General features: G+C 49.0%; 2 protein-coding genes and 1 long non-coding RNA gene across 5 annotated transcripts; 1 reads left to right on the forward strand and 2 right to left on the reverse strand.

Moving 5' to 3' along the window:
• Nucleotides 1–3265: 3265 nt before the first annotated feature.
• Nucleotides 3266–7762, reverse strand: LOC129405143 (uncharacterized). Its single transcript, XR_008630361.1, has 3 exons — nucleotides 7570–7762; nucleotides 7143–7240; nucleotides 3266–3706 (listed from the first exon to the last, which is right to left on the reverse strand). It is a non-coding gene; the product is annotated as an uncharacterized LOC129405143 (long non-coding RNA).
• A 20450-nt stretch (nucleotides 7763–28212) lies between these two features.
• On the forward strand, nucleotides 28213–40568 carry CCDC167 (coiled-coil domain containing 167). The gene is made up of 4 exons (XM_055138520.1): nucleotides 28213–28304; nucleotides 39127–39221; nucleotides 39345–39397; nucleotides 40328–40568. Exons 1-4 carry the CDS (start codon nucleotides 28239–28241, stop codon nucleotides 40429–40431), a joined length of 318 nt encoding a protein of 105 aa, XP_054994495.1. The 5' UTR covers nucleotides 28213–28238; the 3' UTR covers nucleotides 40432–40568.
• Nucleotides 40569–41544: 976 nt separating this feature from the next.
• Nucleotides 41545–91943, reverse strand: CMTR1 (cap methyltransferase 1). 3 transcript variants are annotated; one of them, XM_055138518.1, is made up of 24 exons: nucleotides 91812–91943; nucleotides 90705–90839; nucleotides 81709–81860; nucleotides 79485–79643; nucleotides 77952–78044; nucleotides 76277–76348; nucleotides 73427–73521; nucleotides 73247–73319; nucleotides 65849–66047; nucleotides 64797–64915; nucleotides 61064–61160; nucleotides 60597–60729; nucleotides 59829–60008; nucleotides 51286–51342; nucleotides 50436–50493; nucleotides 49710–49778; nucleotides 47739–47870; nucleotides 46821–46943; nucleotides 46022–46113; nucleotides 45418–45486; nucleotides 44450–44497; nucleotides 43682–43794; nucleotides 43209–43317; nucleotides 41545–42686 (listed from the first exon to the last, which is right to left on the reverse strand). In XM_055138518.1, exons 2-24 carry the CDS (start codon nucleotides 90832–90834, stop codon nucleotides 42554–42556), a joined length of 2505 nt encoding a protein of 834 aa, XP_054994493.1. In that variant the 5' UTR covers nucleotides 90835–90839; nucleotides 91812–91943; the 3' UTR covers nucleotides 41545–42553. The 3 variants fall into 3 exon arrangements, with proteins under 3 accessions (XP_054994493.1, XP_054994494.1, XP_054994492.1); XM_055138517.1 differs by having other exon boundaries at nucleotides 41546–42686; nucleotides 91781–91938; XM_055138519.1 differs by lacking the exon at nucleotides 77952–78044 and having other exon boundaries at nucleotides 91781–91938.
• Between the last annotated feature and the right edge of the window lie 51105 nt (nucleotides 91944–143048).

Below are 143048 nucleotides of genomic sequence, written 5' to 3' on the forward strand. Positions count from 1 at the left end.
TTTGTTTAGTGCCTTACATTTGCATTCTTACTCAACCCTCCAGGAGCTCTCGGAGGTGAGAACTCTTGCCATCTGCACTCATTTTACGGATACACTAACTGTTGGTGCTCAGAGTGGTTAAGCAACTATCTCATCATCACACAGCAAGTAAATGACAGAACCAGTTTGAAATTTCTCTGGGTGTCTAGATCCTGGAGCCCCCAGAAGGATTACCAGGAGGCACTGACCCGCTCTAGGGGGGTCCCCAATACTTTTGGCTACCATGGGAGATATCCAGAGCCAGCACCCCTCCAGGTATTAAGTACATAATTGATGAGCCAGGACTGATAGGAGGTCAGAGGTGGAAAAGATTGTGAAAATCCATTTTGGGTCCAGAGCAATAGTATAGCAGGCAGGCAAGGTACATGCCTTACATTTGATGCCCGGCATCCTATACAGTCCCTGAGCACTGCCAGGAGTAATTCCCAAGTGCAGTGCCAGGAGAAACCTTTAAGCATTGTGGAGAAAGAAAGAAAGAAAGAAAGAAAGAAAGAAAGAAAGAAAGAAAGAAAGAAAGAAAGAAAGAAAGAAAGAAAGAAAGAAAGAAAGAAAGAAAGAAAGAAAGAAAGAAAGAAAGAAAGAAAGAAAGAAAGGAAGGAAGGAAGAAAAAGAAAGGAGGGAGGGAGGGAGGGAGGGGAGGGAAAGAGGAGGGAGGGAGGGAAGGAAGGAAGGAAGGAAGGAAGGAAGGAAGGAAGGAAGGAAGGAAGGAAGGAAGGAAGGAAGGAAGGGAGGGAGGGAGGGAGGGAGGAAGGGAGGGAAGAAGGGAGGGAGGACAGAGGGAGGGAGGGAGGAAGGGAGGGAGGGAGGAAGGGAGGGAAGAAGGGAGGGAGGACAGAGGGAGGGAGGGAGGAAGGGAAGGAGGAAGGAAGGAAGAAGAAAGAAAGAAAGAAAGAAAGAAAGAAAGAAAGAAAGAAAGAAAGAAAGAAAGAAAGAAAGAAAGAAAGAAAGAAAGAAAGAAAGAAAGAAAGAAAGAAAGAAAGAAGGAAAGAAAGAAAGAAAGAAAGAAAGAAAGAGAAAGAGAGAGAGAAAGAAAGAGAGAAAGAAAGAGAGAAAGAAAGAGAGAAAGAAAGAGAGAAAGAGGGGACTGGAGCGATAGCACAGCGAGGAGGGCGTTTGCCTTGCATGCGGCAGACCCGGGTTTTTTTCCCAGCATCCCATATGGTCCCCTTTATGGGGACTCAAGAATTACTCAGGGGTAATTCCTGAGTGCAGAGCCAGGAGTAACCCCTGTGCATCACCGGGTGTGACCCAAAAAGCCAAAAAAAAAAAAAACCAGAAAGAGAGAAAGAAAGAGAGAGAGAAGGAAAGTCCCAAGCAGTGGGTCTCTGCCTGGGGGAGGGAGGGGTGGTAAAATAAGAAGGAGGTTCTGGGGACATTAAGGCAAGGATCTCTCTAGGCTGCTAAAGTGCCTGAAAACATCCCCCTGTGGGGGTCCTGGGACCTTTCAAGGTGCATGTGAGGAAACAAAGGGTTCAAGGGCGAGTGTGGGAATGCTGTGGTTAGTTCTGCCTAGAGCAGAACCAGAACTGGGTTTCCTCTCCGGCAGGGCTGAGCTGGCGCACTGAGCAAAGCAGCCCCCAACCCCACCATCCCCCTACACACACACACACACACACACACACACACACACACACACACACACGCATGCACTGTTTAGCAGGAGAGCACAATCGTTGTTAGGTGGTATTTTACCTGTCCATCCCCCTCTTCTCCCCTCTGGCAATGACGGGGGACCTGGGACCCACACACTTGGCAGTGGGGCTCGTACACACCCGTCACAGCGTGCCAGAGACCACACCCTTTGCTATGGGCTCAGGGGCCACACCAGGCAGGGCTGTGCCGCTGGGGGTCCTGGCCCCAGTCCTTTCAGCTGCCTCTCTCTGGAGAACTCCCAGTCTCTAGCTGAGGGCTGGGCCCGGAGGACAAGGTGAGTGGAGCGAGATCCTGAGCAGCCTGGCCCCTGGCGAACTCACGCAGGTGATGCTTAGGGACTGAGCAGAGGGCCGTGAGCATGTCTGATCAAATGCAGGTTGTAGGACACGAACTGCACGCCTGTGCTGTGTCCCCGCCTGGCTCAGGAGAACCACAGCCGGAAGGTCTCTGTGAGCCTCCCCCCTGCCCCGAGTCTAAGCAGATGTTTGCTGTACCCCTTTGTCAGAGGGGACCCTCAAAGGCAGTGCAGGGTCTTACTTTGCATCCCTCAGGCTCTGCTCTGGGGTCAGGGTCTTAGTGGAAGCCCCATAAATGCTTATGAAATAAATGAGTGAATGAATAAATAAGTGAACAAGTGAAGGCCTGGCGGAGACATCGGAAACAGGAAGAAGAATGTGAAGCCGAGTTGAGGGAGATGGACAAGCATCCCGGGGAGCTACGTCACTGCTGCGCTTACACCACACTGAGCATACTAGACCCCTCGAGGGAGGCTGTGTCACCGTCCTCACTTGGCACCTGGAGAAACTGAGGCTCAGATGAGCATGCAGCTTGCAAGTGAAGTCACATAGGAGGTCAGTGGTAATTTGGGTGTTTTTGGGGGCGTTGGGCATGCCTGGCAGTGCCCAGGTATCCTAGGCAGTTCTAGAATTCAAACTCAGGTGGCAGCTACAGTCGCATACATGGCAAGTGCACTTTCTCTTCAGCCTCAAGGAAGTGGCAATTTTGAATCCAGACGTTCCGGCCCAGGCTCTTGACTTCTTACTGTGTGGGATTGTGGAGTCCCTTCTGGCGGTCCTCAGGCCCTGGGTGTTCAGAGCCCTGCAGGGGGCTCTGCGGTGCCAGGGGTGGGATGGAGGACCTGCACAGGGGATGAGCTCAGCTCCTCGCGTTGTCGCAGCCCTGCCCGCCCTCTCCTCCACCTCCGGCCCCTGAGCAAAGTCAAAACACCCCTCGCAGGCCTGGGCGGGTGACGCTCAGAGACCTCGGTCAGGGCTCCAGGCTGCTACGTCTCCTCAGGCTTTCCCTCTCTCCCCTCGTCGCTCAAATTCCCCACAGGACTGGCATCAGCCCCATGCAGTGTGGGGCCTGGGTGGGAGGGACAGGGCCCTGCCCTCCCCAAGGCCCACGGTGCAGGGGTGGGGTGCGGGCGGCACCGGGAGCCTCCGCCTGCAGTCTGGGTCTGGCCCAGCGGCTCCGGGCACACAGCCACCCAGCCCGCAGCGCCTCCTCCCTCACCCAAGTCACACTCCACACGCTCAGGTTCCTTTGTGGTGGGTGTTTTGATTAATTTTATTCTAATTAATTCAGTAATCTCAAGCTGTTTGCAAAATCGGCACCAAGCGCTGCTCAGTGATGGATCTGCAGAAGGGGCTGCAGACACAGGATTCATTTCTCCGTGGGCGCTATATATATCTTAGGCGGGAGGAGAGCAGGGCACAGCCTGCTGCTCACTTCAGTGTCATTCACCAAGTGCCCTCTGCTTGCCAGGCCCAGGCTGGCGGTGACTGGTACCAGGAGGACAGAACCGGCACAGACAGGCTGGCAGGTTTGGTAGCTGGCATGCGAAGCCTCGGTAGGGAGGTGGCCACACTTGGCAGTGCTCAGGGATCACTCCCCGTGGTGCTCGGGGATCAAACCAGGCAGTGCCCTCTTGGCTGTGGTCTCTCTCTGGTCCTGCACACTTCCTCTGCGAGGAGCTTCCGGAGATTTGGGTCATCTCACCACCTTCAGTGCCCTCACGGAGAAAACAGAGATAAGACACCTGACCTGGGTATCTCATGGGCACCAGAGCCGGGTGTGGAAAGCTGTAAGGACCTTCAGAAACTCGAGGAACCACTGCATCCGTTATTGGAACATGCACCTGGATGAGATTCCCTGCCTCGGTGTTTTACTCCATGGGGCCCAGAAGTTACACACTGTGGCATTTCCTCCCATTCCAGACAGCCAAGTAACTCCTGGTCATGTCCCCAGACCAACAAGCAGTAGTTCTCAGATGCTGGCACGATGTAGGATAACAATGGTTTATCCTCTGCCACAAGGAGCTTAGGTTTATTGGGTTACACCCCTCACAGTGCTCCCGAGGCACTCCCATTACTGCGTGTTTATCTTTAACCCCTTCTCTGTGCTCTCTTCCCCAACCAGTTAATCACCATTTTCCATAAGCAGTACTTGTGACCTGTAAAATCTAACTCCTCAGAAATCTCTGATTTTCGTATTTGTAAGTGAAATTTTGCTTTTCTCCTTCTCTTATGCCCTTTTGCATAGTTTCGAAATGAGCCAGGCCAAGTGCCATAATACTTAACTATAAGTTAAGAGCATTGTCATGGACAAATTCTGTCATGATCCAGAGTAAAACTGGATTAAGACCCTGCTAGGTTTAGGAAAGATTAATCTGGCCTGAGCACTGTAGTCTGGGATCTATAGCGAGATATCCCCAGGAGAGCCACCCTACAAGCTTAATGTATCTCTTACTGTGTCCATACAAAATGGCTAATATTAAGAAGTAGAATTAAGATGAATGTTTAAGTGGTTGTTGGACTGAGGAAAGGAGAAACACACCCTAGGTGGTATTTGGCCCTTGCGTGGATCTCCTGACTGCAGGAGATTGTTGATTGTACTACTGGACCCAGGTATGGTTGCTACCCCCAATGCTTGGAGGTTGGGGCTAGATTGAGGCTGCTAGCTGGAGTCCAGGGAGACTAGCACGGGTGACAGGAGGAGACGGGAGTGAGGGGCAGTGTGAGACTGGATGGGGCGCCACGTGAAAGTGGAACAGGCGCGTGGGGAGAATGGGATAAACGGCAACTGATCACTAACAAGCCGGCGTCCCTGTTCCCTCCTTCAGGCGTCTGTTGGCGGCAGCTGCAGGCCAGGGTGGGGGCAGCAGCTCGTGTCCACTGAACGCACGTGGCAGGTGAAAGAGAGATACCGCCACCACCTGCTGGCTCACTCATCTGCTTTGTGATTACATACGGCACAGTATTGGGGTTTCCACTTGGCCGCTCTGACCCAGAGATGCTGTGACATCCCACAGGCTAAGACCATCTTCCAAGACCTCTCCCCCTTTCAGACACCAGTGCAAAGCCCACACACTTACCTGTGCTCCTGACCAGCTGGCTAGGGGTCCCCACTGGACAGCGCACTTAGCTCTACAATGCCACTTAGCACTAGAAACCCCCACACATACCAATGATTACAAAGATACAAGTCAACAGGCAGATGAAGAGAAGCCACAGGATGAGGTCTGGAACTGAGGCACATTGTGGGGCTTGGGGCATGGCAAGCTGGTGCTAGGACTGTTCTCTCCCCCACTTGGCAGCTCACTGAAGGCCTTCAAGAGGGGCGATAGATCATCACTATTAGACCTTGCACTCAACATCCAGCCTTTTCTTCCTGGAGAACCCAGTGGGATTGAAAGCCCATAAGTTCTGGCTTTCTAATCAGGTTTCCCTGCATTTGGGTGCACCATTTTTCTTCTTGCTCAATGGAACATTCCAGATTATAGGACCCACTTTCCCCTCAGTCCAGAACTAAAGGGTTGTTTGGTTGTTCAGAAGTGCCATCCTAAGGAACCCTGGGGAACATGCTAATTAGAAAGGGTCTCACCTTGGAACTTTGTTTGCCAAGTATATACCATCTAGATAAGTATAAGAACTTACAAACATTTGAAATTTTTTGTTTTTGGACCATACCTGGTGTTGCTAAGGGCTTACTCCTGGCTCTACTCTCAGGGACCACTCCTGGAACGAGTCGGGGGACCATATGTGGTACTAGAGATCAAACCTGGGTCGGCTGCAAGTATGTCAGGAGTCTTACCCACTATACTCTGTTCTTCCCCTACAGATATTTTTAAACGAAGACCATGTCAACAGCCTTTGTGGTTAATGGTTTTTGTATGGAGGACCTAGGAGGCTACAACCAGCAAGGCTATGAGAAGATCACCACGTGTGATTTATATAAATGACTGGAGATGCCTTCTCTGCAAGACCTGGAGAAATAAGAGGGAGATTAACATGTGCCTCTCCAAGCAATGCACACAGAGGACATAGCCGTGCAAGTGGAAATGAACTTGGGGTGTCTGGGAGAATGAAAGCGAAGACAGAGGGGGAAGGGCAGGGTAAATAAAAAATGGCCAGGCTGAGAAGCCTAGAGAGGCTTCAGGCCCCTAGCAGAGAAAGCATAGCTACAGCCAGGAGCCAGATTTTGTCCTAAATGTGCTGGAGTGAGTGGAGAGATAGTAGGGTGGGTGTCTGCCTGTACACAGCCATCCTGGGTTCGATCCCCAACATCCCATTTAATTCCCAGAGCCCTTCCAGAAATGATTCCTGAGCGCAGAACAAGGAGTAATCTCTGGGCACAACAGGTTTGGCCCGAAAACACCCAAACAAACAAAAAATTAAATTAAAAAAATTTTAAATAATGTGCTGGGAGACCTTGGAGGACCTAAAGCAATAAAGTGACCCAATAAAATGACCCTTATTAATGTTTCTAATAGCCACTTGATGGCTGGGGATGATGTTTCATATATGCAAGGCATATATGAATACGTATGAATATGTGCCTTGCATATATGAAGCCTTGGTTTCATCTCAGGCACCACACACACACAAAGGCCACTTGAACTGTCTCTTATGAGTCCATCGACCATCCTTACTCCCATTCCTTAGTGGGACTGAGAGCAACACACTGTGTTGGCCAGCAGGATCTCACAGGTTCTCATGGCTCCCTGATGATGATAAAGTGGACATTTAGATGCCCCACGGGCCGTGTGAGTGCTTTGGGAGGGTGGACGAGGGGCTCACCTATGAAGGCAAGTTCTGGGGCCCGGAAAGAAGCAAAGCTATTGGTTAGAACCCAACTTTCTTTTCATGGGAAGGCGAAAGAGAGATACCGCCACCACCGGCTGGCTCACTCATCCACTCGTGATGGATTACGCACAGCACTATATTCAGGATTTCCATTCAGATGCTCTGGACCCAGAGATGCTGTCACATTCCACGGGCTAAGCTCCATCTTCCAACACCTCTCCTCGGCAGTGTGCAAGCTTACTCCTACTTCTGTGCTAGGGACTTCTCTTGGGGGACCACATGGGCTGCTGAGAATCAAACCTGGGTCAGCTGCATGCAGGCCAGGTCCCTTACCAACTTGTCTTGCCAACCCCAAATCAGTACCTTTTCAAATTGAGTGGCATCGAGTTCTCCCTGATGGGCCTGGAGAGATAGTACAGCTCTTGTCTGCGCACAGTAGATCCAGGTTTGGTTCTTGGAGCCTGCCAGGAGTGACCCCTGAGTACAGTTACTGGAGTTAATCTTGAACACAATTCACCACGACCCCCCACCAAAGAAAGAACAAAATCTCCCAGACGGCTTATTTAGGACAGATTGCTCTGCACACTCCCCACCTCCCTCTAACACACACAAACTGATTCCGTAAACTGGGAAGGGCCTGAGAATTATCATTTGTCCAGTTGCCGTGCTAGTGCCACTGGTGGTGGTCCGGAAAGCACACCTTGGGACCCGCTGGAGAGGAGGGGGCGTCAGCTCCTGGCCCCAGAGGCCCTGGGCAGCTCCAGGCATTCTCCCTTCCTGTTTGTCTTACCTTGACCAGGTGCCAGAACCCACCGTGGGTGGCCGTTTCCCGCCCCCTCCATGCGCTGCGCTTGGTCCCAGTCAGAATGCAGGCCTGCCTCTGCCTCCCGGGAGGCGCATCTTCCCGCCGTCTCGCACCTTCCCGGATCCCTCTCAGAGGCAGAGGATCTTGTCACCACTGTGCCTGCCAGGCGCAGCCCTCCTCTCTCCTCCTTCTCAGCATTGGCCCCAGACTTCCTCTGTCACCACACGCTCCGTTCACTTCACACCCTGGTCAGCCTCCAGGCCTCTGACTGCCTCCCTTTCTGCCCTGCCTTGCACTGAGCCCTGAAAGTCCTCTCCCTGCCTCCCTCTCCCAGCTTCCGCCCTCCCCACTCCCCCAGGGCTTGTGAAAACGGAAAGAACCAGAGTTCTGGGTAACCTTGGTGCATGGTTCCCTCAGGGATGGTGCTGGGGATTCCAACATTCGTCAGGCCACGGCGGCTACTGTTGTTAACCCTCAGTTGGCATTTCTCCAGCTGCCCCTCAAGACCAGAAGTCGCCTTGGGTTTTCAGTGGGCAGGTGATCCTGGTGCCTGCATCAGTCTCAACTCCTCACCCTGAGGTACCGCAGTCAGCACAGCACCCGGCCCCTGGCAGATGCTCGCAAACAGCGCCTTAATTAGTGCCATCACCGTGGCTGCTCTCCTACTGTTCTTGTTGCCTCTTTCCCAGGCTCCACCCAGCACCTGCTGTATGGATCTCCACAGAACCCTCCGGTGGAACTTACATAGCAGAGTTATCATTCCCTCTCGCTGGGCTCACTCCTACCGCCTCATCCCTCCAAAAAAAGATTCTCCCTCATTTGCCTTTTTCTACATCTTAACTGCCTCTGTGCTCCAAGTGGAAACATTTGAATGATTTTTATGCAATAACTCTCCACCCCCAGTGCCCGGATCTTGGAGGCCTGAGAGATTAGTGTCAGGAGATTTGGTGGGTAATGGGTTCTGGGCAGTGGAAAACGGCCCCCTTTCCAGAGATACAATTATGCAGGTTACACTTCCCTGGCTCCAGACCCAGCCACATACCTTGGGGAACTTGGCCTCAGCGCGGATGGGGCATGGTGCCTTGTTCTGTAGAATATTCTCCACTTGTTGTAAACCTTTTGACAAATATATAAGAAACAAGATGGTTTCCCTTCCTTTTTTCTTTCTTTCTTTTTTTTAAGCCAAATACTGCAGGCCCTCATGAGTCACAAAAGTTTTGAGATATTACTCAGGAATATAGGAGGAAAACTCCCTATTTCCCCCCGTCAAAGGGTTGGTTTTCTTACTTATTTACTAGTGTGCCACTGGGTAAATTGAACCCTGAACAACATTAAAAGGAAATAAACATATCTCTCAGCCACTCACAGATCTGGCTCGCCGGGAGCTGCTGATCAGCAAGCCTCCTGACATGGATGAAGGTGCACCCTGGGGTGGGGAGGGGTCTGGGGCCCCTGCATCTGGTGGGGGGCTCTTTCATGTCCTCCCCTAGCTTCTGCCACCCAGATATGGTGTCACACACCTGCCCTGTGTCGCAGTGGCTCAAGGGACGCAGGGACTCCCTTCCTCCCACCTTCCTGCTCCTGTGTTGCACGCCAGCCCCACCCCCATGTGCGGCAGCAGCAATGACAAACAGACCAGAACTGCCGGAGGAATGTCACCTCTGAGTTGTATCTGCATGGTTAGAATCAGAGGTGGGACGCCAGAGAGCATTCTTATAGCCTGTTTATAGCCACTGAGAATCAATACTCACTTTGGGGGGAATACTACTTCTATATGCACCCACCCCCACACACACATATCTATGGTGGATGGATGGATCCTTCTCACCCTGAAAACCATGACAGATGAGTTTTGCTCGGACCTCTATGCATTTTAAAGGCGCATTTAAACGCACTAAATTAGAATCTGGGTTGCCAAGGGCACCCACCCAGCCTGGCCGGCAGCGTCTCTCAGCAGGGGGCAGCCAACCAAGGCCTCACTCGGAATTCAATCTCTCCTGAGTGGTGTGACTGCTTCTCTCTCAGCTCAGTCTCCGTGAGGGAACAGCTGCCCCTCTCTGGGGGGATGGGCCGGGGCTCGGTCGCCCCTAGAGAAGGCAAAGGCCCTAACGCAGGGTGTTAGGTGTCTGAGTTCATGAGAAGGGGTCCCAGGTTCCGGCATGACAAGCCCGTCTTGAAAACTCGTTCTCCTACTCCAGAACCCACAGAGATGCTCAGATACCCACAGCAACTCTCCTCTCAGTCACAAGCCCAAGGGGCCCCCAGGTGGCTCCTTGGGGTGCAGTGATTGATTAGTTATGTCTGCTACAGATACAGGAGGGTGATTATGGCCCCGGCTGGAGAGAGAAATGCCTTCTCTGCATTGCGGAACTCAGTATAAATCTCATTTTGGTTTTGGGGTGGGTAGGACAACTTTGGGCCACACCTAAGGGCATCAAGGTTACTCCTGCTTGGTGCTCAGGGTTATGCAGGGGTACTTGAGATGCACGATGCCGTATACACGCCAGAAATGACACCAGGAAATAAATCCAGGGCTCCGCCTATAAAACATTCATGCCAATCAGCAGAATCATCTCCCTGCACCCCCTCCACCTTTAGTTTGGTTTTGGGTCAACACCCAGCAGTGCTCCGGGCTTGGTGGACTCTGGGGGTGCCGGGAATGAAACCTGGGTCAGCCACATGCCAGGCAAGCACCTTGGCTGCTGTTCATCTCTCCAGCCCCCCTTTCCTTGACAGGGGGCTCTCCTGCTGTGCTCTGGAGCCAAACCTCCCCAGTAATGCGCAGGGCACCGTGCAGCTCCACGGGGAGCTGAAGGCCTTGCTCCTGCCGGGCCTGTGCCCTGCTGCTTGACCTCGCCCCTGACCCCAGGCCCCTCCCTGGCTTTTCCTGCCCTGCGTGTCAGGGCAGCACGGCCCTAGGGGGTACTGAAAAGTTCACTACTGGCTGGGTTTCCAGCTTCCCAGCTGTCAGGGCCCCATCATCTCCTTTATCTCCTCCACTGACCTCACGTGAGGCAGCCCGGCGCAGGAGATCACCGCATCTCAGAAACCCAGAGACCCTGTAGGCCCGGGACCAGGAATCCCAAGACCCACCTCCACCCTGGCCTCCTGTGCCCATCTGCAGAGTGGCCAGCCACCTCCTGCCCCTCCTCGCCCCAGGACCCCGGCAGTGCCGTCTGCCTGGGTCGCGCAGGCCAGGCCACCGGCCAGTGTCCTCCCCCCATGGAGCAGCCCTGTCTCCGGCCTGCTTCTGAAGCAGTCTGGGAAATTAGAGGAGGGAAGGGGAAGGGGCAGGGTCCCTGGGAAGCCACAGGGTGGGGGTCCGGCACCCCGAGGTCCCTCTGACCTGGTGGGAGGACATTGCTGGAGACTGGGGGAGGTCGGGGAGGCCCTCGGGGCACTTGCCTGTCTGTGTGAGGCCCGAGTCCATCGGCCCCACAGGCCAGCTGTGGCCCTGGGGCCACCCCTAAAGACACTTTCAAAGGAAGCACAGGTATGGGGAAACGCCCACTTCCCAGTGTGAGGAAAAGATGTGCGAGCCAGCAGGACCCTCGGCCAGACACACAGATACCTGCCTCACCCCACACAGGGACCCCCTGCTCCTCACCCCTACACAGGGACCCACCTCTCCCCACACAGGGACCCCCCTCCTCCTCACCCCCACAGAGGGACCTGCCTCACCCACACAGGGACCCCCTTCTCCTCATCCCTACACAGGACCCCCACCTTCTTTACCCCTACATAGGGACCTGCCTCATCCCACACAGGAACTCCCCTCTTTCTCACCCCTACACAGGGACTCCCACCCTCCTCACCCCTACACAGAGACCTGCCTCACCCCACACAGGAACCCCCTCCTCCTCACCCCTACACAGGGACCTGCCTCACCCCACACAGGGACCTCTCCTCCTCACTCCTACACAGGGACCTGCCTCACCCCTACACAGGGAACCCTTCCCTCCTCACCCCTACATAGGGACCCCCGCCCTCCTCACCCTTACATAGGGACCCCCCTCCTCCTCACCCCTACACAGGGACCTGCCTCACCCCACACAGGGACCCCTCCTCCTCACTCCTACACAGGGACCTGCCTCACCCCTACACAGGGACCCCTTCCCTCCTCACCCCTACATAGGGACCCCCGCCCTCCTCACCCTTACATAGGGACCCCCCTCCTCCTCACCCCTACACAAGGACCTGCCTCATCCCACACAGGGTCCCCTTCTCCTCACCCCTACACAGGGACCTGCCTCACCCCTACACAGGAACCCACCTCAACTGACACAGGGGCCCCCGACCCCCTCACCCCTTCACAGAGACCCGCCTCACCCCACACAGTGACCCTCCCCCCCCCACTCCTACACTGAGGCGACAGCTGATCTATCTAGCTCTCCCTAAGCTGAGGACACAACCTGGGGAAAGGTCTGTGGCATGGCTAAGCAGTGAGCGACACGGCTGGTGTGTGCAGCTGCTGGAGCAGCGTGTGAGCGACACATAGCTAGCTGACAGCCAGCAGGACAGGCCCAGCACCTCAGCCCCAGCTCTGCCTGTCAGACCTGTGTGACCCTGGCCTGTCACGTGGCCTCCCCAGGCCTCTTCCTTGCCCCGAGGAGCTTGAGTGGAGACATGAGGTCCCCCCTCTGCAAGTCCACCTTGAGAAGGTGCTTGGCACAGTGGATGGGCAGAAGGCGCGGGGCAGACTTGCACCCTGCACCCAGAAGAGCACCTAGCTCCGTGGCGTCTACATGGGGGAGGGGCCCAGCCACTCACCTCTCTGCTGGCGGAGGTGACACACACATTCTCTGGGACCATCTTCTAGTCTGTCTTTCCACAAACACTGAGCACTTGCCACGTACCCGGCAATGAGCTAGAGGGTGGCAGGGGTACACGGTGGGAACAAAGGCTGCCAGGGCCCTGTGGTGGACACTTCTGGCTGTCTCTGTTCTACTCTCCTCTTCTCTGTCATGGAACTTTGGGTCAGGAAACATGCCAGTAAAAACTACATGTCCCCTAGCCTCCCTTGCAGCTGGGTATAGCCGTGCAACTAAGTTGTGACCAATAAGGTAAGAACAAGACATCACCAATGCTATCTCCTAAACCCTCCTTCAGAGATAGCTGACACTCACTCTTCCCCCGGTTGACTGAATGTAGATGAAATGGCTGGAATTGGAGCAGCCATGTTAGGCTAGGAGGTGCACGTGGACATGGAGCCATCCACCTTAGAGCCAGAAGATGGTAGGAGCCCAGAACCCAGGACACATATGGACTTCAGACTACAGAGACAAGGAAATACAACTTCTAAATGGTATAAGCAGGTATTTGGCAGGTGTACGGTCACCTGCACCCATCTCAAAGCTGGTTGATCTGGACCCCACCATTGAGAGGTCAGGCAGCTGGGGGAGGTGCAGAGACCAGCACAGCTCTGCTGACCATGGAGAGAAGGAATGCACACTGTGTTGCAGGAGGAAGCAGGGGGGGACCCACAGCCACACAGGAACCCCCACCAGGAGGAGGGGCGGGTCTCTGGGGGGAGCAGAGCGGGGCCGGCTGGGTGTGCTGTAAGCAACACGCGAGAGTGAGGGTCCTGAGAGGAGCCCTGGGAGAGGAACAGGACTGGGGGGGCGGGAGGAATGTTCTGACTGAGAAAGGCAGCGAGTGGGTACAGAGCTCCTCAGGGCGGGGTGAGCACGGGTGCGAGTCAGCACACACGGGGCAGGTGGGGTCTGGAAGGGGAACCTCACCATGACCTGCCGTGGCGCCTGAGAGGCGCGTGGAGGGGCCTCCGCAGCGAGACATATGTTGATCTGGGTTTTTGGGCAGTGCTCAGGGCTCATTCCTGACTCTGCTCAGGAACTCCTCCTGCTGGACCGGGGACCATACGGGCCACCAGGGGTCGAGCCCAACTCAGCCGCGCGCAAGGCCAGCTCTACCCAAAAGGGAGAGGAAGAGAGAGGCCCGGCAGGCCCGGGACACTCAGACGGCCGAGGTAAAGACGCGTCTGGAATGGCCTGGCTGATTCACACAGGGGCTCCCTCTCCTCCTGGGGGCGCCTCCCCTCAGAGAAGGTGCACGTGGGGGCGGGTTGGGAGACCACGGCCTGTCCAACCCCTCACCCCAGCGCTCTGAGACTCATGCCTCATTTCCAGAGGGGCCAGCCCCTCACACCACACCCAGGCGGCCCTCGAGGAGCTGAGGAGACGGGCTGGACCAGGCCCCCGAGCTCAGCTTCCTCGCTTGCCCTAGGCTCTATCTGTCCACGCACAGTTCTAGAATTCTGCTCAGCCTCCGTAGCCCTTCCCTGCGCCCCCTCTCTCCTCTGCCCTGCTCTGAAAGGTGGCAGAGCCCGGCCCAGCCGTCCTCACTTCATCTTTGGAGGTTTCTTCAATGCAACATTATCATGCAAGAGCAGAGGGGGTGGTTGCTAAGACACCCCCTGCCTGCCCCAGCCCTGGCATGGAAACTTCTAAGACATAAATCTGAGTGCCTTCGGGTGCTCGGGCCTTGCTGCTCTCTGGCTGCCCGTCTGCAGATTTCTTCCAAGGAAGAGAGTCAAAGTGCGGGGTGGGGCGGGAGACACTCATGGAACAACTCCAGGGGCGCCATTCCCACGGAACACAGCCTGCCTTTGCCCCTGGGCGCATCCTGAACCCCTCTGTGAGTGTGCCGGCCGCCCCAGCCGCCTGGAGTTCTTCCCAGGAGGAGCCCCAAGGACAGCACAGTAAATCGATAAACAAATTAATAAGCAAATATTGCTGTCTGCTGAGCCAGGCACATGGCTTTTAAAAATCAACAGACGGCCATGGCCATGGCCAACAGACTGGGAGCTGGGCACTGCTCTGGGTGGGCCCCACCTGGCCAGGACGAGAATCTGTGGGGCGGGGGCAGTGGGCAGAGCACGGGGGCCAGCCCGAGGCTGCTGGAAGGAACTCACGCCCTGCGCTCCGTCTTCCGTTCCTCTTCTCTCTGACCCGAGTGCACAGACTAGGGTGAGGGTGCTGGGGAGCCTGGGTCCTGCAGGGCTCTCTGGCCGCCTCTCCACCTCTGCCTCCCCATCTGGGAACAGGTCAGCAGGGCCGCCCCAACCCGGGCCAGGGAGGGGGTTCCCAGCCCAGGAACTGGGTCAGCCGGGAAGGTCTTCAGGATGGCCGGCCAGACCCCGCCCCTGGCTCCTGGTTCGGGCCTGCAGCCCCCTTTGCTGAAAGGGCTCCTGAAGGGCCTTCTCTCTTGTGCTCACAAATGCCACCCGATTGCCAGGCCCCCAGCCACATAATGAGGCCAGAGAGTGCGTGCAGGGGCGCTGGGCTCTGGGCTGTGGCCAGGCCTGTCAGGCACCAGCCCTCAGCAGCACCAGGCGAAGGGCAGGGAAGCAGCCCTGGAAAGGCCCGGGAGCCCGGGAGAGCGGCCTCCGGTGAAGGGACTTCTGCGGGGCCGTGCAGGGCCTGCGGCTGGGCTGCAAGCACGGGGAGCGGCCTGCAGGGCTGCAGGGAGTTCTAGCCCTGAGGTCCAAGGCCGCAGCTGGCTGTCCCCACCTCCAAGGAGGGTGTGCAGGGCGGCAGCTGTGCCAGACAGGTGTGGCCCCTCTCCCCATGAGCGGGCTGAGGTCTGCAGCGCTCTGCCCAGGAAGCAGATTTCTTCTGGCGCTGCAGGGCCCCAGGTCTGAGTGTGCTGTAGCGGCTGGTCAGGGGCTGGTGCCGGGATCACAGGCCTCACACAAGCTCTGCTGCCCGCCTATCCAGGCCCTCACTGTGTTCTTTGGGGGGAGGGGAGAGGGGCCTCCAAGGCTTAAAGGTCCCAGGGGCTGTTCCCAGCTCAGCCCTTGGCTGAAAGGCCAGAGGAGCAGCTCTGCCCGGCCACGCCCAGAGTGCCAGCATCAAACGGAGACTGAAATAGGAGGGTCGAGCATGCCACGCCCACGCCCCCATCCCCCAAATCTTCATTCCCTCCTGAGTTTTGGGAGTTTGGTTTTGTTTGGGGCCACCCGGCAGTGCTGAGGACTGACTCCTGCTCTGTGCTCAGAGCTCACTTCTGGTGGGGCTCAGGGAAGTGCGCGGGTGCAGGGGATCGAGGCTGGGGAGCTCCGCAGGGCAAGTGCCCTGCCTGCTGTACTAGCTATCCTTCTGCCGCTCTGTGTTCCTTAGGGCACACATGGCTGTGAGCCAGCTGTCCGTGCTTACAATGTACAGACGAATCACCGTGTGCTTGCAGGGGCTGCGCCTTCCCGGGGGCCTGCTTAGGCCTGGCCCAGGACGCGGGGAGGAGCTGACTGAGCTGACAGGGGCCGGGGGCCACAAAGTTCCGACAGTTTGACTCTCTCCCTCAAATCCCAACAACTCCTTCCCCAAGGGATGCGGTATGGTCAAGGGTCTGCCCAGGCCCCCTTGGAGTCCAGAGACATCAGGGGAGCCCGGGAGAGGTGGGGCGCGGGAGAGGTGGGGCAAGGTGGCAGGGCGTGCAGGGGTGGGGCCCAGGTCCTGCACACCTTCCTGAGGGCCTCCTCTCTTTGCTCCCAGGCCCTTGGGGAAGGGGCTCACCCAGTTCTAGCCCCTCTTCAGGAGAGGAGCTAGGCAGACCCCGAGGCGAGGAGGGGTAAGAAGTCAGCAGAGACTGAAGGAGGCCCAGGTCCAAGTGGAAGGTTCCAGAACAGCTGTGCTTTCCCCACAGACCATCAGGCTCCCTGGCCAGAACCCACCCCTGGGCACAGGGGACTGAGGCAGGGGCGGGCACGTCAGGGAGGACACCACAGGGAGTGACCCCAGAGCACAGAGCAGGAGTAAACCACGAGCAGCGCAGTGTGGCCCCAAAACAGAAACAAAATATGGAGATTCTGGGGTGAGTGAAGTCAAGGCGGGTGGGCGCTAGAGGGGGATCCCACCGAATCAGCCCTTGACCTGCTGGGAACAGTGATCCAGTCCCACTGCCCGCCCCTGGAGGAAGGCAGGTCCCAGAGACGCTGCTGGGAAGGGGTCAGGTGCTGGTCTACGGGAAGTCATAGCCCGCCCCCCCACCCCGCCCCCATCCTCCTCCTCCCACCCAGCCCTCCCCTTCCTCCTCCCTTCTCCCAGTCTCCCCTCCTCCCTCCTCCCTCTTTACACCTCACTCTCTTCCTTCCACCCTCCCCCCCTCTTTCCTCTTCCTCTACCTTTCACCCTTCTCCCTCCCCTCCCCTCTCCTTTCCTCCCCCCCTTTCTCCCCCCTCCTCCCCCTCCCCCCAGGTTGCCAGCACCGGGCAGTAGAAACCAGAGAGCCAGAGGCTGGAGGGGGGGTATGGGCCCAGCGGGAGCCCCAGGCTGGGGAGGCTGGTGGAAAGGTCTATGTCCGCTCTGCAGCCCCCACCTGGCTCCCATCAGCACCAGAGGCCCCTCCAGAGACCCCTCCACACCTTGCCTCTGTCTCTCTGCACCCTGGGGTGAGCCAAGCCCTGCCCTGACTCCTGTCCCGCTCACTCTCCAGGCTGCTGGAACCTCCCCGGCAGCCCCAGAGACTCACTCACTCACTTGCTCGCTCATCTCACAGATGTTCGTGAGCCAAATATGTGTATTATTTTGGCCTGAGGAGGGGGTGGGAATATCAGAATGACAAAGTTACATCCTAGAGAAATAATAGCCAAAATGAATAAGCAAAATGTCATAACAAGTGCCGTGGTGAGGAAGGAAGGAGAATGAGGGATGCGGGAAGGGAACTTGGCTGAAGGGAGAGCCAGGGAGTCTCAGGAGGCGACTCTCGGGCAGACAGGAAGGAGGGGAGAGCATCGGGCAAGTGGGTAGCCGAGGGCCACCCCACGGCACCACAGGGCGAGTGGACAGTAAGGGCGCCGGCAGAGGCCACATCCTGGGCTGGACTGTGCGTGTAAGCAGCGGGAGGGGGCGTGAGAGGCACAGAGTGAGGGGTTTGGGGGGCTGAGAGCTGTAGGACGGTGTGAATGGTTGGATATGGTTGACATTCTTAGGTTTGTGTCCCTGTTCTCTGGGGCTGCGGACAGAGCACAGGGGGGCATTTGCCTTGCATCCCACCAACCCTGGTTTGAATCTTTTGGTGCCACATATGGTCCCTTGAGCACTGCCAGGGGTCCCTCCTGAGCACAGATCTAGGAATAGCCCTGGAGCACTGCCAGGTATGGCCCAAAACCAGAGAGAGAGAGAGAGAGAGAGAGAGAGAGAGAGTAAATAAAATGAATGCATAAATGAACGCTCTGCTCCCTCATCACCCCCAGCATCCTGTCCACAGTCACATCCTTCTCCTAAATTACTGCAAAAAAATCACTTTGGTGTTTGCGACTCACACAGTGTGTGCTTCAATAGTTAAGCAATATAAAGCATCATTTTGAATATCGTGTTTTGAGATTTTCGGGAACTGGCATCATATGGTTTTCTCACACAACCTTATGTCGGGGAGATTTACCCATGTTGCTGCGTGGAGCGCTAGAACTGAGGTCGCAGGCTCTGCTGAAAGGGAGAGAGTTTTTTAAACTTTGTGGGCCCAACAGTCTGTTGCAAATCCCCAGCTCTGCTTTGGAGCGTGTGAACGCAGACACAGACAATGTCTAAATGAGTGAGCAGAGCCGTGGTCCGTGCCAACTTTATTTACAAAAACAGGCTGCCAGCTGGGCTTGGTCTCGGCTGTAGTTTGATGATCCTGTGTTGGACTCGGCTGCGTGGTCTGTTATTGGTGTCCTTGGTGGAGAGACTTGGTGGGGCTCCTGCTCGCTCCCTTTCTCCCCTCACTGCCCAGGGCTGTGCTCTGGGGAGTGAATGAAGACTACGCCCTTGCCCTTGGGTTTGGCCTAGTGGAATTGCACCAGCGGAAGGCTCGGGAAGGTGACACCACACAGGTTTCCACTGTACTCTTACGGTTGAACTTGGCCCATTGGATTCTTGCCTCCCACTTGAGATCACGCTCCTGATAGATCTTGGTTCTTTGGTCTGAGTCCCCAGTGAGGAGCAATTAGAGCAGAGCTGCCCCAACGTCCCTGAATCCTGTGAGTGAGAGGCAAGTATTTGCTCTTGCAGGTCACACGTTCTTCCCCCCACTGCTGTGGGTGCTGCAGCTGTCTGGGGTTCACGCCCTTGGTTATGGTGCTCGGACACTGGAGGTCGCACTTGTGGTAACCAAGAGTCACAGTGGTAATGCCAGGGGTCACACTGCGCGAGTCGGGGACTGGGCCAGCGAGATACTACTGGGGTTGAGGCATTTTTTTGTACACAATCAACTTTGGTTCAATGCCCAGCACTATATACAATCTCTGAGCACCATTAGGAGTGACCCCAGAGCACAGAGCCAGGAGTAAACTGTGAGCACCGCTGGGTGTGGCCCCAAACCAGAAACAAAATGCAAGTGATTGAACTGAAGGTTTCACTCCTACAAAGCAGGTGTTTCTACCACTAGTCACACCCCCAGGTTCATCTTTTGGTGGGGGTTGTTTGGGGCCACACTGGCAGTGCTCAGGGTTTACAAGGGGCAGAGCTTGGGAGACCATATGGGATCAAATCCAGGCCATCATATGCAAGGTAAGCACCCTGCCACTGTACTAGCTCTCCAACCCCACTGAATGTGTTTTAAAAGTTTTCTTTTTACCCAGAATGGATGCAGAAGTAAATGACTAATGCAACATTTGAGTTATTCCAAATATTTTGCTGTTACCACAATGTATGTACAAATGGACATTTGTCAACGGTGTGCCAGAGCATCTTTAGCTTTCTTAGTTGATGCTGATCTGTTTTCGGAAGGTTCATACCAATTAACCCTTTGTCAGCAGTTTCTGTGGCCCTCATCCTGACGCTTGTGTCAGATGTCCGCTGACGACCAGGTGGGTGTGAAGGAGTGTTGCCTCTTCCTCGCCTTTCTCTTTCCCTGAGCCTCCTTCCCTGACTTCTCAGTCAAGACTAGATCCACATTCCCAATGCACCCACGGCTTCGCCTCTCTCTGTGCTGGTTGCCAGCCACTGCATTTGTCTTTTTGGTGGTGATGGTGTAGTGCCAGGGATCGAACCCAGGGTCTCACACATGTGAGGCCTTGCATTTATCTTCAGTCTCTCAGTCAGCCTCTGTCTCCCAGCCCCAGCAGCTCTCACATGGCAGGCAGGTAAGTAGCTGGTGAATGAAGACTTGAGGAGAAACCTTAATCAGAAGGTCAAAACCTTACCCGGGGGTGTGTTCACGCTGGAGACAATGAACTCATCACAGGTACCGTGCACGCATCAAGGGGATAAAAGGCCAGAGCCTGTTTTTTTTCATGTGGGTATCTGACTTGGGCTTTGAATGACACTTGTTTTCATGCTCAAAAATGTGATTAGACCCAAGTGGATCTCAGAGCATAAGCAGGGGCTGCGGGGGCGGGGGGGGGGGGTGGGGAGTGGAAGACAGACCTGCAGAGTCTGGGAATGTTTTATGGGCAGATGCAAGCTAAGGTTACCTGCATAGTAAATAACTCACATTTGTTGCACAGTTCTAAGTACTTGATATATATGTGAATACTTACAACAGCCCTCTGGAGGTAAGCACTGTAATAGTCTACACTGTAGCACTGTCCTCCTGTTGTTCATCTATTTGCTCGAGTGGGCACCAGTAACGTCTCTACTGTGAGACTTGTTACTATTTTTGGCATATTGAACACGCCACGGGTAACTTGCCAGGCTCTGCCGTGCGGGCGAGATACTCTCGGTAGCTTGCCAGGCTCTCTGAGAGGGACAAAGGAATCAAACCCGGGTCAGCATCGTGCAAGGCAAATGCCCTACCCACTGTGCTATCGCTCCCCATAACTATATTAGTCTACCTCTGACGGTAAATATTAGAGTCGCAACCTGAGCAGAGGTTTCTCAAGGCACACAGTGGGAGAGTAGAGAACTTGAACTCAGATTCGAGGCCTGAACTTTTCATCATTGTCTGGAAATCATCCCACATGTTCTCAAACCAATGGCTTTAGCAATCAGGGGTCTTGGCACCCCCTGAGGCACCTTCCCTGAGCAGCGGGAGCCTTTGGACAGCCTGATCTTGTTAGGTGCAGAAGGTGAGACCCAGAGCCGCGGTTCTGGGGATGCTTGGGCCTGACCTCTGCCACCGGGCAGTGACGGAAACACCACCAGGGACCCAGAAGATTTGCGCTGGAAGCCAAGCTCCGCCATAGTCTTAGGTGGCTTGGGTTACTTTTCTTTAAAAAAAAAAAAATCCCTAAAAACTATTAATAACTTCAAAACTTCTTGAATCAAGAAGAAATAGATATTTGTGGAAATTGGGTGGGAGAGCTGGTCATCACGCCCCTCAGCCTGTGCTCAGACCGACCAGGCACCCCTGGGCGTGACAGCAGTCAGTGGTGGCAAGCAGGGGCGCTCACCCCAACCTCGGGAAGGGCAGGTGTGTCGCGTCTGGGAGGTGGCAAAGCTCCTGGTCCCGTCGACCTTAGGGATGCTCCCTTGCAGAGCAGGAGGGCCCTGGCCTGTGTCCCCCACCCCTCACTCCGCAGCACAGGGCAAGTGTGACAAGCATGTGCTCAGTGAACCTTGGCAGCAGCCTCTGGTTCTCGAGGGGAGATTGTAGGTGCTGGGCCACTGGGGAGCAGGGAAGGAGGGGGAAAGGGTGGGCAAGCAGGGGAGAGATGCTTGGGGCCCCTTCCCCAAAGAGCCTGTAGGCAGAGTTGTGCCGGCAGGGACCTGGCCTGGAGGGACAGTGCTGGAAGCCGCTCAACTGACTCCCACACAAACATGGTCCTGAAGAAAAGACCTTGGGTTTGACTCGCAGGTTCAGGATCCAGAATCTTCCCCTTATATGTGTCCTAAGGGGGTCACTTAACTTCCCCTGAACATCAGAGAGTCTTTCTGAACCAAACAAGTAAGAAAATATGTGTATGTCTCGTCTCCTAGGAATGCCTGAAAGATATTGGATGGAAAGTTATTCCGAAGAACCGAACTTCATCTGTGAGGACACTAACTAGATGCCGAGCAGTGCTTTACACGTTAAGAATGGACTGTGTTGTCTGTGTGACTGAAGCCTAATCATGAACAGCTTTTTAAGGGTCTGTCTCACAGTTATACAATAAAAAAATTATAAAAATAAATAAATAAAACATATGTTGCTTCGCTTTAGATTATCACAATGAGACCCACTACAAAATAAAATTCAGTGAAATATATTTTAGATGCCAGAGTCAAAAGCTGATTTATGTAAATGAAAATAAGCAGTAGATTATATTCTATAAAATCATTTGACTTTCTTTAGTACCTAGGTTGAAATCATATAGCATTCAATTAGCACAAATTGACTTTTATTTATTTATTTTCTAATAATTCCATCTGCCATTCCTTTAAATTTTGTTGGACCAAGCAAGATAAAGAAAATTTGTTATGTACCTGCTAAGGGGACAGGCTACCAGGGTGGAGGGACACTAGGGACACGGTGGAGGGAAGGTCACACTGGTGGTGGGACTGGTGTTGCAACATTGTATGCCTGAAACAACTCTGTTAGGAACGACTTTGTAAATCATGGTGTTTCAATAAAAATTAAAATCTGATTTTTTTCTTTTTGGGTCACACCCAGCGATACTCAGGGGTTACTCCTGACTTTGCACTCAGGAATTACTCCTGGCAGTGCTTGGGGGACCATATGGGATGCCGGGGATTGAACCTGGGTCGGCCATGTGCAAGGCAAACGCCCTACTTGCTGTGCTATCACTCTGGCCCCAAAAATAAAGTCTGATTTTAAGAGAAGGGATTGTGCTGTGTGATTTTCACAAGACTTATGAGGTAGCAAAAGTTCTCATCCCATTTCACAGATGAGAAGACTGAGACTCCAGTCCCCACAGTGGGTGAGTAACAGAACTGGAGGTTCCCACTGTCAACTACCAAGCTCCATCTGCTGCCTTTGTTGAAGACATCCGCAAGCATGACGGTCATTATTGTTACTCATTGTTATTTATTATTACTCATTCCCATTACAACCCAGTGTCTCCTGGATAAGTAAACAGACTCTATAGCAATGTCCCTAGGAGGCAGAACTTCAAACAAACAGAACTTCAAGACTGATTTCCTAGCAGTGGAGGAGAAAGGGCTATGTCTAAAAGTGAACTAGGAACATTCTGGGTTATGAGAAATTGAGCTTCAACTAGCTTACTCAAGGGGGCAGTTTGTAGGTCTCCTTCCCAGAGACTTACCTGTGGGGCTCTTGGACCTGAGTTCCAGTTGTCTGTGGGCTATTCCTCTCTCAGCTGTATGCTGCCTCTGATGAGGAAAAAGTCCCAGGGACAAACTCCTATTGACCTACCTGGGCCATGTGCCCTCTTCTCTGCTCCAGCCACTACAACCAGAGGCAAATGGCACTGTCATTGACTTCCCTAAGCTTGTTTTGTTTCATTTTTGTCTCTATTTGATTGATTTGGGGGCTATACTTGGCTGTGCTCAAGGCTTATTCCTGGCTCTGTGCTCAGGGATCACTCCTGGTGGGGCTCCGGAAACCATATGTGGTACCAGGGATCCAACTCAGGTCCTTCACATGCAAAGCAAGTGCCTTACCCCTGTACTATCTCCCCAGCGCTGGTGGACCCACTCAGGTCCGTGGAACTGTTGACAGGCAGAGGTGAGGTATCTGGGAACGGCAATGCAGAGACGCAGAAAATCTCTGGATTTACAAACTTTCATGCTTGCGTTTCAGTCATACAATGATCAAGTACCCATCCCTCTATCTGTAACTGTACCCCACGGTGATTCACTAATAAAATTTTTTTTTGTTCCTCCCCACTAATAAAATTTTTATAATAATAATAATAATAATAAAATAAATAAAAACCAATGAACAACAACAAAAAACAATCTCTGAAGCCAGTGGTCACTCCAGTGTGTGTCCTTTTCAACAACTGACCCTATTCTTCATGCCACATCGACTGACCAAAAGTCACCTAACAGGCTAGCTCACCTGTGTTCTCTCTTGATTGTTTTTTTTTTCCAGTCACACCCGGTGATGCACAGGGGTTACTCCTGGCTCTGCTCTCAGGAATTACTCCTGGCGGTGCTCTGGGGACCATATGGGATGCTGAGAGTCAAACCCAGGTCAGCCGCATGCAAGGCAAACGCCCTCCCCGCTGTGCTATTATTCCAGCCCCCCATTCCTCTACCCGCCCAGGGTTCTCCCTTGAACACCGTTTCAACTCCGGAGAAACCTGTGTTCTCTCTTGAACTCACACTTCTTCACACTTCTTCCTTTCTCTCCCTTCACATCTTTCTAAATAAGTTTCAATAAAAACTACCCTTAAAAAGAAAGTCACCTAATAGACTATACGTTTCACGCTCCTATTTCTTCTAGGACTAGGCAGTCTTATAGATGTACTTTCTATTTCGTTTTGGGATCACATGCTGTCTGTGCTCAGGGCCTACTCCTGGCTCTCACTTAGGGAGCACTCCTGGTGGGCTCAGAGGATCATGAGCAAGGGTGGGGATCAAACTCAGGTTGTTCTTGCAAGGCAAGCACCCCAGCCACCGAACTCTCTCTTGGCCCCATCTTACAGGTATGACATAGATAGGAATGCATCTGTCCTCCTCTGCAAGTCACTTCACCCTCCGTGTACCCAGCTTCCTGTTCTAAAAAATGGGGGCGGTTGTGCCTGCGTGTGTTTCCTTACGGAACTATGCAAAATCCACAGAGCTAATGGAAGTGAATATCATTTTAGAAAGAACAAAGTGTCATATTTACAAACACAGGACGTATTTATTGATTTACTTATGCTCCTTGTGTTCCAAAAAAAGGGTTTGTGGTAGTTTACCAAACCACACACAGCACAGTGGGTTAAAAATAGATAAAGCAAAGAGAGAACAAGGGCAGCGGGGAAAGCCAGGGAAGCACTAGTACATGAAAACCTGTGCTCAAAAGCCCTAACAAATTCAGATCTGAGCTTCCTCAGGAAGAGAAAAATGAGAAGTATGATAAGCTACAAAAGGCATAGTAGCCATAAGGAAAAAACATAGCCGCAGGCCAGCAAAGGTCATGTAGCTCATCTTGGCACCAATGTCTGCCAGAAATTTCTTCTAACCAAGCAGCTTCAGGATGAGGCGATTGAATATTACTGAATATTACTGAATATTCAACAGTAATTAGATCCTATCTTGGTTTTCACAAGGTCGCTTGACATGACATCTGGGTCTCATTGGATTTATCATCTACTTATTTGATTTCATTTAGTTAAAATGACTGGGTTATCATAACTAACTGGCAATCCGAGGCAGTCTTTTCATCTATTTTTCTTTCTTTGATTTTTATGGTAAAATGGTGTTGGGAGCAAGGAGTGGTAGATGAGATCTCCCAAGAATGGACACAAAAAGTTTGAGCCTTTTGGCTGTGCTGAAACATAAAAACCGCTAAGACATAAAACTGATCCGAGCAGGCCATAAAGACGCCACTGCCTTTGCCTCAAAGCTTGGCTGTAATCTGCTGTCCTGAAACAAAATTTAAACATAAATCAGCCTCCACTATATTTTTCACCACCCACGAAACTCTTCATTTCCTGCCCCAAATGTTTCTGAAAGCAAAAAATTCTGATCTCCCAAGTCCTGTTCTGAGGTGGTGGAGGACAGTGGTGGAGGTGCGGGTCAGGGTCACCCAGCTCAGGACGGGGTGGGTAGAAGAGTGGAGCCAAGGGCCTCCAGGACAGTAAACCAGAGCGATGGCAACCAAGGCTGCACTCCTGTGCAGAGTCGCAGAGCCCATCGTCCAGCACAGAAGCCCCTTGGTCTCCCCCCTGAGGCTTCTGCTCACCCATCTCCACCCTATTGATGCCATACCCCATCCTCTGTGGGGCTCTCCTTCACATCCATGGTACTTCCCCTTGTGATACAAGGCTGTCCCAAGACCCACAGAATTCTCTTATTTTATCTGAGCTCCTGATGCACTAAGTCGCAGACAGCTGAAATTTAATTGTGCCATGCCAGGCATTCTCTGTTTCCTATAGTCAATCTCTCTCTCTCTAATTAGATTGGCATTATAGCAAGGCTCAGGCCTGGTTCTTACTTTTACATATTTACCATGCAATCAGTAAAAAATCCTGAAAGTTTCTGGATACTTTATACATGATGTGGTAACTCAAAATGGAGTCCCAGAAAATTTGCGCTGTCGACTTCTTGCTGTACCCATTTCACAAATGGAGAGCTGATGAGGAACCCATATCTGCCCAAGATCCTGCAGTAAGGAGCTGGCCCAGCCAGCAGAGAATCCAGCTCTCCTGTCTGCCATGTGAGATTCTATTTCCCTTAAACATTTAGATCTGAAGATTCCAAATAGATGCTTACTGATGGACAGGGACAGACAGACAGCTGGCTTTCAGGAATCCATCTGCATGTAGGCAGAATTTCCAGCAGGAAGGCAGGCCGAGATGCACCAAGCAGGCAAACACCCACAAAGAATCTAAACCAATGTCTGTGTGTGTCTGTGTGTGTGTTCTGGGAGGTAGAACAGAGACACCGGAGGACTTCAGTGGGTGACTGGGATTCATTCATCCTCCCAACACCACGAGGGTCACCAATGTCCATAACATCCTGGCATATGAAGCCCATGATTGATGATGTCAGCAGGAAGACCCAGGAGAGAGGAGGAGAGATACTTGTGAACAGTGGGGCTGACTTCTGCAGTGAGTTATTGCACCCTTGAGAGCAGGAAACACCCCAAGTATTTGCCTCAAACTCCCAACAAAAGACACTTTACAACAATGTCTCAGAGAGAGAAAGCAGCTTCAAAACAACAACAAAAATACCAATGTCAACAATTCCCAAGTGAAACTCTTAAGAGAAGCACCAGGAATCACCTCATCCTGCGAAGTCCCTACTGGTCATACACAGGCCACAGCACAAAGCCCGAGTCGGTCTCCCCTCAGAGTGACCCAATAAGCCTGGTACATGGCACTGTCTCTTGCCCCAGATGCGGCCTCTGCTAAATGACAGAACTGGAACTAGAATCCAGGCTGGACGCAATCTGCACGGCCCTTCACAACAGTCCACTGAGGCTCCTACCCCAACCCCATTTCAAGTGTTTATTCTACGATCAGAGCCATGGACTAGGGTTGGGTTTGGGAATCTTCAGGGAGAAGGATGCCAACTTGCCCTTCATGTCTTGAGGGACGAGGGGAGGGAAACAAAAGGAACTGCCATGAGGCACACCCAGATTTCCTTGACTTTTTCTTGCTGCCAAACAAACAGACGCAGAAGGAGCCACTTCTCAGAGAACACAGTGTTTTCCTCCTCTTCTCACCTCCCCAGGGACGGTGCCTGTGATAATTGGAAGCAGAGAGTCTGGATTTTCTGGGATCAGAACCAATGCTATGAAGAGAGTTCTCACAATAAGCGCTGCTGATTGACAGTTGATGGACAATGTTCTTGAGTTAGTTTTTCCTGCGCTGGGTGTTTAGCTGAGTGTGGCACTAAACAACTGCTCAGCAGCCTGTGCCCTGCTCTGACAGATTTTACTGCACTCTCCCTCTGGGGCCTCCAGCAGGCGGCAGGCGAGATGGTATCTCGGGTCCCCTCCAGCTCCATCAGTCAATGACTCTATCAAGAAAAGAACACAGATCTGAAAACATTTCTTTTTTCTGCAAACACAGAGTTGAGGTTATTATTCACACATAGGAACATGAGCTCCAACAGAGATAACAGGTCAGAAAATAAGGCCTCAGTTCTGGTCTTATTCTTTTTGATTCAGTAACTTCATGGTGTGAATTTATCTTAAAGAGAAAGTTCATGACAGAGCTACCTGCACAAAGATATTTGTGTTGGCATTATTTGTAGGTAAAGTCCAATAAAATAATAACCAGTATAAGGATGGGATGTCTTCACTAGGTGACTTACCGTCATCACAAATAATTTCAAAGGCATGGGGAAATGTCTGCACCCCGCCCCCTCTTTTTTTGGGCCATACCCAGTGGTACTCAGGGCTTACTCCTGTCTCTGTGCTCAGGAATCACTCCTGGTGGGAAGCTAAGGGAACCATATGCAATGCTGGGGTTGAACCTGGGTCATGTACAAGGCTGCACCCTGCCCATTGTACTGTCTCTCCTGCTCACTCCCAGTTGTGTGTGTGTGTGTGTGTGTGTGTGTGTGTGTGTGTAAAATGAACTAGAAAATAAAATATCAGTGTGCATCACGGGTGGTAAAGATATTTATCATGAAACTGATTTCCTGGGATAGATTTCAAAACAATATTTTAAAATTTGAGTCACAGTCAAAACGTTTTGAGGGGAAGGGTACAATAAAATGACAACACTATATAAAGGCGGGTCTGAAACCAGTCCCTGCAGGGAACAGAGGACTGTGGTGAGTGGCGGTGACCTTTTCACCTACAAGCTTCCATTTATTGTAGCGGTCCCTATAATAAAACAAGTCAGAACATAAGACACAAGAGGGGGAACTACTTCGGCCCACAGTGACCTACCGTCATCTTGAAGCGGCGCTAAAGAGCGGCTGCCCCTGGGGTTAGCAGCCGCTCTTAGCCGGGACCGCCCCCTTCTCCCCCCACCCCATCGCGGAGGTCCCTAACCCAAAAGCCGCCCCTCACAAACATGGCAGCTCCAGGCCAACCACGCCCCCTACCAAGATGGCGATGACCAGAAGCTCCACCCACCGCCCCGGCGACCAATGAGGGAGAGGCACGATGGCTGGCGCATGCGCCATGCCACCTGGTGGGCGCGTCCCCTAATGACGGGATTCCCGGCGAGTAACATGACCAAAAAGAAGCGGGAGAATCGGGGCATCGCTCTGGAGGTGAGGGGCCGAGAGGGGCTGCGGCGCCTCGTGGGCTCGTACGTCCGCTCTGCTGCAGGCCAGCGGAGGGGCAGCTGGGTGGGAGAGAGAACGCGAGCCGTGAGCGGGAGGGCGTGCCGGGGGTGGGGAGAGGGCCCCCGGGAGCGGGGAGGGGATGCCGGGGGGGGGGGGGGGTTCCTGGGGCGGGGATCGGGCGTCTGGCGGGGAGGGGGTCCCGGGAGATGCCCCGGGCGGGGAGAGGACCCACGGGAGCGGGGAGGGGGTGCCTTGGGCAGGGAGAGGGTCCCCCGGGCCTGAGAGGGGGTGCGGGGGGATGCCCGGGGCCGAGAGGGGGTTCGGGGGATGCCCGGGGCGGAGAGGGGGTGCGGGGGATGCCCGGGGCCGAGAGGGGGTTCGGGGGATGCCCGGGGCGGAGAAGGGGTTCGAGGGATGCCCGGGGCAGAGAGGGGGTTCGGGGGATGCCCGGGGCGGAGAGGGGGTGCGGGGGGATGCCCGGGGCGGAGAGGGGGTTCGGGGGATGCCCGGGGCGAAGGGGTTCGAGGGATGCCCGGGGCGGAGAGGGGGTTCGGGGGATGCCCGGGGCGGAGAGGGGGTGCGGGGGGATGCCCGGGGCGGAGAGGGGGTTCGAGGGATGCCCGGGGCGGAGAGGGGGTTCGGGGGATACCCGGGGCGGAGAGGGGGTTCGGGGGATACCCGGGGCGGAGAGGGGGTGCCGGGGGAATGCCCGGGGCGGAGAGGGGGTTCGGGGGATACCCGGGGCGGAGAGGGGGTGCCGGGGGGTGCTCCGGGCGGGGAGGGGGTGCCGGGGGATGCCCGAGGGTGCCCCGGGGCAGGAGGGGGTCTCCGGGTCGCCAGCGGGAAGGGTCACGGCGTGCAGGGGACCCCCAGAGGCTGCACGGGAGTGAGGGGGCGAGAAGGGCCCCCTGCGGGGTGGGTGCAGATGCCCCTGCGGCGGGCTCTGGGCGGGGTGGGGGGGGAGCGCCCCCAGAGGTGCGGTTCGTGGCTGGGGTTTCTTGGACCCTGAGATGGGAGCTTTCTGCTGGGTTACCGAAGCTGGTAGCTGGAAAGTTCCTTTGGGGACCTTTGGGAATTGGTGCTTCCCAATAGTTGGCTGCCGGGGGCGTCCTGTGGGCAGCCTGCTGCCTCCCGTGTCCTCGGGCCCACCACAGACCTGAGGTTGGTTTACAGGTGAGGAAACAGGTTTCAGTCGGACCGGACCCTGTATGCAGCAGCTGAAGCCGCGGACCGGGCGCGAGTGATTTGCCTCTGTGCTCAGGGCCCCGTTGGCTGCGAGAGGCCGGATGGCCGCCTTCCAGTTCTGGCCCCCTAGTCCAGTGGTTTCAGGCAGAAGCCCGCACTGAGAAAGCTTGCAGGCTGGAACCCACCCCGAGCCTTTCATTCAGCAGGACCTGGGAGTGCATTTTAAGGAAAGATTGTGCATTTAAAATGCAGCACCACGGGGCTGAGCCATAGTACAGCCGGGAGGGCGTTTGCCTTACAGGCAACCAACTCGGGTTCTAGCCACAGCATCCCTATGGTCCCCCTAGCACCGCCCGGAGTGGTCCCTGAGTGCAGAGTAACACCTGAGCATCACTGCATCTTTTTTTTATGGACATTAGTGCCACTTTTTTGCCTGTTGGTGATTTTGCTGTTTCAGATGGCCCCAGTATAGTACTGAAGTGCTGTTGAGGCTCTAAGTGCACGAAGGCTGTGTGACTTAGCAAAAATATCTGTTAGCTAAAACTTTGTACAGACATGAGTTATAATGCTGTTGGCCATGAGCTCAGTATTGAACCTACAAACCCTGAGCATCACCACTCCCACCACCCCCAAATGCAACACAACCCCGTTCTCATGTGGGATACCTTCCTATCAGCCCATGAAAAATAGAGCTCTACTTTGAGGAGGGGGAGAGAGTAACACAGTAGTAGGCTGAGATGCACCATATAGAGACCATAGACATGAGCGTATAGAAGAGAAATTCCGACAGTTCTTGTTCTTCAACAAGGAAATGTGTTTTGTTTTTTTCCAAGCAGGCTAGTGGAAGGATCAGGAGGTGTCTGTAAAGGGTCAGATATTAAATATTTTAGACCTTATGGATCTAAATCGGCATTATGATCTCCATTGCAACGTTGGGCTATCTTCATTACACAGATTCTATATTTCTGAATTTGCCCAGTTGCTGATACTTGTAACCCACAAATCAGTACAAGTGCTTTTATTATCCTTGACAGTCAAGCGTGAAACATTGGGGTCACCTGTGCTCGTGTATTCAGCTCAGGTCAAACAAGGCTGCACTCTGCTTTCTTGTTTCAGCTCTCATACTGTAAATAGATGTTCTTTTTTATGGACATCTAGTGCCACTTTTTTGCATGTTGGTGATTTTGCTGTTTCAGATGGCCTCCAAGTATAGTACTAAAGTGCTGTTGAGTATTCTTAAGTGCACGAAGGTTGTGTGTGACTTAAAGCAAAAATATCTGTTAGCTAAAACTTTGTATTGACATGAGTTATAATGCTGTTGGTCGTGGGCTCAGAATTAATGAACCTACAATAAACATTAAATAAGATCTCTTTACACAGAAACACACACAAAACCAGGTTTTGTATTGACCAGTTGATGAAAATATTGTGACCAGAGGCTCCGAGGAATGTCACCTGGTTCAGTACTCACCAATTCGTTGGCGCAGCAACTCTATATGGGACACAACTACTGCAGTCGTAAGAAGCAGCTCTATACCCAAGGCTTGTCTTCGCACAAAACCACCATAGCATATGTGAAGGGGCGGGTGGGGCTAGTTCAGGAAACGCTTATTTGTAAAACCAGGTGATCAGCCCTCCTTGCCGAGTCCAGGCTGGGGGATAGGAGAGCAGGGACACTGCCCTGTTTCTTCAGTCTGTGGCACTGTCCCTCCCAAGGCCGGGTTATCACCATTCTGGTCTGTTGTTTCTTTACTTAGATCTAAGATTTGAGCTCAGGATCTGCCTTAGAAAAAGCTGGGCATCTGGCTGTGCCCCCTCCGCTCCTCCATTGTCCCCCGTGGGCCTGAGTATTGGATGTGCACGGGCCCTCCGTAGCAGTGGATATTGCCCGCTTATTAAAAGTCGTGTGCTCGGAGCCAATGAAGTGGTGATTTAATCAAAAATGTTTGTTAATCTGACGAGTGCAATAAAACCCCCACAAGTGAGTAATCTCAGCACCTGCAAACAGTCTCCACTTGTAATGAAGCAATTACTGAGCGGGTGGCACTGGCCCGGGGGCCGCTCGGGCCAGCTGCAGCGGGCAGCCCCAGACCCCCCAGCCTCCCTCACTGGGACCCCTCCAGAGGGTTGTGGTTCAATTCTTTGCCACCTGTGAGAGCTCAGAGTTAGAGTGAAAAACTGGCTATTAGTTTTCTCTGTGGATTCTGGAAAATCAGAGAATTATAATGTAGATGAGAAATCCCCAGATCTGGTACTGATTTTTTTTTTTTAATAGTGGTTGCAACCACAGTGCTGGGGAGCCAGGGAGTGGTGTCCTAGTTAGTCGCTGGGCCACCACTAGGGCCGCACCAAGCAGGAGCCGTATGGCGCTGAGGCCTCAGGCATGCCGGCATGTGCTCTGGCACTTGAGCCGTTTCCTCATCTCTGCTAGTGACTAACAGAGAGGAAGGTTGCGTTTTGACTTCAAGTGAGAGGATCTGGACTGATATAAAAACTGGTTTTGATTTTTTTTTTTTTTGGCTTTTTGGGTCACACCCGGCAATGCCCAAGTGTTACTCTTGGCTCTGCACTGCTTGGGGGAACCGTATAGGACACCAGAGATCAAACCCAAGTTGACTGCGTGCAAGGCAAACGCCCTCTTGCTGTCTTATCGCTCTGGCCACACCTGTTTTCGATTTTTTGCTCTTGGAGAGTAATGGCTTTACTTGGTCACAGCACTTTTCACAGCTGGACAGTTTTATTTGATGTCCTTAGACGTTCCAGTAGCCACATGATCTTCGCAGACATTTAGTATCTTAGCTGATCTCTTAAAGGGGATGGCTTTGTTGGAACTGTTCACTAGTGCTTACCCGTGAGAACTGCCTTTGGCCACAGGGAATCCAGGTGGCTAAGTAATCGGAATATACCTGTTTCCCCTTAACAAAAAAATCTGAAGTAGATGGTGACTGGCATGGGTTCAAAAGCTCTACTCTCTCAGGGCTGGTATTTCTGCTTTTTAGCTGCTTCCTCTTCTTCAGGAGATAGCTGCCACAGCGCAAGTCACCACATCTAATTCTAAGCCAGGAAGGAGAGAGGAACCACTACCCTCTTTGGGTTTTTTCTTTTTCCTTAGCAGAGCAACAGTTCTTCCAGGACTTTCCCTCCTGGGACCCCTCAGTGTCCGAGGTGGCTCATCACCGCCTGGACCCGCAATGAGACTGGGACAGCTGCTGAGTCTCTGACTTCTGTACCGGAGCCGGGCAAAGGAGCAGCGGGCGGGAACCAGGGCTGTGCCTGGGAACCAGCAGGTGTCCTGTCAGGACAAAACAGGAGTGGGAGTCCCTTCAACCCCACTGGCTCCCTGATCCCAAAGCCAGGGCCAGGCCCTTAGGGTGGCAGGGGAGGGGAACCTCCCAGATGCCGGCCCAGAGCTCTCCGCGCTGTTCGTCTGGGAAGGTGGGAAGGACCAGAAGCACTCAACGGGTCAAAGCCAGCACCAGGCAGAGAGGTACCTACCGTCTGAGGCGGGGATGGAAGCGGCTTGGCAGAGCATCAATAAATACTGAATTGGCTGGAGGGGCTGACGGAGGTGCAGTCCCCTCCCCTCTGACTGCGCTCACACTGGTCCATGGGAGGTTAGGAAGCTGCTGGGCGGGGGCAGGCAGCTGGACGGCCCCGTGCTGGGGCGCTGTGGCCAGGGGCTGTGGGACCAGCTTGCTGTTCAAGGCTGCTGACCATTAAATGAGCCTCACCTGCTGCCGGGCCGAGCGACAGGTCGCCATTGGGCAGGTGATTTCTCCTGGCAGCCTGCGCCTGACTCTGCTCGGCTTGACGGGGGTCAGGAGACTAAAACCTCATTACCTGACGCGGCTGGAAGCCAGCGTGTGTGCGGTGGCTGTTTGCCAGCATCTTAATTAATGAATTCATAAGGCGCAGGGTGGATGCCAGTTCTTGAAAAGTGCTCTGAGCCTTTCAGTGATGAAGAAGCTTTTGCTAATTTATCAAAAAGTATATATCGGGGAGGGAAGAGGAGCAGCAGCCCCAGGCAGCGTTCTGGCTGGGAGACAGCCGAAGCCTCCGGCAGAGCTGCTGCCAGCGCGCCCAGGGTGTCCGGAAAGTCCCTGCATTGGACCCCGTGGGGCCCCCGTGTCCCTCTGCCCGGCCCGGGAGAGCCGTGTGAAAGGTGGCTTTCTCTCACCTGCGTCCACCCAGGCCTCCTTCACAGAAGCTCGCTGCTTTAAGTGGTGGCAGGGTAATGAGCCCTTTGGGGACTAAGGCTGGTCACCTGGAAAATCAAGACCCATGACCCCAAATTAGCTGGGTGGTGTGACCTTGAGGCCCAGAGGCCTAGAAGCTTCTGACAGTGCCCTTGTCGGAGACCAGTCGAGCAGGTGCTCTGCTACCTTTGCCCATCATAATCAGTGGCCTGGGGTCTCCCTGGCGTGGGAAAAATTAGTGGGTTTCCAGAAACCCAGTTTCCAGATTGCAGGGGCTGGAGAGGAAACAGCTGACGGGCAGGCCTGGCTGAAAGGGCACAGAGACTCGCGGGGGGAGTGGCTTGTCAGACCCTCCTCATGCACATTTCTTGTTCTCCAAACAAACTGTTTGTGGAATCTCGGCGGAGGCAGCTTGCAGGGGTGCTCTGTGGATGCTGGTGAGGCAGGAAGTGGGGGTGAGGACTGCAGCTCGCTCGGCTCCCTCAGGCTCTGAGCAGACTGCCACGGAGCAGAGCCCTTGTCCGAGATAGTTCTTCGGAGAGTCTCTGCTAAGGGCAGATCAACAAGCTTAGGAGGGTTTTGGTGAGGATATGGCATCTCTGTCCGCAGAGCCCTTTGTCACGAACACTAGTGGACGGAGTTTAGAGAAAGAGCTTGACATGGTGGAGAGCACAGGCTCTAAAGCAGTGAACCCAGTGCAGAACCCAGCCCTGCCACTCCCCAGTGACACGAGCAGGAGCAGTTTCCTCAACTGTCTGCCTCTGCAAAATGGGGACAACCCCTGTCTTGCAGAGTTGGTGTCCACATGCCTCGCCTCCCCAGTACCGCTGGGTGATCCTGGGCAAAATGCTCGATTGGCCCAAGTTCGTGCATCTGAAGATGTGGCTTGTGACATTACACCTCATGTCCACCACAGAGATCCCAGTGGGTTCCCCGGAAGGCACCTGGCACTCGGGCGCATACAGCAAGGAGCTTGGGCAGCTGCTGGCTCTGTAGTGGTTTCACTGCGCGTGGATTTGGCTTCTGGAGCCTTCCTCCTAGCCACGGGGAACTCGGGTTCGAGATGGTCTCAGGAGCCCATACTGTGTTTTTCCCTTCCGCCTGAAAGCCTGGTGTGGACCATGCCTTATGCCGGAGAGGCCCTCGCCACCAGCAACTGAGAGCAAGGCCAGCGAGACTCCTTTGTTGTGGAGGGGCATGTGTGCTGTGCTGGGGGTCGACCCTAGGCCTCCAACATGCAGAGTGCGCATGTCCCTGAACCGCTGCCCTGGACCTGGCAGCTCCTTAAACCAGAGAGCAGAGCAGCCGTCGGGCGCCTCCTGTTCTTTCCCCGCAAAGTCTGGCCCCAGCAGAGGCTCCCTTAGGGGTGGGCGCGAGCCCGTCCACCTCCACTAATATGCTTGTGGGCCGCATAAACGTGTGTGAGGTCCCCAGCAGAGCCCGCCTGACCTAGCCAGAGGGGGACCTCCTGGAGGGCTTCAGTCAGGGCGTCCTGTGCGTGCCCCAGGGGGTCTCAGGCGCATTGTACCAGTTCTCCCAGGCGCTGCTTCTCTGGCTTAGAGGCCTCCAGGGAGATTTCTCTGACGCTCCAAGGAGGTGTTGGTCCCATGTCTGCAGGTCTCAGGGAAGAGCCCCCAAACAGCAGCAGTGGGGACCCCTCTGCTGACCTGGACTTCGGGCCTGACGGGTCTGCAGGATGCTTGGGCAGTCTTGCCCTGTACTTCTCCATCTGGGGCAGGATTTCGCAGGCCCGTTTGTTAGAGAACAGACCTGCCAGGGCTCCCTCAACTCGTTGTCTCACTCCTTTTTCTTGGATGGAACCGGCCTTCCCGCTCCCCTGCGCATGCTCTGCAGCCTCCCCGCCCACTCCCACTCCAGCAGCCCCACTGGGTGGCTTTAGCCAGGGCTGAGGCACAGGACTCCCCCACGCACCACCTCTTTGTGGCCTGAAGTGCTGGGACACAGGTGCCCCGAGGGAACCTGCAGGCACTTCCCCCGGGCCCTTCTCCGGCCTTCAGCCCTGCTTCCTGCTGTCCTGCCGGCGCTGTCTTTGGGGTGGGACGGTGCAGACTCCTCCTCCGTCCCCCAAGCTGCTCGCTGGCTTTCCTGCCATGACCCCAGTCCAGCCTGCCATATAAGCAGGGCCCCGGGCATGCCGCCCACCACAGCTGGTTTGAGCTCTTTGTTGGGGCCTTTCTCGGCGAGGCCGGGGCTGTGTGTGCCTGTTCCAGCCTAGCTGGGTGCCATCCCCATCTCGGACACCGAGTTTTCTGCTCTGTCTGCCCCAGCCTCTGCCCTCAGCCACCACTGGCCAGGGCTGGCTCCCTGGGGGAGGCTCTGGCGTCTCAGCCCCGAGCCTCGGAGAGGCTGGCCTCAGGAGGAGCGGCCACGTCCAAGTTAGAAGGTGCCCTTCTGACTGCAGCCGCGGCCAGTGGGGCTGACTCACACCTCACCTCCCATTTCTTTTTCTCTTACACCCCACAGGTTAACAGCCAGTGGGAACAGGCATTGTTTAGGCACTGGATAACACAAGTCGCCTGATATTCTCACAGCTCTTTGACACATGAAACACTGAAATGGGAAATGTTACCTCTTGTGCTGTCAGTACCTGAGGCACAGGACTCGGGCGCCCAGCGAGCAGCCGGTGGGGGCACCTGAGCCAGCCCCACCCTCGCACTGTCCTCTCAGAACCACGCGAGCAGCCTTTCAGCTGGGCTCCCGACAACTTGCCCAACATTGACCCTCAGTGCTTCTAGGATCTCCTTGACTTAGGTTCCTTGTTCTGGCCTACCCCATCTTCTCTCCTGATCCTGGGCTCACTGTGCCTTGTTGCCTTAAGCGTGGTGACAGCAGGGAGGAAGCTACCTCAGCTAGTACAGACTTCGCAGTGGGGAGCCCGAGAGCTCATGATCCTCGAGCCTGGCGCTGGGAGGTGACTGGAAGTCCAACGGGGGATTCTGGGAAGACTCATTTCCTGGGTCCTTCCGCACCCTTGCCAGGCCCATCTTGCTGGGTCGTCTCTCAACCACCACCCTGCTCTGGTCCTGCCCTGCCCATTCCTGCCTTCCCCATGGTGGGGGGCATCTGCAGCAGTCTCCATCCCTCTTCTGAGGGAAGAGCCTCCTTTCAGCCTCCACCTCCCCGACCCAGCCCACAGCAAGCAGCTGGTTATAAAGAAGGGGACCGCGCTACTTAGACAGGAATCAGAAAGAGCTGTCAGCAGGACATAAATATTCATGGGGGGAGGTTAGAACTGAGTCCCTAAAACCTTGATTTGTGTTAGTTCATTTAAGCCTCATTAAAAAGTGGTAGATGAAAATGGGGCTATTCCCCAGGACTGCAGATGACTTGGACTTGTGCCACAGTCCCACAGAGCACGCTGCACCGGCAGCTCCCTGGAGGGACTGTGCATTGCGTGAGCTCTGGGTCTGTGGCCTCTTGTTTGGGCCCTGGTAGCTTTACAGGAGTACTTAGGGATGGGAAATCCACGGCCCGCTCCTTTCCCAGACTGATAATTCAGGACCTGGCCTCGGCCTCAGTGCTGGTAGAGGACACAGTCCACAGAGGGGCTTCTGGCTTCTGCTTCTGTGGGCACAGGGCCAGGTTCAGATTCTCTTTGCTGTATGAAGCCCCCCATCAGCCCTGCCGCTCACCCACCCAAACTCAGGAACACGGCTGCAAAATCAGATTGCCCAGGGCCAGGCCACAGAAGGTAGACCAGTGGCCACTGTGCTTTTCAGACAAATTGGAGTCAGGCCCTAAGGGGCTGGTGATCACAAACTCTTAGTGGCTGGGTCAGCCCGTGGGCGCCACTGCCTCAGGGGCACGAGTCTGGGAAAAATGGGTTTGGGCACAGGAGGGGGTGTGCTCCACAGAGATATGGGTTGATTTTTTTTTGGGGGGGGGCACATCTGGTAATGCTCAGGGGTTACTCCTGTTGGTGCTCAGGGAACCATATGGGATGCTGGGGCTCGAACTGAGCTTGGGTCAGCTGATGCACAGCGCCCTACTCATTGTACTGTCTTGGGCCTTCCGTGGGTTACTCTGGCTGTGGCTCTCCAGCAGACAGCGGCTGAGAAATCCCACCAAGCAAGCAGCCTTAAACCTGAAGTTAAGCTATGCCCCTCAGGGTGTGGTCTGTGAGTACCACAGTGGCCTTCGTGGCCCAGCACTGTCCAGCCCAGCCCAGAGCAGTGCTGGTGCGTGCTGCCCGCCCAGGGCCCCTCACCACGCCCCCCAGACTTGCCCTTTGGGATGCAGCATGGAATTTGGCAGCCCAGTTGTTTCAGCTGCAAACAGCAAGTTTGGGATGCTGGGGTCTGAGCCAAGACAGGGTGCTGCTGACTCCACTCACGGTCTTGACTGCCAGGGCAGGGGTTCCGGACAGCTGTTGGGCTCCCGGGCCCTGGCTGGACTGCCCTCCCTTTGTGCCCATTAGCAAAGAAATGACACAATTATTTGGGCAATTAGCTCAAAGCCCAGCAGTTGCTCCCTCCCACGGGGCCTGCTTCTGGAGCCAGACTCAGGCAGCTGGGCTGCAGGAAGGGGCCGGCTGGAGTCCTGGAGACCGGGCAGTGGGCCCAGATGTGCCACAACAGGGGTGGACGGGGCTGGGGAGGTCCAGAGTCCAGCACCACACACCACTCCAGGAGGTCAGCGCCGCTGACTCCTCAGAGAGGAGGAGGCCCCGAGGGGTGCCCTGTGCCCCCACTGGTGAGATGGAGGCTGGCTCTGCTGTCCCTCCCAGCATGTGGGGAAAACAGGGCTCCCTGCTGGCGACTCTGCAGATAGACAGACGGACACAGAGGCACTCTGGAAGCCAAGTGTACTCATCAGACCCAGTCAGCCTGCTCCTTGACAGGCCTCTCCCAAGACCACAGCTTTGATTTTCCCATAATCCACACAAATGGAGAAATGGATACCTCTGACAACTAACCTTTCAGGAATTAGCTATTCTGTCAGTTACAGACACCTCAGTGGTGGAAACTGTTTTTGCATAAGAAAAAAAGTCAGAAATAGATGCATTGTTTGAGCTGCATTGTTTATATTCTGTAATCTGTATTCTTACAGCTGAGGCTAGTTGAAGTGTGTCGGTGAGACAAAGAACCGCCTTTCGTCCCTAGATGTCACATCACCTCCTGTGTGGGGGCGCTTTCCCATGGCCCCTCACTTCACACTGGGGTGCGCTCTTGTGCAAGGCTCTGGTGGCTTCCCGCTGGGACCCACGGGCATGTGGCAGGACAGACCAGCGCAGGGGCTGCTCCTCCCTGCCCTGCCCAGGCTCAGCCTCCAGGCAGCAACCCCAGAGTCGATTCTGGTGGCACCCTGGGACACAGCGTGCAAAGAACCCCCAGCAGAGCTGCCGGGGGCCGGCGGGAAGGCTGCCGAGGCCCTGCCCGAGGCTAGTCCAGGCTGTGCTGTTTCAGATCGAAGGGCTGGAGGAGAAGCTGAGCCAGTGCCGCAGGGACCTGGACGCTGTCAACTCCCGGCTCTGTGAGCCAGAGCTGAGCCCTGAGGCCAGGTAATGCTCCCGGTCAGCCCCTCGCCTGGCCTCCCTGGGGTCCTAAGCGTCCCTCCCCAGCCCACCCCAGCCCGCGCGGGCGTGCCAGCAGCCTCAGGTCAGAAGACTCCTCCTCCCTTACAGGAGGTCTCTGGAGAAGGAGAGAAAGAGCCTGATGAGCAAAGCCTCCAAGTACGGTAAGCAAGTTTCCTTTCACTGGCAGCTCCATGCCCAATTGCAGAGCTCAGTGGGGAGCAACATGGGAGCCTCTTGGGAAGAGCTCAGGGGCCACTGGGCCTTTACTGAAGGAAGAGGCCAGACGAGGCTGACCCACCCAGATCTGTGTGTTCTGTCCTGTGTCCTCCAGCTAAGACCCTGTGAGGAGAGTGGGGGTACTTGTCCACCCCCACCAAGGATCTGCCTGGGCACAAGGAGGGTCACTGTGGGTGGAGCAATGCTGCCACCTTCTGGCTGCAAGGGGCAGGGCCGGCTGGAGGAAGTGGTCTGTCAAGATTCCTGACTGGTGGGTTTTACTCTCCCCCTAAGGGGACCAGCCCAGCCCAGAACAGCCCTGACAGGCAAACCTGAGCCACCATCTCCAGGCCTCTGTGGCTGCCCCAGCTGGCGTGCGTGGGCGTGCGTGGCTCTCCCCTCCCACGCGGAGGGGTGGGGCCTCGGTCCTCAGCAAAAGCCACCGTCCCCGTGATGAGCTGAGGCCATACTGTAAGGCCTGGTGTCCAGGTCCCTGCCTCCGGTTAGCCCCTCTATTCCTAGTTCCTCCTAGTCGGCCTGGCAGCCGGGCAGCCTGGTCCACCCCCAACCAGCCCAGCTGCCCTGGGCTAAGCGTTTATAACTGCTCACACCAGAGTGACGGCTCCCTGGCATGCCATGTCACCACCAAGCTTTTCCGGTTTAGCCAGGGGCACAAACGCCACCCTCAGCTTCAGCTGCACCTGAGGAGAAATGGCTCGGCAACAGCACGTGCTGGGGCTTCCCTAGAGTCCTCTCGCCGAAGCACAGGGCAGGGGGCAGAGTAAGGCTAGGTTCCAGTGGTTGGGGACAAGGCTGGGAGGAGAGGAGAGGAGTGCACGGGCCAACAGCCCATGCAAGCCTCCCCCCTTTCCCAGAGAAGGAACTCGGGCTGCTCCGGAAGGAAAACCGCAGGAACATGCTGCTCTCCGTGGCCATCTTCACCCTCCTGGGCCTCGTCTACGCCTACTGGAGCACGTGAGCCGTCCTGCGCGGAAGAGGCCTCCCCTCTGCCAGGCAGGGCCGCAAGGCTTCCTGTGGCCTCGCCTCCCTCCAGAGGGTGTGAGGCTCCGCCCACGGCCACGGGAGAGGCAATAAAGCGGCTGAGTGAATGTCAGATCTGGCTGTGGCTGGGGACACGCAGCATGGAGACGGCTCTGGCCTCGGAACTCAGTGGGAGGGGCTCCCCTCCTCGTGCTCCCCTCCACCCCCCCAAGCCCCGTCCCCCAGGAGACAGGGGAGAGCACTTTCCAAGACAAGGCCATGCTGGGAGCAACTCCTGGGCCTGGACATCGCCCTGCTGTCCACCTCGCCCCCACACACTCACACCTCACCAGCGCCACTGCCTGTGACGATGGCAGGAAACACGCGGCCTGTGTAGGGAAGGGGGGCGTGGGGGCTTGAAGTGGTCTTGTCTCGGTCCCGAAGGAGCTTGGAGTTAATCCATCTTCGAGAGGCCAGGCGGTGAGGCCGCACAGAGCGAGTGGGCATGAGAGCCATGGTAATGACCAGACAGACTTATGGTGACAGTGGCCAGTAAATCAGGCGGCTCTGCAGCGCGCAGCAAACACAGACATCACCGCAGCCTGCCCATCCCCCCCCAGCACAGGGACAGGCTGGGGCAGGAGGTCACAGAAACCGCAAACTAATACCAATTAACTAGGTGAAAACCAGGAAAGGAGTTGGGGGGAGCTAAGGCCGTAGCAACACCCACCGGCCCCTCAGGGCCAGGGGGAGGAGCCACGTGCAGGATGAGGACAGGCTGTGCCCACCTGGGGGGTTGGCAAAGCCCACTCCTCCCTGCTTCCTTCCCCCAGTCTAGTGACACTAATTGGTCTGACACCTCTTGTTATTTTAGCCACAGACTGCTTCTGGTTGTCACACTGCTGCGTGGAGTGAGCAGTGTGATTTATGGGGCAGGGAGGGCGCCGGAGCCAGCCCCTCTGCAAGACAGGGCAAAGCTGAGCACAGGCCCTGAGCAGTCCCCTTCAGGCCAAGATCAGGCCAGCTCCAGGCAGCCGCCCCAGCAGAGCCCACACGAGCATTAAAAATATGTTAATCTTTAATGATCAAGATTCTGCAAGACACACTGATAGACCCAGAACCGGGTGGGGATCCAGCATCTCAGAGGTGATGCGGCCAACCGGATGGAGCTAGAGGCCAGCAGGAGCCTCGGCGTCCATCACGGGAACCTGTTGCGCCCGGGCTGGGGCCCAGCACAGGTGCCCCTCCCACGCTGCTGCCCAGACACCCCTCTTCCTCCTTCGCTCCCAAGACAAAGGAAATGGAGTGACCACGAAAGGACAAACTAAAGTGACTGTATCGCCTACTGAGGAAGAAAAACATAGGGTGGGGATAGGGGTAGCAGGTGGCTGTGGTGGACCCTGGTGCCGTTGCAAGAGGGCCCAGGTGACCCGACCCAGGAGGTACCCTCCAACAGCAGGACGAACCCCAGGAGGCAGTCACGGCCATTGCTCAAGGCAGTGCCACCTATCTCCTGACCTGGCATCAGGAATGTGGGGCCCACGACCTCCCCTCCCGGCCTGCGGGACTGTCAGAGGTCCGGGCTGGGACAAACTGGGGGAGACCAGGACAGGTGGGAATGGAGACAAAAATCTTCTCCAACTTGACATCAAAACAGAGCAAGTTCAAAGGACAGAACCTTGATTTGTACAGCAGCTGCTCCTGCCAGCTTGCGACAGATGCCCAATAAAAAGCTGGGCAAAGCAGGAGCACGGCCCCCTCGGGCAGTGCACAGAACTCAGAAAAGTGAGTCCAGGGTACGGGGGAACAGCTGAAGCAAGGCTCTCTGGCGCCTCCTCCGCTGGCCCGTGCCTGGCCCTGCCCTCCAAGCTGCCCCAGGAGCAGCGTCCTTCAGGCGGAGTCCAGGCAGGGCTCCAGGAAGGGGAGAATGAACGGTGTCCCCGAAGGACCACGGGAGAGACCCGTGGCAGAGCGTGTTGGCGGGGAGACAGGGAGGCCGCCTCTCCCTCACAGGCAGGGGGTGCCATAAGCTCTCTCCCCGGTCCCTGCCCAGTGCTGGGGACAGGCCGAGCGCCCCGCCGTGGAATGACAGGACATTTGGTGGGGCCGCAGCCCGGCTCTCAGGCGCTGTGCATCTGGATGAAGGAGAGGACGTCCTCCTTTGACAGCCGGTCGGGGTCCTGAGGCTTCTGGGAGTCGTGCACGCGGATGCCATCCCCCCACTCCCAGAAGAGTCGGCCAAAGTAGCAGGTGCTAGGGCAAGGGGGAAAGAGGGTCAGCGGCCACAGGAAGAACGGGCTGGGGGGTCGTGTTTCAACAACTTGCCTTTGGCAACTCAATTCCCGGGGGTGGGGGCACCCCTCCCTACCTACTAGATCAGCTCAAATCCTGCTTTCTTCACCCAACTGGGTTCCTGCAACAACTCACTAGTATCCCTGGCTTAGCTCCCTCATAGCACAGTAGTGGTGTGGTGACAAAACTAGTGTTAACAGCTAATCACTGGCAAGTTAGGGCTACCAGCTGCTGCCAGAACCTTTGACCAGCGGTCTGGCAAGTGGACACTGGGGCCTGATGGAGGGCAGTGGGCCCATAGCATTTTCCCACCAGCAGGCAAGTGACCGCTCACCCCCAGCCAGCCAGTAGCTCAGGGAGAAGGGCAACACTTCCTTCCCGTTTGGGGGAGCTGGCCTGGCTCAGGGAGCCTATCTCCGATGCGGGTGCCCCACGCGGCCTTCCTGGCCGGAGCAGCGGGGTGCTAAAGGGCAGGACACTTACTGAAAAGGGGCAATGGAATCCACGGGGAGGACAAAGGTGGACGTCTTGGTTTTCTTATTGTAAAAGAACTTCCTCTTCATTCTTTTGCTGAATGCCATAGTCCATGGATCTGACAGGAAGAAGCCAAGAAAGGAAATCAAACACCCACAAGAGATGGGCCAGGCCAGTGTCGGGGTCTGCCTCCCTCCACTCCCGTCATTCCATGACCCCGTCTCCCCAAAGCAGTCTGGGGTGCAGCCTGGGTCACCCAAGCGGACAGCTAACAGCATTACTTCCCAGCCCACCTGCAGGGCTGGAGGGGGGCAGTACTGGAGGCTGGGGGTCACTGAAGAAGGGATCGCCGGGGAATGCAGGAGGACAGAGGGTCCCCCCTCTGCCCACCAGGGAACGGAAGAGGCTCAGGAAACAGGCCCCACGGCAGCCATCTCACTGGCTGCTGCGGGTGGGAGGGCCGACCGCCGCGTGGCACCCACCGTTCACCGTCCTGACGATGTAGAGGCCTGTGGGCACAAAGTGCCGGTCGTCCCGCCCCGTGTAGCTGAGCTTCGGGGTCCCACTGGAGCCCTTAATGATCTTCATCTCTAACCTAGTCCCCCAAAACACACAGAACGGAACTCTGATTGTGTGCATGGAGGCCAGCCCAGACATCAGCCTCTGGCTAGTAACAGCCCGTCTGGGCTGGACGTTAGAGCCCGGCAGCTGGCCCGCTGCCCTGCGCCCCTGCAGGGCTCTGTGGGCCCCACCCCACAGTGCAGGCAGGGCTGGGACCGGGCCCCAGCTGCGCTGCTGCTCTAGGGGGTGCCCCGAAGAGTTCATGAGAGCAGAGAGCCAGCAGCACATGCCCAGGGTGAGACCCTCAGATCTCAGCACCCCCACCCCTAAGAAGGCCAGGAAGAAGCTGTGCTCCCTCCATCCCTCCAGGCTTGCTCTCTGTCAGCACCAGGAGCTGGAATTTACAGTGTTTCCGACAGCTGCTGCTCTGCCCCTCGCAGGGACAATCTAACTATTACAGCATCAATGAGCCCGTATTTCTGCCTGACACGCCTGCCCCGGCCGCCTCCTGCCAGGGTGCTGAATCAGCGCTCGGCACCAGAGTCCCACTGAGGCGCTCGCCAGGCCCACACACTACCCCAGCCCCCAGCCTTCTCTGCTGAGAACCAGAGAACAAATCCTCCACATGCCTGCCCCAGCCCCTGGCCCAAATCCTCTCAAATCCAGCGCGAATCCAGCCAGTCACTCACCTGACAAAAATCTTCTCCATCTCTTCAAGCCTGTATACCTCCTTCACCCTGCAGGAGAGATGAGTGAAGGGTGTCCAGAAGGAACAGTCTTGTCAGGGAAGCAGGACTTCACACCTGGCCTTGCCCTCCTCCTGGACCCTTCACCCTCAGAGTCTGCTCTCCAGACAGGCCTTGGGTTTCTCAGTTGCCAGCCCTGGCCAGGTAGCTGGGGAGTGTGCCAATGGTTAGGGAAGGGGGAGAGAAAGAGAAGGCCCAGCAGACAAATGTGACCACCAGCAGTCCCCTGTCACCTCGCTGAGGTGACTGGCAAGAACTGCAAGTGTCCCAGTAGCAGTTACTTCCAAACAGTGCCGACAGGCCCATTTCCGCAGGGCTCTTATCTGCTGTCCACCCTTTCACCTCGGGGGGCTTGGGGACCGCTACTGGGCAGGGTCCTCAGTGACGGCAGGGGCCCTGGAAGGAAGGGCTCTCAGAACCCGCAGGTATGCCTTTCTGAAGAGTGAAGTAGTTGTTCCGGACCCTCGGGAGACATCAGGAAGAGATACTCTCTCTACTGAACTGAATACACTTACATTTAAGGAATAAAAATTATTCTGGCAGGTGAGAATAGATACCCCTGTCTTTTGTCCTACGGAGCCCAAAGGTCCCCAGCCTGCTCTCCACGTGTCTGCCTCCTGACCGCCCTCCGCCGCCTCCTTCCGAGCACGGCCAAAGCCTGGCTTCTCCCCACGCACCAAGAACCCACTCCCTCAGGCCTCCTCTTTCCCTTTCAACGCCCGAGCGCCCTCAGCTTGCCTGCCTTACCTGAAGCAAACAGGCGAGGCGTGACCTCATGGTTGGGTGTCAGTGCTGCCACAACCATGTGCAGCCTAAAGGAAGTGAGGCCCGGGAGCTGGACCCCTGCCGGCGCTCCCTCCACAGACAGGAAGGAACACCGCAGGGCTTCCGGGGACAGACCACATGCTCACCTGATGGGGTTCATGTCAGGCCGACTGGGCTTGGAGACAGCTTTCACAAACTTCTCGGCAAGCTGGATTCTACAATTCAAAGAGTCTCTGAGAGCCAGGTAAGTGCACCAGCACTGGCAGCCCAGCCCAACAGGGCATGTCTGCGATACCAGTGAAGAACCCCGACCGAGATGGAGCTGCTCGGGTCAGTGCCCTGTCTCCCCAGAAGCCCCGTCACGCGGCAGTGCCCCCGTTAGGCACATCCCTCTGGCTAGGTGGTGACTTCTGACTCAGCTGCATCTGTGGTGGGTTTTGTTGCTGCTGTTGTGAGGGCTGAGGCCGGGCCACGCATGGAGATGCTCAGGGTCACTCCTAGCAGAGCTTGGGGGTGACACAGGGCAGAGGATCAAGGCAAGCACCTTCGCCCCTGCCTGATCTCTCTGGCCCCTGAGCCCCTGAGCAACTGTGAAGCATACAGCCACCAAAACAGTCACCCTGGGGGAGTGCAGGAACTGACTGCAGACAGGCCCACCCATGCCTAACACTCCTGAGGAAACACCCTCCCTCTTCGCAGCAGCCATAGTCGCCCTGCACACCCGCCCGGACCTCAGGGCCCAGGCCAGACCGTTGGTTGAAGTGCTGCTCCCGCACGTCACTGCCATTGAGCACGAGGACATCCAGGATGTGGATCGCACTGATCTTCCGCTGGGCCTTCCCCTAGAGGAACACACGCACTGCTCATGAGCCGGCCCACTGCAGCCCCCTCTGCCGGCGCCACGTGGTATTGCCTAGTGGCCTCTTGGGTCTCCCTCCCAGCTGATTTTCAGCACCAAGAAGGGGTCCAGGCTTCTGAGCAGGGAAATGTCCCTCTTGCACCTCATCTTAGTGACACGGCTGCCAGGGCCTGGCTTCCTGCTCTTTGCCAACTGGCAACCCATCTCTGTCCTAGATATCATCCTAATGGTTGTCATACCCTGTGTTTGCGAGAAATAACAAATCCCTTAGACATGCGGAGAAACACACACACACACACACACACACAATCAGGGCTTCTCAAATGTCATCCACTTGTGACCCTTTTCACCTGAGAAAAGTGACATGGGTAAGTACTGCCAGAAATACCCAGGCTTATCTGTGAGGTTGACTGGATTATTCTGGTTGTTGGCCTTTTACTTGTGGCCAAACCCTAGCCCTAACCCTCCCCGCATCCTACAGTCTCCAATGGGATCACAGTCCAGTTTAAGAAGCCAGGGCTTAGAACAATTCCTCAAGAAGAAGGCTATTAATTCCAAAGCCTTCCCCAACCCTGGCAGTGCCAAGCACCACATACATTGGACCCCGTTAGCTCCAGGAAAAGGGCCAGCCTCAGTGCAGCCTGGACCCTAGCTGCAGGGCCAGAACATAAGAGCAGAACCACCTCTGACCTCCCCTTTCAGCTCATGGACAATCTCCACAGAGAGCAGAGTGTCCCGGGGTAGCTCTGTCTTCAGGTCCAGCTTGACCCAGCGGTCTGACTGGCGGCCATCCCACGTGTAGATCTGGGACTTCTATGGGACAAAGAGACAGGGCTAGATTAGCAAGACAGGTGGGACCTTGGTTCTCAGAATGACTTTTAGCTGGTGATTACAAGTCGATGAGGCTGGGGATGGTAGAAGAAAATGCCTAGGAGAGAGCAAGTGTTCTATTTTGTGGTGATAACGGTGTCCCCCACTGATCAGTCCTCTCTGTACACAACAGCCCAGGACACCATGCCAAAGGTTCTGGGTAGGGACCCAAACACTTCAGCTTACTATATGTCTGAGTTGGGGATGGGTCCAGATTCAGAAAGCAAAGATGGGGAGAGAAAGAGAAAAAAGACAAGTGGGAGAAAGCACAGAGAAAGTGAGAGATAAAAATTAATCAGAAAGATGAGTGAGATTATGGAGAGTGAGCAATGACTCCATCCAGTGATGTCAAAACAGAACTATCAGACCTTTCCCTCCCTTCCGTGACACCAGGTGGTGTCAGATACAGCTGATATCGGGTTTTGATGCTGCAAAGAAATGGTTGCATAGGCTCAAGGCAGATTCACCTGCTAACCATCCTGCTAGTCTAAAAAATTCCGTATCACAAGAACAGAGGCACTAGTCCTTTGAGCAAGACACGGAGATGAACAGCAAACAAGAGGGAGGGAGGGAGACAGCTAACTCAGAAAAAGAGGAAATGGGATTTCAAGAAACACTTCCCTGATGTCAAAATCCCTGCTCCCTGGTGCCCTGAGAACACACAGAGTGCCAGGCAGCTGCCCAGGCTGCCACAGATGCCGCCATCCCAAGCTAGGGAGGAAGCCAGTGAAGTCTTACCCCCAGGCCGAGGAGAAATTTCTGTTCGCTGCCAGACACCATGCAACGGTAGTCGAGCACTGGGCGGATCTTCTCCAGGGTCCTCGAGGTGAGCAGCGTGGGCTTATAGCTGAAGATGTCGATCTCAGTGCCCTGCAGCCCGGGGCAGAGAAAACAGGGCTGGGTTGAGCGGAAGGGCAGGCACTCGGGAGGGGCACCTGTTCAGGGCCGGGGCAGCAGGACAGGCAAGGGAGAGAAGACACCTGCTCTCTGAAACCCCCCTTCCCGGGCACCTACGCCTACGCATGTGGGAAATAGGGTCTATTTCCATCTGCCTGGAGTGTTTCTGTAGGGCCTACTACTGGACGCTGGGAAAGAATGCTCAATTCCCAAGGACATCTCCATTTCCCAGGACTAGAAGGAAATGTCGCCAGAATATAATGGCCGTCCCCCCTTCCTGAAACGGAGGTTAAGGACTCACCAGCAGTTGGGTCTAAAGTGATTTATCCCCTAATCAGAAAAATGTACACACTATCCTTTTTTCTCTAGCAAAGATTTTTACTTTTCACATACTATCCTTTTTTTTTGCTTTTTGGGTCACACCTGGCGATGCACAGGAGTTACTCCTGGCTCTTCTGCACTCAGGAATGACTCCTGGCGATGCTCAGGGAACCATATGGGATGCTGGGAATTGAACCCGGGTCGACCGTGTGCAAGGCAAACACCCTACCCGCTGTGCTATCGCTCCAGCCCCTCACACACTATCCTTTTAAGGTCATTTTGAACTTTATTCTTCAGTCCCTGAATCTCACAAAACCTAATCTGGACCAGATTTTATTTTATTCTTTATATAGATATATAGAGATATAAATACATATAGTTTTTGTTTTGGGGCCACACTGGAAATGCTCAGGGGTTACTCCTGGCCCTGCACTCAGGAATCTCTCTTGGTGGTGCTCATGGGACCATATGTGATGCTGGGATCGAGCCTGGGGGTGGCTGTGTGCGAGGCAAGCACTGTATGTCTCTGGCATATACCTACGTATTTTTTGGTTTGTTTATCTGCTTGTGGGGTGGGAGGTTGGGCCACATCAGGGCTACACTCAGGGAACCACACAGGGTACTGGTGACTGAACCTGGGCTGACCGCATGCAAGAACCCTACCGTTATACTATCATTCCAGCACAATTCCTTTTTATTATGAAGTCACACTCAGTGGCTGGTGTACGATTTGTGAGATTCGGGGACTGAAGGATAAGGCGTTCACTCCTGGCAGTGGGCCACTGCCAGGGATCAGACCCAGCTCTCCAAACGCCTGCATGCAAAGCATCACTCCGCTGGCTGGGCTGTCTCTCCAGACCAAGGAAAGCATGGAAACCAGGTGGTAGGCCAACAGGACCGTATTCTGAGGGCCTTCTCACCAGGACAGGAAAGCTGGGGAGAAATTGGTCTCAGTGACAGAGCTCCCCCGGCAACCCGTTCTGGCCCTGCACACCAGTTCCCCTGTCTATGGTCATCCCACACCTCACATCTCCCCTGGAGCTGGGTCTGAGCCAGCCGGGATGGGGTGGCCAGTGTCGATCCTTGCCTGGACGGAGTGCTGAGGACAACACATCTTAAGGATTTTCAGGCTGGGGCTGGAGCGATAGCACAGAGGGCAGGGCGTTTGCCTAGCACACAACTGACCCGGGTTTGATCCCCAGCATCCCATATGGTCCCTGAGCACGGCCAGGGGTAATTCCTGAGTGCAGAGCCAGGAGTGACCCCTGAGCATTGCTGGGTGTGACCCAAAAAGCAAAAAAAAAAAAAAAAAAGAATTTTCAGGCAGCATCAAGCTCTTGGGGACTCGAGATCCTACAGCAAAGGCTCTCACCTGTGCCGGCCTCTATCCCGCCCCTTGGAGCCTGGGCAGTGCCTGAAAAAAGCTCTCTCAGGATTTGGGAGCTCCACTTTTAAGCCTCTCTTTTTATTCCCCCCAGACACCAAACTTACCTGAATTAGCTCAAAGAACTTAGATTTTGGGTCTGAGGAAGAAGGAGCAACACGGGCCTGGTCTGGAATCTGAAACAAAGACGGCAAGAGCTGTTCTCCAGAGGGAAGAGACCCCGACTAACGCGGCTCGTGTGAACATCCATGGCAGACTGGACTGGGAAGAGGAAATGACACGTAATAAAGACAGCACAAGGAGGGGCCAGAGGGCAGGACAGCGGGCAGAGCATTTGCCTTGCACACAGTGAACCGGGGTGTGACCCCAGCATCCCACATACCCCTGTGCAACACCAGGAGTAATTCCTGAGTGCAGAGACAGAAGTAATCTCTAAGTATGGCTGGGTGTGACCCAAGAAGCCAAAAGTAAATAAAACTAGTAATGCTTTTTTAAGATTAGGAAAAAAAGCAAGAAGGTAGAAAGGGGTGAGGGTGGGTGACTTGGCGGTCGCTCCCCTCAGGACCCCAGCAGCACACTGAGGGGGACACCTCCCGGGGGACTCTCGGCGGCAGCAAAATGAGGCCATTCCTTTCTGAGCCAGACGCCGGGACCACCTGGCAGTGAAAGGGCCGGGAACATGATCCCCCGCGATGCGGAGACAGCCCTGAAATGCTACAGGGATAGCAGACACTTTCAAGAGGGGAGACCCTGAAGTGACAGTGCGGGGTCGGTCCATCCCACGCTTTCCCACGCTTCTCTGCCCTGACAACATGCACCCGAGGGAGACTCACCCCCCAAAGGCGGAGGCACTCTTTCCGGATTTCTGCCTGCCGAGGCTCACTCAGGGTTCTGGGGAAATGAAGTCAGCAAAAGATTAAAATCCAAAGAGACACAAAGGTTTAATTCCCAAAATCCCACAGGGGCCTGCATGAAGGAACCTCCGTGCTCATGCTGCTCTGAGCCCTGGATGCCTGCACTGTTCACATGGTGCTGTCGCCTAAACAGGGCGCTCAGACGGACGGCTTTCCCCCATCTCAACAGCATTCTGGAGGGGGCAGGAGCCAAAGCACAGCGGGGAGGGCATCTGCCTTGCACGCAGCTGACCACCGTTCAATCTCGGGCATCCTGTATGGTCCCCTGAGCACCACCAGGAGTAATTCCTGAGTGAAAAGCCAGGAGTAACTCCTAAGCATCACTGGGTGTGACCCAAAAGGGGGGAAAAAAAAAACAGCCCTCCCAACCATCCTCGACAACAGGACTCCCACACACCCTCCTCTAAACCTTTGTGGGCTCAGCCCACTCTTCCCCAGGGAGTCAAGCAACTTCCACCCCTCCTTCAGAGGTTTGCCTTCCTCGTTCCTATTTCTCCTCTTTGGCTCCTCTGGATAGTTCCTCCTCGTGCTATGCTACTCTAGATCCCTTGTCGCACTACCCTGCTAGTCACTTTTTCTACAGTCTGATCCTAGTCCCTCTATCTCCTCAAAACATTCGAGGGGAAGGTTCATGCCAGAATTCTTCTCAGGCAGCCTTCACAACCCTCAGCAGTGTGAGGTAAGTACAAAGGCAGAGCCCAAGAGGAGGAGCAAAACAAAAAGACCTTCCCTGGCCCTTGGCGGATTCTGGAAAATGGGCAACACTCACGTGTCTTGTACAAAGGCATGAATTTTGGCCAGAGCTTTGATCTGCAGACTGCAATGGCTAGAAGACAAAAATAAATAAATAAAACAAAATAAAAACCAGGTTTAATCTCAGGAGGTGTACCAAAAAAAGACAATCAAAACAGAGATTTAGCTGGAGCACTGGCGGCTGACACCGCTTCCACTACAGCCCCGAGTGACTGCCGGGCGAAGGCTGCTGGCGGCCAAGGACGGACGGGGCAGGAGCCCCCACAGGCCCAATCCCATTCTTCAAATGGCTGTGAACCAGCTCTACAGAGATTAACAATGACTCAGGCCACCTATAACAACACCTGCTCTTTCTCCTCTATCTCCACGTGTTCTCTTACAGAAAGTGCCTAACATTTCATTTAAAAATAAAGTTATAAGTAAATAGGATGCAGCATTATAAAAGAAGAAAATGCCACCTGTAAATAAGAGGGAAAGGGTCCAAGAGAAGACCCAGAGAGGATACAAATGCTGAAGCTGGCAGACAGGGCCTTTAAATAAATGTGACTGTGATGTCCCCGTGCTCAGGGACCCAAGTCTGATGGCACTACAGACCCCCAGGCACTACCAGGTGTGCCCACTCCAAGCTGGACTGCTCTGGTGACTCAAAGCACTGGACTGCCTGGTTGGCCAAGTGTCACCAGGAGAAGCCTGAAAACTCTGAGCACTGTTTGAAGCCTCCAAAAATAAGCTTTATACAGTTAGAGAGATTGATAGTACAAGGACTAAAAAACAAGCTTTGCATGTGGCTGACCCCAATTTGATTCTTGTACCACATGGTCCCCCCAGCATCACCTGGCGCAGTCCTGGAGGCCCCAGAGCACTGCTGATTGTGGCCAGGAGGTCCCCGAACACACTAAGGAGGCCTGGGTAGCCCGACCACTGCAGGGCCCATGCAGCAGGGCATTTTCAGCTCCGTGTCCTGAGCTGCTGGCCTACTTGGCTAAGCGTCACCAAGAGGAGCCCCCAGGCCTCCCAAGCACTGCCTGGGAGACCCAAAGTTAATTGTGATCAACATATTAAAAGCACACAACAAGCATAAAAAGATGGACATCAGTGAAGATACAGAATCTATTTCAAAACAGCAAATATAAAATATTATAAAAATGATTCTTTTTTTTTTTTTTTTTTTTAATTTATTTATTTTTAATTAGAGAATCACCGTGAGGGTACAGTTACAGATTTATACACTTCTGTGCTCACACTTCCCTCATACAAAGTTTGGGAACCCATCCCTTCACCAGTGCCCATTCTCCACCACCCGTAAACCCAGTGTCCCTCCCACCCTCCCCAATCCCATCTCCCCCCCACCCCACCCTGCCACTGTGGCAAGGCATTCCCTTCTGCTTTCTCTCTCTAATTAGCTGTTGTGGTTTGCAACAAAGGTGTTGAGTGGCCGCTGTGCTCAGTCTCTAGCCCTCATTCAGCCCGCAACTCCCTTCCCCCACATGGCCTTCGACTGCAATGTAGTTGGTGATCGCTTCTCTGAGTTGACCTTTCCCCGGAACGTGAGGCCAGCCTCGAAGCCATGGAGTCAACCTCCTGGTACTTATTTCTACAGTTCTTGGGTGTTAGTCTACCACTCTGTTATTCTATATACCATAGATGAGTGCAATCTTTCTATGTCTGTCTCTCTCTTTCTGACTCATTTCACTCAGCATGAAACTTTTCATGCCCATCCACTTAACTACAAAATTCTTGACCTCCTTTTTTCTAACAGCTGCATAGTATTCCATTGTATAGATGTACCAAAGTTTCCTCAACCAGTCATCCGTTCTGGGGCACTCGGGTTTTTTCCAGATTCTGGCTATTGTAAACAGTGCTGCGATGAACATACATGTGCAGATGTTGTTTCGATTGTACTTTTTTGATTCTCTGGGATATATTCCCAGCAGTGGTATTGCTGGGTCAAATGGGAATTCAATATCTAATTTTTTGAGAGTCGTCCAAATTGTTTTCCAGAAGGGCTGAACCAGTCGGCATTCCCACCAGCAGTGAAGAAGGGTCCCTTTCTCCCCACATCCTCTCCAACAGCGGTTGCTTTTGTTCTTTTGGATGTGTGCTAGTCTCTGTGGTGTGAGGTGGTATCTCATGGTTGTTTTGATCTGCATCTCTCTGATGATTAGTGATGTAGAGCACTTTTTCATGTGCCTTTTGGCCATTCGTATTTCTTCCTTGGTAAAGTTTCTGTTCATTTCTTTGCCCCATTTTTTGATGGGGTTGGATGTTTTCTTCTTGTAGAGCTCAACCAGTGCTTTATATACCATTGATATCAACCCCTTATCTGATGGGTATTGTGTAAATATCCTTTCCCATTCTGTGGATAGTCTTTGTATTCTGGTCACTGTATCTCTTGCGGTGCAGAAGCTTTTTAGTTTAATGTAGTCCCATTTGTTGATCTCTGTTTTTACTAGATTGCTTAGTTCCGTGTCACCTTTGAAGATACCCTTATCTTCAATATCGTGGAGGGTTTCGCCGACCTTGTCTTCAATGTACCTTATGGTTTGTGGTCTAATGTTAAGGTCTTTAATCCATTTTGATCTGACTTTTGTGCATGGTGTCAGTTCAAGGTCTAAACCCATTTTTTTGCATGTGGTTGTCCAGTTGTGCCAGCACCATTTGTTAAAGAGGCTTTCCTTGCTCCACTTCACTTCTCTTGCTCCCTTATCAAAGATTAGATGGTCATACATTTGGGGTTGTGTGTAGGGATATTCCACCCTGTTCCATTGGTCTACGGCTCTGCCTTTGTTCCAGTACCATGCTGTTTTAATTGTTACTGCTTTGTAGTAAAGTAAAAATGATTCTTTTAATGGGATGAGCAGCAGCCTGAACAAAGATGGGAAAGATGAAAGTGAGCTTCAGGACAGGTCAACAGAAATCTAAACTGAGGGGCCAGAGAGACAGTACAGCAGGCAAGCTGCTTCCCTTACACAAGACCAATCCAGTTTCAATCCTTGGCACCCATGTGGTTCCCCTGAGCACTGCCAGGAGTGATCCCTGGTGCAGAGTAAGTCTTGAGCACTGTCAGTGTGACCCCTAAACAAACAGCAATAACAACAATAACAAAACACACAAGAGGGGCTGGAGCAATAGCACAGTGGGTAGGGCTTTTGCCTTGCACGTGGCCGACCCGAATTCGATTCCCAGCATCCCATATGGTCCCCTGAGCACCGCCAGGAGTAATTCCTGAGTGTAGAGCCAGGAGTAACCCCTGTGCATCGCCGGGTGTGACCCAAAAAGCAAAAAAAAAAAAAAAAAAAAAAAAAACACACAAGAAACCCAAACTGGGCCAGAGAGATAGTACAGTGGGTAAGGCGCTTGCCTTGCATCAGTCAATTCGGATTTGACCCCTGGTATCTCATATGGTTCCATGAGCACTATCAGAGTAATTCCTGAATGTAGAGCCAGGAGTAACACCTAAGCATAGCTGGGTGGGTGGCCCCAAAAGAAAAAACAACAAAAAGCAACACAAAATGAAACGTATAGAGGGAGGAAAATATAACAAAGCATCTAAGTTCTGGACAATAACAATTCAACATAAAATGTAACTGAAATTCCAGAAGCAAAGGAAACAACACCACAAAAATACCAACAAGAGAACAGCCAAATGCTTTCCCAAACTGATGAATAAAGTCAATCCAAAATCAAAAGAACCCTAAGCACAATCAATACCAAAAAAAAAAACCCCTCATATATAAAGACATTATAACTGGGGCTGGAGAGACAGTATGAAAGTTAAGGCCCTTGCCTTGCAAGAGGCTGACCTAGTTTAATCCCCAAGACCACTCCCTGAGCACTGCCAGGACTGATTCCTGAGCACAGAGCCCAAAACAGCCTCTGAGCATCACTGGATTTGGCCCCAAACTCAGTAAGAAAAAATACATAAATATATCTGTAGCAATAGCACAGAGGTAGGGCATTTGCCTTGCACGCAGCCGACCCAGGTTCGATTCATCCACCCCTCTCAGAGAGCCTGGCAAGCTACTGAGAGTATGTCACCCGCACAGCAGAGCCTGGCAAACTACCTGTGGCATATTCAATATGCCAAAAACAGTAACAAGAAGTCTCAAAGTAAAAAAAATGGAGACAGGGGCTGGAGAGATAGCACAGCGGGTAGGGCGTTTGCCTTGCACACGGCCGACCTGGGTTGAAATCCCAGCATCCCATATGGTCCCCTGAGCACCGCCAGGAGTAATTCCTGAGTGCAGAGCCAGGAGTAACCCCTGTGCATCGCCAGGTGTGACCCAAAAAGCAAAAAAAAAAAAAAAAAAAGGAGACATTACTGGTACCTGCTCGAACAAATCGATGAGCAACGGGATGACAGTGATTGACAGTGTATATGTGTGTGTGTATATATATATATATATATATACATATATATATATACACACACACACACGTCTCATAGTCAACATTCTAAAAGCAAAAGAAAATATTGCAAGGACTGTAATGTAATTAGACAATAAAAAGTGTTATGAATATCACTAACATATTGGTAACAAGGGAGAAAAAAGGTACAGTATCTTTGAGATGAAAAAATTAACCTCAAATTCTATATCCAATGAAAATATTTTTCAAAAATGGAAGAAGAAAATGCATTTTCAAATTAATACAAGGAGGGGCTGGAGCAATAGCACAGCAGGTAGACCATTTGCCTTGCATGCAGCCAACCCAGCATCCCATATGGTCCCTAAGCACCACCAGGAGTGATTCCTGAGTGCAGAGCCAGGAGTAACCCCTGAGCACCGCCGGGTATGACCCAAAAAAGAAAAAAAAAAATCATCAAATCAAATAAATACAAGGAGTTGGTCGGAGCTGGTCTGCTATAGACCTGCACTGTGAAACCGGGACCCCGGGGGACTGGAGAGTACCGCAGGGAAGGCTCCTGCCTGCTGGCAGCTGATCCATATTCCACCCCCAGCACCTCGTGCAGTCTGAGCCCTTCGGGGAGTGACCCTAAGCCCAGAGTCAGAAATACAGCCTGAGCGCCAAGGATGGCCCAAACACCATAAACAAATAACAAATACAAAAAATAGTATGACAGGGGTTCTTCAAGATTAAAGGAAATGATTCTGAATAGTCACTGTGTTCTGCAGGAAGGAATGTGGGACTCAGAAAAAGTAAACATTATGTGGGGCTGGAGTAGGGGCTGGAGCGATAGCACAGCGGGGAGGGCATTTGCCTTGCACACGGCCGACCCGGGTTCGATTCCCAGTATCCCATATGGTCCCCTGAACACCAGGGGTAATTCCTGAGTGCAGAGCCAAGATTAACCCCTGTACATCGATGGGTGTGACCCAAAAAGAAAAAAAAAGAGAAGTAAACATTATCAGTAAATATCAAGGGCATTAAAAAGAAAAACTGATGGATGTAATATCTTCATATTTAAAAATACTATGGATTATCCAACAACAGCGGAAAATATGTTCTTCTCACATTTACACAGAACATTTTCTAGGACACACTACAAGTTAGACCACAAACCAATTCGCCATCAGTTCCACCATGCCCCTTCCCTGATGATCATGCTGCAAAGCTGCATTTCACTATTCTGGCATCAAACCACTCAGCAAAAGGAAAACTGAAAAATGCATGAAAACATGGGATTAAATAACACTCTCCTAACCAACCAATGGGTCAGAAAAATTAAAGGGAAAATTCTTAATTTTTGAGACAAAAATGGAAACAGAACATACCAGAACTTATGGGATGCAGGAAAAGCAGTTCTAAGCGGGAAGTTGATAGCAATAAAGACCTACATTAAAAAGTAAAAAAAGATGTGTGAGGCCCTGGGTGTCATTCCCAGTACCAATTAAAAAAATAAGTATAAAGATCACAAATAAACATCCAAACTCAAACTCTACACCCTAAGTAACTAAGAAAAGAATAAGATTACCCAAAGCTAAAGTAAGGAAATGATAAAATTAGAGCAAAACTAGATGAAACAGAGAACTGACGAACAACTGAAAAGTAAGCAAACTAAACATCAGTCCTGTTTTGACTCTGGGAACACAGAGTGCACTGGGAAGCATGCAGCACAGGAGACACTGGCGCCTGGGCCTGGACACCCTCGGGGAAGGCATGTGTTCCCGCCCTCTGAGCCATCGCTTCAGGTCCCCAGACAAAACTGGCTCTTGCTAAAGAGAAACAAAACTGATAAATCCTTGGCTAGACTAACCATCAAACAAGGAGAAAAATTCCAAATTAACCAAAACATACATTCAAAGGATCATAAAAAACTTCTACAAATAACTATTTGCTAACAAACTGGGCAACCTATGAGAAAGGGAAAAAGTATTAGAAACACACTACCAAGACTGAATCAGTAAGAAAGAAAATATGAAAAAAAGTTGCTTGCCAAATTAAATCAAATCAGAAACTTAAAAACCTCCCACCCCATCAGAAAAAAGTCCAGGATCTGGTGGCTTCACCAATTTTACCAAACATTTAAAGATAACACACCAATTATTCTCAAACTCTAACAAACAAAAACCAAAAGGATGAAACGCTTCCAAACTCATTAAATAAGACTAGCACTATTCTGATATCAAACCAGAAAAGGCTACAACTAAACACTGCAGGCCAAAATTACTGATGAACACAGATGCAAAAAAATTCTCAATAAAATACTATGAAACTAAATAGCATACTGAAAGGATCATCTGGGTGGGGACCATCGGACAGTGGTGGAGGGATCTTGAAACACTGGTGGTCTATAGTTTATAATTTATAGTTATAGTATAGTTACTATAACTATAAAATAGCAACCACAATACTATTGTAAACTATGATTCAATAAAGAAAAATTTAAATATATCAACAGGTCACTGTTGTTCATGAAGCAGAAAGATGCCTTTCTTTGGTTCGTGGAACAGACCCAGTAGTATTTAGGCTCCTGGTGGTACCCAGGGTACCACAGGCGGTGCTGAGGATGGACCAGGGTCAGTCACATGCAAGGAGTGTCACAAATCTTGACAGGAATGCTATCTTTATGTATGTAATACTTCCAAATTGGACATGCCATAAATGTTATCCTCAGAAGAAAAGATAAGTTATGGTATATCCACACAACAGGTATTACCATTCAACAACAACAACAAAAAGAGGACAAACGTAAGGGTAAGCTTCAAAGCACTGTGGTGCAGGGGTAAAATGACACATGTATGATTCCATTCTAGAAAGTAAAATGTATGATAAACATCAGAGGAGAGGTCACTCCAGGGATGGGTTGGGACTCAAAGAAACTTCTGAGACAACAGGAAGTTTTTGTATCTGAATAGAAATAGAAGCTCCATGGACATATGCATTTGTCAAATTTGAATAAAGTGCATGTATGGGGGAGGGGTGGGGAAACAACAGAGATACGTACAGAGGTGGGGTGCTTGCCTTTCATACAGTCTACTGGGTTCCATCTCCAGACTCAGATTGTCCCCAAACACAGCCAAGTGATCCTGGAGCACGCAGCCAGGAGCAATAAGCCCTAAGCACCTCTGGGTGTGGAACCCAACCCAAAAAATTTTTAAAGCAAAAGTGATTCTAGGATTATTTAAACACTGTGATGGGAGCACCTAGAAATCCAGTTTTGTATCTGTTACACATAGCAACATGCTCAGAAAACAGAAGTACAGAAGTGTTACAAAGCCCTAGCTTTGCTAATACTAGGATAGGTCAAGCCTGCTTTCCCCTCCGTAAGATGCTAAAAATCAGTACCCATTCCACCCTGGTGCCAATTATTTCTATCACGACAAAAGAGCTTCTGTAGCAGTACTATGGAATGTCAAAATATCTTGAGATGATGGGTAAATGGGAAAATGCAACAAAGAATACAGATCCCTACTTCCATGAGTCTCCAGGGCTACTTATACCATCAAACGTCCCTGGAAGATTTGGAATTACACCGTTGAAAATGGCCTTTCCAACCTGTCCTGCCTCCTAAGAAATTACTTCCATTGATTCACTGCTGCATCTCTCTGAATCAACTCAAAAAAATTTTCTATCATCTTCGTCCACTTAGAAAAATAAGCCAAAGATAACAACTTTAAATTATGACCATTAATAGGGTAAAAATGTTTTTAAAGGTTTTTTCTTTAAGAAAAAATAGAAACCATTCAAATTACCTCTCTGGGAGTGCTCATCAGCTGGAAAGAACTTCAGTACTGGGAACTTCCAAAGCATGTTGCATACCTGCTTTCCAGGCATCCCCTGCCTCTACAAGGAGGCACTCTTACAAACTCAGTTCCCCTTGCCTCTGAGGACGCAGGAAGAAGCTGCTCTGTCAGGGTCCACCATCACACAGGCTCTCACAGGGAGGCTACACCAAACACCCACCAACCTAGGGATGAGGTATGGGAACAGGACAAGAGCCCCCAAGGTACCCACAGGGGCGTTACAATCAGAAGACCAAATCCAGATGCCAAATTTTCAGGTTGACAAAGTGAAACCAAGTGCCATTCTACCCTTCTTCACCTGCATTTTCTTTGATACCTCAGTAGTGCCAGCAAAATGCTCCCGTGTACTTACCTTTCATTTGACCGGATCATGTAGTCAGTAAACTCGTGGTCTCCCTTAATCACCTCCAGGGGCACGACAAGGTTCACGTCAGCATCGGTGTTTGCCAGCTGGTTGAGTTTAATATTCACTGAGAAGAGGTAATCCCGCACGTCATCTATGCCAACCTTTAGGCCCTTGCACACCACATACCTGGAAGGAGATACCGTTATCACTCCCCACACACCCATCTCCCCAGTGCTCACTGAGTCATGAAGCTGAGGAGTCTCCCTGTTCAGCCTTAGTCGATGCACACAGAATAGAGCAGATACTGTATAGCAAACCCTTGCTTGCCTCAAACCCTTCCTTTTTACCTCTGGGTAAAATGGCCGTGCCTTTTAACTACCCTGTGCCATGCCAGCTGCATCACCAACGCCTGCTAAATCACAGACCCAATGAATCCAACACTCCAGGGATCTGTACCCTAGCAATTCTACCTTACTATGTTTTCTCTACATCACACAATATATGTGGTGCCCTGAGATGCCCACAGATCCTCTTGTTGTGTGCCTGGCCTCTTCCTCCAGAGTTCTTTCTGGTTAGGCCTGTGAAAGCCGGTGAGGCAAACAAGCATATCCCAGAATCAGTATCCTCCAGGTCATGACTCCTGTTGGCTCAAATCACTTCTTTTAAGTCAAGGTTTTCAAAGTAGCCTAAGAGATCATGCCAGAGACATGCGAGAGAATTTGCTATTTGGACACTCGGCCCGCTAGTCTGTTAAAACAGAGAGAAACAGCTCACCTCTCTGAGTTGGCAGGACGGCTGGTAACGGGTTTAAAGAGACAGACACGTTCAAAGCAGCAGTACAGCAGGTAGATGAGCCCCACGCTGAACGGTGTGAACAGGTCGAAGGTTTTACAGATGAAGTGGCCTCCTGGGTTACAGAGAAAGTACCCAGAGCAGTTAATGGACCCTACTTTACGGCGCAGTGACAGCAGTCTTAGAGCATCCATGACAAAGTCAGGGCGCAGCATCTGGGCCAATCAGAAGTCAGAGATAATTTTAAGGCAAGACTCAGCGTATGAGGGGACTTCAGGGACACTATAAGAGTTTCCAAAACTTCTGATGTCATCTGAAACAGAAAATGTGTGTCTGCGTGCATGAGGTACCTCATGACTCTACCAATGAGTCACAGCCCAATTCCAAAGGCAGAGCCTGAATATATGCTCCTATCTGGTGAGAGTAGCCAATGAGGTCTGGGCTGTCACCTGTGCGGACGATGGACAGCGCCATGAGGAACTGACAGAGCAGCAGCTGCTTGCTGAGGATCTCCTGCAGATTCTCCTGCCCCTCCACTGAGAAACCCTAAAATGAAAAGACAAGGGTCAGGTGCGAAAAAGAAATAGAAAAAGAAATAATGAAGACTAAGGAGAATCCCTACCCTAATGGATACAGAATGATCTCTCTCAGAGGTGGGATTTAAAGAAGCACAGCAAGGTGGCAACAAAGGACCAAAGATAACACAGCCAGAGAACTGATACAACTTTTTTGGCGGGGGGCGGGTGGGAAGGGAAAAGGGGCACTGTGGTCCTTGGTGGAGGGAGGGGGTACCCTGGTGAGGAGTGTGGAATTATGTGCATGGGAAACTGCTGGGATATTAAACCTATGAGTTTCAGGCTTCATCAGTGACTTGCCCCTTTTCCTCCTCCCAGAGAAGCCTACTGTGCTCTTGCTAGCATCCCTAACTTAGTTAAGGTTTGCCTTTAACCTTTCCTTTGTATTCTATCTCTCATTGTCACAGTTCCCCAAGTCAGTCCTGATTACTTATAAGCCAAAACTTTCTGGTAATTCTAGACTTTGTATTTGTACTGCTTTGTATTTGAAGTGCTGTGTATTTGTACCTGCTTCTCTATTTTCCCTATAGTCTTTTTATATTTTACTATAGGGCAGTGTTCTTTAGTTAAACACAGAAAGACCGTTAATACTATGCTTCTAATATTTGGGAGTTGATTGACTGAAATATAACTACTCCTGGGCATTGGTCATAATTACTTGACTCGGGCTTCAGTTGCTGCTGTTCCTAACATCCCAGAAGGGAGGTCCTGCTGTGGGACTGGGATGGACCCAAGACGAGCGGTGAAATCACCACAGCATCGAAATGGGACAGTCTAGAAAGCAGAAATGCATGGTCTTGATGCAAGCTGTTATGACTTAAAGAGACAGGACCCCCATGGGAAAGGACAAGTTGAACTGGCCTCAGGAGACTTAGTCTTGGTGTTAACGGTAAAGCCCTGCTTGCTCTCAAAGCCCAGAGAACTAAGTTTGGGGATCTTTGACTCTTACTGTGTTTATCCAAGCAACATCAAGTACTGATAAAAAGTAAACAACTGTTTAACATAAACAACAAGAGGGAAAGACAAAAGCAATGCAGACGTCCTAGGGAGACAGTGTCTCCTTGAGTTAATTTCCCCAAGAGAATTGCCTCTGCCAAATGTCCATCTCTGTAAATGCTCACTCACACCTAGGTCCCTAGGTTCTATACCTCCACCCCCCAGATGTTCTGTAAGGATGCTAGTAGCTCTGCATGAAGCGGGCCATTTCTTCATCGCGCAGTGGCTGCCTGTCTATGCAGGGGAGGCCTGGGGAGGACGGAGCAGCCAGGCCACCAAATGCACATATCGCACAGCACCGCATACTTTGGGAACTTACAGGAAACCATCATTAACAGTATTTTAGGGCCAGAGCCATAGTATAGCAGGGAGAACTTCTGCAAGCGGCTGACCCAGGTTTGATCCCCAGCATCCCATACAGTCCCCCAAGCACTATCAGGAGTAATCCTGAGTGCAAAGCCAGGAGTAACCCCTAAGCAGCGCCAATGTGGCCCCAAAACAACAACAATGTGTACTTCAAATCACAGAACCTCAAGCAATAAAAAAAGTTGGAAGGAAAAAGAGAGAGAAAGGGGCTGGAGTCAGAGTACAACATGATGGGAAGGGTGTCTGCCTTGCAAGCAGCCAACAGGGCTCAAACCCCAGTATGGGTCCCTGGAGGCAGGCGCCATGAGTGATTCCTGAATGCAGAACCAAGAGTAACCCCTGAGCATCGCTGGGTGTGGCCCAAACTCTCCATTTAAACAAAAAAGGGAAAAAAATCAAGAACCCCTACTTAATTTTCACTGAGATTTCTTGAACTGTTTCCACGGATCTCCTTAAAGACATTAGCTTGGTGTTTAAATAATTTTTAGCAGGCATATCGCTCCACTGTAGACGAATGGCTCCACAAAGACCCAAGTTCAACTACTAAATCAGAGTAATTTTCTTGTTCTATCACTCACAGGCTATGAAACCAGGTTTGCTTTTTAAAGATTACCAAGAAAAACTTAAAATCCATATGGGAATCCCAGGGGAAAGGCCAGGCTGACCAAGCACTGCTAGAAAGGAGCCCAGATCTCAACACTGCTCGGGAAGCCAAGGCTCCCCGCAAAGAGTTCAGATGGTCAGCTCTGTGTTGTGCGATCTCTTACCACAGTAATTTTACAAAGTGAAGGAGGTTGGCCCCCATCCACTGGGCCAAGCAAGGGCAGGCCTCCCTGACTCGGCCCTGCTGACTCCAAAATAACAACTGCAGGACACTGACTTCCAGGCTTGCTTGTAGGTGCTTCCTGGAACACACGTCTGTGTATAAGGGTCTTTCCCTTAGGGAAAAGTGCAGGTCAGCTCTGCACACTGCAGAAAGGCAGTCCTGCATTCACGACTCCGCAGGGTTCTGTGCCTGCCCTGTCCCTCCTTCCCCTGCCACCGGCCTTGGTGAGCCATGGCACCTTCACTCTGGTTCCCTCTTGAGTGGGGCAGCCACTCAAGGAGCCTCCACGAGTCTTCACCATTCTCCAGCCCTCCTCCTCAGCAGTGCCCTTCCACCTTTCCACGCCTGCAGAGCAGCACCCGTCCCGCATACCAGTCTGTGAGCCAGCAGCTACTGACAACTCAGGCGGCAGAGTTTAACCTTCCTACTCTTGAGACGAGCATAGTCTGGGACTGACTGCTGAGGAGGTCAGAGTTACTGGGGCTCCCCAGAGCTGCTGGATGAGCAGGCTGCAACCAGAGCCGGCTACAGATTCCCAGGAAGGGCTGCCTTTGGTGACATGGTCCTCCGTGAGCCTCTCAGGAGACTTAGAAGTCACCACTATGAATAGCCTCTGCCCAAAACAGTACCCCATGGATGAATGATGGAGATGTTCTCCCCAGACAGTTTGGCCTATTTCATTTTGGTCATCATCCTCCAAAGAAGGCACCAAAGAAGGCATCCTCCAAAGAAGGCACCAAAGAAGGCATCCTCCAAAGAAGGCACCACCAAAGAAGGCACCTTTGAAGAAGTGAGCTAAAAAGGTTCACATGCCCCCAAAGTTATCTCTATCACAAAATTGCCCAGAGACTTTATAAAGTCATTTCAAGTATGTACACAGAGCTAAGTAGTCTATTTGCCTAATATGTGCGCCGAGTCCGACCTGCAGTACTGTAGGGTCCCCTGTATTCCTGGAGGCCCCCAGACCCACCAGGGAGGCCTGAGTGAGCCCCAGCAGCACCACATCCTTGGGCCTTTGCAGGGAACAGCTGGTCTGATTCGCTGAGAATTTCCAGTGGGGTCCTGTACCCCTTTGGGGACTCAGAGACCCCCAAATCATTAAGCAAATAAACACAAATATGTATGAAAGAATAAAAATATATCACTCTCTGCCACTATGATCCAGAAGGAGCCTCTATTAAATCAAATACAACAAAACATATGTGCAGGGAGATAGTGCAGTAAGGCAATAAAGCTGACCCCAGTTTGATCCCTGGCACCCCATCTGGTCCCTGGAGCCCTGCCAGCAGCGATCCCTGAACACCGGAGTGTATGACTCAAAAACAGGGGGGTAAAAAAGAAGAAAAGACAGTAATAAATCCTTAAGGCTGTAACCAGAAAATCCCTAAAGTTTCACCCTAAGAAAAATAAGTCACCTACCCCATCGGCCATCAGGAAGTGGACACCCTTGCGATCTGTGTTATCCAGCACAAAGTTTCTAAAAGCTGAGATGTTATCTGGGCGAGTGATGTCTCCATCTCCATCGATCCCACCCTCGCCTGGCAGGACAGAAGAGTCACAGTTAGCCCATCTGTCCCCTGTGTCCCCAGAGCTGAGACGAGCACAATCTGGGAAACAGTGTGTACAGGTAGCAGGTGGCCCTGGGCCCCAGGAGGAACATCTGTGAGGAGCAACTCACTACAGAGCCTCTCGTGCAGTTCTGGGCCCAGAGACAGAAAGCAGAGCTCTACGACCATAACCATGAGTTAAACAGGAGCTATCCACTGAAAGTCACCAGCTGGAGCAGGAGGCCTGCTGCCAGCTAACGAAGCACTGAAAGCACCTGTCTGAATAGGTGCTTTTAACAGACTCACTAACACGAGTCTAAATAGTGAACAAGCACTATTAAGAAAGGACTTCAGGGCTGGAGCTTCAGCACAGCGGGTAGGGCATTTGCCTTGCACACAGCCAACTCAGGTTTGATTCCCAGCATCCCATTACTTCAAGCACTGCCCCGAGTAATTCCCATGCATCACCCAGTGTGAACCAAAAAGAAAAAGGTTTGCTGCCAATCATAAAAGTCAAGGCAGGGGCGGGGGCGGGGGGGGAGGGGGGCGCGGGGAAGCGGGGGAGGGGACGCTACTGTGCAGGCACGGATCTGTCTGCTATCCAACAGTGCCAGGCTTGACACAGAGGACTGGAGATGGGCACAGGGTCGTCACTGAGGACCAGGCAGTCTCATCATCTCCTATTCACCACAAAGGAGGGAAGACTAATTAATGCAGTGTTGGTGCAGGTCTCCTCACTGGGGAGTTCAAGTGGATCCTGCAAGCCTATGGGAAAAGCAGACACTAGAGGGAGTTGAGATGCTTATGACATGGACAAGAATCTCGGGCTCAGAGACCTAAGGAAAGAAAACCAGCAAGTGAATAATCACTGAGTCCCCACAGAGCACTGTCCCTCATAGAACCTTGGACCCTCAGTATCCCTACCGTAGTAGGGCTCGAAGAGCTCGCTGGAGGCCGAGTAGAAGTCCTCTAGCTTGAAGTCATTAGGGCCCCTCAAAGTCATTCCAAAGCCCTTGGCATGCCACTTCTTTCTCCACAGCACGTACTCTGAGAAGCCGCCTGGGCCTGCGCAGACGTCAGCAAAGTACAGAAGTTCTGCTTCTCGGTCCTTTACCAGAGGCCTCTGCAAAGGCAAGCGGAAAACAGGGGTGGGAGAAGAAAAAAGAGCTGAATGGGGCACACACATACGCCAAGCTTCTGCTTCCCTTCTCCTCCTTCCTCCTCATTGCTTTCATTTTCTTTGATTTTTTTCATTTGAAATCATTTTGGGCTTACAGAAGAATTTCAAAGACAAAGCTCTAATTTACTCTATCCTTTACCCAATCCCGTTTTATTAACATCTTCCGAAGTTTGATCGATGTACCACTGATAACACCAACTAGAAGAGGCTGCACCACAGGGTCTTCCCTCTGTGCAGGTGTGACATAGCTTAGTGCATGCTTGGAGTTCTGTTTTTTTTTTTTTTGGCTTTTTGGGTCACACCTGGCGATGCACAGGGGTTACTCCTGGCTCTGCACTCAGGAATTACCCCTGGCTGTGCTCAGGGGACCATATGGGATGCTGGGATTTGAACCCGGGTCGGCCGCGGGCAAGGCAAACGCCCTACCCGCTGTGCTATCTCTCCAGCCCCCATGCTTGGAGTTCTGGAATCACTAAAGATCAGAGAACTGTAAGGAAACAGTTATACGAAAGAAATCGAAACAGTCATGTCCCAATACAGTTTCTAGGTGACAAGGCTATCTAGTTTTATCACAGCAATAACAACTGGGGGCTGGAGCAATAGTACAGTGGGTAGGGTGTTTGCCTTGCAAGTGGCCGACCCAGGTTCAATCCCCAGCATCCCACATGGTCCCCCAGCCAGGAGTAATTCCTGAGTGCAGAGCCAGGAGTAACCCCTGAGCATCGCTGGATGTGACCCAAAAAGCTAAAAAAAAAAAAAAAAAAAAGAAAAAAGATAAGAGAAGAAAAAAAGTAACTAGAGCAAATAACCTGAACTAAAACTCCATCATCCTATGACAAGCCAGGCATCCTGGGATATATCATTTCTTCTCCCCTACCCACGACCCCACACCACCCAGCACTCTTTGTTCCTGGGCATCAATTATCCATATATTGGTATTATATTCATTTGTATGACTGAAGCAATAGCACAGCGGGTAGGGCATTTGCCTTGCATGCGGCCGACCTGGGTTCGATTCCTCTGTCCCTCTTGAAGAGCCCAGCAATTTACTGAGAGTATCCCGCCTGCACAGCAAAGCCTGGAATATTCGATATGCCAAAAACAGTAACAACAAGTCTCACAATGGAGACGTTACTGGTGCCTGCTTGAGCAAATTGATGAACAATGGGACGACAGTGCTACATATTCATTTGTATACACACACCCAATGGCCTTTTTTTTTTTTTTTGGCTTTTTGGGTCACACCCAGCGATGCTGAGGGGTTACTCCTGGCTCTGCACTCAGGAATTATTCCTGGCGGTGCTCGGGGGACCATATGGGATGCTGGGAATCTAACTTGGGTCGGCCGCGTGCAAGGCAAACGCCCTACCCGATGTGCTATTGCTCCAGCCCCACACCTAATGGCTTTTGCCATAATTTACTGTGTAGCACTGTCAAGGCAGCACAGTGGAAAAAAGGCAAGGGTCATGCCTGCACACACCGGAAAGAGGTAAAAGCAATGTTCTTAACCTAGCCCAAGGCTGCAATCTCACTGGATGAGTTACTGGCCCAAAGGAAGACTGGGGAAATAGAGACATGAAGCACTGAAAGCATCTCCCGCCTAACAAAGGGCCAACATATTATCTCATCTGTGACCCCAGACACAGGGCCCTCACAAGCCAAGACAGCTGTAGTTCTCACCTCGCCCACGAGCTGCTGTTAAGTCAAGGCCAGGCACACAAATGATGTCTACACTCAAGCCTCCTCAACTGTAAACTAGGACTAATGCAGGTCATTTCTCAAGTCGGCCGCAGGATTAAATAAAGTAGCCTATGTCAAAGAGCATTATAAACTACTAGAGCATATGATATCTAATACATACTCGGTTCTCCAGCACTTTTTTTTCTTTTTTTATTTTCCTTTTTGGGTTACACCCAGAGATGCACAGGGGTTACTCCTGGCTCTGTGCTCAGTAATTACTCCTAGGGGATCATATGGGATGCTGGGATTTGAACCCGGGTTGGCCGCGTGCAAGGCAAATGCCCTACCCATTGTACTATCGTTCTAGCCCCTCTCAGCACTTTCTAAGCACTTCCCCTATAAGACGGAACTGAAACTTACAGATCTATATTCAATTTTTGTCACCTGTTATGCTTCCTACTGTTTTTCTCACCTCAACAATACCTCCAGGCACAGAAATTTCTCAAAAAAATGTAATGATTTATAATATAATACCAAAGAGTTTAAATTCCCGCCCTCCCTTTGTCTCTTCTAATTCTCATCTGAAGTTTACTGTCTTTACCATAGTCCCCTTTTTCTTTTTACCACAGCATGCAAAACTAGAAAGCTACTTACAGATCTCATCCCCACTAATTACTCATCACACACCTCCCAACCTCTGCAGTCAGCCAAACTTCCAGTCCTCCTGTTCTTATTCTATCACTTGCCTGATCCAAGTGACACTGAGGGAGACCCTAGCAAACCCAGGCGTGTGCCGGGGGCCTCCAGCCAGCTCATCTCTGCTGGAGACTCACTGGTGTCTCAGCTCACCTGAAAAACAAACCAAGCCTGCAGGCTTGGCTGCTACTCTGGTCCCTGAGGGGAAAACAGATTAAAAAAAAACAAAACCTTAGGGGCTAGAGAGAAATGCCTGTTATAATAAGTGGAGGGTAAAGAAAGATCTCTGAGAGGGCAATTCTCCATGGCCAGTAACATCTACAAACCGGCCTGCATTTATGTAACTACCATCTCTACCCCAAACCAGAATGGTACAACCCTGGTGCTGGCTCCATTTCCACAACAGCAACAGACAAAAACCAGGTAACAGCTGCTGAAGGTGTTTACATTCAAAACCCCAAAATGACACTCTGACTCCCCATCTGCTTGACAGAGCTCCTCTGCCAGGCAGGGGTCTAAAGGAAATCATTTGGAGCTCAGAAAATTAAATCAGCATTATATCAACCTAATTTTCTCAAGACGCCAATTCCAAGAGCCCTTTTGTGCTGCCTGCTGGTACTGGGAAACACGGAAAGAGACTCCGAGGAGAGTTAGACGACTGAAGGCTGGAGGGATTTCTAGCATTTCAGCCCCACCAACTTGCTTCCTCCTTGAGCCAGCTCCACCGCAAGGAGGAAGCAAGGTGGTGGGGCTGAAATGTTAAAGAACTTAGAAAATCAAGTTTCCTGAGCAAGTGGATAATGGGCGGGGGAGGAGGAGGAGTGGCGGTCGCAGGACAGTGAGGACAGAATGGCAGGTCTGGGACAGCTGGCTCGTGGCCGCTTCACTGTCAAAGAACTGGGTAGAAAGTGTTTTGAAACCCTGGAGGTAATTTTTAAATGAAATCACTTCAGAGTTTGTGTTGTATTCTGCCTTGCCATTTCCCAAGAAGAGCCAGAGTCAGGTCATGATCCCACACAAAGCTTGTTTAGAGACACAGAAAGGGGAAAGTGACCACATCTGAAGCCTTACAGATAGAACAGTCTTATAATCACGGTCAGCCCCCCTCTGGCTGGTTAGCAAGAGAGCCAAAGCAGATCTGAACTTAGATGACATCACCATTATGCAAACGCTGCCCGGCTCCCTTCTCTAAGTGGAGATAGCCTCTAGGTTCTCAGAGCAGATACTGATCATACAGATCAATGAAAAGCACCCAGATGCCCACAATTCAGTCAACACTCAAACCACAATTCTCAGAGCACTTCCTCTCAGACCAGAGAAAGCACCCAAATCAGATGTCACAAGTATCAGTTCCAAAAACAAACTCCCTGTAAGCGCTCCAATTAGCCCAAAAGTATTCTCTGTCCTATCAACACTAACAGTAGGCAAAAGCTCCCAGTATCAACAGGTATATTCACTGTGAGTACAGAAATGTTTTCTAAAACATCCAACTCCAGCTCTCAAGTCCACCATAACATCCAGAACGTAAGTGCTACAGGGACGGGGGGTCACACTGAATTCATCATTAGACCCCCGGGTTAGAGGTACACGGGTTACAGAGCTTGCCTTGCACACAGCCAATCCCAGCTGGGCCCTAGGTCGATCCTGGCACTGAATATGGTGCCTCGAGCACTGCCAAGAGTGGTTCCTGAGTCCAGAGCAACTCCACCCAGAGCACCACCAATAAAGGGGCTAAGTATGTTTAACAAATGCGGAGAAAGAATCTGCGGCAGTGCTCCCCAAAATAGGTGATACGGCCCCTTCTTCACCCAGAGAGCACTAGAAGGATCCAGGAGATGGAGTATCCTTGAGTGCAATTGGGAGGTGCTTTCTGGTTTGGTTTGGTTTTTTTTTCTTTTTTCTTTTTTTTTTTATATTTTTTTAACTTTTTATTAAATCACCATGTGGAAAGTTACATAGTTCGCAGGTTTATATGTCAGTTATACAATATTCAAACACCCATCCCTTCACCAGTGCCCATATTCCACCACCAAAAATCCCAGTATACCCCCTGCCCCCACCCCCTACCCCTACTGTATAACTAATGAATTTCACTTCATTTTCTCTTTACCTTGATTATGTTCCATAATTCAAAACAAAACTCACTATAGTTGTTGGAGTTTCCACCCAAGAGAGACAGACCTACTACATTTGATAATTAATTTTTCATTGCTGGAAATGAAAAGATATGTAGCCCCACTGCTACAAGTACATAACTCTCTCTCTTTTTTTTTTCCTTTTTCCTTTTTTTTTTTTTTCTTTTTTCCCCTCATCCCCCTTCCCATGCCTCATAGTATGGTGCATGCCATGCCGCGTCGGCCAGCGTGGGGCTTTTGCTTAGTTCACAGTCCAGAGAGGTGGCTGCTAAATTAAAAACCTTCAATATTTCAACAAAAGCTTACTGTTATTATTTGGAGTTTCCCCCCCAAGTCAGACCTGTTCAAAAGGAACCGTTGTTTCACATTGCTGACAATTATAAATGTTAAGTCGCGCGGATACTGCTGCGTCCGCGCGGTTTTGGATTTCTGTATAAAGTCCAGGGAAAATTCTGCCAGAAATTACATAGCCCAGCTCACAGTCCCAGTGCATTGCTGTAAGAAGTCTCTGAATTCAAAGTCTTTAGGCGCAGAGGGTCTGATCCGCGCTCAGCGGCTCCGGATTTATCTGGGCCGAGGGCGTGCCGGTTACGCCCCCTTCCCATGAGTTCCTGGGAGCCCCAAAAGTAAAAACCGAATACCTGTGGGTCTGGAGTCACAGAAGATGGCGCCTGCCACGTGGGTGCCGCCAGCCCGCCGCTTTCTATGCAGGAAGACAGGGTGGGGAGGAAAAATATCCACCCCCGGCAGCACAGAGTTGTAGCCCAGTTCGCAGTCCCAGTGCATTGCTATCGGATGCTGCGCTGGATGCCCGAATGTGTTACATCTCTGGAATCAAAGTCTTTAGGCGCAGAGGGTCCCTGGTTTGGTTTTTTTTCAAGACAGATTTCAAACGACACATTGCAGAAATGCCTCCAGACCCTATGCCAGGCTGTCTCATCTAGGGTAACTTTTTGGAGGGGGCGGGTGAGTTCCCCTACCCGCCCCAACCGAGCCCGGCAGCCGAAAACCTCCAGAACTCAATCACCACCAGGCTTACAGCCGCTCTCCACATGCTCGGACGAGCCTCACCCAGGAGTGAGTCTGCTGTAGAATTCCTGGAGTGTGCGGCCATGACAATTCATACTCTACACTACTGATACACCAAAAGCATCACACCACATCTGGCGGGGTTCAAAGCAGAAGGCAATACAACAATCTTCATGCAGTTTATGCAAAATTAATTATTTCGGTTCTGCACTGGGGCACTGGGGCACAGTTTGGGATTTGAGGTGGAAACATTAGAAATATGGTGGTGGGAAAGTGCAATGGGGTGGGATTGATGTTCAAATATTAAATGTAATGAATTATTGTAAACAACTTTGTAAAGTGGCTGGAGCGACAGCACAGCCGGTAGGGCGTTTGCCTTGCACATGGCCGACCTGGGATCGATTCCTAGCATCCCATATGGTCCCCTGAGCATCACCAGGAGTAATTCCTGAGTGCAGAGCCAGGAGTAACCCCTAAGCATCGCCGGGTGTGACCAAAAAACCAAAAAAATAAATAAATACATTTTTTTTTAATTTAAAAAATAACTTTATAAAAATAAATTTTTTACAAAAGGGCAGATTTTCAAGAGGACACAGAGTGATTTTTCTGTTTGTTTTGAGGTCACACTGGAGGTATGCTCAGGGCTTACTCCTGGCTCTGTGCCTGTGCATCTCTCCTGGTAAAGCAGAGGGCACGTTATAAGGCACCAAGGACAGAACGCCAGGTACAGCAAGCGCCTTTCCCACTGTTCTCTCTTTGAACCCTGATTTTTTTGTTTGTTTGTTTGTTCTTGAAATACAAAAGATTTTATTTGGAGGCTTTTACAAAGAGGAGGGAAAGTAAGAGAGGTAACGTGCTCAAGAGAGAATGTTGGGCTTCTCCAAAGGAGGAGAGAGCCCCTACACACCGCCCGGCATTAGATACGGAAGTATGAAAGTCCACATCTCAAGAGGGCAGATGTGGGCAACACGTGCTCAGCCACATGGGCGCTAGCAGCACCTGGCTCAGCAGCACATGCACCTGATTTTTTTTTTTGCTTTTTGGGTCACACCTGGCGGTGCACAGGGGTCACTCCTGGCTCTGCACTCAGGAACCACTCCTGGCGGTGTTCAGGGGACCATATGGGATGCTGGGAATCGAACCCAGGTCGGCCATGTGCAAGGCAAATGCCCTACTCGCTGTGCTATCGCTCCAGCCCGTTTTCTTAAGGGTGTGGTAAACCCAGTTTGGAAACCTCTAGGCTGTGACCTCCCAGAGACTTAATCCCCCTGCTCACCAGATTCACAGATTACACCTGCTAATCTGGCCCACAACGTCCCTCCAGCAAGCCCTGCCACCTCCTCCCAGAATGAGCAGCACGGCTGACAGAAGAGAGGGCTACAAGGCCGGCTCTGAAGCACTACTGCCAACTATCTGCCGGGGCACTCCTGGGACCACACGCGGCACTGTGGGACCCTACTGGAGGTGCTCTTCGCAAAACCTCTTTCTTATGCAGGAGCAATGCTCTGCAATAAGAGAGCACCAAGTATAAACACCAAGTCTGAAACGCCGAAGCTTAAGCCAGTTAGCATGATGAATTCAAAAGCAAAATCTTGTTCTCACCCCACAGGAGTCTCGTGGATTTGTAAACATGCGATCAAATACAAAATCCATGTTTGCCATCTTCATTGCTGCCCTACAACAAAGCAAGACAGTAAAGTGTGAGATATAAAGTACGCAGAAAGCTGAGGCTCGAAACAAGGTACAGTAATGCCAGGAGAAGGACAGGAAATGTCAGCAAACCTGTTAAGGAAGAAGACGCCTCGGATCATCTCATAAGGGTTGGCCCGGGTCCGAGCTCGCCGCATCTCCTCCCCATCCAGGACATCAAACACGCTCTGCTCAGAGAGAATCAAAACCTCACAGTGAGTTTCACCCTAACCCTCTGGGATAGGCAAGGGCTAAAAGAGAGTACAAAGGGTAAGTTACTCGACTTGCTGTGGCCAACCCAGGCTCAATCCCCAGCACTGCTTATGGTCCCCTGAGCACCACCAGGAGTGATTCCTGAGCACAGAGCCAGTAATAAGAACTAAACACTGACCAGTACGGCCAAAAAAATCAAAATATAAATTATAAAAAAATAAAATCTTAGGACTAGACTCCACTGCCTCATGACTGAGCACCACAAAGATGCCAAACTGCTGACAATTTCAGGCACATCAGGAGTTTGGGGGGCTGAAAACTCCAGGCTTTCTCGGAGTAGGGGTAGGGGCCATGCCCTCATCCCCCACCCTTCCAGAAGCCACTCCCTCATCCCACTGATGCTGCCACAGAAGCTCATTGACTTGCCCCAGAAGCTCATTGACTGGCCCCATTCCAGAGACACAAGGTTAAATCTCGAGATCAAATCGCTGCAAAAATTCTCAGATACACAGATCCCAGCTGACATGTCCAGGATGATATGGGGAGCGGGTCAGGCCAAGTTTCCAGCCCACCAAAAGCCTGACAGCCACATTCACCCCCAATAGCTGCCCCCATGCCACCATTCTTGTAGTATAAGTTCCTAAAGAAAACTCTAAATTCCTGATTCTGCAGAATTCCATCCTGAACACAGTTATTTCTTTTCTATTCACTGCCTGATCTGGCTGCATAATAAACATTTTTTTAGTTGATCCCTTTTCCAAAAATTAAAAACTGGAAATGTAAAGTTAGTTTTCTTCTTCATTTAAACACTTTTTTTTTTAACTGAATCACTGTGAGATACACTTACAAAGCTTACATGTTTGAATTTCAGTCATACAATGATCAAACGCCCATTCCTCCACCAGTTGTTCTACCACCGATGTCCCCAGTACCCCCTCCCCCATTCTAGCCTCTATGGTAGACAATTTCCCTCACATTTCTACTTTGGGGCATTATGGTTTGCAATACAGTTACTGAGCGGTCATCATGTTTGATCCTTTATCTACTTTCAGCACACATCTTCCATCCCAAACGATCCCTCCAACAATCACTGACTTAGTGATCCCTTCTCTATCCCAGCTGCCTTCTCCCACAGCTCATGAGGCAGGCTTCCAAATCTGGAGCAATATTCCTGGCCCTTATGTCTACTGTTCTTGGGTGTTAGTTTCATATTATGTTCCCTCTCTCTGATTCATTTCACTTAGCATGATACTCTCCATTACCATCCACTTATAAGCAAATTTCATCTTTCCTAATGGCTGCACAGCATTGCATTGTGTAGACATACCAAAGTTCCTTTAACCAGTCATCTGTTCTTGGGCACTTGGATTGTTTCCAGATTCTCGCTATTGTGAACAGTGCTGCAATGAACATACAGTTGCAGATGTCCTTTCTACTGTGCTTTTTTGCACCCTTGGGATATATTCCCAGAAGTGGTATTGTGGGGTCATATGGAAGCTCAATTTCTAGTTTTTGAAGAACTGACCATATTGTTTTCCAAAAAGGCTGGACCAGTCGGCATTCCCACCAACAGTGAGAGAGTGTCCCTTTCTCCCCACATCCGTGCCAGCACTGGTTGCTCTTGTTCTTTTTTGATATGTGCCAGTCTCTGTGAGGTGAGATGATTCCTCATTGTTGTTTTGATTTGCATCTCCCTGATGATTAGCGATGTAGAGCATTTTTTCATATAAACACCATGATTTTCCAAGCTGTTCATAATATAGTTGTTTCAGGCACTCTGTTCAAACACTCTTAACACGCAACTGCCCAAGTGGAGAATAGCAGAAAGTAACAGTGGTATTACCACCAGAAAAATGGCACCTGTGGTTGTGCAGTGCCGCCCCTCACCACTATTCATCCTCCCTGCACGTGTTCCTCTACACCACACCTGCAGCATCCTACCAAGGGACAGGAAGTGTGACATTAAGTCTCCCTTAGAATAAACAAACCCAGGCCAGGGTTCCTCCTGGCACCTAATGCCTGGGAGGGAACCTTTCTCCCTACTTCAGTTTTTGCTTTCTGAAAAAAAGAAAGTCACACTTCAGCTGAGATTCAGTCACCTCAAGGATACTCCCCATATAAGGGAGTCAAAATAAGCTACATAAAGCGAGTCTGAGTTCTTGTTTCTTCTTCCAAACCATTTTCTCCTGGGAAGTTTCTTAGGTTCAATATTCTGCAGACAATGCACTTCTGGATCCAAATCAGGTCAAAAGCCACTAAAGAGAGGCAAACATTCGCCCAGCATCCAAAGCACTTCCCACCCACCACATCTGTTAATTCTCACAACACCAGAAGTACTTTCTCCCCATTTTATAGATGGAAGGAAACTCAAACTCAAAACAGCACTGCATTGATCCAGTAATAAAGTTGTAAAACTAGAATTTAAATTTAGTTCTATCTAATGCTAAAGGAAGTTGCAACCCTTCCACCAGGCCACAATCCTCAGGGCCACAAAGATGCAGCCCAATGAGGGTTAAGTGGACCCTTTCCTGGCTGGGACCACAGGGACAAGCACACTACAATGCAGAACAGGCACCAGGAAAAAAGGATAACTCGAAGCAATGTACCCACCTACACATTTAATCTCCAAGTAAAGCCTCTGTGAAACTCAGTCCCCGAAAACTGATTCAAAATAAGCCCAGCACAGCCTCTCATAAGGTTCCCAGTCCAGTTCAAGCCCGAAGATCTTACCTTACACTGCAGCACACTGTGGAGAAGTTCTTCCCCACAAAACTCTGTTTCGTCTTCAATCATCAGCTTTCTCTATGAGAGAAGAATCGATTGTGACCCAGTGTGACCACATTTGGAAGATAAACAGAAAAACTAGGATTCCAAGTGGGTAGAGTAAGTAAGCGGCTTGAGTCTCTGCCAAGGAACAACAATACCTAAGGGACAGAAGAGGAAATCCTAAATTCCTCCAGATGGCTGAGATAAAGCAGCCCCTAGGTGCTCGCACTAGAGCACCATATGGACCCCAGCCTCTGGGAAACAGTGAAAACTGCAAACAGAAAGGGGACCTTCAAGCTGCCCTCCGAGAGCCCAGAGGCAGAATGAGGACTGCCCATCGCGAGGCCAGCCAGGCCTGCAGGCAGAAGCCTCTGGCCCCATGATGAGTGTGAAGGCACAAGGGTAGGGCACTGGCCTGGCAGTGCCATGAGAACAAGGGCTTGGGGGGCCCCGGAGGATGGTAGCGCCCCTGAACTGGAGTCAGAGGCAGTCTAAACAGGGGTGCTCACACACAGACCCCTCAGGTTACTCTCTTCAAAATCACCGAAGAGCCCAAAGAACTTTTGTTTAATCTGTGCCAGTGTTAATTACTAGAAATTAAAATTGAGGAATTTAAAAATACCAATTCATTAATATATTTAAATATTAATATTTTAAATATCAATTCAGTCTATAAAAACGGAATGTGGGGGAAGAGCTATAGTACAGTGGAGTGCACTTGCTTTGCATGCGGCCGACCTGGGTTGACCCCTGTTATCTTATATGATCCCCAAGCGCTGCCAGGAGATGCCTGAATACAGAGCCAGGAATAAGTCCTGAGCACAACCCAAAAATAAAAAATAAAAATCATATGTATTTTAGGATTAAAAAGACATTGAATAAATAAATCTATTTTTTCCATAAAAACATAAAGGAAAAAAACGCAGTGTCTTCTATTTTTGCAAATCTCTTCATTTCTGGTTTAAAAGACAGCTAGTGTCCTCTCCACATTCACATTCAACTGGTTGTGTTAATATGTCAGAGCTACTGAGAAGCTGCACTGGACACCTATTAGAAAATGAGGGTGAAAAAGGTAAGTATCAGCACAAAAACAGCTTGAGGCTACAGACCGCCTACAAGGGTCTCAAGATGCCAGGAGGCAAATATACTTTGGGAAACTGCTCTCGAGACCACACTCATTTGGTGGCCATCTACTTTGCTCTTCCAATTTCCCAGAAGGAGATAAAAGAAGTTCCTCGATATGACTCTATCATTACTTCCTAAGGACAGGGACAGTGTCTTTACATCCACTTGGAACAGCGCCTGGCACCAAACAGAATACACACAAATGTGTAGTAAGCCAGCCCACAAAGCATCCGTAAGAAAATAAAAGCACTCACAAGAAGAGAGAAGCTCTGCATTTTATGCTGCCTAGCAAGTTAAATGACTCAGGGGAGTGTGCAGGGGACTCCTCTGCCCCATCTCCCAAAGCCTTATTTGAAAAGGCATTAACACACCTTTTGAAAACCTACTTTATTTCTCCCATAAAGGATGGCTTCACACTGTTCTTAAAAAGAGGCTATATATAATATATACTGAACTGGAGAAGAGAACAAAAAGATTATAAGAGAATTCGGGGTGTATTTTCCTGAAGTCCTACCTTTCCCACGACTAACCAATCGCTCATTTCCTTAGCATCAGGAATTTCTGTGGTACACTCTGGGAACCAGGAGACCTGCTCGAGGGCACTGGGCTGCAAACAGAACGACAAAGCTAAGTAAGGGAAGACTGATGCTTATGGCTGTGTTCCAACTCAAGTTTTCCACTTTCTTGGTGGAAAACGTGTTTTCCACCAAGAAAGAGTTAAAGAGAATGAAAAGAATCCAGGAAGCAGAGGCCAAGAGAGTAGAACTGAGTAAAAAAACTCCAAAGTTTAACTTCCGTAGACCAGCTCTGATTCTGGTTTGACTTCTTAAGAGACTTCTCAAACTTTCAAGCTTTCCTTTATTCCCTTCAATAATCCAATATTATTTAATTAACATCTACCACAGTCTAACTGCTCAGAATGCAGTTAAAAAGAATAGTTCCTGACTGACGGATCTATAATCAGAGCAGTGGGGACACAGAAAGTATCCGGCTTACATGTCTGTATATTTCTTTGCTTGCTTACTTCTACTCTGAAGAAGCCCATATTCTATCTTGAACACATACTTTTCTCTTTATCTTTACTCACATTTTTTTTTTTTTTTTTTTTTGCTTTTTGGGTCACACCTGGCCATGCACAGGGGTTATTCCTGGCTCTGCACTCAGGAATTACCCCTGGCCGTGCTCAGGGGACCATATGGGATGCTGGGATTTGAACCCGGGTCGGCCGCGTGCAAGGCAAACGCCCTACCCGCTGTGCTATCTCTCCAGCCCTTTACTCACATTTTTTGAAATAAGTTTCAAAAAAAAAAACTATCTTGCATCACCAAAAAAAAGTATTTCTGAGGTGAAAACTCCAGTCTAGCACCCTATTACAATACTTACTCTCTTCTGCCCTGTCTCATCTGCTTCTCACTTTTACTCATCTCCTCCCAACTACCACGCAGCACAGCCCTCATGGCAGAACCTTGCTCGGAAGCCTTACTAGGCTTTTATCATGTGTGGGTTCATGAGAGTTCTTTCCTGAACCTTCCCGAGACAAAGTAATAATTTTCCAGAGCTCAGTTACATCAGAAGCTCAAATACAGCAATTATGTAAAAAGCTAGATACTTATGTTCTATTTTCTCTAGTTTCAACCCCATAGCAACATTTTACCATGATTTGTAGGTGCTTCTACTATACCTATTTCAAATTATATGTAAAGAGCAAGGATTTCAGCAGGGAGCGGACACCTTGTGAGATATCTTAATCACTGGTAGAAAGCTGTATCTATTTTCTAAAGTTTCTTGTGAAGTTCTCTGCCTTCCAGCATCTTCTATCCACTAGTCTTAGTCCTGCAGGAAGCAGGAGGAAGTAAACCCACAACAGCTCTATCTCTCCAAGTCTCTGCTTTCCATTCTGGATGTCCCCATTACATTCCACATAAAAGTCAAATCCCCACCAGCACCTGAACATACAGGTCTGGAGACTTCTGATTCGTTAATAGGCTTCGTAGAGCCACGCCTCCAAAAACACAAGGAACTTTCTGTTTCCTCCCCAACTGGTTACCTCAGGCTCGTCTCTCCAGTCCACATTCAGCTCTTGGTCGAAGCCTTGCAGGGTCAGACCCAGCCCTCTTCGACCTTTCTGATTGGAGGCTTCAACAATGTCCTTCCGACCCTGGCTGTATTTACCCAATCCTTCGCCTTCTCTGAAGCCCATCTTGGCCTGAAAAAGAGAAATAATAAAGCATTTATATAACTAGTCATTTTCTTATGACCATCCAAACGTGCTAAACCTGAGAAATACAGTAAGACCTACGTTTCCCTTTCAGTTTAACTGCAGCTAAACTGTGGCCAGTGCCGATGTTGGTGGTGAAATAAAAAAAAAATAAAAAAAATTATTCAGCCAGCTTCCTGGATATCTGTTTTCTTTAAATGAACAAAAAGCACCTCCCACCATACACTACCTCTCCCACCCCAGCACCCCTGCTCACAGAGGGGAGCATCACTCACTTCGGAATAACTGGTCTACAACAACCAGAGTTTAGATAAATAATGGACTCCACGGCTGTAATTAAATGTACCGAGACTACTAAATGAACCTCACTGGACATTTGCATAACTACCCTTCCATTTAATTTGTCTGATTAAGTGAGAAGTAGATCTAGAGTACAACTGATGGAGGACATACTGCAAATGGAACCACTTTAAGTGGCAACTTCTATCTTCCTGGCAAACAGCCAAGGACGAGGAAGACTTACAGGAGTCCACTCAATCAAGAGATTAATTAAAAAGTCACGTCACGTAAAACTGAGGCATGGAAGGTATTTTGGACTGAAACATTTTCTGAAATGCCAAAACTATAAACTCACGCTAAATCTAGATCAATGTGCCCAACTGCTGACTCCAGATCCTAAACTCCACAAACCCTCAGGATTGAAGTTCTAATAAAATAAAATCTTAGAAAATTTATTTTATAAGATCTAATTTCCCCTCAGTGGTTTGTATTTCCTTTGGACAAGGCATTACCAGCTCAAAACCTGGATAGAATTCCTATAGTATAGCCACAAATCCTTTCCCTGGTCAAAGGAGCTGACTGAGTCACAAATCTTATCATTTACTCCCTTAAAGTTCGTGAATCCCCAAACTAGAATCCTGAGTATTACTTCAGATGTGTAGCCCTCATTAACTGAATCAATTAAAAAACAGAGGAAGAGCTGGAGCAATAGCACAGCAGGGAGGGTGTTTGCCTTGAACGCAGCCAACCCGGGTTCGATTCCCAGCATCCCATATGGTTCCCCAGCACCACCAGGAATAATTCCGGAGTGCAGAGCCAGGAGTTACCCCTGCGCATCGCCCGGTGTGACCCAAAAAGCAAAAACAAAAAAACAAAAAACAGAGGAGTCAGTTACAAATTCAATGAGAAAAGTGACCAGGTTTTCCTAGTCACCTTTCCTAGTCATATTACTGGGGAAATGGAAGAAAGGGCGTTCTTTTGAAAGCACTCGCTGTACTATCCCATTTATTGTGGGTATCTGAGAGTGACTAGAATTTTAGTCATTTTTCTTTCCTTTTTTCTTCGTTGGCAGGGGAGGGGGACAGGGAAAAGAGGGTAGGCATACCTGGTGGTGCTCGGGGTGTACTTCTGGCCCTGTGTTCAGAGGACCACATGGTACCAGGAATCAAAACAGAGTCAGCCATATGCAAGGCAAGTACCTTAACCCCTGTACTATCTGTCCAGTCTCTTTAGTCATTTCTTTTGAGATGACTCAAGCAAAATTCACAGCACAAAGCCTCTTTGCCCATATATACACATCTATGTGCAGGAAAGTATATTTACATATGCTCATAACAATTCGTGACTAAGGGACAGAAAGACAGTACAGTGGGTAAGGCGCTTACCACGCACACAGTCAATCCAGACTCAATCCTAGATACCACATATGATCCCCTAAGACTGACAGGAGTGATCCCTGATCAGAGCCAAGGAATAAGGCCTGAGCAATGCCAGTTATGGCAGAAAACAAACAAAACAAAAAACCTAACTCATCAATAAGAACAAGGGGTGACCCAGCTCCAGACATGACCGGAGGATCATGAAGGAGGTCTAAACGGTCACTACGCGTTGATGAACTCATATACTTTTGCTGAGGAAAATGGCTACATTTTCTCTACTAAATTTCAGTAAGTAAAGATTAAATAAAAACTCATGCTCTAGCTCTTCTTCTTGTCGTTTCCCTTCTCTGACTGTCCTGGTAGAGCTTGGGAACCCAACCCAAGCAGTGACATACCATAAGCTTCTGGGAGACACTATTATACATGGAGTAGCGAGAAGACGTTCCCTCCACGAGGGAGTCTGCTTTGAAAGCATCGTCGGAAGAGTCAGAGCTCTGCTGCTTCCCCTCAGTCTCGCTGTCAGACCCACTGAGGCTTGTCATAGGAGCTGGAGGCAGGAATGGGAGAAAAGGAGAATATTTAGGTGAATTTACGATGCAAAATAGCTCTGGAAGCAAACATTTCTTTTTTCAACCTCTGCTTATCATAGGCACTGCACATATAAAGTCCATTACATGACCAGGGGTCAAATATATTCTCTATCTCTTACTAATCTTAGCTAAGTCCTTTTAATTTCTTCCTCTACGAACTGAAAAGTAAATATCTACCTCATGGGGTTAAAAGATTAAGTAATATATTTGAAAGTGCACTATCAAATATAAATTATATCTACTGACAGTATTATCATTAGTTCAGTGCTATTCACTTCTTGAATGCTAAATTCCCAAATACTGATGATTCCCGATTCTATTTTCAACAATTCTATCCTCAGATTAACAGTTTCTCACTGTTTCATCTCCTACTTTCCTGGTTATAGTTCAAACTCATAAGCAGAGTGTGGGATTACAGCACAGTCCCAGAGAAGCACCGGCTCAAAGGGGAAAAGCAGGGGAAGAACAAGGAGAGCAGAGGAGCTGCGCCTAAGCTCTCCAGAAGGGAGTCAACGGCCAGAGTTAGTCATTATATGGCTGACAACCTGGCTGCCAAAGGGTCCCAAATAGGTCCCACCTCAGCACCTGCCAGAATTGGTAGGTTACTGTCTCCTAACCATTCGGGATGATCCATGACCTACATGTTCAATGACTCACTCTTTTTCTCTCTTTTATGTATCTCTGAACCTCAACTTGAAAGTTATTTCAACCCAGTATAATTTTTTTCCTTTTGGCTTTTTGGGTCACGCCCAGCAATGATCGGGGTTGCTCCTGACTGCACTCAGGAATTATTCCTGGTGGTGCTCAGGTATGGGATGCTGGGGATCAAACCTGGGCGTTGGCCATGTGTGAGGCAAACACTCTATGTGCTGTGCTATTGCTCAGGCCCCAACCCAATATAATTTTATTCAGGTAGTTTCTCAGTAATCTCTCCCATGTTTGAAAACTGACTATCCTGAAATTTTGGTTAACAATGTCTCATATACCCATTGAAATAATGTAAGTTGCAAGTCAAAGAAATGCAGACCAGGAAATGAGAATGGTGGTACTTATTATGATCCCAATGTTTGAGAAGTTATACAGTGTTTAATGTATGGCATATCTCATAAATAGGTATCTGTGACTAAGTGAGAATAAAATTATTGGGGCCAAAATGCACAGTGGGTAGTGCATTTGCCTTGCACATGGCCAAGCCAGGTTTGGCCCCAAGCATCCTATATGGTCCACCAAGCCTGCCAGAAGTTAACCCCTGAGTACTGACTGAGCCAGGTGCCCTGAGCATCACCAGATATGACCCAAAAACAAAAAATAAAACTAAAATTATTTTTCCATTTCTCTCATTTTTTTAAACATCAGTTAACTATTAGGATACAAATGCTTGCCATTCAGACCTAAACACTTGTTTAGTATCTCATGGAATATAGATACAGTGAAAAAAGTCAGGGCAGCATTTACAAGTTTTCTTGGTTCTTGTGACAAGAAACTTAGGAGCCTCTGCTTTACACATTGTAATGCATCAACAAGGCATTGTCAAATTATTATCAAATGAATTACACTGCATGTACAAGCATGGAGGGTACCTTAAATCTCATGATATAAAGAGGAAAACTGGCTTGCTAACTCAAGTCTGCATTCTCCCCTGAACACATCTGTTTGCTTTTTCCACTTGAGACAACACATTTGTTGTCTCTTGAATATGTCTTCTTCTCTGTCTCTCCCCTCACATCTAAGTAAATTTCACTCAATATAAAATGTCGAACTTCACTTTAAAAAGCAATAGTACAATGGGTAGGGCATTTGCCTTCCATTCAGCTGACCATGGTTCAATCCCTGGCATCCCATTTGGTCCCCTGAGCACCACAAGGAGTAATTCCTGAGCACAAGCCAGGAGTAACCCCTGAGCACCTCAAAATAATAACTAAAAGGAAAACAACAACATTAGTCATGAGGATGGAATACCTTTACCTTGATAGAAAATTGGTTCCCCTTGGACTATTGGTTAGCAATCCCTGTTCCAAGAACAGATCCAAGCAGGGATCAGGACATTAGTCAGAATCCAACATACTGATAGTTTAATTAAATTAGACAACAACTTTGGCTCAGGACCAGGCTATAAAAGAATCAGACTATATGGAATGGGACATTATCCAAAAATAACCCTATTCAAAAAAATTTTTTAAATCTAGCAGCCATGCGGCCGACCCGGGTTCGATTCCCAGCATCCCATATGGTCCCCTGAGCACCGCCAGGGATAATTCCTGAGTGCAGAGCCAGAAGTAACCCCTGTGCATCGCCAGGTGTGACACACTCACACACACACACACACACACACAAATCTAGCAGCCAAAGAAAAAACTGAATTTTTCAAGGACACAACATTTTATAAAAGGAAAAGGTAAATGATCATATGTGAGAAAATGGAAATAAACTTAAATTTATTAAGTTTAACAAACAAAAACACCAACCTGGCTTTAAGCAGTTAGCATGGGGGATATCTGGGTTGAGGGGGTCTGTACTGGGAGGTAGAAAATATGCCCCTTCCCCTTAGGGTGGGGGTCCCATTCCCTTAATAAGGAGACAACTTGCTTACACAGACCAATGCAGTACATGTCAAAGAGTGCCACTTAGAAGGAAAGAACCAGAACATTAATAATGAGTAACCATGGAAACTGAGAGGCAAGATGGTATTTATTTTGCACACACTTTTCTACATTTTCTGAGAAACAAGAATACATTAGTTTAAAAATTGCAGCTTTTGAAAAAATGTTTAAAGCTATCAAGCAAGCCTTGAAATCCTTTCCAAAGAAACCTTCAGAGGTGGGGCCACAGAGACAGCCTGCAGGTAGAGCACCTGCCTTGCACACAGCTGACCCAGCAGTCTGTGTGGTCCCCAAGCCCTGCCAGGAATAGGCTCTGAGCATTGCCAGATGCGCCCCCACCCCCACAAAAGGAAGAAAAGCAAAGAAAGAAATCTTCAGAGAACAGCATATCTGAGAGGCCAGGCTTCCTGAACTGGGCCTACCGAGGAGGACTGTGCTCTGTAACGGAGTGCCCGCCTGCTGAGGAACTCTGACTCGGAAGGGGTTTACTCTCCAGCAACTGCTCCCAAGCCTGCCACATGTACTGAGACTAAAAGAGGGCTTCACCCTAAAGCTTTCTGCTGGGCAACCTCCTTACTCACCAGAGGCTATAGCATTCAATCAGCTACCATTCCTTTTATCAGCTTTCCAGGGGATTAACAGGCCTATAAAACAGTTCTACTAATCGTTTTCTGAAAAAGGGAAACCCAGTGTCCCCAAATGAGACTCTTGGTCCAGCTCTAGAGCGGTCAGGCTGTCAGACAGCAGCAGGCAGTGGCAGGTGGAGTGCACATCACCATACCACCTTCAGACCTTCAGATCTCAGAGAAAGATCTTCTGTTCTCTTTGCTATTACAATAGTTTATCAAATGACAGAATTAACTTTGGAAGGAAGGCAAAATTGGTGCCTCTGCTGCAAATACCCAGCACCAGCCCCAGGAAGGACTTTTCATTCCATTCTCTTCCCGAAGTGGTACCCAGTACACAGCTGCGCTGTCCAGTTTCTAAGAAGGAGGCTGAAGAGGGAATTTTTTAATTTTATTTAAGTCGGGCACCGGCCCTGCCTGCCGCCAAGATGTGATCCCGGGGGCCGCACGAGCGTGACTCCAGATGCCAGCTAAATTACTTTTGGCATGGGCAGCTCCTCGCAGAATGTCTCCAGACTGAGAACTAAGCCGCGGCCCCATGCCTGCCCAGGAGGGGAAAGGTATTTCTCTCTCACCTCTTCCTTGCCGGGGGTGAAGGGCGTGGTGACCGCCATATTATGACGACCACAGATGGGGTTTACAAGCTTGCAATGATCCAATATCTGGAAGAAATCTCCCTGGACTTTCGGTAGCTAAAGTACAGAAATCCAAAACCGTGCGTGCGCGATAGTAGTCTCGTGACCTCATATCTCTTCACAACAGGTCTGACTCTAGTGGGGTACTCCTAATAATAATAGTGAGGTTTGTGTTGAAATATTGAATGTAACCAAAGTAAATAGAAAGTAAAGTGAAACTTATCAGTTACAAGGCGGGGGGGGGGGGGTACAGGGGGCGGGATGGGAGGTGTACTGGTTTTTTTTGGTGTGGAATATGGGCACTGGTGAAGGGATGGTTGTTTCAGCATTGTATAACTGAGACTTAAGCCTGAAAGCATTGTAATTTTCCACATGGTGATTCAATAAAATTCTTAAAAAAAAAAGTTCTAACAAAAAAAAATTTTATTTAAGTCATCTGTAAATTATTCTACTTGAGACATGTGTTCTTGTAGATAAGGGGACTTCAGCACTTCATGGAGGTCAATTCAAATAACATCTCAGGTGCCCTAAGAAAGAGACACTCGGGAGGCAGCCATCCCAGGGCAACAGCCTCGTGTCTGTAAGCATGTCAGACTCAAGAATGCAGGGGCTACCATACTAGCCCAAGAGGCATTTTCCTGTCAGAGTGAGAAGTGTGGCAGATAGGCAAATGAGCCCTCCTTTCTTTTATTTTATGTGGCATTTGAAGCCAAGCCTTGGCCTGATCCAATAGGAGTCAAAGTTTATTGTATTAGACCTGCTGTCCGAAGGCTGCCATAGTCATACTCACTCTAACCCTGGCACTTTGGGGCTATTTTCTCAAAGGAAAGGAGCTAACTATTGTGGCTGCAGCAGGACTAAGAGGTCTGGATTCCCAAGACTGATAAGAATTTAGCAAACACTGAGCAGACAATTTTGTAATGAGGATATAAATTAACAGGAGTAATAAGGTGAGTCTATTAAAATCATTAGTTTCATTAAGAACCTGCCAAAGCTAGGTGGCATTCCCATTAACCTCCCCAGGAACTTCCTTTCTTAGCACCTACCAGAGGGTCCAAAACATTATTTAGAGTTTTCATTTAAGATTTCATCTCTACCTAACAGAAATCATAACTCCTAAGTCATTTTTTAAAAATAAAGCTCAGCAAGGCAGATAGCTCAATGATGTCTTGACTGAAGGAGGCTGTGGGTTAAATCCCCTGCACCCAAAAACAAATCAATACAGGAAAAAAAATTATTTTTTAATCTTTGCTTTGTAGAACAGAAGTTTCCCAACAACTGGCAAAATTTTTTCACATGGCAACAGAACAGTAGAACAACCACGGCAGGATTAAAAACCACAACAACACGCTGGGCGGACAGCACTAGCCACTAATGGCCAAGGCGTGCCGCACATATGGAAGAGCCAAGCGTGGATTTTAGTGACCGTCACATCCTGCGGGACAAGTGAACGAGGACCACACTCATTCCCAGTTAAAGACTCAACTTCTCCTTCCCGCCAGACAAATGGTTAACTCATTAGAACAATTTAAACAGGTACCGATAAAGGAAGTTTTTGATTAAGCTCATGAATCTGAGCTGGCAGGAAAGCAATGGTGTTTCAGGGAAAATAGCCTATTGAGGAAAGAATTAAGTGTGGTGGACAAAAAGGTACTTCAGTGTAGGCTGGTAAAAGAGTCTAGAAATTTCTAGAGCCAAACACCATGGAGTGTCAGAAGCCCACAATGGGAACACAGTTAAGGAGAAAAGGAGTGGCTGGAGCAAGAGTACAGCGGGTAGGGCATTTGCCTTGCACGCGGCCGACCCGGGTTCGATTCCCAGCATCCCATATGGTCCTTTGAACACCGCCAGGAGTGATTACTGAGTGCAGAGCCAGGAGTAACCCCTGTGCATGGCCAGGTGTGACCCAAAAAGCAAAAAAAAAAGAGAGAGAAGGAAATTGTCTTGGTGTCAACTAGTTTCCCCGTGAGGAAAAAAAAGAACCAAGCTGACCTTCACCTGCCTCTCTTCCCTTCTAAAGGTTAAATTTACTAGTAGCAAATTTGCCTGTTTATTTAAGTTTTTAATAAATGCCTTCAATTTCCTCTAAAAAATACTCAAAAAAACTCAATTCCACAGTGGCCATGACATCCTTTTTCTTCTTTGGTCCGGTGTTAGTCTCAGACCTGGCAATGCAGCAACTTTGCCAATCCTGTAAAATAAACATCTTTTATTTTATTAGTAGATCTCAACAGATCTACTAATGAGCCATCACAATGACCCAGCAGAAGGGTCCAAGGCAGGCCGGACAGTAACCACTGCTGTCCTGTTCTCCTAACTTACTCCCTTAAGAATACTCCTCAATCATCTCTTCAGTTTACCTAGGCAGAAGAGGTTGGAGCAAAAGGAAACACACCTGAGGTGGGCATGGGGGTCAGAGGCCAAGCTATGCCTAAGTGTGAACTCTGCCTCCACCCCCACACCTCCACACCAACCAATCAACCACTTGCTTTCAAGCTTTCTCACAGTGACAAAAATAGGAAAGCTGCATCAGACCTCAGGAGATCCACATTTCTGAGACGTAAACTACCAGAGTGCAAGGGACAAATGACAGTAACACAGAATGCTGATGGCATAAGGGTTAAGTTCTTGATTAAATGCTCTGCCTTAGACTGGAGGAGAGAGAAGCAAGATGAGAGAACTGGAGGATTTTGAGCTTCTTGCCAAGATACTATCTGTGCAATTCAGTGAGGGCTACTGAGTGAGGAGTTGGGTGGGGGGGGGGCGCACAGAAAGCAAGGTTGCTGATGAAACCACAAGAACACAGGCATGCAGTTTTTCTGTCAAAATGACGCTACCCTTTTTAAAACCAGTTAACCAAGGGAAATCTAGCAATGTTTATCTGTCTCTGCCTCGTGCCACACTTTCTTTCTAAGGTAAAACGAACTAGATGGCCTAATGGCAGGCAGACACATAAGAGACTCTGTCCACCTTACAGAGGACCATTTCATACAAAAAGGCAGTCTGGTCATATGATGCTGCTTACAGAGAAGGCCAAAGGGGATTCGTGGAGGGCAGGAGGATAATCTCAATTCACATTCACATTTTTAAAATCTCGATATTTAAGTCAGACCAGTTTCTTGAAGGATCCTTAACCACATACACTTCGGTCCTCTATCTGGAAATTGTGTTCTCCTTAATGCAATCATCTTGAAATATTTTTCAGATATTTTAAGCTACCATACAAAGTAAATGCCTCCTCACCCCCTCAAAGATCTGCTTAGGACTCGATACCCCCCAGCACAACAGTGGTATTCATTCGCCCAGACCTGCGTTCCCTGCCCCCTGACAGTCCCTCTCTTCCTGTACACCAGAGCCCTACCTTCATCAAGCTTTCATTTTGGCAATCTCAGTTGCACAGAACTTTTTCACTTACTCTGGAATCCACCAAGACAATTTTAAAGGCAAATATACCTTCACGCACATTATAAAAAGTCTTTGACCACAGCTGCATCAAATACTGCATCACTGTACTGCCTTCTCAAGCTCCTCTCCGGACTAGCTTGTAAGGACAGACGATGAATAAACTGCCCTTCAATTAGTCTGCCACTTGTGAATAAACTCTACTTTCAATCATCCTCAAACCATGCTTCATCAATCTGTTAGCAAATTTCATTCCAACTTACCAGTGATCTAGCAGAGGACCCCAAATGCAATGTGTAGTCTATCTGACTAAACAGATTCTCCCAAAGGCCAAGCCATCTAGTACATACAGTGTGACAATTGGAAATTCAGTCTTTGCAGGCATAGCAAAATTAGGTGGAAATAGATTAGGGTGGCTTTAATCCAATGACTAATGTTATTATAAGGAAATACAGGGAGGCCAGAGAGATAGTTCAAGGGGTGGGGCGGGTAGGGTGATAGTACAGTGGGTAGGGCATCTGCCTTACACAGGCAACCTAGGTTCAATCCCTGAAATCCCATATGGTTCCCAAGCCCCATTGGGAGTAATTCCTGAGCTTTCCATATTTTAAAGCCCTGAGTTCAATCCCTGGCATTGAGTCACCCCTCACCTCCCTCTCTCACACACACACAAAAGGCAAACTTAATTAAAAGAAAAACAAAATAAACAGGAACACACAGGATATGGAAGACAAAAGCAAGAAGCAGAAAACAGAGTTTCGCTGCCACGTTCCAGGAACACCAAAGTCTGCCAGCAGCCACCAGATGCTCTAAGAGGAAAGAAAGCCGTTGTCTCAAGTACCTTGCTGACACCTTGATTTCTGACTTTTGCCCTCCAGAATTGATAATAAATGTGTTTTTCCAGTTTTCGGTAATTTGTTTCAGCAGTCCTAGGAAACTAGCTGGGCAAGCCAAACACCAAAAAGCAATTTTTAACTACCTACTATTTGAGTCAAGCTCCTAGACACTTTATAATTTATCACAAAGTATCTGAAAACTGGATGATTATAACCAATAAAACAGGAAAGCAAAGTTTCAACTAGATCATTATAGATTACCATAAAGAGTGAGCAAAGGGATGTTTCAACTCATTTGTGTTTTTGATGACAATGGCTAAGGAAATTAAGAAAACAAAATGCAAAAACCTAACGAGTTAGGTAAGATGAAGACAGAAAAGAACCCATGTCCTGTGAAGAAGTTCCAGGATCATTAACAGCTATTAAGAGCACAGAGCACTCAACACTTGTCACTGGCTGAAGGCAGCAAGAGTGTCACCAACAGAGGAATAATCAATCAACTAAGGTGCTCCTGTGACAACTCCTGTTTTTAAAACAAATTCCTCCTTATAGGAGAATGGCAGAGGGAAAAAGAATCTACCTACAGGCAACACTTAATTTTAGAATTTGCCTGATTTTCTCTAGAGGCAGTGAACTGTATTATGCCCTAGTCAAGGCGGAGAGTCAACTGGCCAGTGGCTTCAAAGCACACTGAAAGCATACCTTTGGCTGCATTATTGACAGAAGAGGGAGGTTCATCGGGTGTAGAGCTGAGGCTCAGGGCAAGCTCTGCAACTCTTTTCTTCTGCTTCTTGATAGGGGCAGTGCACTCTGGATCATTTCTCCTCTTCATTATTACTGCAACCATAAACCCAGAGAGTGAGTGGCCCTTGTCAGAGCCACTAAAATCTGAGCAGGGAATCCAAAGTATAAATCAACCAGATGGAATTTGGCAAATGCAAACAACTTTCAGTGCCAGCACTTGAATAACTTCTTCCTCAAAATGAGGTCCAGAAAGGATGCTAGCCAAGCTCTGGTTTTCAATAATAGCAGTTTTACTGGGAAATGTGGTACCCACAATGTCTTCTAAGCCACTGTGACCACGGTGTCTAAGTCACAGATAGACCCCACAAGCCACAAGGAAAAGGCTACCGGCACTTTTGAGTCCATACTTCTAATGTAACGCTGGTCACGGGAGATAGTAACGTACATTGGAAATTATGAATAATAAATATCAGCTACTGATTCCAAGGTGAAAAAATCCAGAATTATTCATTACCCTTGTTATCTTATCAGGATCTTTTTTATTTTTGGTACACTTAAGGATGCTTGAAAACGTCAAAGAACCGGCAACAGTCTCGGATTTGTTTTGTTTCTGCAGGGCTGGGAATCGAGGCGAGGGCCTTGGATCACAGGAGGCATGTGCTCTGCCCGCAAACCCCCTCCCCAGACCTGCCGGCCTGCTCCAGGGGCTGGACAAGCTCTAACCCGGGGAGAAAACGAACGCAGTGACCGCCTCGGGGCCGAGAGAACGCCCGAGCAGGCTGCCAGGACGCCGGGACCCTCCAGACCGACGCGGGCAGCGGCCAGGTAACGCCCCGCGCGCGCGCCAGCGGCCCGGGGCACGGCCAGGGCCCTGTGCTCCGAGCAACGGCCGGCGGCCGGCCCGAGAGCCGAGCCCCGGGCTCAGGTGCGGCCCGGCCCGCAGTGTCCCGCGCCGCCCGCGCCCCTGCCCGCGCCCCCGCCCCGCGGCCCGCCCCACAGCCCGGCCCCGCGCGCCCCTGGGCCCCGCCGGTGACCTGCAGGCGGGCGGGCTGCGCCGGCACTCACGGGGCAGCCGACGGCGACGGACAGCAGCGGGGACGGGCCGCGCCGCCGCCGGTTTCGGTTTCCCCGCAGGCCCGCCCGCTCCGCCGACGCGCCGCGCGGCCTGATGACGTCACGGGGCCGCCCGCCCCACCGGCCGGGTCCCGGCCCCCGGCCGCGAGCTCGGCGCGCCCCGCCCCTCCGCCCGCGCCGCAGGGCGCCTGCGCGGCCCGCCGCCAGCCACGCCCCTCCCCGCTCGGAGCGCCGGGTCCCTCCCACGCACCAGCATCGCCGGAGGGACCCCTAAGCCTCCCTGGGCGTGGCCCAAAACACGTCCTGAGAGGTCAGGTGGCTGAGGGCAGACTCCCAGTCTTGTTCACGCTCTCCGCGTGCCCTGGGTGCCGCCCGTCGGCGTGCAGGGAGGGGACAGGGAAGGCGGCTCTGGCGGCTCCCCAGGCGAGCACAGACCCCACCCCACCCCAACCCAGCATGGCCAGAAGTCTGCCGAGCATCTTCAGTCGTCTCACTCGCGGGAACGAAGAATGGACCTTGTGTCCTCACACACGCCTGCTCTTTTTCTAGTGCACGGTACCAGTCAGCCTGCTGGCCGGCCTGTGAGGTCCGGAGGCTTCACCCTGCCAGACGCACGTTCTCACCCACACTCCAGGGATTCCCCCGTCTCCACATCTCCCTGGCTGTCCAGTTGTCATCTTCTGACGCATCCTCCACGAGAACAAAATGGATTTTTTGCTTCCATTCATTCTAACCCATCAGTGATTAAAACCCATCAATGAAACTTGAATCCTTTTAAGATGAAGCTTTAGAGCAGGAGCCATAGCCCAGCATGTAGGGTGCTTCCCTGGCTCGGGGTCAACCCTGGTTGCATCCTCAGCATCCCACATGGTTCTCCGAGCCCACTAGGAGTCATCTCTGAGAGCAGAGCCAGGAATAAACCCTGAGCACCACGGGATGTGCCCCCATCCGCACCCCAAAAATGGAACTTTTAATTCTTTTGGGGGGGCCACACCTTACTCCTGGATCTATGCTCAGGAATCATTCCTGGCAGGATCAGGGGAATATTTGGGATGCCAGAGATGGACCCAGGTCAGCCACATGTAAGGCAAGCACCCTACCTGTTTCACTATCTCTGGGCCCCTTCATTCTTAAAATAACTGAAAACAGAGCCAGGATAACTCTAAGGGCTGGAACACACACTTTGTACATGGGGGCTTGGGTTCTGTCCCAGGGACTCCATGATCACTAAACACCACTGGGGAACCCTGAGCACAGTGCCAGGAGCAGCCCCCCAGCACCAGCAGGAGTGGCCTCCGAACAAAACAAAGAATCCCTGTGGTCCTCCTGTCTCTTGTAGCAGTGCTTGTGCGGCAGGTTCCTCGTCCCTGGCCTGTTCTTCTCTTTCTCAAACGTGTCTTTCTTTTTGTTCTTTTTGGGCCACACCTGTTGGTGCTCAGAGCTTACTCTTGGCTCTGTGCTCAGGGATCACTCCTGGTGCTGGGGATTGACTGGGAGGGCTGTGTACAAGGAAGAGCCTTATCTCCTGTGCTATCTCTCTCCTCAAACAAATCCCTTAAGGGTTTGTCCCGTCCCTTCGTCTCCCTCCCAGGATCGTTCTCCCTACCCGTGCACCTTGCTTGGCTAATCCATTTAATCCTGCACTCTCAATTTCTGTGTCCTTATCTCTGGAAATCGTTCCTGTCTCCCTAAGTCTTATTTTGATTTCCTGTCCCTGAACTCCCATACTTTTCTGTTATCCAAGGGTCAAAACATTTATGTGTTGTGTAATGACCTCTTGACTCACTTTCCACCCAGATTGCTACAAACTCTGTACAGGAAATATGTCTACTATTAAAATTAAATCTTGGGACTGGAGGAATAGCACAGCGGATAGGGCGTTTGCCTTGCATGCTGCCGACCCAGGTTCGAATCCCAGCATCCCATATGGTCCCCTGAGCACTGCCAGGGATGATTCCTGAGTGCAAAGCCAGGAGTAAACCCTGTGCATCGCCAGGTGTGACCCAAAAAGCAAAAAAAAAAAAAAAAAAGATTAAATCTTAACATATCGTGCCTGAGTAAATATTAAATCTTATTACATCTTATTACAGCTATACAGTGACTGGTAATAGGTGCTTTAAATTATTGAATATGGAAACATGAAAGATGAGTGAAAGTTAAGTGACGTCATAAGTCATTGAGCTAGGAAGAAGCAAATAAGCATATAAGTCCAGGTCTGATTCTACAGCTGAATATCACCACAGGTATTCTTTTTTTTTTTTTTCCGCTTTTTGGGTCACACCCAGCGATGCTCAGCGGTTACTCCTGCCTCTGCACTCAGGAATTACTCCCAGCGGTGCTTGGGGGACCATATGGGATACCGGAGATCGAACCTACATCGGCCACATGCAAGGCAAACGCCCTACCCACTGTACTATCGCTCTGGCCCGACCAGGCATTCTTACATGTGTTCAACTGAGGACATGCAACTTTTATTTAGCAAATTTTGTGATTTTTTTGTCTTTTATTTTTTGGGGGGGTCACACCTGGTGATGCACAGGGGTTACTCCTGGCTCTGCACTCAGGAATTACTCCTGGCGGTGCTCAGGGGACCATATGGAATGCTGGGAATCGAGCCTGGCCGAGTGCAAGGCAAATGCCCTATCCACTGTGCTATCGCTCCAGCCCCTGTCTTTGTTTTCTTTTTACTTATCTTTTGTGATTTGCTTTTTAACTTAAAGCATTGCATAATGAGTGTGCATTTTAAATATATGAAGATCAAGATAAATTATTTTAACATATATAAGTGAGTCCAATTAATTGTACTGAAACAGCCAGAATGTAAGGGAAAGATAAACCTTAATCCCCCCTAAATCCATATGTAAAATTAAATCATAACTGGAGCGATGATACAGCGGGTAGGGCGTGGACGTTTTCCTTGCACACAGCCGACCAGGGTCTGATTCCTCCGTCCCTTTTGGAGAGCCCGGCAAGCTACCAAGAGTATCCTGCCCGAGGGGCTGGAGCGATAGCACAGCGGGTAGGGCGTTTGCCTTGCACGCACCCGACCTGGGTTCAATTCCCAGCATCCCATATGGTCCCCTGAGCACCACCAGGAGTAATTCCTGACTGCAGAGCCAGGAGTAACCCCTGTGCATCGCCAGGTGTGACCCAAAAAGCAAAAAAAAAAAAAAAAAAAAAAAGAGTATCCTGCCCGCACGGCAGAGCCTGGCAAGCTACCCGTGGTGTATTCGATATGCCAAAAGCAGTAACAACAAGTCTCACAATGGAGACGTTACTGGTGCCCGATCGAACAAATCAATGAACAACAGGACGACAGTGCTACAGTGCCTAAACATAAAGCTAAAGTTATAAAGTTTTCCAGGTTTGATCTCTGTTACCCCATATACAGTATCCCAAGACCACCAAGAGTCACCCCTAAGTGCATAGCCAGGAGCAGGCCCTGAGCACTGCCAAGTATGACCCAACAACAAAAAACAAAATAAATTTTTAAAATAAAAAAACAAAGGACTCTATAGTCAACAATAATATTGTACTTACATTTGAAGGTTATCATGAGTAGATGTTGAAGATTCTCATTACGAGGTGGGAAAAAAGCTTGTAATTATGTGAAGTGGTAGATGTCAATTAAACTTACCATGATAATCATTTTGCCACATATAAATCTATCTAATTACATACACCTTAAACGAATGTAATATTGAATGGCCATTATATTGAAGTCAAGCAAGAGCCTGCAGCCCAAGGCATCCCAAAAGTAAACAGCCAGCCAGCCCAGATTTTGCAAGAATGAAAAGATTTTTGTTGCTGCCCAGAGCAATAAATTAGGAGCTGTGCTCCGGCATCTGCATCCTTGCCCTTTTGTTTCAGGGACTATTATACACAGGTATAAGGGGAGACTTAAAACTTCTCTCTTGTCTGTTTCTTGAAAATCATGAGGTAAGTTTTGGGACAAATAGGAAGGAGGCATTGAGGAAAACCATGTCATTGTAGGATTAACAGGATGATGGTATATTTTCCGTGTATCACTTCCTAAAATTTAACTTACAACAGGTTTTCGATTATATGTAGCCATATTGAAGGACAAGAGCAACCCAGGAAGTCTCTGATTTTCATCTAGTTGGTCCTTCCTACAAAACTGAGTGTTGAAGTGTTCTGATATAGTGTCTAACCCAATGCATCAGTGTCAGTCAGCCCCTGTTCCTCTAGCAGGAATGGCAAATGGGCCATTTGGATACTCATCACATCTTTCTGGGGTCATGTAATTCAGGTATGGGTTACAGGTCACCACAAAGCAGTTTATGTGCCAGGCCAGATTACATGACCTCGGGGACCTTATATCATCAGGTCTAAGAACCTTGTCTCATTAAGGCCACGCTTTCAGTTGCTTACTCCTTCTTTTCCTTTCTTTCTTTCTTTCTTTCTTTCTTTCTTTCTTTCTTTCTTTCTTTCTTTCTTTCTTTCTTTCTTTCTTTCTTTCTTTCTTCCTTCCTTTCTTTCTTTCCTTTCTTTCTTTCCTTCTTTCTTTCTTTCTTTTCTTTCTTTCTTTCCTTCTTTCTTTACTTATTTATTTCCTTCTTTCTTTCTTTCTCTCTCTCTCTTTCTTTCTTTCTCTCTCTCTTTGTTTCTTTCTTTCTTTCTTTCTTTCTTTCTTTCTTTCTTTCTTTCTTTCTTTCTTTCTTTCTTTCTTTCTTTCTTTCTTTCTTACTCTTTAGGGACAGTGACCATTCCAGCTGTTTCCTGCTGATGAGGAGCAGAATTTAGGATTTGCAGGATGCATCATATTGGGACAAGCAGTTTATATGAATTGGGATGGAGCAGGGGTACCAAGTTTGACATAGAAAAATCAGTTCAAAGACAACTAGCTAAACTACAGAACGAATACAACAGGAAATGTTAGCTTCTCACAAAGAATAAATTAGATGGTTATTATAAGATCAGCAAAAAGATAGACAAAACCAAAGGTAATCTTTCATCTCTTGTCTGGGAGGTCTGCCTTCTAGCAGAAAGCTGATGACATCTGATATCATGCAACAACAGTTCCAAATTATATGTACAATCATAGGTAGGCTCTTCTGTTTACCTTGGGATCAGTGGAGGATTTAAAGTAGACACTTCACATTTGGATTGTCCAATAAAATAGCCTGATTCCAAAAGTGAATCAGTATCCTCCCTTTTGTTCAAGGAGCAGGTGTATGCACTGCCGGTAGTGTGGGCCATGTGTGTAGTAAGAAGTTGCCCCATCCTCCAAATGGTCACAAGTAACAAATACTTTTAGACACTCAGTTCATGCTGTTCATGCTTGTGTGTGGCTTGGAGATGTTTTGAGAAATAAGCCTTATTGGCTGTTTCATGAGCCCCGGATTCTGCATTAATAGCCCCAGACTTATTTCTTGTCTTTCATGTACAAGCAAGCAAAGGACTTGTTCCTAGGAAGCAAACGCAGTCAATAATTTTTTGGGGGGGTGGTGAGGGTCACATCCAGCAATGCTCAGGGGTTACTCCTGGCTCTGCACTCAGGAATTACTCCTGGTGGTGCTTGGGGGACCATATGAGATGCTGGAGATTGAACCCGGGTTGGCCGCGTGTAAAGGAAACGCCCTCCCCGCTGTACTATCACTCTGGCCCCTAATCCTTCTTTTTATAGATTGAAGATGTCTGATATCCTTGGGTTCAAATGAAGGATTATTTTTTCTACCTTTGAAGGGTTTCATTGAGTGAGCCCAAAATTTGGAATCCATATTTAACCAAACACAGCCATTCCGAAAAATCCTTTTAGCTGTCTCTCGGTGTAGGAGCAGTGACCCTGGCTAGGGCTTCCCTGCAATCCGGCAGGGAACTTACACCTTTTGAAATTAAATCCTAGCATTCTAATATCAGGTTGTATTACTTAGGCATTATTCTTTGAGGCTTTGTATTTCCCTTCTGTCAAGGAGTTTCAAGTTTGAAGAGGATATTTGTTGGAAGCTTCTTGTATTAGCTCTAAGTATTTCATTGGTGAATTGGGACAAAGTATATTTAATCACTTGGAGTCTTTTGCTGGGACCTCCTCCTCAGGTGGGTCTAGACATCTTTACATCCTTGTAGCAGGATAGCCTAACAATGTTGTTATTCTACATTAATCTCTGGATCCCCAGTTAAAAGTAAAATCTCTTGGATATCAAGGACCTGGGAGATGTGGAATTTATCCTATGGTCCAACAGGGGCAAGCCAGAAAACAATTCCCACAGGAGAGGGTGTGCCGGGTGCCTTCTATCATTCTCAGCCAAACTCAAACAAGAATATGGGAGCTTTCCTTGCAAATTATAAGGTGCTGTGCAGATATTGTGAGTTAACTATTGATATCATGACTGTTCAGTGACGTTTCCCTAAACTCGAAAAAAAAAAAAGACTGTTTATAATTGACAAATAGGAGTTATCTAAAAAGAATAACAATTACTTTCATCTTCACATAGCACCAAAATAGGCAAGGAAAGTCCAGGGATTATGGTAAGTCTAAGAATCTCTCTCTATTTAAAAAGACATCAAGTATTGTTACTCATAGACACACATAATGGTCAATGCTAGGAACCAAAAGTTATAGAAGATAACTTTCTCGGGGGTTCTTTCTCCCCTCCAAAAAGGAAATAGAGATCTTGTCAAGTTTTATTAAGGGGCCGCTTTGGTTCAGCCTGTATAGAAACTTTTTTCACACGAGTAGCACAGAAATAAACAGAGTCATGCCAACAGAGGTCAGGGTTTGAGTCAGAGGAACCTAGAGCTGAATTAAGACATAGGACGTGCCCAGAGGCCCTTGATCCAACTGCTTAGAAAATGGGTCTAACCACCTGCATTTAGGAGTGAAACAGGCAGGAGAGTTCCTCTGGCCAGAGGGGCGGGTTCGGTCCCTCCCTGACGCCCAGAGCTCCCTCAGGTCACTCAGACCAACTGGCCAGGAGTAGCCCCTGAGCACACCTTTGTATGGCCCCAAACAAACAAAACCAGAACTTAAAATAATAAATAACAATTTGCCTGTGGCTGTGAAAGTGCTGTGGTTTAAAGTGCTTGCCTCGAAGGCATTTGATCCCACCCCCACCTCTCACCCCCCACCCTACACACACCCAGCACCAGCACCGCAGGAGCCATTCCCAAGAACAGAGCCAGGACTGAGCCCTCAGCACTGCCTAGCGTGGCCAAAATCCAAAAAACAAGCATGAACACGTCTGAAGAAAAGTGCACTCTAGATCAGGGGTGAGAAATGACTGTGGTCTGACCCTAGTACATGAAGGGACAGACATACTTCTCATTAGTCTGCAGTGGCCCATCTGCTGATATTGTATGGCCCACGAATAATATAAATATCCAAAGGCCCTTGGCAAAAATATGATTTCTCATCCCTGGGCAAGATATACTTAGCACAGACCTTAAACACTTTAGATCAATGGGCCTTCAGTTTTTCTTTTCATAAACCAAGTAGGAACATTGTATAAGAGAAAATCCTTGAGACGTTTTTGAAAAAATAACTTTCAACAGCAGCAAAATTATTCATTTAGCAGTAAAGACTCCAGAAAAAATTTAACTGTATTAAAAAATAAGCCGATATTCCAACAACCCTAAATACCAGTCCTATGCAATTCTAACTTAAAAACATTAGGCTCTTTTCCCCAGAGGAAGTCACAACTGCTTTGTATATATCCCTGATTTAAATACTTGCAGAAAAAAAAATGTTTATCTTCCCAGAAAATGTGTAAGATCAGACAAAATCATCCAATATTGAACATTAAGTTTCTACATATAGCCAAAGATTCTCCAAAATAAGAGAAAAGTCTTGACATTATAGAAAAAGATGTTAGGGAGGAGCCAGAATGATAGCACAGCAAGTAGGGCACTTGCCTTGCACGTGAGCAACCCAGGCTCCATCCTTCTCGGCATCCCATGTGGTGTCCTGAGCACTGCCAGAGTGATTCCTAAACTCAGAGCAGGAGTAATCTCTGGGCATTGCTGAGTATGGCACAAAACTAAAAGCAGAAACAAACAAAAGATATTCAGTGAATGCTTCTAAGTATGTAAACATCTAAGAGGAGACCATCAAGAAATCTGGAATATTCTCTAATTTACCATTAAATTTGTACAGTTTTGTGTACCAAAACTGTGGTCTTTTTAAAGCTATTTTTATTGAATGAGGCACTGAAATTTACAATATGTTAATGATGGTTTCATATATACATAATTACAATACTACACCCGTCACCAGTGTACCCTCTCCCAAGGTCCACAAGGTCCAGTGTACCCTCTCCCAAGGTCCACAAATCCCCTCCTTTCACCCCCTCCCCCAACTCTCTTATTGTGTTGCCTTTAACCCTTCGTTGCTCCCGTGTGTATCTTTCAGTCCCACATATGACAGATCATCCTGCAGCTATGCCATTCTTCAGACTGACCCAGCACAACATCCTCTACTTCCATCCATGTGATAGCAAGTTTCAGGTTTTATTTTCCTTAGATCTGCATAGTATTCCATTATGTGTATATATACTACAATTTCCAGTTTGTTTCTTTTCTTCTCTCTCTCTCTCTCTCTCTCTCTCTTTTTTACTTTTGGGATCACACCCAACAATGCTCAGGGCTTACTCCTGGCTCTGCACTCAGGAATAACTCCTGGTGGTATGCGGGGGACATATGGGATGCCAGGGATCATACCTGGTCAGTCATGTGCAAGGCAAACATCCCCACCACTGTACTGTCACTCCTGTCCCTATGCTACAGTCCCTTTGTGCATTTGGGATTTGGGTTGTTTCCATATCTTGACTATTGTACTAAGCGCTACGATGAACATAGATGTGCCAATATCCTTTGAATTAACATTTTTTGTATTCTGGAGATAGATGCCAAGAAGTGGTATTGCTGGGCCATATGAGAGTTCTATTGTTTTGTTTGTTTCCTTCTTTCTTTCTTTCTTTCTTTCTTTCTTTCTTTCTTTCTTTCTTTCTTTCTTTCTTTCTTTCTTTCTTTCTTTCTTTCTTTAAATTTTTAGAGATCTACATTTTGGGGCCAGAGAGATAGTATAGCAGGCAGGGCTTGCACACAGCAGACCTGGGTTCAATTCCCAGCATCCCCTATGGTCCTGGTGGAGTAATTCCTGAATGCAGAGCCAGGAGTAACCGCTGAGCATTACTGGGTGTGACCCCAAAAGCAACAAAACAAAACAAACAAACAAACAAACAATCAAACAAAAAGAGATCTACATATTGCTTTCCATTGAGGTTTAACCAGATGACATTTCTGCTAACAATTGGGCTCCTTTCTCATATGTCTTTGTTTGTTTTCTGCTTTAGAGGACCACACCCAGCAGTGCTCAGAGCTTACTCCTGGCTCTGCATTCAGGAATCATTCCTGGCAGTGCTCAGGGGACCAGTGGGATGCTGAAGATCAAACCTGGGTTGGCTGCATACAAGGCAAACACCTACCTGCTGTACTGTCACTCCAGGCCCTCAGGTGGCCTTCTTTTTTCAAGAAATCACTTTTCTGTTGTTGTTGTTACTGGGTTGGGGTCACCTTTGCTTGTGTACAGGGATTAATATTGGTTCTGTACCCAGGGATCAGCCCTGGCAGAGCTGGAGACCATATGTGGTGCCAGTTCAAGCCCAAGTTGGTCACATCCAAGGCAAGTGCCTAGCCCTGGACTATGTCTCCAGCCCCAAGAAAACACTCTTGATTTAAAAATACGTCCTGGGACAGAGAAATAGCTAAAACTACTGGAGAATATGCTACACACAGGGTCCTGGGCTCCACCACTGACCACACGGTACCAAGTACTGCTGGTCACTACTACTTTCCAAAAAGAAATATTCTCCTGGACTCAGGAACACACGTACAGTCATGCAAAATGCCCTAAATTCAATTTGTTGCAACCGAATTCATTTATTTAATGAATCACAACAAGACCATCTTAGGAGAGAAAGCTAGGAAATGTAATTATTTAAATCAAGACAGACCACAGCTAGGCGATCACCTGAAATCTCGGCCAGGAGCAGAGGTACAGAGTGCTTTTAGTAGGAAGATTCCTGGCAGCACAGGGCACTCGTGGGACAAAGGGAAGAAGGGCACAGGAATGGGGTTTCTCGGTTGGTTGCATCGTGGCAATGCACGGAAGGACACTGAGGCAGGAGGGACACGCCACGGCACTCAAAGGGGGCCCTTGCTGCCGGGAACCTTTGTGGGGATGCATTCCTTTTCAGATCCTGTAGCCATGTGCTAACTTACTAATTGTTTCAGTGTCCCCACTCCCCTCCCCGTCTAGGTGACAGGTGGCTTTGGGCCTTCTGGTCTGTTCCGGGCAGCTTTATGGTTTCTGACCTATTCATCTCTGCCGGCACCCAGAAGGGCTGCTCAGAGCTCCTGCCTCTGGCTGCCTCCCGGGTCCCCTCTGCTTCACCTCCTGCTCCTGTTCCTCCCTTTCCCATCACCGTACCAACACAGTAAGGCGCTTCTTAACTCAAGGCACAGGGAGAGCAGAGCAAAAACCCTTCTATATCCCAAAGCCCTGGCACCATGTTGCCCCCTGAGCACCAGTGGAGCAGCACGGTACCCCCCACCCCATGCCCCGGAAGCAGCTCTGTGTCTCCTGGTCTGGCATGAGCCCTCAGCCCTGCTGGCTGAGTGTCACAAGAGCAGCACCTGAGCTCCTGAGCACTGCTTGGAAGGAACCTCTCTGCCCCAAATAAGAATCATTTCCCTTGTCTCTATTAGCTTCAATTTTATAAAATGCTTAAAATGCTTTAATTTTCTAATTTCAACTTTGTAATTGTAAAATCAGTGTTACATCGGCATCCTATAAAAGATTTACCTAATTCTTTTTCATCATTTCTAGCACACAGACTTTCTTATATTTTAATTTTCCAAGTGATAGAGACACATTCTACCCACAGATCTAAACTGACAGTTTCAAAAGTAACCTAAGGCCAGAATGACAGTACAGCAGGGAGGGTGATTACCTGGCACACAGCCGCTCCGGGCTCAATCCCCAGCAGCCCATTTGGTTCCTTGAGCCCACCAGGAGTGACCCTGAGCACAGAGCCAGGAGTAACCCCTGAGTATTGCTGGATGTGGCCCCACAACAAACAAAAAGACTAGTAAACTCAGGTTTATTAGTTAACATTTTAGCAAAATGACCCAGTCAGTCAGTGATTCTACCTTATTAAACTGTCAGAATAGGCCAGTGGTAGATTTCCAGTCTTCTGTGTTGAGAACCTGGATTCAATCCCTAGCACTGCAAAAACAAACAAATGTCTTCAAAACAAAGTCAATCATTTCTCTTTTCGACAGTAAACGTTAATTCTTGAGTAATAAGCATGGTTTATTAAACTAATAAACAGAATAATATTATTCTCATTGTTAAATTTTGCAATTCAAAATTAAACACTTAACTCTTAACTGGCTTTTATTTACCAAAAATTACCCTAAATTGTACTACTTGCATCGTATTTTGGGTCAGGTATTCTAATAATGCCATTTGGAAGCAAAATAAAATTCAAGTGGTTGTGGGAGGGTGGCATGTAAATGTACCATATAGAATTTAACAAACTGTTTTTTTTTTGAACCAGAACAAACTGAATTCTGTGGGCTTTGCTCCAGTCAACCCCCAAAGAGCCATTATTTGGTGAAATAAAACAGGCATACATACAAAACAGAACAAAACAAGGAAACAAATTTACTGACAATTTCAAAACAAGGATCAGCTTATAATCTGGTGCCTCAGTATTCATAGTGAATTGTAAACTTTTGTACTGTCTTTATTTGTGTTTGGGGTTCACCCCCCGGGCCAGCTCAGGGCTGACCCCTCCTGGCTATGTGCTTAGGGATCACTCCTGGCTCTGGCTCAGGGTGATGGGGAAAAGAGACAGACCCCTTCCTACATTTCAGACAGACAATGGCTGGAGGAGCAGTGGGGTCAGGGGTTGTGACCCGGCCATAGATTGTGGTCAGGATGGCCTTGCGACAGCCCGAGTCTCGCTTGGTAACTGCGGAGTGTCCTTGAGATGGAGTCAGTCTTGCTTTGTGAGTCCTGCTTGAGAATCTCTGCTCTCTGCCTCCAGCTAATGCCTCCCCTTATGTTCCTGTAAAACGAAGCTCCTGGCTTGGTTCAGGCGTCTGTGGGCAGAGGCCCTCCTGGGTCAGCCCGCACAGGGGGCCCAGCTCTCCTCACGCAGATTGTTCGCCCTTTATGTTTTGTTTTGTTTTGTTTTGTTTTTTTGGTTTTTGGGTCACACCCGGCTATGCCTGGCTTACTCCTGGCTCTTCACTCAGGAATTACCCCTGGCGGTGCTCAGGGGACCATCCATATGGGATGCTGGGATTAGAATCCGGGTCGGCCGCGTGCAAGGCAAACGCCCTACCCGCTGTGCTATCGCTCCAGCCCCTTGTTTGCCCTTTAAACCCTTTAAAGCCTACTCGGGCTTTGAGCACTTCTGCAGTCACATTCCCCCCCAGCCCAGCATTCTCAAAGGTGTAACTCAGGAGCATTCAAAGGAGCACCTGTTTGAGCAGCGCTGCTCTGAGGGGAAAGAGCTGAAAAATCCCGACAGGGTCCGGTGACAGGAGAAAAGGCCCCAAAGCTCGTATATGAAACCTAGATATAGAGAAATCCTGGCACCTTCTGACCTCACTGTTGGTCAGTTCTTGGTCCAGACGTTCTTAATCTGTAAGTGAATTCATCCCCGAGCTGAGGGCACCTTGTTTTTTCTTGGTCAGCAATGTCCTTCCACCCGCTAGTGCTCCAGGGATCAGCTCTACTGGGAACAGCATGAGGAAGATCTTTCTTTCCCTGTACAAGTAGAGCAATGAAAGTGTCTGTGTGACACTGCTGCCCCTGGGGGTCGGGTTCCATGCTCAGGAGGTGCCCCCTTTCCTTCACCTCCTCCTCCTTCAGGCTCCACCACCATCTTCCTTCTTCAGGACCTGCACTGCCCAATGTTTGCGTGTCTCTCTCAGCCCCTCTTAGCTGGAGGGTTAATGCGGAGATGGCCTCTAGTATCTTCCTCCTTTATCCCCCTTTCTCTAGCACTTTCCAACTATACTTTAGACTTCTTGATTGTTAGTCTCTGTCATGCTCACTGATTGTTTGGGTTTCTGTTCCTTGACTGGCCAAGGGGCTTAGAAGCCCAAAGAATCCCTTTCATCAGCCTTTTTTTCTGGGGGCAGGTGGAAGGGCTTGAAATTGGGGGGGAAGGTAGGAGGCACACCAATAAAGAGGAAGGAAGGAAGGAAGGAAGGAAGGAAGGAAGGAAGGAAGGAAGGAAGGAAGGAAGGAAGGAAGGAAGGAAGGAAGGAAGGAAGGAAGGAAGGAAGGAAGGAAAGAAGGAAGAAAGAAAAAGGAGTGAGCAAGCTATCACTTGTCATCTGCTACAACATGGATAAACCTTGAGGATATTCTACTAAGTGAAAAAAAAGCCAATTTGGGCTCTTCAAAGTTGTCAAATGCAGAGAAATAAGACATAGACTTATACTGTCAAGGACTTGGGGAGGGGTTAATGGGGAGTTATTTTCAATAGGTATAAAGTTTACCTATTTTAGTTTTAGTTTCCCAAGATGAAAAGATTCTTAAAGATTTGTTTCACACCAATATAACTATATATTCACACATATACATATATTTTAGTGGTTTTTATTGTTTCTGGGCTACACTCAGCTGTGCTCAGGGATTACTCCTGGCTCTGTGTCCAGGAGTCAGTCCTGGCAGTGCTCAGGAATGCCAGAGACAAGATGCAAGACAAACACCATGCCTGCTGTACTATTGCTCCAGCCCCAAAAATATAAATATATTTAACACTACCAAACTGCATACCTTAAAGTAGATGGTAAGTTTGGGCACCAGCGAAAGGAAATCTTTGGTTACATAACTTTGATCCAAGTTGCAGGGAAGATTTTTGAGATCCATGGAAAAGTCTCAACAGAGAAAGAAACTATATAAAAAAAGAATTCACTAGATGGGTTCAGTATAATGTGGATGAAATAGGTAGAGACAGTGAACTTGAAGGTAAATCAATGGAAAGGATCCATTCTAAAGAACAAAGAGAAAACATGAGAAAAAATTAACAGAGATTAAGGGTCGTGTCACCAAAGGTCACATCTTCAGCATCCCAGGAGGAAAGGAGAAAGAAAAAAAGAATTAAAGAAATAATAGCTGAAAATTTCTCGAAGAGGGCCAAAAGATGTGAGTCTGAATAATCCAGAAGCTTGCCAATCACCAAATAGAAAAAATCTCAAAGAAACCTATTCCCAAATCCATGATAATGAAACCGCTGAAAATTAAAGCAAGAAAAGTATCTTGGAAACAAGAAAAACTATACAGCATATATAAGGAAACATTTACAATGACTCTGGATTTCACTTCAGAAGTATTAGAAATTTTATGTCAGTTGAAAGCAAATAAATAAATAAATAAAAATAGCATTGATGGAGTTTCAATGTATGTACATCTCTTTTTTTTCTTTTTGGGCCACACCCACCTATGCTTAGGGGTTACTCCTGGCTCTGCACTTAGGAAATACTCCTGGCAGTGGTTGGGGGCCATACAGGATGCCGGGGATTGAACCTGGGTCAGCTGCATGCAAGGCAAATGCCCTACCCATTGTACTATCGGTCTGGCCCCTGTACATCTGCTCCTTAAGACAACTACAACAGAATGGGAGGGGAGGAGAGCAAAAGGACCAAGAGGTGGTAAGACTTCTTTATTTCACTAAAAATAGTGAAATATTAATTCCTAAAGATTGTGGGGACCTGGGGCTGGAGATACAGTACAGTAGGAGGCACTTGCCTTTTGTGTGGCCGACCTGGTTTAATCCTCAGCATCCTGTGGTCTCTCAAGCATTGCCAGGAGCAATCGTGAGTGTAGAGACAGGAGTAATCCCTGAGCATCGCTGGGTGTGGTCCACTCCCAAAAGACTGTGGAAATGTAAGTCTGTATATTGTTTTTCCTAGAGAGCAACATCTTTAAAACAGCTTAGTACTTCCAGCTTCTTCAATGGCAAAGTAGGAAAGTCTGAAAATGCAATTTGCATAAAGGCAAGGAATACACAGTATTCTTTTTCAAAATTGACCTTTTCAGAACTCTCAGAGGTCAGCATTGACCTGAAACAGTCCCAAGAACTATTTCTTCAGGGTCCGAGCCATAGTACAGTGGGTCAGGCATTCGCCTGACATGCAACTGACTGGGGTTTGTTCCCTGGCATCAACAGGGTCCCTGAGTCTGCCAGGACCAATCCCTGAACACTGAGCCAGGAGTAATCCTTGAGCATTCACAGGTGTGGCCCAAACACCAAAAACAAAAAAAAGAAAGAAAAAGAAAAAAATATAGATTTCTTCAAGAAAAAAGGGTGTCAATAAGAAAATGAGCTTTGTGGCATTGAACTTTGCCCTAGTCCTACCTCCTTATCACCAGCTCCACGCCCTTACTGCAGTAGCTGTGAAAGCCGGGAGCCTTGCAGCTACTGAAGAAGACAAAATAAACTTGGAACCTCCATCTCCACCACACACATAATCACACACACACACACACACACACACACACACACACACACACACACACACACACACTCCTGGCCCATAGAATGATGACTATGTGATGACTATAACGACTATGGAAGCTCACAGAAATTTCTCAGGGCTTGTTTATCTCACCTGTGCAACAGTCCTGTTTGCTAGGCATTGTCAACAACAGTCAGTGGCATTGTTTTTTAACATTGCAGCTGACCAATGCAGCATTAGCACTTGGAACTAACAAAAACCTGAAAAACAAAAAACCTGTGGGGGTATGGTGCTGCCAGCAGGTCAACCTGTACCTGTGGGGCAAGTGCATCAGCAGCCTGATGGTGCCTTCAGGCTTCCTGACACACTCCCAGAATTGCCGCTCTGCCTCTGGCCAGACCCCAACAACTTGGATCCAACTTTCCCAAGAAATTAAACAACAAAAATTAGGTATGTGGGAGCCACGCCCACAAACCAACTCGGCCTCAGCTATGCAAGCTCATTTATTGGCCTTGCTTCAGAGACCCATAAATGAATCTTGAAAGAGATCAAAATCAGAGACTCATAAATGAATCTCAGAAGAGAGCAGCATGCCACAGAGATGTCTCCCCACTCCATGCCAGGCCAATTTCACTGGGGCACCTTGGAGGGGGGCAGGTGTGTGTGGAAGTCGATGTGGAGGTCTCGTTCTGTTCAGCAGGGAGAACCCTTCATAGGGCGCAGCCGAAAGAACAGACGCAGAGCCCGGAGGAGGGAGAAAAGGCCTTTATTCTATGGCAGTTACAGTATTTATACCTCCCTGTTGGGAGGAGGTGGTGCCAAGACCCCCAACAGAAATGCAGGGTGTGGCACGGGATTTAGCTAGTAATAAGCAAATGCTGATAGGATAAGATCAGTAAGATCAGGAGTGGCAACCTTTGCCTGGTGTGGCATGGGGTTAGCTAGTGGTTAAACAGATAGTGACAGGATAAGATCAGTAAGGTAAAATGGCTCCCTACAGGTGTGTTCTTCCACCTGCCCCAAATGAACCCCAGCAGCCACAAACCTCCAGAACCTAATCGCTGCCAGGCTCATGGCTAACCACCACAGGCTCGTCCTGTACCCCCCACATATGAGAATGAATCCGCCGAAAAACGTAGGTATGTGGGACTAGTGACTGAAAACTCCAGGTTTCACAGAGTTGAGGTGGGTGACCTCCCCCGATCTCCCTGCCCTTCCAGTTTCCTGGCAGTCACACCCACAAACTGCCTCTGGGCAACATCTAAGCACACTAATGGCCATGATTCAGGACTCACACATAAATCTCAGAGGAGAGCAGCACACCACAGAGATGCCTCCCAACCACAAATACTGTTTAAAAAGAATAGAATTCTAGGAGTACGTAGCTGCTTTCACAGCCACAAAACATCTATTCAGGGCTGGAGTGATAGCACAGCGGGTAGTGCGTGCCTTGCACGTGGCCGACCTGGGTTCAATCCCATATGGTCTCCCCAGCACCGCCAGTAGTAATTCCTGAGTGCATGAGCCAGGAGTAACCCCTGTGCATTGCTGGGTGTGACCCAAAAAGAAAAAAATATCTGGGCCGGAGCGATAGCACAGCGGGTAGGGCGTTTGCCTTGCACGCGGCCGACCCGGGTTCGATCCCCGGCATCCCATATGGTCCCCCAAGCACCGCCAGGAGTAGTTCCTGAGTGCAAAGCCAGGAGTAACCCCTGAGCATCGCTGGGTGTGACCCAAAAAGCAAAAAAAAAAAAAAATCTATTCATAGCAAGCAATACAAAATAAATTATTTAGCATCTGCCTATGGGGCAGGCTGGGGTGGTGGTGGGAATATTTGAAATAATGGTGGTGGGCCGATGCAATGGGAGTGGGATAAGTGTTAAAATGGTTAAAATGTTGAATGTAATCAACTATTGTGAACAACTTTATGAAAATAAAATTTAAAAATCAAAAAAAGTAATGTGGAGTTCATGCCTGCTTCAGTCAGCTTCATCAGTGGCTGATTAAATAGCAGTCCTCCTATATTAAAAATGAAAAAAATAAAAAGTCTTGGGAGTGAGTTGCCTTTGGAGGGCAGGGCAGGGGGTGGAGGAAGGTGTCTCAAAATATTCACCAACAATGTTGCTAGGTGTTTAGATGGTGACATGGATGCACAGGGTTCCACAGGGGCTGGGCAGCCCTGGGAAGACTGTCTGGTTCAGGCTCTCCATGCAGGGAGTGTTGGGAACTGTATTCAGTCGATGGTCTTGACATCAGCCAGAACATACACACAGACCCTTGTAAAGGGCTGTGAGACTAGCTGGAGGCGTGGAAGGAAATAGTCATTAAGCTAGTGATTGATCATTAAGCTAACCAAGAAGATTTCAGTGGTCATATATGACAAGGAATACAAAGAATGCAGAATTAGTTCAGGATAAGTAACTAAAAACAAACCCAATACCACCAAGTGTGGTCTTGGGAGCTAAGGAACATTGCTAGCCTGAACACCATGCAATGTGACCCATATTGAGAAAAAGAAAACAAAACCAGCGGTGGGGCTAGAGAGACAGCACACTGGCTAAGTTGCTTGCCTTACATGCAGTCAGCCCATGGTTGATCCCTGGCACCACATATGGTCCCCAAGCAGCACCAGGAGTGAGGATGCCTGAGCAGAGCTAGGAGTAAATCCTGAGCACCACTGTGTGTGCCCCTCAACTCAAACCAACACACACACACACACAAACTAACAACAAAAATAAACTGGTGCAGGAGGGAAGGGGGACTGGAGAGGGAGCACAGTGGAGAGGGCTCTTGCCTTGCACACAGCTGACCTTGGATTGGATCTCCAGCATCCCATATGGTCCCCCGAGAACCCTCAGGAGCAATTTCTGAGAACAGAGTCAGGAGTAACCCCTGAGCATCTCTGAGTGTGCCCCTCCTCAAAAATCTAACAACAAAGAACCTGGGAGGCTCCTGTTTCCAGTGTTGCCACAATATTTTAATATATTAGTCTACCATCAAAGAAATGGTAACGTTGGTCCAGAAATTCATGGTGGGAATGAGTCAGTGGAAACCAAAGCCAAGAAAGCCAGGAGGTTAGAGCTCTAAAAAAAGACTTCTTGCACCTGGAGGTTCTTGAAGGACCACATGGAGCCAATTTTGAAGAGTCAGCTATATGTAAGGCATGTGCCTTCACCCTCTTTCATATCTCTCTGGACCTTAATTAAAAAACTTAAATATAGAGGACCCTCTGCGCCTAAAGACTTTGATTCCAGAGACCTAACACATTCGGGCATCCAGCGCAGCTTCTAATAGCAATGCACTGGGACTGCGAACTGGGCTGCAACTCTGTGCTGCCCGGGGGTGGATTTTTCCTCCCCACCCTGTCCTCCTGCATGGAAAACGGCGGCGGCGGTGGCACCCACATGGCGTCCGAGAGACTTAACATCTATAATTGTTAGCAATGTGAAACGGTTCCTTTTGAACAGGTCTGACTTGGGGGGGGGGGAAACTCCAAATAATAACAGTGAGTTTTTGTTGAAATATTGAAGGTTATTAATGTAGCAGCCACCTCTCTGGACTGTGAACTAAGCAAAAGCCCCACGCTGGCCGAAAAGAGGAAATATCCCTCTTTCCAGGTTGTTTCCCATTTTCAGGGAGAAACGCGGCGTGGCGTACACCATACTATGAGGCGTGGGAAGGGGGATGAGGGGGGGAAAAAAAGGAAAAGGAAAAAGGAAAAAAGAAAAAGTTATGTACTTGGAGCAGTGGGGCTACATATCTCTTCATTCCCAGCAATGGAAAACTAATCAAATGCTTCCTTGGTGGAAACTCCAACAACTATAGTGAGTTTTGTGTTGAAATATGGAACGTAATCAAGGTAAAGAGAAAATGAAGTGAAATTCATTAGTTATACAGTAGGGGTGGGGGGTGGGGGCGGGGGGTTATACTGGGGTTTTTGGTGGTGGAATATGGGCACTGGTGAAGGGATGGGTGTTTGAATATTGTATAACTGAGACATAAACCTGAGAACTTTGTAACTTTCCACATGGTGATTTAATAAAAAGTTTTTTTAAAAAAAAGATATACCTAAGGTTTTCCCATAAAGTGTTTATACTAACATAAAAAAAAACCCTTAAATATAGAAATCCTAGAGTTGAAAAGCAGGTTTTACTCTGGGTACTCACTATGGAACTATTTTCTTCCTGCACAGGAAAAGGGCCAGAGAGAGTCCAGTGGGGAGGGCATTTGTCTTGCACGCGCCCAACCTGGGTTCAATCCCAGCATCCCGCATGGTCCCCCAAACACTTTCAGATGTGATCTCTGAGCACAAAACCCCTGACCATCGCCAGATGTGATCCATAAAACAAAACAAAAAGCAAAGGAAAAACTGAATAGAAAAGAGGGGTTGAGCAGCATCGCATCCAGGGGCCCTTGGCTGAATTGATAACCCAGTTGACCAAGAATCACTAGTGGGTTTCTTGGCCAACTGGGCTATCAGGTCCAGATTTCCTCTACCTCACCTGGGAGGCCCCCCAAATTGAAAAAAGTATTAAAAGAAATAAAAGAGGAACTTTAGGGCCAGGGAGATAGCTCAGGGGTCAGGAGTGCATCTGGAAGGACTTGCGTTCAGTCCCCTAAAGGTCCTGCCCCCAGGTGCGACCCTGGTAGATGGCCTGCACAGGTCAACCCTGACATTGAGCACTAACCCAGCTGGTCCCTGAGCTCCGCTTTGAAAGTGGAAGAGGTCTTCATTCCAGTGCACTTTCCACTGACCAGTGCTGTCCACTGGTTGGGGACCTGGGGTCCTTGGATAACACCAAGGCCGATATGGTTTATCTCAGAGAACTGTCACCTTCTCCAAAATGCAAGCCTCAGACCTGTCTTTTTTTTTTTTTTGGTTCCTGATTAGTTACCATTTATTCAATCTTTCATCTCTCTCATCTCTCACACTCTTCCTTCCTAGCTCCTCATCCCTCCATCCCCGCTCTCTGGATTCTCCTCCCTCCTTTCCTAGTCTCTTCTGCCTATTTGTCTCCACCTCAGACCTGTCTTAAAGCTTTTCCGCACCTAGAAATTCCTCTGGGTTTCAGTAGAAAGGGCACAAAAAAGAAGAAAAAGTTGGTGGGGGACCACAGCCCAGCAGTGCTCAGGGCTCTGATCTGTGCTCAGGGATCACTCCTGGCTGAGCCCAGGGCACCATATGGGGTGCCAGGGATTAAACCCAGGGCAGCAGTTCGCAAGCAAGCACCTACAATTATAAGAAGTAATAGCTGAAAATGAGGATGAGGGAAATTTCTGGGATGATGAAAACACTTGATTTATTTATTTAGTGGTTGCACAGGTAGGTATATTATCAAGATTCATGAAACTGTTCATAATGAACATTTATGATATGTTGGATGTGAAATTTACCTCAATAAAATATTTAACATACATGCTGAATCATATTTGCATACATAATTCATGTTTACTTATGTACATGCATATCAGTAAGAAACATTACTTAAATTTAACAAATTTAATTGTGAGGGTGGGGAGATAACTCAAGGGGTGGGTGTGCTTGCTCTGCCTGTACAAGGTTCGGGTTTATTCCCAGAACTTCATGGGCTCCTGAGCTCTGCCAGAAACCACCACTGAGCACTGCCGGATGTGGCTCAAAGTGTACCCCTACTCACGCAAAAATTAAATCAAGAGACAGAAATTGACACACATTTTGCTGAATGCCATTTTAATTTTAATGTATTTTATTTTTATAAAGTTATTCACAATAATCTGTTACATTTAATATTCCAACACCAATCCCACCACCATATTTCGAGTGTTTCCACCTCATCCCCCAAACCCTGCTCCAAAATAGGATCTAAATAATTTATTTTGTATTCCTTGTTATGAATAATCCATTGAAAATAATCCAAAAAAGTTTTCCTTAGAGGAAAGTATGTAAAGATCGCTGTATTTCTTCTGGAGCCATTAAGCCCTTGTATAATAATGAGATGAGGCACAGCCACAAATGCAGCTATGCACTCCAGGAATTCGAAAATTTTAAATACTGTTATACAACTGAGGTTAATTTAATTTTTTAAATTTTTAAATTCTATTTTCATAAGGTAATTCACATTAACTGATTACATTCAATACTTTGGCACCAATCCCACCACCATTACATCTTCCCACCACCATTATTTTGAATTTTCCCACCACCATTCAAGCCTGCCTGCCACAGGCAAATGCTAGATAATTTATTTTCTGTTGCTTATTATGAATATCATGAGAGGTCACACAGTTGCGAAATCGGCCACATGCTCCTGGAATTCTAAAATTGTAAGTGATTGGGGTCCATCTCTGTAGGGAGCTGGTCCATTTTGAGATTCACTTGTGAGTCTCTGGATCAAGGCCGTTAGTACCCCTAAATGGCCCCTGGAGGAAGTTCATGGGCGTGACAGCCAGGGCCCCAGAGGGGCGGGGAGACAGGGAGGGACAGCCCCATCTCTGCTGCTGACATGTCACCTGGAGCCTTCAGTCTCTGGTCCTGCATACCTGGGTTTTAATTCTGGAAGTTTGTGGCCACCGGGGATTCATTTGGAGTGGGCAGAGAGAGGACACCTGCTCCATCTGGTGCCCTGGTAAAATCGCCTCAGCACACGATCTGAGAAATCTTCGGCGAGCTGCTGTCTTCCGGGATCCACTGCGGCGTCCAATTTATTATTTTTTTTAACTGGCTTTGGGATCCGGAGACATCATTGCGGTGTGTTGCTTGTGCTATTCTCTTCCAAGGGATTTACTTATGAGTCTTTAGATCATGCCACTAATGAGCTTCTATGACACCAGAGGCAGTTCCTGGGCATGACTGCCAGGCTCCCAGAAGCACAGGGAGATGGTGGAGGTTGCCCATTCTGACTCTGTGTGAGCCTGGAGATTTCAGTCACAAGTCCGCATACCTGGGTTTCCAGCAGATTCACTCATGGATGAGGCTCATCCAAACTTGTGGAGATCAGCCGGGAGCATGGCGGCGATGGAGTTTTGGAGGTTTTTGGCTGCTGGGACTCTGTTGGTGTGGGTGGGGGAACTCATCTGCCCCCCTCGGGTTGTACAAATGAGATAGCCTGGTGTGGGGTCTGGAGGCATCTCTATGGAGTATTTTTATTTTAATTTTCAAGTACTAAAAATCTCCCTTCATAGACTCATAACTATTTATTACTGAAAATGAAATAGATGCTTTAGGGTGTTGTGTTTTTTATATATGTAAAAATTAAGGCAAGAGAAAGATTGCACTCATTTGTGGAATATAAAGTAACAGAATGAGAGACTAACACCCAAGATTATTAGAGATAAGTACTGGGAGGATTACCCCACAGCATGGAAGCTGGCCTCACATACTGGGGGAAAAGGCAGTTCAGTCAGAGAAGGGATCACAAATAAATGGTGCTAGGAGGACCCGTAGGGATGGGAGACGCACCCTGAAAGCAGACTATAGACCGAACATGATGGCCACTCAATACGTCTATTGCAAACCACAACACCCCAAAGGAGAGCGAGAGAGCAAAAGGGAATGCACTGCCACAGAGGCGGGGTGGGGTGGAAGGGACGGGGTGGAGATGGTAGGAGGGATGCTGGGACCATTGGTGGTGGAAAATGGGCACTGGTGGAGAGATGGATACTAGACTGACTGAAATGCAATCACATGTGGCTGGAGCAACAGCACAGCAGGTAGGACGTTTGCCTTGCACATGGCCGACCTGGGTTCAAATCCCAGCATCCCATATGGTCCCCTGAGCACTGCCAGGGGTAATTCCTGAGTACAGAGCCAGGATTGACCCCTGTGCATGGCCAGGTGTGACCCAAAAAGCAAAAAAAATAAAATAAAAGAAAGAAATGCAATCACAGAAATTTGTAAGTCTGTAACTGTATCTCACAGTGATTCACTAACAAAAAAATTAAGGCAAGAGTAATCTATCAAAGAATATGAAAATTATCAGGGCTGGAGCATAGTACAGTGAGCATTTGCCTTGCACAAAGCCAACTCCGATTTAATCCCTGACACCCCATATATTCCAGGAATAATCCCTGAGCACAGAGCCTGGAGTAAGCCCTAAGTACTGCCAGGTGTGGCCCCAAGACAAAAACAAAAAAGAAAGTTTTAGCTCATTATTACAGTTGAAAGTAACCAGAATACTAATAAAGTTTCTTTTCTCATATTCCCAGAGAGGGTTTTTTTTTCTTTTATGCTTTACTGTTGTGCCTAAAGGGAAGAGAGGCAAGAGATGTCACTGAACCCCAACCCAGACATGTAAAACATGGGCTCGGCCACCTGCATCCTACTATCTGCCACATGTACTTTTAAAAATTTTTGTTAATGCATCAGAGAGATAACATATGGCTTAAGGCACTTGTCTTGAACGTAGCGTAGCTGACCCTGATTTGATCCCACCATCACTCCCCTGAGCACCCAGTCAGGAGTACCTCCTGAGCCCTGCTGAGTGTGGTTCAAAAACCCAAGACAAAATATTTTCAGTCAGTGAAAAACTTTTGCCCTTTGTTAAGATAGAGAAGGGACCAGTATAGTCTACGTAGTAGTTGGAAATGAGCACTCTGGACAGAACTGAGCATTGAAAGTAGGTAAAGGGATATACATGATAACCTTTCGTGTCTATATTGAAAACCATAAAGCCCAAAAGGAGGGCTGGAGGGATAGCACAGTGGGTAGGGCATTTGCCTTGAATGTGGCCGACCCGGGTTCTCTGGTCCCCCAAGCACCGCCAGGAGTAATTCCTGAGTGCATGAGCCAGGAGTAACTCCTGTGCATCACGGGGTGTGACCCAAAAAAGGAAAAAACAGCCCAAAAGGAAGCAGAGAGAGAGAGAGAGAGAGAGAGAGAGAGAGAGAGAGAAGAAAAGAGCCTGCCACAGAGTCAGGAGGCTGGGGGAGGCAGGAGGGAAACTGGTGAAGGGATAGGTGTTGGGACATGATATCACTGTATCACTGTCATCCCGTTGCTCATCGATGTAACTTAAATCCAATTATGAACAATTTTGTAACTGTGTATCTCATTGTGATTCAATCAAACAATCAATCAATAAAAACTCTTCTGGGAAGGAGAAGGTGCCACCAGCACGCCTTCTCCAGATGGAACCCTGGCGACACTGAGCAGCAACTAACACGGCTCCAGGATTCGGGACTGGGACACATCCGAGCCGCGGGGGGGCACTGGAGTGGGGCGGCGCCAGCCCAAAACTCCAAGTGGTCCCGGCCGCCGGAAGTCACGCCCTCGACCCACCCTCGGCGCCATCTTGATGCCACAATCCACAGAGAAGCGGCAGGCATTCTGGTGAGCAACGCGGCCCGGACAATGCTCCGGACCCGAATCGGGGTCAGCAACACCGGGGGGCCGGAAGGTGGAGGTGCCGCCAGCACACCTTCTCCAGATGGAACCCTGGCGACACTGAGCAGCAACTAACACGGCTCCAGGTCCAGGATTCGGGACTGGGACACATCCGAGCCTCGCGACCTTTTCTAAAACCTGAAAACATGCAATCTTTTAATGGAAAACTAATTATCAAATGCCTCCTTTATAGGGTTATCTTGTTTGGGGATATAACTCCCACAACAATAGTGAGTTTTGTGTTGAAATATGGAACGTAATCAAGGTGAAGAGAAACTAAAGTGAAATTCATCAGTTATACAGTTGGGGTGGGGGGCGGGGGGTATACTGGGGATTTTGGTGGAGGAATATGGGCACTGGTGAAGGGATGGTGTTTGAATACGGTATAACTGAGACATAAACCTGAGAACTCTGTAACTTTCCACATGGTTATAAAATTTTTTAAAAAATAAAAATTTAAAGAACCTCAAAAAAAAAAAAACTCTTCTGCCTTTTGAAGACTGGAAAAAATGCTTGAAAGCCAGCAAATATCTTTGGAAGTAGAGAAGAAATTCAGATTTTGCTTTCATAGCTTTGCAAAAAAATTTAATGCACCTGATTTAAAATTTGACCTCTGATAAAGTTGGTGACATTTAAGGCTCTTTTCTCAGGATCACTAGGCGAATTTGTGTCATCAGTGCATGCCTATGTGAAAAACAAATCACGTAAATGTGAAGAGTTTTCTCATGAAAATTGAAGAACTAGGGATATCCGGCCAGATCCCCGCAGCCTCCATGCCTCACCGCCACCATATCAACAGGTCCAGTTCCGCATCTTCTGAAGCACAAGACTGCATAAGCAGCCATGAGACAGCTCTACTCATCAAGTTCCAAACTGCCAATTATACTTCTCATCCCTAGGTGAAGCCAGAAGGAAAAGAGCAAGTCTCAGTCTAATGCCTCAGAAAGTTAGCCTACGGACCAGACAGATAGTAGAGCAGCTAGGACATTTGCCTTGAATGCATCCAATCCGGGTTTGACCCCCTGCAGTACCCCATATGGTCCCTCAAGTCCACCAGGAGTGATTCCTGAGTCTGGAGTAAGCCCTGAGTGCCACCAGATCTCACAACAACAACAACAACAACGAGAGTTGGTAAGGAGCTTGCCTTGCACACAGCTGACCCGTGTTCAATCCTTGGCATTCCTGAGCACTGCCGGGACTGATTCTTGAGAACAGAGCCAGGAGTAAGCCCTGAGCACTGTTGGGTGTGGTCCAAAAATCAAAAAGAAACAAAAGGATGAAAATTAGCGCACGGGGACTAACACCAAGCTTCCCTCCCAGCACAGCAAACAGCATAAGGAATACTCATAGAAGACAACCAGGTTCTGTGAGCAGCAATAATAACACAGAAGGCTCAGCCAGCACCAACCAACTCTAAATCCTCAGAGAATGACTTTAGTGACACCAGGATGCGAATGTTTAAGGAGTTTGAAGTCAGCAAAGACCAAGAAAGTATGAGGGCTGAGAAATAAGAAATGAAAAAACTACAATCAGAAGTGAAGAATGGAGCTGGAGCGATAGCACAGTGGGTAGGACGTTTGCCTTGCACGCAGCCGACCCGGGTTCGAGTCCCAGTATCCCATATGGTCCCCTGAGCACCGTCAGGAGTAAAGGAGTAACTTCTGAGTGCAGAGCCAGGAGTAACCCCTATGCATTGCTGGGTGTGATCCAAAAATCAAAAAAAGAAAAAAATGAAGAGTATGGTAGGTGATACACATAACTCAAAAGAATTTGAGCAGCAGAATAATAGCAGCTGAGAAAAGATGGAAGAGCTCCAAGATGGAAATCTTTAGAAAACAACAGAGGATGGAAAACACCTGAAAAGAAGTGAGCAGCACAATAGAAATATGGGATGAGTTCAGGAGGAACAGTATGAAGTTTATTGGAATCCCTGAACAACATTCAATGAAGAATGAATCCTTCATTCAAGGAAAATTCAATGAAGAACTAATGTTTAAAAAGTCATAGGTAAGAATTTCCCAGAGTTGGGACCAGAACGAGAGTACATCAGGCAGGGCACTTGCCTTGCTTGAGGTGCACCTGGGTTTGATCCTTGGTACCCATATGGTCCCCAGAGCCCCTCCTGGAGTGATTTCTGAGTGCAAAGCCAGGAAGAAGCCCCAGGAACAGCTGGGTGTGATCCAAAAAACCCAAAACAAAACAAAAAAGAATTTTCCAGAATTGAATAATACAGGTACCCAGATATAAGAGGTTAGAAGATCCCAGCAAATATAGATCAAATAGGAAAAACCCCAAGTACATTATATTCAAAAAGATAAAATCCAAAAACCGAAAGAGAATATTGAAAGCGGTAAGATTTTTTTTTTAAAAAGGGAAGTTACATACAAAGAAAAGTCCGTAAGATTCACAACAGACCTATCAAATGAGACTCTAAGAGACAGAAGAGAATGGAGGCAAACAATACAAAAACTCAATGAAATGGCATGTCCCCAAGAATATTTTATGCAGCTAAATTATCATTCAGATTTGAAGGAATATGAGCTTCACAGGGAAAGGCAACAGCTTAGGAAATTCGTAGCCTTGAAACCATTCTTGCAAGAAGGCAAAGGAGCTTCTTTAAAGGACAAGCCAGGAGCCATCTCATAGTGGTGGGAAGTGGTGGGCGGAGATAAGGCAAAGGAAAGGGAAGGGAGGGAGGAGGGGAGGGGAGGTGCTCAGCATTAGGCATTCACTCGTGCTATGGCTACCCCATACTAGATTAAGAAAGGTTTGTTTGGGCTGGAACGATAGCACAGCGGGTAGGGTGATTGCCTTGCACCCGGCCAACCCGGGTTTGATTCCCAGCATCCCATATGGTCCCCTGAGCACCGCCAGAAGTAATTCCTGAGTGCATGAGCCAGGAGTAACCCCTGTGTATCGCCAGGTGTGACCCAAAAAGCAAAAAAAAAAAAAAAAAAAAAAGAAAGATTTGTTTACTGCTAGCTTGCTAAGATATTTTTCATGTTTTCTTTCTTTCTTTTTTTTTTCTTTTTGGGTCACACCCAGTTATGCTCAGGGGTTACTCCTGGCTCTGCACTGAGGAACTACCCCTGGCGGTGCTCAAGGGACCATATGGGACGCTGGGAATCGAACCTGGGTCGTTCGAGTGCAAGGCAAATGCCCTACCCACTATGCTATTGCCCCAGCCCCATTTTTTATATTTTCAATAGTAAATTAACATTTTATTTATATTGAATGTTCTATGCTTGATCAGGTGTTGTGTTTTGTTACTTCTTAAGATCCGTAGAGGGGCTGGAGTGATAGCACAGAGGGTAGGGCATTTGCTTTGCACGCGGCGAACCTGGGTTCGATTCCCAGCATCCCATATGGTCCTCCAAGTACCATCAGGAATAATTCCTGAGTGCAGAGCCAGGAGTAACCCCTGAGCATCACTGAGTGTGACCCAAAAAGAAAAAAAAAGATCCGTAGAGATTTTTACTTTACTAATTTTATTATTCATGCAGACATGCAGTATTTATAATATTTTCTGGGATTTTGGGAGGGTCCGCACCCAGGTGTACTCAGGGCTTAGTCTTGGCTCTGTGCTCAGCGGTCACTCCTAGCAAAGTAGGGGAGACCCTATAGGGTGCAGGGATCAAACCAGGTCAACTGCATGCAAGGCAAGCTTCTTGCTGGTTGTACTATCTCTCCAGCCCCAATATAATATTTTCTAACATAAATCCAATATTCCATTTCTTAGGATAAAACACATTTATAGTTTTATAGGCTTCTCATATTTTCCCTTTAAAATGTTTTTAATTCAAAAGTAAAGGGGAGGGGCTGGAGCGATAGCATTTTTGCCTTGCATGAGGCCAACCCAGGTTCAATTCCCAGCATCCCATATGGCCCCCCGAGCACCGCCAGGAATTATTCCTGAGTGCAGAGCCAGGAGTAATCCCTGTGCATTGCTGGGTGTGACCCAAAAAGCAAAAAAAAAAAAAAAAAGTAAAGGGGAGGGTGGTGAAATGATAGTACAGCAGGTAGAACATTTGGCTTGCACAGGCTGATCTGGGTTTGATCCCTAGCATCCGTAGAGCCCCCTGAGCACCGACAGGAGTAATTCCTGAGAGCAGAGCCAGGAGTGAATCCTGAGCATCGCCAGATATGACCCCAAAAAGTGAAAATAAAATAAAATTTTCTTAATTTTCTTCACTCTTCTCTTCAAACTTCCTAAAGTTTGTATTTGTAGGATTTATGATCTATTTCATATAATTTAATGTATTAATGCATAATTATTCACAATATTAATTTTATTTATATATCTGTTAAAAAGAAATATACAGTTTTTAAACATTTTACTTTACTAGCTTATCACTGGTTTATAAATTTTGTGGTAATTTAGGAATTTGGTAGCTCTATTCATCTATATGTATGTAGATATCACCAAGTGCACCAAAAACAAAAAAAAAAACACACCTCTCCCATAGGTGAGATAACAAATAAACATAGTCAAGTAACCACAAGTGGTCAAAGTCATCAGAAGTAAAGACTTAATGTATAGAGCTGAGCCTATAGAGGTGGGCTCAAGGGGTTCCTGGGACACAGTAGTGGGGTGCAGGCTCTGGGGATGGGTGGGGGGTTGGAGTATATAATTAATAGTAGTGTAAATTCTGGTACCACAATTCTAAAATAATTAATAAAAATGCTAGATCTATTACCAAGCATCTCTGTGCACCATCTTAGAATAGAAGAGGTATTTTTTACACAATTAATGTGGCAAAAAATCTTACCATCTCTAAGATAAAATATAATGTCTACAGTCTTTCTAGTTTCCAAAAGGACTCACAAAACAAGAATTCTTCCTTTTTGGAATTGGCATGCATCCAGGAAACAGGAACAAAGCAAACATTAGCAGCCACACTGAGAGGTGGGTTAGGCAGACACTGTCTGCCTGTGAAACCTCTGTCAGGCTTGCTGAATTTATATCTCAATTTGTATTAATTTTACAAACAAATACACAAACCCCCAGTACCACACTCTGGGTTTTTGTTCCATAACATTAAATAATGCCAGTGAAATCCATAATAAATATTTTTCATCATTTGTCCTTTTCTTTGACATTTCATTTAAAATTGGGCTTGCAAAAAATATACAAAATAAACCCAAAAGAAAACATTCAATTCCCTTTCTTATTTGATCCTGAAATCATTTCTGATTTTAGAAAAGTTGCAAGAATGTTATGAAAAATTCCTGTATACCCTTGACCTAGATTTCTAGAATGTTCACATTTTACCATCTCTATTTGCCATTTCCTATCTTTTTCTCTCTCTCCATACATATGTATATACCTTTTAAATGCATTTTCTTTTATCACCCTTTAAACACATACATTCTCTGTACAAATGCACGCTGTCTTTATATACTGAAAGAAAATTGTAGGCGGGGCTGGAGCAATAGTATAGCGTAGGGCGTTTGCCTTGCACGTGGCCGACACGGGTTCTATCCCTTGCATCCCATATGGTCCCTCAAGCACCGCCAGGAGTAATTCCTGAGTACAAAGCCAGGTGTAACCTCTGAGCATCGCTGGGTGTGACCTAAGAAGCAATAAATAAATAAATAAATTGTAGGCATACATAGTATCCTTTATCCATTAATATAAAAGGGTTTGTTTCATAAGAAAAAAAATTAACATCGTTACTTGACCATTGTGTTTTGTTTTTTTGTTTTTCTTTTTGGGTAACAAGGGGCAATGCTCAGCTGTTATTCCTGGCTCTGCACTCAGGAATTACTCCTGCTGGTGCTCAGGGGACCACATGGGAATCAAACCCTGGCTGGCTGTGTGCAAGGCAAACACCCTAGCCACTGTACTATCGCTCCAGCCTAACCATTACTTCTATTTCACCAATTGTTCCATAATGTTAGTAGTACAAATAAACATTTTTCTGATGAATGTATGCATACAAATGTGAAATCACTCCCCAATTACTTTAAATAAAGTTTTATATGTCTTTGAAATTTTCAAAAAATTACTTGTATCACTTGTATCACTTGTCATCCCGTTGTTCATGCATTTGTTCGAGCAGGCGCTAGTAATGTCTCCATTCGTCCCTGTCACGTGCTAATGTAGCCCAATGGCATCTGCTGCTCGCTCCAGGAACATGAAAAGCCTCAAACCGTTCATTCAGAGGATTGGGAGTAAGTCCTCTTTAAAGATTTGGAAGAACTCACTAGTGAATCCATCTGGGCCAGGACTTTTGTGCTAGGGGAGACTTTTTATTACCGTTTCAATTTCCTTGATGGTGAGAGGAGGTCTGCTGAGATATTCCAGGTCTTCTTAGTTCAACTTGGAAGGCTATAGGAATCTAGGAATTTATCCATTTCCTCGAGGTTTTCATGTTTCATGGCATAAAGATTCTCAAAATAATCTCTGAGGATCCTTTGAATTTCTGAAGTTTCTGTTGTAATGTCCCCCTTTTCATTTCTGATTTGATTTATTAGGGTTTTCTCTCTCCCTTTTTTTGTGAGTCTTGCTAGAGGTTTATCAATCTTGTTTATGTTTTCAAAGAACCCACTCTTGGTTTCATTGATCTTTCAGATGTTTTTTGGGTTTCCATCTCATTAATTTCTGCTCTGAGTTTTATTTCCCTCCTCCTGTTTGGATTGGGCTCCTTTTATTGGTCATTCTCCAAGCTCTTAAGCTGTGATGTTAAGTTACTTATGTGGGCTCGCTCCTCCTTTCTGAAAAATGCTTATAGAGCTATAAACTTTCCTCTTAACACAGCTTTTGCTGTGTCCCATAAGTTTTGGTAACTCATGTCCTCATTTTCGTTTGTTTTCAGGAATCTTTTGATTTCCTCTTTGATTTCCTTCTAAGCCACTCATTGTCCAATAGTGAGCTGTTTAATTTCCAGGTGTTTGATTTAGTTTTCTGTTTGTGTGTGTGATTTATTTCTAAATTTCAGCTCATCATGGTCTGAGAAGATCGTTGATACAATCTCTGTCTTCTTAATTTTATGAGGTATTTTTTGTGGAATACTATGCAGCTGTTAGGAGAGATGAAGTCATGAAATTTGCTTATATGTAGGGAGCCATTTTACCTTACTGATCTTATCCTGTCACTATTTGTTTAATCACTAGCTAACCCCATGCCACACCTAGCAAAGGTTGCCACTCCTAATCTTACTGATCTTATCCTATCAGCATTTGTTTATTACTAGCTAAATCCCGTGCCACACCCTGCATTTCTGTTGGGGGTCCTGGCACCACCTCCTCCCAACAGGGAGGTATAAATACGTAACTGTCATAGAATAAATGCCTTTTCTCCCTCCTCCGGGCTCTGCGTCTGTTCTTTCAGCTGCGCCCTACGAAGGGTTCTCCCTGCTGAACAGAACGAGACCTCCACATCGACTTCCACACTTATATATGGATAGACATGGAGAATATCATGCTAAGTGAAATGAGTCAGAAAGAGAGGGACAGACATAGAAGGACTGCACTCATTTGTGGAGTATAGAATAACATTACATGAGGCTGACACCCAAGGACAGTAGATACAAGGGCCAGGAGGATTGCCCCATAGCTGGAAGCCTGCTTCGTGAGTGGAGGGGAGAAGGCAGATGGAATAGAGAAGGGATCACTGAGAAAATGATGGCTGGAAGAACCAGTTGGGATGGGAGATGCATGCCAAAAGTAGATAATGGACCAAACATGATGACCTCTCAGTGTTGGTGTTGCAAGCCATAATACCCAAAAGTAGATAGAGTATGGGGAATATTGTCTGCCATGGAGGAGGGTGGGAAAGGGGGGGTATAATGGGGATATTGGTGGTGGGGAATGTGCACTGGTGGAGGGATGGGTGTTTGATCATTGTGTGATTGTAACCCAATCATGAAAGCTTGTAACTATCTCATGGTGATTCAATAAATTTTTTTTAAAAAAGTTCATTCAAAGGCTGGAGCAATAGCACAGCAGGTAGAGCATTTGCCTTGCACATAGTTGACCCAGGTTCGATTCCTCCACCTCTCTCGGAGAGCCCGGCAAGCTACCAAGAGTATCTTGCCCTCACGGCAGAGCCTGGCAAGCTACCCATGGCATATTCGATATGCCAAAAACAGTAACAATGAGTCTCACAATGGGGACGTTACTGGTGCCCGATGAGCAACGGGGTGACAGTGACAGTGACAGTGACAAGGTCTTGACGAAGAAGTCTGACCATCTGGTATGTGGGTGGTCACGTGGTCTTTTGACATCCTGTGGAATCCAGTCAGTAACAGCTCTAGTTCAGTGGTTGTCTCTAAATCGCATTATGTGTCTGGCCCATCTGATTTTCGATGCCCTGGCAAATGAGACAGTGTCCATGATTCTTGATCATCGATGGAGGTCGGGACTCCGGATTCTTTCTCTCACTTGAGTGAAACATGATACTCCAAGCATAGCTCTTTCAATTCCTCTTTGGGATACCCGAATAGCATTCTCATCCTGTTTTCGTAGGGCCTAGGTCTCCGAGGTGTATGTTAGGGCAGAAAGAAGGGTGGAGTCAAAAAGATGTGCCTGGAGCCGGAGGTTTTTCGTCCTCTTAACCACTTCTTCGATGCTCTTGAAGGCGTTCCACGCCACGCTCTTCCTCCTGCAAAGTTCAGGTGCCAGGTCGTTTGTCATGTTGGGTTCTCGACCTAGGTACACATAACTGCTGCATTTGGAGATATTTGTTATGTTGAGGGCTAATGGAACATCAGGAACTAGACCATTTCTCATGAACATTGTCTTCATGAGATTCAGCTGCAGTCTGACCTTTCCACACTCACAGTTGAAGTCAGCCAGCATTCGTGCCACTTGACTGATATTTGGTGTTATTAGAATGATGTCATCATTGAAGCGAAGGTGGTGTAGTTGCTGACCAAAGGTGGTATAGTTGCTGACCGTCTATCTTCACTCCCATTCCTTCCCATCTCAGTCACTGCATGATGTTCTCACGGGTGGCACTGAAGAGTTTTGGTGAAATGGCATCACCCTGCCGAACCCCTCTCTTTACGTCGATGATCACTTCTTTGTAGGATGGTGAGATCCTGGTGGTGAATCCGTTATACAGCTCATGGAGGATCCTAATATACTGAGTTTGAACGTGCTATTTGGCTAGAGCTTTGATGACCACTTCAGTCTCAACAGAATCAAAGGCCTTCTTTAAATCAATAAACATTAGACAGAGCCGCATCTTTAACTCTCTTGAAACCTCAATGAGCTTGGTCATCGTGTGTATATGGTCGATCATGCTGAATCCTTTTTGGAATCCAGCTTGCTCGCATGGTTGTCCTTCATCTAGTGTTCTGCCAATCCTATTCAGGATGACTTGAGTGAATAACTTGTAGACGACGGACAACAGGCAGATCGGGCAATAGTTGCCGATGTCATGGATGTCTCCCTTCTTGTACAACAAGACAGTCTTGCTGGTTTTCCATTGGGATGGAACCTTGCATACGAACAGGTAGCATGTGAAGAGAAGAGCCAGTGTATTGATGAGTACTGGAGGCAGATTCTTCAGGTGTTCGGGTCTGACCTTGTCTGGACCTGGTGCTGTACACTTCTTTACTGATGAAATGGCGTGTCGGATTTTAGAAGGGAGAACATTGGGAATGACATATTCATCCTGTGGAATTCGGTATGTGGGCAGGTGGACGTGGCTATCAGAGAGATCCAAGTAGAAATCATGGATAACCTTCTCCATTGCCCTTCTGGAAGATGTGATAGATCCATCAGGACGTTGGAGGGCAGTCATATTGGTCTTATAGTTGGCAAAGGATATGTGGGTGTTGCAAACACTTTTCCTGGCTTCTGCCACATCGGCCAACACTGGCTGCTCTTCTCTCTTTGAGGTTTTCCTTTATCGCATCTCTGCACAGCTTTGTGAGCTCAGATGATAGCTTGTGATTGCCTGAGGCTCTCGCCAGACCACGATGGCAAATGAGCTCAAGAGTTTCCAAAGACAGGGGCTGGAGTGATAGCACAGCAGGTAGGGCGTTTGCCTTGCTTGCGGCCGACCAGGGTTGAAATCCCAGCATCCCATATGGTCCCCTGAGCACCGCCAGGAGTAATTCCTGAGTGCAGAGCTAGGATTAACCCCTGTACATGGCCGGGTGTGACTCAAAAAAGCAAAAAAAAAAAAAAAATAGTTTCCAAAGACAGATGGCTTTTTGTGGTTTTCTCTCTCTCTCTCTCTCTCTCTCTCTCTCTCTCTCTCTCTCTCTCTGCATGCCTCGCACAACCATGGAGGTGGTGAACCAGTTGATCATACTCCTCGTTGATGTTGTCAATGACAGCATCTTCTCATACTGCTGCAGTCGTGCCAAAAAGCTCCCAGTTGGTGGTCATTCTGGGAGTTCTCTTCTTAAACTTAAACTTTACAGCCCTTTCTCCCCACTCCATAAAGTAGAATTTCACACAAAGCAGATGGTGGTCTGATCCTGTTTGGAATTTTGGGACAACAGCGACATTGGTCAGGCAAAACCGTTAATTGAATATGATGTGGTAAATTTCGTTGTGGAACTGTCCACTGGGAGACTCCCATGTCCAGGGTTTAGATTCAGCCTTCTGCAACTGCGAGTTACCATGGATGGTCTTGGTGGACATGATGAACTCAGACAGTCTCTCACCCTGTTTGTTCCATTCTAGGCCATGTGTCCCAATGTGGAGTTCTTTGGGTGACCTTCTGGGTCCTATCTTGGCATTAAAATCATCAACAATGATCTTGTAGAAGGTGTGGTCTTCTTTATAGAACTTCTCCAGCTCCATGTAGAACTTCTCAATTTCTTCTTCTTCGTAGTTGGATGTTGGTGCGTAGACGACGAAGATAGAAACTGCTGTCAACAAGCCACATCTATTCAAACGTAAGCGTCTGGTTTGAGTTGCTAGGCATCTGAAGAAATCAATGCTCATGGCCAAGTTTGTGTAGATAAGGACACCGACACCACCAACGCCTCTACTGTCACATGTTCCGAGGAACAGTTCTTCTCCAGTGCTCAGGCTCCAGAAGTACAGGTAGATGAGAGGGAGGTAGCCCAGCCCAACCCCGAGAAAGGCTGGAGATTTCAGTCACAAAACCTGCACACCAGAATTTTCAGCAGATTATGTCTTGGTGAGGTCTGTCCCGAGAGGGTGGAGTCTGTCCAGGGACATGGCAGTGATTTTGGATTGTGGGAGTAAGTGGCTGCCAGGGGCTCTGCCTGGAGACTGACCCACCCCCCTCCAATTTACCATGGTCTGTTCAGCTGTGCGAGGATCCAAGATAAACTATGGGTTTTGATCTCTTTTGAGATTTATTTATGGGTCTCTGAAGGTAGTCCAGCAAATGAGCTTGCATATCTGTGCCAGAGGTGGTTTGTGGACATGGTTCCCACATACCTAATTTTTGGCTTTTCAATTTCTCGGGAAGTTTGCCTCCAAGTTGTTGGGGTCTGGCCAGAGGAACAGCAGCAATTTGGGGGTATCAGGAAGACTGAAGGCGCCATCAGGCTGCTGATGCACTTATCCTGCAGATACAGGTGACCTCCTGATGGTATTATATCCCCTGCCTACATTTTAAAAGTCTGTATTTCTTGATTAATTGTTGCCTACTTCCTTTTTAAATTATTTTTGTGGTGCCTTAGGAATTGAACCCAGGGCCTTCCACATGAAAGACTGTGCTCAACCACTAAACCACATCCTTGGTCCTGTTTTCATTCTTTAAACTTGATTTTTTTTTTGTCCTTTAAACACAATTATAAGAGATTTGAAGATTTTGTCTGCTAAACTCCATATATATGGCAGTCAGAATCAATTTCTATTTATTGCATTTCCCCTATTGTAGATGGGTGACATCCACACTTCATTATATGTGAGTTGTCATTTCTGTTGTCGAAATTGGATATTTTTTGATAATAGCATGTGGCAATCCTGAATTCTCATTTTCTCTGAAACTTACTATTGTTGCTATATTTTTGTTCTTTTGCTTAGTAACTTCTATGGAACAAATCCCTGAAATCATCTCTCCTACAGTTTGCCACAGCTGCTGTTTCCCATTCTGTTTGGTTATATTTCATTCTTATTTTTGTTTTTGGTTTCCTAAGAATTGTCCATCTCTGTGAAGCTAGGTGGCAAGCCTTTGATGGGACAGAGTGTGTGTGTTTAACTACCTTTCATGCAGCAATCTTCCATCTCCTGCAGAGAGCTGTGTGTGGAGTAAGAGAGTACACCCAACACTTAGACTCTTTCAACTTGCAGCAGTGTTGATAACCCCTTGGGCCTGTCTGTGCTGTGGACTCACGCCTGCGTCCAGCTGGGCAGGAGGCTCCAGCTGACTCAGGCCCCTTGGTTTCTGCATGTGCCTCCAGCCTCAGCCTGAACTAGCATTACTCTAAGCAAGTTCAGCACCTGAGACTAAGAACCCCAGGATCTCTCCACATCCCTGCCTCTGAGCCTGGAGTGACCCTCGTCTACTGGCTCCTACTCAAAGAGCCCTTTGACCAACAAGGAAGTTAAGGTCTCGACGGCACCCAGATTCAGAAACATGGTGTCCAATAAGCGGGGAGTGTGGTGGACAGGCTCCGCTGGACAGCGCCCATATCCACTACTGGCACATGACCTTCTGCCTTTTGGTTGTTTGGGGCCACACCTGGCAGTACTCAGGAGCTCTGCACTTAGGAACTACTGCTGGCAGGCTCAGGGGATTATGTGGGATGCCAGGGATCAATCCCAGGTCAGCCACTTACAAGGCAAATGCCCTATCCACTGTACTACCCCTCCAATGCCAAGTACAAGCATAAATGTCGCTTAGATTGCTGCGTGGTGTTGGTTGATTTCTAAATCAACCAAATGGCTAAAACTAAATGGTTGTGTTGGTTCTTTCCTCGCCCCCTCCCTCCTTTCCCATAACTATTGCTCTTGCTACTCACTTTCTTGAGGGAGAAAGCTGTGCTGACATCTTTCTTCAGTCACACCTGGAAGTTTTCACCTCAATTTTTTTATTTGAAATGCTTAGTACTTTCTTTCTACTGGGGATGGGAGGGAAGAGGGCACTTGGGGCTACAATCTCTGATGCTCAGGGCTTACTCCTGTCTCTGTGCTCGGGGGCCACTCTTGGAAGTACTTAGAGGACCATACACTGTGAGTTTCCAAGAAAAGTGTGGGCATGCACAGGACTCGAGGGTTTGGGGCCGGCCCACAACGACAGATGGACGAGTGACAGGGCAACAGAGAAACTGGGCCCAGGCTGGTCAGTAATAAGTTTATTTCTCTCTCCTCCCCAGTGAAGTCCGATCTCTCCCTTTACAGCACAGTCGTAGTCAGAGTTTTGGTCGGGGTCCCAGTCATCATAGTTCCAGTATCCTAGTCTCCTCGTAGGCCTCAAAGTCCTCTCTAGTTCTCGCCTAGTTATCTCTTCTTCCTTGTCTCATCTTAGCCTCATAGTCTCTTCTTTCCCCTTACAGAATAGTATACAGGAGTCATGGAGGGTGGGGCACACACAGATGGGGCTGAACATTGTCATAACAGCAAACAGAGGTAAAGCCACCCCTTCAGGGGAAGTTCTAGGGGATTAACTCAAGGACAAAATCTCATCTGAGGGGGTGGGATTCCATCCAGGGTGAATTGCTTTCTCCTTTCCTCAGCTAGTCATCCATTTAAACAATCATGGTAAATTTACTCCTTCTATTTCTACTCATTTTGTATGAACACAGTAAGAGATATATTAAGTTTAAAGGTTGGCTCTTGGGCCAGAGTGATAGTACAGCAGGTAGGGTGCTTGCCTTGCATGTGGCCAACCCGGGTTCAATCCCCAACATCCCATATGGTCCCCCCAGCACTGTCAGGACTAATTCCTGAGTGCAGAGCCAGGAGTAACCCCTGAGCATTGCTGGGTGTGACCCAAAAAGCAATAAATAAATAAATAAATAAACAAATAATAAAGGTTGGCTCTTCCTGGGACATCTCGCTATATATTCTAGACCACAGTCCTCAGGCCAGGTTAGTCTTTCCTAACCCCAGCAGGGTCCTTGTGTAGTTACTTCTTTTTGGGTCATGACAGAGTTTGTCCCATGACCGTGCTCTTAACTTATTATACTTACGGTGCTTAGCTTGTTCCCTTTTGATGCCAGGGTAGCTCACAGCTTGCCCTGCATCCATCCAGTCCCTTTGTCAGGACCCTGCTTTTAGAGTGCTAGGAATTAGGGGCAACTGAGGCTTAAGTCAAGTAAATATGGATGCCCAGGAGCAACTATTATTTCAGAGTCAATTAACTCCCATGTTACAAAGCATGGCATCAACTGTCTTCCGCTGTGTATACAAAAAGGACATTGCTAAACCATGCAAGTGACATAAAGGAGGGATAAAAGCAATACAGAATTCTTAATGCTTGATGGGCTTGGGTGTGCCTCAGGGCACTGTTGTAGGAGTAGCTCCATAAGCCTAAGCTCCCTGTGGAAGGAGCAAGGACAACACAATATTGTCCAACAATATACAGTGCTGGATGGAATCACGTCAGTCACATGCAAAGAAAGCACCTTAACCTCTCTTCAGTCCCTTTGTTTCCTGAAAAAAAAAAATGATTTTGGTGGAGGGAAGGTGTAATGGTGGTGGGATTGGTGTTGGAATATTGAATTCCAGTAACAAATAATAATGAACAACTTTGTAAACCACAGTGTTTATGAAGTGTAAGGAGAAAATAAAATTTAAATTTTTTAAAATTTTAAGGCCAGAGAGATAGCACAGGAGGTGAAGCACTTGCTTGGGCCCAACTCCCTGAGCACTGCCAGCAGTGATCACTGAGCACAGCTGAGTGTGTCCAAAAACAAATAAACAAAAAGTTATTTTCACGGAGGCTGTCCTGTGTGGGCCTGGGGGGAGGGCGAAGTCCCCACCCTGCCAAGCCTTTGCAACCACATTCACACCCCAACAGCTGCCACCGTATCTACGGCTGGACTCCACCTCCTCAAGACTGACTCCGCAGAGATGCCAAACTGTCGAATATTCCAGGTACACACTGGTGTTTTGGCCAAGAACTCTGGGGCCTGCTGGGAGAGGGGTGGGCAGAGCCCCGCCACACCCCCAACACCCACCCACACGCACTTCCCACCACCGCCATGCCAGCTCATGGCCCCGTTAAATATTCTGGATTTTCTAGACATCTCTAAACACTACAATACTCACATCCCAGTAGGAGCAGACCAGATTGGAGGGAATGTAAGCCCCCTAAGCTCAATTAACAAAACCATTCACACTAGCCACAACATCCTAGTAAAGCCTCAGACAAGCAAGGACTTAATGTCCCCATGATGAGATAAAAAAAATTTTTCACAAATTTTCTTTTACTGAAGTATTTTTCCATCATCCCATTAGCCATCTAGTGGTAACAAGCAATATAAAATAAATTATTTGGGGTCTGTCACAGGCGCAGGCTTGAGGGGTGGTTGGGAAATAGGGACAATGGTGGAAGGAAGGTGACAGGTGGCGGTGGGATTGGTGACAGAATGTTGAATGCTGAAACAACTCACCACGAAGAACTTTGTAAACCATGGTGTTTAAATAAAGTGGGAAAAATTCTTTTCATTTTCTATTATTTTTAAATCCTCCACCCCCCCCCCAACTCTGTGAGGTGACCAGCGGTCACATCCACTCGTGGCACTGATGTTCCCACATTTAGCTCTGGTGCTCACCAGGCTGTGCTTCTTTGTGGTGATGTCCAGGCACAATCAGCAGGAGTGCTCACCAGGGGACACCAGCTGACCAAGATGAGCTCACTGTGTTCAGGGGCCACACACCTTCCAGTCGGGGGCTCATCAGAGGGCTGTGCCGCACGGCCCCATGCTCCTGGCATGTAGCTGGAAATGACGCACCCGAGTTGTCGAACGCCCAGCGGGGCAGCCGGATACACTGAGCTGCAGCAGGCCAAGAGCCGAGCACTTTCCGGGAAAGACTCCATGCAACCCCTTCTCCACAACATGCTGTACGTTCCCTCCTCTTAGCAACACGGATATGAAGTTACAGAAGTGCACTCTTCACGAAACTTGCAACCCTGTTCTTGATCTGTATTAAGTATTAGCAACAATAAAATTTCTTTTTTTTTTTTTGGGGGGGGGTCACACCCGGCAATGCACAGGGATCATTCCTGGCTCATGCACTCAGAAATTATCCCTGGCGGTGCTCAGGGGACCATATGGGATGCTGGGATTCGAACTCGGGTCGGCCGCGTGCAAGGCAAACGCCCTACCCGCTGTGCTATCACTCCAGCCCCAACAATAAAATTTCTTTACTAACTCAATGCAATAGACTCCATGGCCATTAAACTGCTTCTCCTACTTCTGGTGCCTACTTCTATGTGAACACTTGTTCATTTTGCAAAAATCAAGCTGCCTATGGAAGGCTAAAGATTCTCATGTAAACTGTGTGGTTTGCCACTCTTGAACCAACAATAGGAACAACTCATCTGCATTTGATTAGCAAACAATTTTTGATACAAACTCCTGAAAAGCAACAACTGCATCTCAGTCATGAATGAGAGAAACATACTGCTTACAAGGATAGAGCTGCCTGGTGCATGGCCAGCCTGTGTCACATGAAAGCCATGGAAAACAATGATCATGTATTACCTTGCAGTAGATCTGATCAGATGGTGATCCAATGAGTGGGCATATCCATCACAATCTTAATGTGCCGTGAAAAATAGCTTTGGTTCTGTTCTCTTCTTTTCCCCTTCCCTTCTCTTTGTTGCTCAAGGACCATGAATCACAGTCTTGACTGTGGGGTTCGCGGGGGCTACACACTTGGTCGTGGCACTCACACCCACTTTGTGGAGTTGCCTTTCACAATGGCGATGTCCCTGGGATGACACCCAGCCCGTGGGCAGTGAAGGCATTGAACTGTGCGCAGCTGCTAAGCCATCTTCAGGTTTCTACTGTGCTTTCTAGCTGATGACAAGTCACAGAAATGACTAATATTTACTCTGTAAAATTACTCTGTAAACATTGTACCCATGGTTACCCATTGCATTAGTTTTCTCCTGCTGCATCAGAGTTTACGTATCACTTAAAACAGACATGGGTCAGAGAGCTAGTGTAGGGATTAAGGCAATTGCCTTGTATGTGGCTGGTCCTAGTTTGATCTCCGTGACCCTTGAGTCCCCTGAGTCTCATCAGATCCCTGAGCACAGAGCCAGGAGTAAGCCTTGAGCACTGCTGGGTGTGGCCCAATCTGCAACTCCCCCTGCTTCCAGCAACCCCCCCCAAAAAAAATGAAAACCTGCCAACAATTTATCTCACATGGTTTCTGAGGGCCAAGAACATGGCAGCAGCTTAGCTCAGTGGCTCTAGCTCGACAGCTGAGGGCCTCAAGCTGCTGGTCGGGCTATACACCCAGGAAGACTTGCCGTAAGATTCACTCCCAACCACGCTGCTGCCTGGGAAGCTGCAACTCTCTGATGGACCTGATTTCATTCTGGGTGGCACTCAATGGTACAGCAACCACAGCCTCAATGGCAGCTACACGTCACTGGGTTCCCTGTTCCGGTCCATGAGGCCTACATAGATGTCAGGATGGAAGTTCTGGGAAGTCTTTACATTCCCTGGGACTTGCTGTCTTGCCCTATCAGCGACCACTCGGGATGGCTGAGGAGAACACTGGAGAGGGCCCGAGTCTCAGAACAGTCAAACCTCCCTTCTGCTTCTACTGGTGTGTGTGCCACGGGGAACAACTGGCTTAGCCTGACCTGAACTTCAAGTATCTCACTCACTTTCACATGCAGAACAAATTGTTGTTTTGCTTCCATTACATCATGAAAAATGCTTTTCAATGGGTTGCTAAACCCACTGATATTTTCAACTTGAATTCCTTGGCCAAACAGCAACATCAGCTCAATCACCTATTCCCTGACCGGAGAGATAGTACAGTGGGTGTGATAATCCCGTGCATGTGGCCAACCTGGGTTTGATCTCAGGCATCTCACGTGGTTCCCCTGGCCACCACCAGGTGTGGTCGCTGAGTGCAGAACAGGAGGAACCCCTTCACACTACCAGGTGTGGCCCCCAAACCAAAAATCAAACACAAGTCACCTACTCCTTAAATATTTTTTTCTTGGGGGGAAGGTATTGAGTCAACCTCAGTAGTGTTCAGGCTTACTCCTGACTCGGTGCTCAGAGATCACTCCTGGCAGTGCTAAGGAGACCATATGGGTTTCTAGGGATCAAACCTGGCTGGGCTATGTGCAAAGCAAGTGCCCTCCCTGCTTTACTACCTCTCTGATACCTACTTCCTAATTAGTAAAATGTTGCTTTTTGCTACATTAGCAGAAATTCATTCCAATAAACAGAACCTACATGTTGTAGACCAGTAGCCAGACAGACATAGTTACAGAATTGACTCGCAGGCCTGGAGCTGTGATTTAAGTGTGAGAGCACAGGCCTTGCATATGTGAGCCCAGGGTTTAAGCTCCAGCACCACATAGCTCCCCTGAGCACTGCTAGATTTTGTTCCTCACAACAAAAACAATTTTTTTAAAAAATACTGGTGCCGGGGCTGGAGCATAGCACAGCGGGTAGGGCATTTGCCTTGCACGCGGCCGACCCGGGTTCCATTCCCAGAATCCCATATGGTCCCCCAAGCACCGCCAGGAGTAATTCCTGAGTGCACGAGCCAGGAGTAACCCCTGTGCACCGCCAGGTGTGACCCCAAAAAAGCAAAAAAAAAAAAAAAAGATACTGGTGTCTTGCATGCGACCAACCCCATCTGGTCCCTATGCACTGCCAGGAGTGATTCCTAAGTGCAGAGCCAGGTAACTCCCAGCATCGCTGTGTGTTGTCCCCCCACCCCAAGAAAAGTTTAAAACTAGGCTGAGGAGACAGCTCAAAGGGCTAGAGCACATGCCCGGCCTGCACAGGGGCCCGGGTTCGATCCCTGGCATTGCATGGCCTCCTGAGCACAGCTAGGTGGCTTCCAGCACCACCGGGGAAGCCCCAAAACAAACAAAACAATTGTCTCACACAACTGTGGAAGCTAATGAGGCCCAGCATCTGCCACTGGTCAGCATGGCTGCCCAAAGGAAACTGAGCAGTGGACCTGACCAAAGCCACGGGCCAGCCAGAGCGGGGGGGAGGAGAAACAAAGGGGGCCACAGGAGTGGGAGAAGAAGAGCTTCTGCCTCACACAGCACCTCAGAGACGAGACTCACCCAGGGCCGCTGCTTCACTGGGTCCACCTCGCCCGAAAGCACCGTCAGACCCAGAATTGCCGCTGACCAAGTGGCTGGGTTCCTCAGTGCCAGGTCAATCGCCCATACAGTCAGTCGGCATGTTTGCCCTTGCCCTGCTCTCAGCATTGATTTCTTTTTTCTTTTTTTTTTTTTTTGGTGTGAGATAGTTTTATTTATTTATTTTTTTTTTTGCTTTCTTTTTTTTATTTATTTATTTTTTTATTTTTTTATAGTTTATTTTTAATTAGTGAGTCAACGTGAGGGTACAGTTACAGATTTATACATTTTTGTGCTCATGTTTCTCCCTTACAAAGTTTGATAACCCATCCCTTCACCAGTGCCCATTCTCCACCACCAGTAAACCCAACATCCCACCCCCCCTTCCCAGTCCCGTCTCCCCCCACCCCACACTGCCACTATGGCAGGGTATTCCCTTTTGTTCTCTCTCTCTGATTAGGTGTTGTGGTTTGCAATAAAGGTGTTGAGTGGCCATTGCGTTCAGTCTCTAGTCTATATTTGGCCCGCATCATCTTTCCCCCACATGACCAACAGCCACATTTTACTTGCTGTTCCCTTCTCTGAGTTGCCCAGGATGAGAGAACAGCCTCCAAGCCATGGTGACAACCTCCTGGTACTTATTTCTACTATTCTTGGGTGTTCGTCTTATAGTCTATTATTCTATATTCCACAGATGAGTGCAATCTTTCTATGTCTGTCTCTCTCTTTCTGACTCATTTCACTTAGCATGATACTTTCCATGTAGATCCACTTATATGCAAACGTCATGACCTCATTTTTTCTAATAGCTGCATAGTATTCCATTGTATATATGTACCAGAGTTTCTTCAACCAGTCATCTGTTCTAGGGCACTCGGGTTTTTTCCAGATTCTGCCTATTGTAAACAGTGCTGCGGTGAACATATAAGTGCATATGTCACTTCGACTATACTTTTTGGCTTTTCTGGGATATATTCCCAGCAGTGGTATTGCTGGGTCAAATGGGAGCTCAACCTCAAGTTTTTTGAGAATTGTCCATACTGTTTTCCAAAAGGGCTGAACTAGCCGGCATTCCCACCAGCAGTGTAGAAGGGTCCCTTTCTCCCCACATCCTCTCCAACAGCGGTTGCTTTTGTTCTTTTGGATGTGTGCTAGCCTCTGTGGTGTGAGGTGGTATCTCAAAGTTGTTTTGATCTGCATCTCTCTGATGATTAGTGATGTAGAGCACTTTTTCATGTGTCTTTTGGCCATTCGTATCTCTTCCTTGGTAAAGTTTCTGTTCATTTCTTCGCCCCATTTTTTGATGGGGTTGGATGTTTTCTTCTTGTAGAGTTCAACCAGTGCTTTATATACCCTTGATATCAACCCCTTATCTGATGTGTATTGTGTAAATATCCTTTCCCATTCTGTAGATAGTCTTTGTATTCTGGTCGCTGTTTCTTTTGCTGTGCAGAAGCTTTTTAGTTTAATGTAGTCCCATTTGTTGATCTCTGTTTTTACTAGATTGCTTAGTTCCGTGTCATCTTTGAAGATACCTTTATCTTCAATATCCTGGAGGGTTTTGCCTACCTTGTCTTCAATGTACCTTATGGTTTGTGGTCTGATGTTGAGGTCTTTAATCCATTTTGATCTGATTTTTGTTCAGCATTGATTTCTCTTGCCTTTCCCTGCTGGTGAGATCCTAGTCTCCCATTTAGCTCTCCTGACTGCCCACACACCCAATTTGCTGACTGCACCTCTTACCTCCTGGAGTCCGCTGAGAAGCCATAACGTCCTGGTGCGTGACTTGCCTGAGAAGCCGCCTCCTGGTGTGGGAAGAGGTTTCTAGGTTCCCTCCGTGCGGCCACCTCTTCTGTGTTGCAGAAGTCCACATGTGGGTTTCTCGGCACTGTGGGAGATCTGGCTCCTCAGCGCCAGGCTTATGCTCACCCAGCCGGCAAATATCTGTCTCGACGACCAATTCAGTGACTGTTGGACTGGGTCCCGCGGTCCCGACACCATGTAGCACACTTACCCACATCTGAGGACTCGCCTTGGACAGTGCAAGAGAAATCTCAAGTCTGCTTACTGACAGCAAGTCCTACAAGCACCTCTCTAGACCGCTGACACAATTCCCACCCCGGATTACGGAGGCTGAGGTTGAGGAAAGGCAAGCCCCATGTGCCAGGCAGAGGGGCACCTCTGCTGGAAACATTCTTCCTTTGTCCTCCAGGCATCCTAAGCTCAAGGACCCCCCAGCATTTGGGAAATGCCCAACATCTCCCTTCCAAAGGCATTTCTCTGCTGGGTTATTTCAGCGAGTCCAGGGCAGAAACCCAGCAGTCATCGCTGGAAAGGCACTGACGGGGCTCTCATTCCTACCAGCTAGCCGCTGCCTTAAACTATGGCATTTGTGTACCTGGTCTCTGTGGATTATCCCATTTTCCTTACTCAAACCCCCCCTTTAGAGAGAATCCAGAGACACTGTCTGAAACAGAGAAAAATGTCCCCCTACCAAAATACGACCTTTGGGCCAGGAAGCTAGATCATATGGTTTGCCTGAGGGATGCCTGGGTCAACCCCCAGCCCCGTACAGTCCCCTAATCCTGCTAAAAGTGGCTCCTTAGCACAGAGCCAAGCATAGCCCCCAAACACCAATGGATGTGGCCCTAACCCCAAATATATATGTATTTCACTGACCCCCTTTTCTTAGATAAAACCCCACACCATAATTGGACCAATCACTTCTGAACATCATTTTGTTTGTTTTGCTTTGGGGCCACACCTGGCAATGCTCAGGGGTTACTCCTGGCAGTACTTGGAGGACTAGCAGGAGGAAGCCCTTGTTGGCAGTGTGCAAGGTAAGTCCCTTGCCCTACAAACTCTCTCTAGTCTGACTATTGGTGGGACAAACAGTGCAGCGCTTTCCTAGGGGCTGGCGCTACTTTTTTCTTCAAAGGTCAACTCCAGAACCCCCCCCCCCCCACACACACACACTCAAACATCAGAAAGGGCGGAGGCTCCCCTGTGTCCCTGTCACTGCATTTCAGGACCCACGCCCCCAAGTGCAGAGGCTCCTGCAGCGAAAGCAGGAGACCAGGCACTGCTGTGGCCAACAGCCCTGGGAAGCCAGCCTGTGCCGGGGCAGCCAGAGGGCCCTCACCCCTCAGAGCCGTTCCAAGTCAGCAGGAGGCAAAGGAGAACTAGAGCCATGCTGGGCTTTTGCTTTTTTATTTGGAAGGGGGCATACACGTCGATGCTCAGGGGTTACTCCTGGCTCAGGGTTCACTCCTGGAGGTGGGTGCCGAGGATTGAACCCAGGTTGGACACATACGAGGCAAACTCCCATCCTACTATCACTCCAAGCCCATCTAGTGCCATGTTAGAAGATGCCAGAGCTGGTCTGTGAGGACCCTGATACCTCCCTGGGGAAAGAGAGCGGATATCCGGTCTCCTAGGTTCAGGGAATAAAGGTCACAGCACCCAGCACTAGGTCTCTGGCTGGAGAAACACCTTCCACAATGTCCATTCCCTCCTGTCAGAGTTTCCTGCAGGCAGCCAGAGGAGGTGTGATGGTGCTCACCACCTGATTGAGCGCGGCTATGGTTACGCCTGTTTGCTTCACTCTCCAACTTACCTGCCTCTCCAGATGTCTGAGGTGAGGTCTGGGAGGAGCTGGGAATCCCAGAGGTGCCTTTGTGTGCTGTGCAGCTCTGCCTCTGCAGGGACCCCATTCCCATCCTGAGCACCGGGGGCATGAGCACCTAGGATCAACCATGTGCCAACATGGCCGTGATGTCCTGGGAAATGTCTCCTTCTCTTGTGTCAAACTTTCCACTATGTCTGATTTCAAATACTGACATTCCCTCACTGATGATGGAGTCAGGAAGACTTTCCCTCCTTTTCTCCCTCGCTCGCTCCCTCTCCCTCTCTCTCTCCCTCTCTCCTTCCCTACTTCTCTCTCCTTCCCTCCTTCTCTCTCTCCCTCTCTCCTTCCCTCCTTTTCTCTCCTTCCCTCCTTCTCTCTCTCCCTCTCCCTCCCTCCCTCTCTCCTCCCTGCCTCCCTCCTTCCCTTCCTTCCTCTCTCCCTCCCTCCTCTTTCCTTCTCTCTATCCTTCCCTCCCTCTCTCTTCTCTGCCTCCCTCCCTCTCCGTTCCTCTCTCCCTCTCCCTTCTCACTCCCTCCCTCTCCCCCTCCATCCAGTGGTACTTTGGATGCTAGGGCCCACCCCTGGCAAACAGCCTAGTGGTGCAGGCCTGATGCTTCAATGCTTGGGCACCAGCCTATGGTGGAGGGTGATGGAGCTATGATGGAGCAGGTGGGACCCCAGGGATTCACCTCATGATCAACGGGAGCCACAGGCCCAGGAATAGAACTCAAAACTTCACACATACCAGGCACGTGCTCCACTCCTCTGAGTCACAATCAGGGCCATAACTGACTCCTGTGTACCAGCACCCACTGGTCAGGGGGTGAATAACTGAGGAAAGCCCCACAAGTGAGGGGGTGAGCCACTGAAGAGAGTCCTACAGGTGAGTGGCTGAGTGGCTGGAGAGCCCCACGGGTCAAGAGGTCAGTGGCTGAGGAGATTCCCGGGCAGGGCTGTGCCAGCAGGAGACTTCTCCCAGTGTAGCCTCATCTGACAAAGGCCCAGGTTCTGAGAAGCCATCAGTCCCATCTGTTACCAGGTAAGGTGCAAGGTTCATGTCAGAAATATGAGGTGTGCCTATCTGAGCTGAAGTTGCAAAGGCTGGAGCTCCTCAAAATCTCTTGGGACTGCCTGCACAGGACGGTGGTGTCCTGGGAAGTTCTGAGGGAGTAGGGGGATATTCAAGGCCTTCCTCCCATGCGCAGGACCCAAACGGGCCTAAGAGGTGCCTTTGAATATCCCTAGTTTGAGCTGACTTATGCCAAGTGATGAGGAAATAATTACCTATTTCCTCTGAGGATAAGGGTACTAGACCTCTGTCCTCCTGGTAACCATGCCACTAAACCCCTGGCAGCCCCAAGTGAGAAAACTAGGCCCCTATTCCCCCATAGGATAAGAGAATTAAGCCCCTGTTCCTGTGAAGATGACACGACTAGGCCCTGTTCCCGTGATGATGAGGGAACTAGGCCCTGTTCCTGTGAGGATGAGGTAACTAGGCTCTGTTCCCATGAGGATGAGGGAACTAGGCCCTGTTCCTGTGAGGATGAGGGAACTAGGCCCTGTTCCTATGAGGATGAGGGAAGGAGGCCCTGTTCCTGTGAGGATGAGGGAACTAGGCCCTATTCCTGTGAGGATGAGGCAACTAGGCCCTGTTCCTCCATGGATGAGGAATCTAGGCTGTGTTCCCATGAGGATGAGGGAACTAGGCCCCATTCCCCTGAGGATGAGGGAATTAGGCCCTGGTCCTGTGATGATGAGGAAACTAGGCCTGTTCCCCTGAGGATGAGGGAATTAGGCCCTGCTCCTGTGAGGATGAGGGAATTAGGCCCTGCTCATGTGATCCTGAGGGAACTAGGCTCTGTTCCCATGAGGATGAGGGAACTAGGCCCTGTTACCTAAGGATGAGGGAACGAGGCTCTGTTCCTGTGAGGATGAGGGAATGAGGCCCCATTCCCCTGAGAATGAGGGAATTAGGCTCTGTTCCCGTGAGGATGAGGGAACTAGACACTATTCCCTTGAGGATGAGGGAACTAGGCCCTATTCCCCTGAGGATGAGGGACCTAGGCCCTGTTCCCATGAGGATGAGGCAACTAGGCCCTGTTTCCATGAGGATGGGGCAACTAGGCCCTGTTTCCGTGAGGATGAGGGACCTAGGCCCTGTTCCCGTGAGGATGAGTAATTAGGCTCTGTTCCTGTGAGGATGAGGAAACCAGGCCCTGTTCCTGTGAGGATGAGGGAACTAGGCCCTGTTCCTGTGAGGATGAGGGAACTAGGCACCCTTTCCTCATGCATATGAAGGAACTAGGCCCCTGTTCCCCTGAGGAACAATCTAGCCCCCTGCTCCCCCAACTCTGAGGGAGCAAATTCTGTTTTCTGGTTCCCTCATGAAGACCAGAGCAGTCAGAAAGATAAGTCTTCTAGAAAACACAGCTACATAGTGATGGCCATAATGACGGCCTTGTTTTCTGTCATGACTACAGAAAGGGCCTAAATGTCTTAGCAACTGTCTGATCCTGCTAGGCTAGAAACATGCTTAGGAATTTCTGCTTCTCCTCTCTCCCCTCCTTGGGACATGCAAATACCCCATCCCCCCATTAGATGTTCTATAAAACTGAGCTCATGCATTAGGTTGGGCCCAGACTGAAAGGGCATGAGCTCATCTTGGCTCCCGGTGAAATAAATAATGCTTCTAAGGCTTTTTGAGCATTTGGTTTTCCTTGTACTGTCAGGTCAGAAACCTGCAACACTGAGGAAAGTGTGATCTCCAGGGAGCTGGTCCTTACCCCCTGAGTGGAAGTGAAAGGGGCCACAGACTAAAAAGACCTTGAAAACTCAGGCCACATACAAGGCCAGGTTTCTATCTGGGCATGGTCCCCTAGTGCAGAGGGTCTATCTGGGAAGTGAAAACACCCAGTATGCTAACACGGGGCGCAGTACTGCTAAACCACAAGTTCACTTCACAAGTACTTCTAAATGGAAGACTCATGGTAAGAGAGAAAGACAGTGGGCAGGTGTTTGCCTTGTCACAAAAGCTCAATCCCCAGCATCTCATATGGTCCCCTGAGTACTTTCGGAAGTGACCCTTGAGTGCAGGGCACCACTGGAAACCAACAAGAGTGTGCCAGTAACCATACAAATAGAAGAATAAGTTGAACAACACAGCTCACAGGTGTGGGTTTTTTTTTGTTTTTTTATCAATAAAAGTTCTCATCTTCTTTCCCAAATCTCCTAATCCTACTGGTTCAGCCTCTACTTAGGGGTAAAAGCTTAGACAGTAGACCAGGTAAAGTTTCGCTTCTCTGAATGGCTCCCTGGAACCAATGCAGGATTCTGCTCTGACCAGGCTGGCCAGCCCAGGACCCTCCAAACCTCAGCTCATGACCACCAGCAAGGGAGAGACAATCCTTCTCTGCTCTGCAAACTCATGTGAGGCCTAGGGGGAGTGAGTTGTGAGTTAAACATACACAGGGGCGCCCCTATTTCTAGAGGGGGGTATGCTATCCAGAGACAAGCTACAAAAAGCAGGCAGGCTTGGAGGGGAGGCGCTGCCAGCAG

Source organism: Sorex araneus, chromosome 5, assembly GCF_027595985.1.
Source record: "Sorex araneus isolate mSorAra2 chromosome 5, mSorAra2.pri, whole genome shotgun sequence".
NCBI classification, from domain to species: domain Eukaryota; kingdom Metazoa; phylum Chordata; class Mammalia; order Eulipotyphla; family Soricidae; genus Sorex; species Sorex araneus.

Bases quoted from the DNA above. Each gene is read 5' to 3' on its own strand.
- CCDC167 (XM_055138520.1), top strand. From the start codon at position 28,239: ATGACGGGATTCCCGGCGAGTAACATGACCAAAAAGAAGCGGGAGAAT. The intron at 28,305-39,126 runs GTGAGGGGCCGA...GTGCTGTTTCAG, and splicing joins ATCGGGGCATCGCTCTGGAG to ATCGAAGGGCTGGAGGAGAA. The intron at 39,222-39,344 runs GTAATGCTCCCG...CCTCCCTTACAG, and splicing joins GAGCTGAGCCCTGAGGCCAG to GAGGTCTCTGGAGAAGGAGA.
- CMTR1 (XM_055138518.1), bottom strand. From the start codon at position 90,834: ATGAAGAGGAGAAATGATCCAGAGTGCACTGCCCCTATCAAGAAGCAG. The intron at 49,779-50,435 runs GTGAGTCTCCCT...TCTTTGTTTCAG, and splicing joins AGTGCCTCCGCCTTTGGGGG to ATTCCAGACCAGGCCCGTGT. The intron at 46,114-46,820 runs GTCAGAGGTGGT...GTGTTCCTCTAG, and splicing joins TCCATGAGCTGAAAGGGGAG to GGGAAGGCCCAGCGGAAGAT.